General features: G+C 43.3%; 4 protein-coding genes across 6 annotated transcripts; 2 read left to right on the top strand and 2 right to left on the bottom strand.

Annotated features, from left to right (window-relative positions):
• Positions 1 to 29956: 29956 nt before the first annotated feature.
• On the bottom strand, positions 29957 to 48866 carry rybpb (RING1 and YY1 binding protein b). The gene is made up of 5 exons (XM_013138390.3): positions 48638 to 48866; positions 47851 to 47976; positions 32232 to 32615; positions 32025 to 32120; positions 29957 to 31745 (listed from the first exon to the last, which is right to left on the bottom strand). Exons 1-5 carry the CDS (start codon positions 48661 to 48663, stop codon positions 31496 to 31498), a joined length of 882 nt encoding a protein of 293 aa, XP_012993844.1. The 5' UTR covers positions 48664 to 48866; the 3' UTR covers positions 29957 to 31495.
• Positions 48867 to 67430: 18564 nt separating this feature from the next.
• Positions 67431 to 108304, bottom strand: shq1 (SHQ1, H/ACA ribonucleoprotein assembly factor). Of its 2 annotated transcripts, none has more exons than XM_010902771.5 (12): positions 108204 to 108304; positions 102239 to 102436; positions 102011 to 102075; positions 97137 to 97259; positions 96757 to 96917; positions 96427 to 96539; positions 96197 to 96294; positions 91307 to 91464; positions 90703 to 90756; positions 88331 to 88454; positions 75150 to 75270; positions 67431 to 68206 (listed from the first exon to the last, which is right to left on the bottom strand). In XM_010902771.5, exons 2-12 carry the CDS (start codon positions 102379 to 102381, stop codon positions 67597 to 67599), a joined length of 1770 nt encoding a protein of 589 aa, XP_010901073.4. In that variant the 5' UTR covers positions 102382 to 102436; positions 108204 to 108304; the 3' UTR covers positions 67431 to 67596. The 2 variants fall into 2 exon arrangements, with proteins under 2 accessions (XP_010901073.4, XP_010901072.4); XM_010902770.5 differs by lacking the exon at positions 108204 to 108304 and adding an exon at positions 105381 to 105426.
• A 1456-nt stretch (positions 108305 to 109760) lies between these two features.
• Positions 109761 to 135971, top strand: gxylt2 (glucoside xylosyltransferase 2). 2 transcript variants are annotated; one of them, XM_010902769.3, is made up of 7 exons: positions 109761 to 110163; positions 116715 to 116919; positions 132024 to 132155; positions 132713 to 132964; positions 133365 to 133488; positions 134279 to 134451; positions 134762 to 135971. In XM_010902769.3, exons 1-7 carry the CDS (start codon positions 109901 to 109903, stop codon positions 134939 to 134941), a joined length of 1329 nt encoding a protein of 442 aa, XP_010901071.1. In that variant the 5' UTR covers positions 109761 to 109900; the 3' UTR covers positions 134942 to 135971. The 2 variants fall into 2 exon arrangements, with proteins under 2 accessions (XP_010901071.1, XP_010901070.1); XM_010902768.3 differs by having other exon boundaries at positions 132012 to 132155.
• A 526-nt stretch (positions 135972 to 136497) lies between these two features.
• Positions 136498 to 143854, top strand: ppp4r2b (protein phosphatase 4, regulatory subunit 2b). The gene is made up of 9 exons (XM_010902767.4): positions 136498 to 136627; positions 137441 to 137522; positions 137986 to 138156; positions 138357 to 138450; positions 138560 to 138597; positions 138734 to 138808; positions 138935 to 139075; positions 139173 to 139459; positions 142196 to 143854. The coding sequence occupies exons 1-9, from the start codon at positions 136591 to 136593 to the stop codon at positions 142531 to 142533; spliced, it is 1263 nt and encodes a 420-aa protein (XP_010901069.2). The 5' UTR covers positions 136498 to 136590; the 3' UTR covers positions 142534 to 143854.
• The last annotated feature ends 325 nt before the right edge of the window (positions 143855 to 144179 follow it).

The following is a 144179-nucleotide window of genomic DNA, read 5'->3' as shown; positions in this document are numbered from 1 at the left end:
AGTTCTATTATAATATGTTGTTGTAGAAAATTAATGCAATTGCAACATATGTACTTACAATGTAACAAATTATAAACCAACTATTATTACACTGTTGTTATAATGGATGTACATGTGTTTTGAATGTACTGACCCAGGGTCAAGTAACTTGCTATAAAGTGAAGTGACATTTGTAATTAATTTGTAGTTACAATGTAACAGACAATTGGCAGAAGGAATATAAATACAGGAATAAAGACAACTACACACATACAAACAGTACATTTTACTTGCAGCAGAGATTCAAACCTGAAACCTAGCTTCATCTCTACATTTCAGGTCTGCAAACCAATCCTAAACATGAAGTAAATAACTGATTAAAACACTTACCAAAATCTCGCAGATAAATACACAAGAAACATTTTTGAGGGAAGGTTTAACACAATCAGCGGTCCTTTTGTTATATCATTCTTTTTTTCCTTAGTCACTGTTAATAAAAGGAATGTCTGATGATGGTATCAACAGCACAGCTGTGATGGGAGGCTGCACTTAGTTTAATAACCATCTTTATCAAGGATGCTTTGGAGGTCACTACCTTGTTTGTCAGAAAATATGTTTTTTCTAGCTCTATCGACTTTGAATAAATAATGGAAACACAGAAACAATACTTTCGTCCCAGCTCTCCTCCAGAACACACAATATTAGGCCATGTTCAAAACCAGTAGAACAGTGGTATACCTACCTGGTAGAGCCGGGTGAAGCACCCAAGTGCACCCTGTTTCTGTGCACAGTGAGGAAGACATGCCGGGAGGCAAAGAAATGTCAGAGCACTGCAGTTGGAGATTACAGATGTTGGTTGCCCTTGAGGTCAGTCAAGTTCCTAAATGTGCAATTAGATGCCATCACCATGCCATAAAGACTATATGTGTAGCACACGCAGTTTACTCTTCCACCAAAGCTAGACACTTTTGTTTCGGTGGAAGCTAGGGAGAAAATGTGTAGCTGCTAACAAACATTGTGATGAGTGTTCAGAACACAAGCTGCCTCCGGTCTTGGTTCCACAACACCTGCAGACTCCAGTGTCTATACTGCCTTGCAGAGGAACGTTGCCATTTTAATCTAATACATACTGATATCTAGACAGTGTCTGTTACTTTACGGACAGCATGTCTACGTAATTGTTTATGTCAGCACATGTAAAGTAAGCTATGGTGTAGCTAAGATGCGTCTAACAATCCAGCTTGATTGTAATGCCCATTCATGCATGTATAATAAATGAGAAAAGCAGCACATCCTAATAGTTTTAACTTAACAATGGCTTTTTAAATGTAGTATCATGTAATTGTGCCAGCGTTGACAGGGAAGGAAGGAGTAAGTAACAACCTTGTGTTGGCTAAAGTTGTACTAAAGAAACGACTTACTAACATTATTGGCTGGCTAAGAGAATGTATTATTATAGGCTACTATTTGCAATGAGCTATTAAATTAACTAGCTAGCCAGCTATGCAACGATGAACAACGATGAACAAATATTGAATTGTGCCAGTGAAGACATTTTGATGGCTTTTTCCAATGCATAGATTTGCAAATGTTTCTAGCTACTGCTAATTTACATAGATTTCTGGATTGCTATAGTTATGTAATGCTTCTGAACTGCAATGAAATGTACAAAGTTTGGTGTTAACCTAGCTAGCTATGATTTTGGAATTAAACGTGAGGAATAATTTGAGTACTCCGGGCGAACGGCCTATCCAGAAACATCGACAACTGAACCATACTGCATCGTTTATGTGAGACTGTGGTCTAATGGTCAAAGCTGCTGTCCTGGAACCCATGTACATCTGTGAATATTTGTTTAAATCCCACTGCTATTGTAGCACATTGTCTTTCCTTACCTCTTAACCCAACAACAAATATTCCAAAGGACGCCACACTAACAAAAATGAGAAATTGAGCTGTGGTTCATGTAATTCAGTCTCACTCTGGGTGGACCTTGACTGGCTCATACTAAACACACGTTGAGAAGAAATTGGCAAATAGTTACATTTTGGCTGTTGAATTACTTCATTACAATGAAGATATGAGAGCCTTTAAGATTTGGGTGAGAAGGCAAAACCTCTGACTTCACAAAGCTTAGTGGTTCGGGGATGGCTGTGATTTCAGCACATATTTCTTGGCTAATCGTCTTTCCTCTGTGATGATTCTACAGAGCAGATGCTGAGGGAATTTGACTGCAGGGCATCAGAACTTCCCATGTACTGTCAATGTCTCTGAGTAGCCAACATCTCTCTGACTTCATATCAGTGGCACAGCGATGTCTCAGTGGAGAAGAACTGGCAGCTGAGATGCTCCCCAGGATGTTGTATACAAGGCAGAACTAGGGCAGGTTTAAAGCTTTACATTATATAATATATATATATATATATATATATATATAAGTTATATTACATATACTGTATAGTTTCTTAATATTGCCCCCTCATTGCAATTCTTCAATGTGGCTCACTTTGCTTAAGCAATATATTGCAACTAACATTTTCAGATTTTAATTCCAGTCTATTTCATATGGTGAACTACCTCACCTTTTGTTGCAAAACATTTTACACTCTATGGGTCTGTCAAGAGAAAAAAGGCATTGAATTAAGCAATATCCTTGTTGAATAGATTTTTCAAATCATTTTGGACATAAATTAAATCCTAGACATCACAGGAGTACAGAGAGAAACAATGCAACAGTATTTGTCAAGGACTCTCACACCTGGAAGTGTCATATGACTGGGCCTCAGTCTCTCATTGCTATTCCCCGCAGCTGCAAGTGGGAAATGAGTCGTAGCCATGAGTCATAAAGATCCCCGGCATCCTGTGCCGCCTACCTACCTGCTTGTCTGCCAGCCAGCCAGTCTTTAGGCCTGCCTACCTGCCTGCCAACCTGTCTGTCGATCTGCCTGCCTGAAAGCTTCTCTGTCTCCCTAAAGCTTTTGCAAGATTGAGCTAACTGAAGAGTGGATGTCTTTTCAGAGATTCCTAATGAGGGACCTTCACATCACCCACACATAAGTCTAGTTTCACCTCCATGTGGACTTCAAGCAATGCAAGGCTTTTGCTGAGGCCAACGTGTCTTCCCAAAAGAATACAGTACTTTTTTTCTTTTTACTTTTCAGGGGTCATTCTGAGGTGGAAAACTACCCTTGTCCTTCACACAGAGAAATCGCATAAATAAATAAAAATCCACAGCAGGTCTTCCTGTAATTTCTGACATTACTGCCGATCCTTGGGTTCAACACTCTACCCCCTCCCCCATATGATGATGTACTAGGTGCCTTCCTATTATCCCACAGTGTCTGGACAGGTATTTGGGGTGTAATCAAGTGTCTGAAAGCAGTCGATGAACCAAGTGATATCGTTGTTGCATGCAACGTTTGAGCGGGGGAACATCTCTACTAGGTCGTGTTTGAATCACTCCTGGCAATAACTGTGGTTCATGTGAGGAGATATCTCCTGCCTACCATCAATCCTCTCATCCCCTTACTCCTTAGAGCTTAGTCTCAAACAGATGGAAAAAATGAGGGAAGCCTAAGAGGCACTTAAAGATTTATCACAAAGTGGCTCTTGACTAGCAGCACTTTCTTTATGAACTCTTAACCGACATATACCAACCAACTCCAAATTCATCAAGATCCACACAAATGTGTTTTTCTTTTAAGATGAATGGACTGGTACAATAACTGTTAAAATAATAATACAATTTCAATAACAAATAAATCTAGGTATATTTCCCAAAAATCCCCTTTGCTAAATGGATTCATAATTTTCACAGCCGGTTACACCAGTCTGTGTTTATTTGATATTAAGAACAGCTGATGGAAATTTAAACCAAATCCTGATCTCTTGTGGACAGACTACTGACCATTTATGCTAAACTTTAGTTCTGGGTTAAGCCTGATTACATAAAAACCAAACAGAATGCCCCCTTCACATTCCCAGCACCATGCCAGGCTCTATCGAATCACAGGGTTAATAGCTGAGATTTTCTATTTGGCTGCCGTTTCATCTCCTTCTGTGGCTATAGGTTTTCGATTTGGTTGCCGTTTCATCTCCTTCTGTGGCTATAGGTTTTCTATTTGGTTGCCGTTTCATCTCCTTCTGTGGCTATAGGTTTTCTATTTTGTTGCCGTTTCATCTCCTTCTGTGGCTATAGGTTTTCTGTTTGGTTGCCCTTTATCTCCTGTGGCTATAGGTTTTCTATTTGGTTGCGGTTTCATCTCCTTCTGCGGCTATAGGTTTTCTATTTTGTCGCCGTTTCATCTCCTTCTACGACTATACGTTTTCTATTTTGTTGCCGTTTTATCTCCTGAGGCTACAGGTTTTCTATTTGGTTGCCCTTTATCTCCTGCAGCTATAGGTTTTCTGTTTTGTTGCCGTTTCATCTCCTGAGGCTACAGGTTTTCTATTTGGCTGCCCTTTCATCCCCCTCTGCGGCTATGCTCGAATAGTTCATTGCGTAGCACCCCACCGCCTTGCCCCGCTCCGGAGACAGCTCTAGTCACAGACACAGGGTAAGGCTGTCAGAAGACCCTGACTCCAGGCAGCAGATGGTCAATTAACATATTCACATCATTCTAATGATGTGGTGGGATGGTGATGAAGATGTAAGGACACAGCTGTTGTTGTCTGCCTCAGGAACACCTGAGCACTGGAGGCGACTGAATACCGTTGTGACATTTCACAACATTTCAGTTGCACCACACTGATCGCAATGTGCTAACCGTTTACATGACCTTGATACTTACCTTCATCAACAATGGATGTTAACCGGATTCAGTCAGGGGAAAAAAATAAGCAAAAGTGTTTTTATAAGGAAGTTCCACATAAAACTTGATTGGATTCACAACAACATAAATATCTCTGGCCTCCAAGCACGCACAGAATGTGTCGTAGTCATCGTGCACGTCATTTTCAAGAAATATTTGTTCAATTCATTCAGTTTCACAGATAAAGACCAGGGAAGATGGAGACAAGGTGAATTTGGAGGCAGATTCCGATGTCATGCTAGCAAAGTCTAGTGAATGCAATGTGACCTTGGCATTTTCATGCAGAATAAATATTTTTGTGATGAACTTAATTGGTGAGTATCAGAAATCCTCATAGCCCAGGCAATATCCCTCTGCTATAACAGGGATACACTTACTCTTAGCTTCCTTTAGACTCCTGCTTTCCTTATTTGCAGATTAAAAGGAAACGTCTGGACTAAACAGAAAAGTTCAAATATGTTTACAAAATTGTTTTTAAGTGCAATTTGGTCCTGTGCAGCAGATGTGATCTCAATCTTTCCATTTAGGCAGAGTAATGGAGGGTGAAGGAAGTTAAACACAAGCTTCAAATAGCTCTTAACTTCTGAGTGAATAGTGAAAAGCTCTGGACTGTGTGTTCCTCTTTGTCAAAAGCTTCTGCTCCAATAACTCCACATCTATACTGTTATCAGGCTTTGTGCCTGAGGAGCTGGCTACTTCAACTTTCTGATAAATTATTCAGTTGGATCTCCTATAAATATAACTCTGTTAAAAGGAGTGAGAAAATCCCCCACAACGTGACTGCAGTGTGCAGCAAACCCTATACTTAGGCTATCTGTTGGATTTATGTCTCACTAACATTTCTGTTACGCAAGACCAAGTTCGGAGCGTTAGATTTTGACTCAGTGGTTTATTAATTAACATAAGAGAATGCCTATACCGTACGGATGAGAAGTTATTTATGTTCAATGTAATATTAGCCTAGTTTTAATCTGTTATAAAGTTTAACAACCGAACCCCACCTGATTTGGCAATCAAAATAGATTACAAATTAACATATCATTCTAAATCTCTTGGTCTCAAAATATATCAAACATAGAAATTATTTCACTCCAATTATTAGATTTTTTTTATTATTACTCAGGTGAATGTGGCTATGAAAATTTGTGAAATGAAAATGAAGGTGAAATTAGGGTATCTTCCTCTGCTGGTAAAGCAAGGGTAAAACTGTATGAATAGAGCCAAGACAGTGCCTGCTACAGTAAATCAGGCATGCACAGCCTGTTGAAGATTTCTGCCTGTGTTCACATCTGGTACACAATCACAGCTTGGTGAACCTCTATACCTGTATTCACATCTAGTTCACACTTACAGCTTGGTGAACCTCTATACCTGTATTCACATCTAGTTCACACTTACAGCTTGGGGAACCTCTATACCTGTATTCACATCTAGTTCACACTTACAGCTTGGGGAACCTCTATACCTGTATTCACATCTAGTTCACACTTACAGCTTGGGGAACCTCTATACCTATATTCACATCTAGTTCACACTTACAGCTTGGTGAACCTCTATACCTGTATTCACATCTAGTTCACACTTACAGCTTGGGGAACCTCTATACCTATATTCACATCTAGTTCACACTTACAGCTTGGGGAACCTCTATACCTATATTCACATCTAGTTCACACTTACAGCTTGGTGAACCTCTATATCTGTATTCACATCTAGTTCACACTTACAGCTTGGTGAACCTCTATACCTGTATTCACATCTAGTTCACACTTACAGCTTGGGGAACCTCTATACCTATATTCATATCTAGTTCACACTTACAGCTTGGTGAACCTCTATACCTGTATTCACATCTAGTTCACACTTACAGCTTGGTGAACCTCTATACCTGTATTCACATCTAGTTCACACTTACAGCTTGGTGAACCTCTGTACCTGTATTCACATCTAGTTCACACTTACAGCTTGGTGAACCTCTAAACCTGTATTCACATCTAGTTCACACCTACAGTTTGGTGAACCTCTATACCTGTGTTCTTATCTAGTCATACTTACAGCTTGGTGAACCTCTATACCTGTATTCACATCTAGTTCACACTTACAGCTTGGGGAACCTCTATACCTGTATTCATATCTAGTTCACACTTACAGCTTGGTGAACCTCTATACCTGTATTCACATCTAGTTCACACTTACAGCTTGGTGAACCTCTGTACCTGTATTCACATCTAGTTCACACTTACAGCTTGGTGAACCTCTAAACCTGTATTCACATCTAGTTCACACCTACAGTTTGGTGAACCTCTATACCTGTGTTCTTATCTAGTCATACTTACAGCTTGGTGAACCTCTATACCTGTATTCACATCTAGTTCACACTTACAGCTTGGGGAACCTCTATACCTGTATTCATATCTAGTTCACACTTACAGCTTGATGAACCTCTATACCTGTATTCATATCTAGTTCACACTTACAGCTTGGTGAACCTCTATACCTGTATTCACATCTAGTTCACACTTACAGCTTGGTGAACCTCTATACCTATATTCACATCTAGTTCACACTTACAGCTTGGTGAACCTCTGTACCTGTATTGACATCTAGTCACACTTAAAGCTTGGTGAACCTCTATACCTGTATTCACATCTAATTCACACTTACAGCTTGTGAAGCACTATACCTGTACAGTACACACTCAAAACTTGTGAGAAATGTCTACCTGCATTCACATCTAGCACACCCCCAATGCTTGCTGAAGCTTTATACCTGCTGTGGTGCGAATTAACCCTCTGTAAGGCCAACGCCCCTGGGAGAACCACCTGGCCCGGGGCCTTTATTATTATATATTTTTTCTGGCTTGTTGTTGAAGTTCGGTTATGTGCCAAAGAAATGCGTCTGAAATCTTCAGGCGTGTTTTTGTGGAGTCTCTAAAGGAAGGCATAATAGCTGTCCTCTTACCTCAGTGCCAGCTCAGTGCCAGCTCAGTACAGACTCATAATTAATAAGTAATAATTAACACAACCATTAGACATCTGCTCCATCTCCGGTTCCGTTGTGATGATGAAATATTTACAATTAAAGCAAAGTGCTCAAATGAGCAAAGAAACAAACATGATCCCTTAATGTGAAGCGATGGGTTTCAAAGTGATGGGCTGGGGAGTGGAGTTTGATTGTTTTGTAGAGTGGCCTGCGGAGCTTGTCATACCTGATTAAGTGAAGAGAGATAAGGAACCAAACGAGCTGGATTGAGCTGTGAGCACCACGAGGGGCACATAACCACTGGGTGTCAGCACCAATCACGTCACAGCCTCCCTTCCTCTGACAACTAAATCAATTGTCTAATTGACCGGGACCACGGCTACTGTCACACCAGCGTTTAACACTCTGGTGTAAGGGACAATCCACTCAACGTTTGTGATTTACGATTAACCAGTTATAGTTCAGGGACAACCATGGGAGGGCAGCGGGGAAGCCAAGGTCTCTGGTTTAACCACAAGGTGGCACAGTTAGATCATGAAAAGTAAAGCAATTTAATCTATTATCTGTCGACAGTTGGTTATGTTGAAATCAGGGTTATATATATATACACATACATGTATATACGTAATCTAATTTGTTCATGTTGTCATACAAACTGATTAAGGAGAAATTAAACAATATCATCATATGTGGGTATCTTCGCTGTATGCTTTTAGTTCAACCCATCAATATTGCTATTAGTGTAGGAGTTTTGTTTGGGTCTGTACTGTGCGTGATGCAAGTATGTGTTTAATAACAAAAATGTAATTAAAGTATATTTACCAGAGACATACACACTTACTACACACCTTCCTGGGAACCAGGAGCATTTTACAAACCGTTCATATTCTCGACCTCTTGTGATAATTTAACACTATTTTTAAAACATTCTTAGAACATTCTTTATAAAGATCTCTTCAGAGCTTCAAGCCACTGAACTCGAGTAGCAGCACCACTCATTTCAGAGGCTTCTGTCTGCTCTATCTGCATACCGACAGACATTCAGACAGAGCATGTTAATCTGTCTGCACCCGCTGTATCCATCTCTGTTTCCACAGCAGCACAGCAGCCTGCTTTCGCATTCATAGAAAATCTGCCCATTAATTTCAAAGAACCAAGGTAAGTTCTACGCTGATGAAATATGTGCAGTCGAGAAGCAGAAGTAATTTATATCTTTAAGCCAACAGACAGCCCTTCAGTTCATCCTGTTTTAGCAGGATGGTTGGGGGATGGGACGGTTATCATTTTTATTCCGGGCAGTGAGTCCCTGCATCTCAATCACACTGAAAAAATGCATCATTCTGGCCAAGGTAGATGGAGAGTTTACTACCAATCTGCCCTGGGTGACCATATATCATCCAGATACACCTGAAAACAACCACATTCATTAATAACACAGGCGTCCATCCATGTTTCATACATCTAAAGTGATTTTATACAATAATAATCACTGACATTTCCAGGGTGTTTTTTGACACCCCTCACATGTCCAGACTTTATCACAGAGGTCTTGCTTGGTTACTGTATGAATGATTCACCAACACACAGACTGTGGGTGCCTGCAGTGCCCTCTAGGTGCTCCCTGGTGGAGACACTCAGTATTCAGAGAGTGAGTTAGAGGCATGCCAGCTGTCAGAGTGGCACTCGTCACCGCACCACGTACTGACACAAAGGCTGTGACCGAGAGGGCTGAAGCGACTGATTGATCCCCCCAAAAAAATCACCCTTCATCATAAATAACTACACTTTGTGTCACAATGTCTGTCACAATGTACCCATGACGCATTGCGGTTTGAACTTCTTGGGCACTGCCTTAGACTGGATCATAAAATCTCAACCTGTCCCTCTTCCCGGATCCTGACTGACATGGGATCCGTTCAAATGGGAGTGATTCCCTCCCTAGCGGAGACGGCAGTGAGAAAGGTTCTCGTCCATATGGTACATAGCATCTCTGCATTGAATTATGGCCCCCGTGTTTCCAGTGGAAGGGAGCATGTGGAATTGACTTACTGTCTGAGTCAAAAGGGCTTTGGAAAACACACAGCATCCTGTAACCTAACCTCTGCACTTCCCAGTAATCCATGAAGTGATGGAAAACACACAACGACAGTCTAAAGCCATTCACTACAATGCAACCAGAGTAAAAACACAGACAAAACACAGCTCATTGTTATTTGTACATGAGTGACCATTAAATAGCATCACTGACATCATCATCATTAGCTTTAGTCGTTTTAGCTTGTTAAATGTGTTGCTTTAATGTCATGTTGAACAATGAATGTCTGTCTAAAATGCTTGTGGATCATTAAAGTGGCTCTCCACATTTAAGTGTCACAGGGGACTACCATGTGACTTCAGAGGAATCCTCGCCTGCTTGCTGGTTTTGCCCAGAGCTCCGACCCTTGAAGTCCACTGGCCGACAACTAGACAAGAGAGGCTGGTCTCACGGTTTGTAAGCCCACAGGGAGCGCATCAAGAACTGCACGGACGGACTCTCTCAGGCAAAACCAGTCCACTAGTCCAAGCACATCACACACACCCAGAACCCTTTTTATTACCATCAATAGACTCCTCAGTTCCCTGGATTTGTTCCCGTCTCTAGAGATGGCAGTCCCTTTGCCTTCTATCCAGTTGATTCAGCTCACATCACAGGGTTGGTCACTGGATCTAAAGCCTCCAGCTGTCTGTTGGGCACGTGCCCACCTCTCTAGGCTTGCCCACCTGCTATGTGCCTTCCTTTGGGTGATATTTAGAATACTCTTTAGAAAAAGTCTGCAGACTAAAACCGCCCATGCTCACGCCCATTCTACACACCCTCAATCTCCCGTTTCTAGACAAAATCCGGAAGCAGGTAGTCGCTACCCAGTCAAATAATTCATTTGGAACCAATATGAACCGGTCCAAACAGGGTTGCCAATCAAGGTCAAGCACAGGACAGTCTAAGTCATCAACGACCAACTGATTGCAGGTGACTCTCGCCATTTTAACATACTCTTCCCCCTCGGCTGCTCTGCTGCCTTTGAAAATATCTGGCACACTTTTCTGGTCGTCACTGGTACACCCCTGCACAGCTGCACTAGTTCCTGTCATACAGTACCTGGCTGACCGCTAGCCTTAGTTTTTCTTTTGAAGACTCCAAATCCCTCCAGCAGCTGACCAGCCTCAGGGATCTGTCCCTCTGTACTTCAGTGATCTACTGACAGGGTCTCACCTTCCACTGCCTCCCCTTTCCATCTCAGATCAATGGTCCTCAGAACATTAACTGCATGACATTAAACTCAACTGTGGTCATGGTAGCCTCCAAAGCACACAGTGATATCCCCACACCAAGGCGATCACTAAAACCACCTTCTTCCACCTTGGAAACATCTCCCAAATCCATCCATGCCTCACATTCCAGCAGTGGAGATCCTGAAACATGCCTTTGTAGCATCACATCAGGACTACTGCAATGGAGTTATATTCAAGGTGTCCAGAAAGCCTGGATAGGTTCCAATATATCCAAAAACTCTGCTGACAGGGTTCTCACACAGTAACACACCCAGGGAACCTGTCACCACAACAACTTCCCAGGCTCCAAATCAACTTTCTAATGACCTACAAGATTCTACTCCACACCTGCAACACCCTCCATGACATTGCTCCCTCGTACCTCTCCAACCTCCTCCACACACACTCAAATTCTCGCTGTCTCTACTTGTTAGATTCTGGAATAAAGCAATAAGTGCACCTGCCCCTAAACTCTGGAACTTTTTTCCCTCAGCTATCCGCAGCTCTTTGTGACAAATTCAAACAAATTCTCAAATACCACCTGTTCAGTCTGGCCTTTTCTCTCAGATTATGTCAGCCCTCACTCAGCTCTTGCTGCGCTAAAATAGTTGTCTATTTAAATGTTTTTTGTACATTTTATTGTTTTTGCTTCAAAATTTTTTGGAAACAAAAACAGAAACACACCCAATTAGGCCTTACAAGCATATGGTTTCTTTATTAACCAGCATGAATATAGCAGAAAGTTGCATCTGGTTAGAACAGAAAAAATTTTGTCCTCATTAACAATTCCTGGTGTTCCTTGGTCCAGAACATCGCAAGGGTACTGCTCACACAACCCAGAGATACTAAATGCAGTCCCTACTACAAACAAAGAATGTTATACCCTAACAAGCTAACCACATGGAAGCCCAATGAACTGTATAAAAATATAAATTGTCATGAATCCTCTGAACCAGACTCAGCTTTAATCAATATATTTAAAGTAAACTTCAAACAGACAAGCAAAATATCACCAAGTATCTATTTTTACTATTTAAAAATGGAACCTGAATTGTATTATTTAAGTCATGGATGTGTATTTTTACAACTGTATTGTTTGATTGCATTTTAATGGAGGTTTGCTGTCAACTCAATAAGTATTGGCACCCTTCATGAATTTGAGAAAAAGTGAATGCAAAAAATAAACAACACAGAAATTTGTCAAACATAAGTGGGATCCCTATACTTTCATTACAAAACAATTGAATTTTACTGAGTAGTACAACATTTTCCGTAAAACATTGGTTTAAAAAATTATTGGCACCCCTACAATCAATATTTCATGAAGGCTCATCTGTATATAACAGCACTTCCTGTAAAGTCTGGTAATGTTGGTAATTTTTTTTCCTGAGGGATCTTTAACCATTTCTCCATGAAGCAGATTAAAAGATCCTTGATGGTCTCAGGTTTGACTGAGTTTAGAATGTATTACATATTTTGTCATCAATGTACATAGAATACTTCAAAGAAATTACAAAGTGAAAACTCATTTTTCGAAAATGTATTTGTGCCAATTTATTTAAAATGAAAAAATGAAATATCTCATGTACCTAAGCATTAAAACCCTTTATTCAGTTCTTTGTCAAAGCACCTTTGGCAGCGAGCAGAGCTTTATAGGCTATGCCTTTACTAATTTTGCACAACTGAATTTGTGCAGTTTCTCCCATTCCTCCTTGCAGAGACTCTCAACCTCTTTCAGATTGGATGGGACGCGTCAGTGAACTCCAATATTCTGGTCTCCCCACAGATGTTCAATACCAAATCAGGACTTTGGCTGGTGCACTCAAGGATATTCACAGACTTGTCCTGAAGCAACTCTACTCTAGCATTGTCTTGGCTGTGTGCTTTAGGTTGTTGTCATGCAAAAAAAATATTTGCTTCAGTCTAAAGTGCGCTCTGGATCAGGTTTTCTTCAAGGACTTCTCTGAATTTTGCTCTGTTCATCCTTTCCTCAATCCTGACCAGTTTTTGCCCTTGAGAAGCATCCCCATAGCATGATTTCTAGCTTGTATGGCTCCCAGGGCAAACCCCTCTTAGATTATCTTAGATTATCTCATTGCACGTCTATACATTCCACTTGTAATATACATATACTTAATACTAGTACATTTTCAGCCCTCTTCTATTTGAACTTCTGGTTAAATGCTAACTGCATTTTGTTGTACTTGTACTTGTTCAATGACAAAGTTGAATCTAATCTAGTGAAATGCTCTTGCTGAGGTCAGGCTCTGTTGATTGTTTGGCACTTCATCTTGACCTGCGATGAAATGATTAGTATGCAGAAATGTTTTGAGCATTTCACAACACTTCCACCTCATTTCTCAACATTCTAAATTGTACAGACTCAAAAAGATCTCACCATGTTTAGCATGGTTTGTTTTGTTGACAGTTGGATTGTTTCTGGACAAACGATTTGTTTCTATAAGGCCTGTTGCGATTTGTGTTATCTGACATGGGTCTTCCATGAAACGGGTGGATGAACTTGGTTATTGTCAACATCAACAGCTGTAGCAGATGCACGATTATGTCTACGGCTGACATAATTGTCATCATCCATCATCATCTCCATGAAAATCCATAGCATTGATTATTATATAATATCACATAAACCTACTACTCAGAGGGTCATATTGAATTGAAAGCTTCTATAAACTGTCTCCCTGGCAGGCTGACAAGGCAACACTCATGAATCCCTATGGAAACAGAGGAGTCCATTATCAGGAAGTTGATAAAACAGCACTTCAGTAGTAGTGTTGCCACACAGCAGCAGACGACTCATCAGCATCACAGAGGTTGCTCTCTCTAGGCTTCACTCTGTTTTCCTCTTTTCTCTTCTCTCTCTCTCTCTCTTCTCTTTTCTCACTCTCTTCTCTCTCTTTTCGTTGTGCCAGTTGGCATGTCGATGAAATAGAAACGCTCTTCTCTCCTGAGAGAGATAATGTGTACAGTCTCTTTCATAATTCACTCATGGTGAATGAAAGAGGTCTACAGTAGGAATGAATCACATCAGTGGCTCATCACCAAACATTTGTCAGCATGCAGAAAAGACTATTTAATAAGGGGAGGGAAACACTGAGGCTGCATTGTTGAGAGCCATTGAGACACGTAAAAGATAGCCTACGTTTGAAAGTCCTCGGAGGGGATGAGAGGATAATTTGACAGCCCAATAGAACAGCAATACAGATTAAGTTGCATGTGTGCATTAGCCATGCAGTCTCTGGTGTAATTAAATATGGACAAATAAAAGAAAGAAGATAATTGATTGGAAATCCTTCTCGATTAATTTGAAGACTTTTAAAACCAGCGTTCAAAGTATTCTAGATTTTCTTGCATGGGGGAATGTGCAAATAATACACAAAAATACCCAAGCTAAGGATGACAAGCCTTTGCTGTGATGTTTTTATTCCAGAGGAAATTCTCTTAAGCCTCAGTCGATTGAGTGAATGAGTTCACGTCGGCCTCCCCCTCCTTCTCCCCGGATCGCTCATTAGGATTGCTTGGCCGAGCGCTCAGGGTTTTGTTTGGATAGCGACCAAATGGAAACACACATTTGGAGCGAAGCCATGCTGTCAGCATCGTGGTCATGATTTGCAGTGTGAATAATGGCTGCTCGTTGGAGAGAGGAACCCATCATAAACTCCAGGGCCATCACTGAAACCCACCAAAATACGTCCGTGAAACACACAACTTCCAGAATCAAAGTGCCACAGCAATTAGTTTTAAGCAGAAGAATCACAGATTCTTCAAAGTACAGGGCTTTTAAATGAACAAGACCAATTCAGCAGCATCTACCCGCATCTGCACTGATGAAATGTCATGGTTCGGATGTAGGATGGTTTTTTGAGTCAGTTTGCTACAGGAAATGTGAGTTCTACTGTGGATTATAATTCATGGATATTGTGGTAGGGGCTGATATTTGTCGTTAGGGCAAATCAATTCTGAAATGTTAAAGAGGAAAGTACACACTTAAGAACACTGTGAAAACATTTAGAAAACACTTTGCAAAACCATGAATAAGCTTTGCATTTAAGTTTGCATTTAGTCTTAGGTAAGACATTTGTTGCCATACCAGGATGATCACGATCTCAAAGCCTGCACAGACACAGCTTCCTCCAGAACCAACCAAGCTTCACGTACAGTAAGCAGTGATTAAGACTTCAGACTTAATGGTTGTTGCATCCACAGCAATTTAGTCCTATTAATTATTAAGCTGGCAATGTTGAGTATTATACAGTTCACATAATTAATAAGAGGAGTTCAGTGAGTAGGTCAAGATGGATTACACACTACAAAGACAGGCGATGAACGGGCATTTGTTAAGTAGTAGTCCCAAGGATAGTGCAAACCACTGAATTATGGGACAGGAATGAACATGTTCACCCACTTCAACACTAGGAAATTGGAACGATATAGACAATAGTATACAATGGTCAGCCTGCTTCAATAAAGAGAACACATTCCTTTTTGCCATCTGATCACAGTGGGGAAAAAAAGAAACATTTGTAAGAGAAATGCACAATAATCATTAGTTCTGGATTTAGTTTTAGAATAGTCTGTCATGAAAAGATTCAGTAAGAAAAGACAATGGTATTTTAGTGTTCTCTTTACGATATGGATTGGTTGACCGTCAATGTTAAATTCCGGTCTACCTACCATGACAACTACAACAATATGATAACATCTTTATGAACCAATCAAATTGATTGCAGGTTCACAACATATTCCTTGCCTACTTTAACAGTTTTTGACAGGGTCATTAGCAGACGAGAAAAAAACAAATGGACATTTAGAAAAGAAAAAAGATAAGTCAACATTTTTCAAAAGCAGGTTGCATTTTGAAATGGACCTTGGCAAAATCCCAATATAAAGCAATGTTTTCTTTTCTACTTTTTTGTACTTTTTCTTAACAGTTATTTTACATTTTAATCCCGAAGTGTCCTAATATAAAGAATAAAAGTGTGTGAAGGAACACATTTTGACTGTTCTAAAACAATTCAATATGCTGTTAGGATACTAGATTTTTTTTTTCTATAGTGCTGTCAAATCAGTCCAGAAGACCAGGGTGTCACATACCTTAAATACTGGCCCTCAAACGACCACAATACCTGGCAGCGTCATGTAGCCCACTGAAATCTAAATATAAGTTTGTTGGTCTTTGATCCAATAGTTCTACATCTCCAAACATTGTGCTCTTGATAAAGGCACCAAATACAAAAACTGCTACGCTACGCTGTATCTACACTATACGCGTCACATTACTTTGCCATCAGCGTCGCGTCAACCTGATGTTTTACTTGACTCACACAACGCGTTTATTTGAAAGGGGAGATGATCAGACGTTTTTCACAATTGTTATTGCTCCTTCACGGTTATTTCTTTATTAGGGGTGACTTGGGACATTCAAAACCGTCCTCTTCAATGATCAGTCATTTGCCATCCATCATCTAACTTTGACCATAGCACGGTTGGTGTGTCAGTTGACCTGTGGCATCTTCCAAAATAATGTCTATCCAGGAAACGGGCTGTCAAAAGTAATGCCAGAAGCCCACAATGCTGAAACAAACATATAATGCAAATCTGTCATGTTCCCCCTACATGCAATACAGTTACTTGTAAGAATATTTAATGCATCTTTTTTTAATACACCCAATCCACCCCCGAAAATCAATCTATTTCTTATTATTTCAATTCAAAAGTCGCGCACGTCCGCCATCAAGAATTGAACCTCAGCGTTTTGTGAAGCTTGGACATTGGCGCAGTAGCAGTCATTTATATCAAACGAGGCATTCCATAATTGTTGACGGCTGCTGGCAATGCTGAACTCTCCATACCTGTGGTGTAGCTTCTAGGTTAGGCTACTGAATGAAACAGATAGCATCATTTTTAAGGTATTGTCCTTTGTTATTTAGGCTGAAATGTGGTTAGAATGGGGTTCAGGTGGGGGTTTGTAAACATTAACTTTACTAATGAATGGTTAGCCACAACCAAATACATCTGTTATCAAATTATTCCTAAATTCAACCAAATGCTTATGGTAGGCTACTTTAATAATGCGCAAAAGCATAAGGTAGCTAAGGTAGCTAAATATTTTAATCTACAAATAATAAGTGGAGATGTGTAATTTATTCAGGGCATGGAAGTTGTTGGTTTATTCCACTCTTCAAATATGTTTTGGTGGAAATGCTACAGGCGACGAAATGAATGCTTATTTTTGACTAACAAAAACATTAAATAATCACAACATACCATGTTACAAGCAAAGTGTTAGCAAGTAGATTCGCGCAAACACAACCTCTCGTGACCAGCTGGGCACAATGACAGATTTCCAATTTCCGAGTTGACCTAGGCCGACTGGCCACAGCGCATCCATCTGACTAAGGAACGTGTTTCCCGCTAATGCATTGGCAGCATTTATGAACTAGTGCCTAGTCAACATGATTTAAAACATAGGGTGGTTTGGGTGTAAACCGATTTAACGCCTCCCTTGGTTAAACACCCCCGCCCTGTAATTGTCCACCTAACCACCAAATGACACCACATTAAATCTCGACACATTCCTTGGTTGCCACTACTCTTCTTCATCTAGTAACTGCTGTTGAATTATCTTGCTGAGCAAGTAACTGAGCAAGTTATTCCACAAAAACAATATTGAATTATCTTATTTTCTGTCATTTTGAAAACATTGTTATGTGATGTGATGAAGTTAGACCTCTAAACTGATTTTTGTAGGCTATGTCATTATGAAGGTGTTGGCTAAGTAATCCACTTGTTCAGAGAAAAAAAACTTTTTATAGCAATCCTGTTTTTTGTGGTGATCATGTTTGTGGCTAAACGCCCCCTCTTCTTTGGGGTAAAATGCTCCGGGGGGGAGGGGTGTTTTACCTCTGGGAATATTTTGGTAAAATATAACTAAATGGTAACAAAAAATATGCTGAAATATAACAAGTTCAAGATACAGCCTAATATAATTAGTATTTTGTTAGCATACATTAACATCTAATGTAACAGGCCTATCAATTGGCGCTGTTATTGAATGATTTGCTCAATATCATTGGTTTCATGTTTTTATCTTAAACATTTTACATGGTTAACAAAAAATATAAAAAAATTTACATGAAAAGTTATTTGATATTGTAAAAAACGTTAATATAGAATTTTCTGCCTTTGGATATTGTCGCTTTAGAGACAACCAATCCTGGGTCCAGAATGAAATGACTGAGGGGGCATTTTTTTATCAGTAGGGAGCATATCTAATATTTATATATGCATTAAATATTTAATCGCACACATTAACTTTAGCCCTTGTTTTTAATAAAAAAAGCTACATTTTTATTTTTACATACCCCAGCTAAACAGATTATTTTGTATAAATGAAAGCATTCATCAACAACAAGAAAAAAATATATAGTTCTACATAATTTTTAAACTACTGGTAATGTACAATTACCAATGCCACGACTAACTAGAAATTATAATAAGAATAATTACTCATAATAGATATATACTTAGTCTACATTATTGACACATTTCTCAATGTGTGGTTCTGTTCTGTTTTGTTCTGTTTAGATTTTCTTAATTCTTGAATGTAGCCTGTCCTTTTTGTTGTCCTCGTTTACACCCTATTTAGTTTGCCCAATTCTGTCAAGTGTGTGTCTTGCCTGCCCTTCTCTGTGTTTCTGCCTGCCTTGTTCCTGCCATTTTGTTGTTTTTACCTGCCTCAGTTTCATTAAACCCTTTTTTTGTTGTTCTACGTCTGGCGTCCTGCTAAACCAAAACGGGACACTTCACAGTTCTATTAATTCAAACACAAACAGTTCATTCTTAATGTTTGGAAAAGGGCTTTTGTAAATTTGCTTTGTGATTGTAATGCCTAAAGGCAATCTATTGCAATCAGCTGGGCCTTTATTGAAATTATCTTACACCAACCTCAAGATGGATCCTTGGAATTTGTTGCTGTTGTGTAAAGGAGTAGTGTGGGTCTTGTAAAATAATGTGATCTTTTAAATATACCACAATAAAAAGCCTAACATCAACTCCAGAGGCTTCCAGGTTAGAAAATAAAGACCAGCGTAATCTCTGCCAGTTGGATTGGTTTTTAGAGAAGTAAACTTTCCTCAGATTGAAAGCTCCATGTCATATCAACCTTTACCCAACTTTCCCCAATGATTAAAGTAGAGGAGGGAGATTCAACTGTGACTTGTATTCATAATGAGAAATGCATAGCGATTTAGTAGAATATCTCAGCAGCTGAATCAGGGAACAGCCAATTCATTTTATTTGCTGGAGTCTCTTGTTGAAGTGAGGAAACCTAATAATGTTCAAACAAGCAGTGGACGAAAATTGATATCATATATTGATATATACCTTAGAAAGGTATGCATGGAACAAGTTTAATGACCTGTTAGTGAAACCATGGTTTTTGAAGTTTACCTAATAAGATAGAATGATCAACTAAATCAAATGATGTTGATGCCAAGACACTGTAAAGTCTGTTATTCCTGTGTTTAAAGTAAGATAGACCACCTTGCTGCTCTATTTGTTCAGATATGTGTGTTGTAAAACCTTGGTACAGCATTGGAGGATCAGATCTCGTGGTGTTCATTTGAATGTGCTTTCACTTTTCACTTCAGACCAATCCATATTTATCCTTGAAAACATATTTTGTGTTTTTATAGTAAATGCTCTAGGCTAGGGTTGTGTTAGTTGGCAAGGTTCAGGAGCTTAGACAGCTACACAGCCAGGTATAACATAATCACCCCATGTAAATGGTCCCTGAGAGCAGGCGAAACTGAAGCCAGGCCCAGAGGTGCCGGCATGATGTAGATGTTGATGTGACAGGTATCAGAGGCTGGGTTTCTGACCCCCAGGTACGTCTGCTTAACTAGCCTCGCAAGGCGCCAGAGTTCATCAATAAATTACAGCAAGGCTGCTCATGTTAAGCACAGTCATTAAGTAAGGAAAACACAGACGCAGGCAAACATGAACACGGGCGAACGCGTGCCGGCATGCTTGCAGATGCACACATCACACACACACACACACACAAAGAGAGAAAGCATGGCTTGTCTCTTTAATCCACTTGTTTAGGAACAAGTACACATTTGAAGAACATTTGTGGCAGCTGTAAAAGTAAATGTGTTCTCCCACAGAAATGGTATAAAAGCAGTCATGTTCTTGAACAATTTACGGTGCCAGTTTACGAGCACTGGGCCTGTCGCTCCATAAATCCTTTATCATTGGGCTTTTATTAGGAGATTTGATCTCAGCAGACAGATGGGGGATAGCTTTAAAAACAAAACGCAACCAAGACACGATGCCACCCAAAGAAGGGTACCATGGTACTATTGCAATAACCCCAACATGGTTAGTAGTTATGCACGCAGTACCTATCACAAAGCGCATTTGCTCCTAATGTGTCAATTGTGCGTTTGTCTATTCATGAGACACAGGTGTCACATTGTTTTTGTTCAACTGTTGCTGCGAGCAAAATAATGGAAACATTTTGAAAAGATGATTGCCAGCTGTTATAAGCATTGTGTTTTATCAACAACAATAAAAAGCCTAACATGAGCTCCAGAGGCTTCCTGGTTGGAAAATAAAGACCAGAGTAAACTCTACTAGTAGGATTGGTTTTTAGAGGAGTAAAATTCCCTCAGATTGAAAGCTCCATGTCATATCGACCCATACCCAACTTTCCCCAATGATTAAAGTAGAGGAGTGAGATGCGACTGTGTCTTGTATTCATAATGTGAAATGCAAAGCTTTTTAGTAGAATATCTGAACAGCTGAATCAGGGAACAGCAGATTCATTTTATTTGCTGGAGTCTCTTGTTGAAGAGAGGAAACCTAATTATGTTCAAACAAGCAGTGGACCAAAATTTACTTTCTAAGCGTTTGCTCAATTCAATTTCCTTAAGGGAATTGTCTGCATGTGAAGCCAGATCCCAAACAACAACAGGTATCACCGTGTAATATTTGCTGTCAGCTGTGAAAATTTGAGTTCAAAGGCCACGGGACGTTCCGGAAACGACCTTTACTGCACTCTAAGATAATGATGACTGTCCAAATACTGCAGCCGTGGGAAAAATGTGGAGATTTCACCTAAACGTTGTGAAACATTAAGAAACACTGAATCTCGGAGGTGGTGCTCAAAAAGGAGAGTGCTTCGAGCAATCAGTCAAATGTATTTCATAAGTGCTTATACAGATATTCAGCCCAAAACCCCCAAAGAGCAATCAGCAACAAAGTGTTGTTGCACGGTGGCTAGGAAAACCCGACTAGGGTCAAAACCCCACCGACTAGGGTCAAAACCCCACAGACTAGGGTCAAAACCCCACAGACTAGGGTCAAAACCCCACCGACTAGGGTCAAAACCCCACCGACTAGGGCATGTCCTTGTCTGGCTGTGCCGGTTGAGATTGAAAGTACATTACCTTTTTGGGTCAGGTGCATCTGACTCCAGGTCCTGAATGATGGATTAGATGGAGAGGCTTGGAGAGAGGTCTGACGAGGGAGTGTGTTGAGTGGGTTGAGAGTCATGGCTCCATGCCGGGCCAGGCTGTCTGAAGAGATGCAGGTGTCTGTCAGTCGTAGCCCCCAGAAACCCTGGTGATCCCCTCTCAGGGCCCGTCTACACCCCCTGCTTCATTACCCTCTACATTCTCTACGGCGTCCATGCTCCCAACCTGAAATATACACACACGCATTCTGCCAGATGCAAACACCTATTGTGTGGAAGAGGATGCTAGAAACGTGGGAAAATTGGGAAATAACATGGGAGGAAGTGGCGGCACGTATTTGCATAATTTATTCCTAGGAGATAAATGCCTACCTTCTAGTTAGGTCTTCATAGTGACAAAGAGGATAGCCTCGGTTTTAAACTTGCCTATCACTGATTCTGTTGAGGAGCAGTATGATGCCATGTGCTGTGATTGACTCTAATAGATATGGACATCTTGTACCATACTGTGTGATAGACCTGGGCAAAATGAAGAAGAACATATATTGATATAAAGTGTCTGAATTGATGCTGTAAGCATAAATGAACTATATGTTTCTAACATTAATATGCACAAGCATTTTTCTGTACGTTCTGTCCTATGAACTACTGCTTTCAATTGGGTTTCTGCAGCCATCAGTTGGCCCATTCACGATGACCCATATTTATTTCAAACACATATTTCTCTAGTGTACAGTACTCATCAAAACAAACATTATCAACATTATCAAGTGGTAACCATTGTCATTGTAAATCATCTTGTGTTTCTCTTCCTGGCCCTACTCTATGAAAACAAATGCTTGATCTTACTACTGGGACCACTGGTGTGACGCAACCAGGAATCCAAATCAGTTGCACTATAAGGGACTGACTCAGGCTACGGCACCAACTATGATCAAAATAATCACACAGATGATTGTAGGAGCTCATATAACTCCCATCATTTCTACACGACATGTTCCACACTTTGCCTCAGATTCTGCGCATCTTTACTGTGATGTACCGTAGATACAACAGCACGTCATAGAAGGGAGTGGTGAAATGTCAGGCACATTCTCCTTCTGTTAAACACTTGTCTCGGCGTCAGGTCCCTTGATTTCCTCTACATATGAAAGCTACTTTCTTACTTGCAGATGTTCAATCCTTCCTCACCATATGGATCCATTCACAGTGCAGTGAAGCCGTGGCTGTTGGAGACGGGGGCCTCTCCAGCGGAAGAGAGCCATCTGCCGGGACCCTGGCGGGGCAGAAGCCATTCTGAATAGCACCTCTCGACAGGGGAGCGTCTGGAGGACATGTGGAGTAAAGAAAGCAGAAGGGGTGGCTAAACCCTGTCACTGGACAGCCCAAAGTCGTTATCAGAACCATACTGGCTGCAAGAAGAACTAAGCGAAACAAATCCCTATTCGCCGACGCATACTCCGAATGTCACTCGCTGTGAAGTTGCTGCTAGGGGAAAAAAACATATAGGACAGAATATACTAAATCTCCTTGAAAGTTGACAAACATTTCTATACAATACATTAAGTGGTGAGAAGGAATTAAAGGGGTATTCTGTATGTGGTAATAGTATATTCCATACGTTCGTCAACATATTCAGTTACAGATGGAAGCATATCCTGTAAAAGGAACTGTAAATCTGTAAACGTTTACTTCAACTGCCAGGGTGGAAGATGGGTGGAGTTTAGGGATTAAAATACTGCAGCTGTTCAATTTACAAGTTGAGAGTTTCTGAGTCAACTTGACGTGGCGATCCTAGTCCGGTTAGTTTCTGTGGGACAGATGGCCATACACTGAGGGCCACTTCACAGGGAAATTAACTGTTCAGGTGGCCCTTTGTTTCGTCATTTTGACCTGCACTGCCCATCTGCCCTCTGTCTGATGAGACCTTTTGGAGGGTGTGGTTTCTTTTAGCCATAGAGTAATGTAGAACCATGATATGCATCCATTTTCCTGTGTTATAGACAGAAGTAAACCTATAACATACGGCGATGAAGTCGTTAACCAAGTTCGTGATTAATAGATTTTTTCCTTGTTAGCTGCCTAAAGTGGTACATCAACCGCGTTGGCTTTCATGTGACCACTGAGATGTCTTTCCAGTATTTAGAAACAAGAAAAAAGGTTGTTCTAGTTTAGATCTCTCAATAAAATATTTTTTTTGGTCCAGATCAATGCAATATCCAACTAGTCTAGTGAAGACTGATAATGTGGCTCCTTTTGACAGCTTGGGAAAATAACTTAATCACCAAAGCTTTATTGAAGATCAGCGGTGAACAGACATTCCCCTTTGGGCTATATTACTGGCATACATGCAGAGTTGGGGAGTAACAGATCACAAGTAATCCTTTACATTACAAAAAAACTGTAACTGTTACATTACCAACTAAAATATTGTAATCGGATTACAGATACTTTTGAAAAAAATTATGATTACTTTTTACTTCAATTGAAAAAGAATAGGTGCGAGAAATAATTATGACAGGCTGCATGCTTGTTTGTTTTATATATATATTTTAAAACATCATTATTTGAACCAAAATAACAATTGAGCGCCTCAGTTGTTGAGTGTGTGATCATCATGCGTGAAAACGTGGACGCTCATAAGCAGTTTAGTAACTGTTAAAGGGCTAGTTTAATTGGTAAAAACATTGTGTATCTATATTAGCTGACTCATTTAATATGCCAATGAATTACTTAAAAATCATACAATGTGATTTTCTGGATTTTTGTTTTAGATTCCATCACTCATAGGAAGTGTACCTATGATAAAAATTACAGACTTCTACATGCTTTGTAAGTGGGAAAACCTGCAAAATCGGCAGTGTATGAGATAATTGTTCTCCCCACTGTATTAGTTCAAGTGTTATATATTATATAGTTCAAGTTTCAAGCTTTATTTGTCAAATGCACCAAACAACACAGCCGAGAAGAGTTGCTCTGAAAAAAGATTAGGCAACTATTTGTTATATAGCTGTAACATGGGCTGCCTTCAAGATAAAACATTATATGGAATTAATTAGGATATTTAAGGAGAAAAGGAGTGTTGGGAAGACCTCTGCTGAAGGATGATGATAGGTATTCGACGCAACCACCTCAACTCCGTCCATACAGGTAGGTCATGTGATTCTGCTTGCTTTGCATCTCAGTATATTGCATCCATTGGATTTCATTGGCTGCTTACACATTGACTTTAAACTAAGTGCTAAGTGCAGGTGTATAAACAGTTTATTTCTATAATTTGAGATTTTAAAATAAATTGCTGGTGGCCCTAATAATCATGTTACGTTTGCGTGGGTGAATCGTATTTGTGTGCGGGTGTCCATGATAGCAAACATGCGTTCGCGTGCCTGGTGTTTCTGCAACGTTTTGACAATGTTGGTGGTTGTGGAGCAAAAGATCAGTCGACTGTATTAATGTACCCGCGAAAAGCTACGGATATCTTGATTTTTATATACAACAATATCAATACCCTTTTTGAGAAATTGCCATTTATTTTTTAAACTAGTAAAACAAATAACAGAAAAGGTTAACACATCCTTCGATTTTGGGTTATGTTCAGATAAACAGCCAGATTCTGGAAGAACGAGGGTTATTGGATTAATTGGAACGACTGAATATCTGACAGACCTTTAGCATGTAATGTAGAGATGTAGCCCAATCATATTGATGTAGAAAGCAATGGTTTAGAAACCATTTCCAAAGGCACTGTAAACTCCAACACTGACTGATCCTGCAAAGGGTGTTCAACTGGTTATAGGCTATTCCTATTTGTTTTCTAATGCCTCTTAATATGAAAGTAATCTAATTTTGAGTAATCTGAAAGTTACGTTACTGATTACAAATGTGGACAGGTAACTTGTAACTGTAACAGATTATGTTTAAAAAGTAACCTACCCAACCCTGCATATATTATACAAGCCAGGTACCTATTCTGCGTGTGGAAAATCCCCTCATTGTAGTCATAAATGAATTATATATTTTCCTGTAACAATTGCTTGTTTTTTGTTTCATATAACTAGAACCAAACTTACTACATTGATTTGCCACCCGGGTCTCACCCATGGTGAGAAAGTCTGAGTCTGGCAACGTCTTCAGTGTGAATCTTTATAGCTCAAAAATTTAATAAAGCATTAGCTTATATTTGGGAGCAATATAACGTCAAATGGTAATTCTGTTTGTTTTATTAGTAGTTGCTTAACCAGGCTGTTTTGTTTTAAAATCACATTCCCACAGGCAACATGGAGCCTTAGTTTATTTAAAACAAGTTGTGTTTTCATTTAGTTTAGAATTTGATTTGAATTACTCACTCTGCTATTAGGCCTTATCAGTGTAATGTTACTTATTGCCAACATTTTGCATGCCTATTCCCAGCAATAATGATATTTTCAGAAGGCCTAGCCCTTGAGTCCCAAAGTACATTTATATATTTTTATATGCAATGCAATTGATTAGAACAATGCAGAGTGCAAAAGATTTAACTATTTATCAAAGATGCAATAGGTTTTTCATTTATTTCATATCTGGAGACTTTTATGAATCATTTATGATTCTATTCCATTGATTCAACATCAATAGCCCACATCTGGGGTATTCAACTCTTACCCTACAAGTTCCGGAGGCTGCTGGGTTTCAGTTCTCCCTCATTATCATTGGCACCCACCTGGTGTTCCAGGTCTAAAATAGCCCTGTATTAGGGAGTTGAAATTAAAGATGGGACTGGGACTGTGTTCAAAGTACAGAGTTGAGTTTGCAGGGCTTACATGATAAGGGGTCTCAACTCACTAACATTACACCAATCAGTATAAAAATATATATATTTAATATCTACAAAAAAATATTTCTGGTAAGTCCACAAACCAATAGCACTAGTAGATGCACTAGGCATCATTTGTCAGAATAGATCCAAGTTTTTTTCCTGCAAAATTCTAGTAGACAGAACTCTATCTCATCCTGAATGTAATAATGAGGACCAAAAATGTAATAATGTATCCCTGACTTTGTCTATTCGTCTAGTTTGTGACAGAAGGCAGAGGATGTCTGCTTCCGCTCAGAGTACAGCCTCTTCGCACTGTCTCCGCTACCCTTCTAACCAGCCTCTGGGGAGGATTGGAACATCAGAGGTGACGGGGTGTCTACGTGTAAGGATTTCCACATCACATGTCACTGAACAGCCCCCCCCACCAGAACCCCTCCCTCACCTCGCTCATATATTCAAGACATCTCCATCAGGTCAGAGGTACAATTCGGGAGGCGGCCAGGACAGCAAGCAAAGAAGGAATAAGACATGAAAAGCCTCCAGTCATAATGCTCCACTTGAAGATGGGAACGTTAATAAACACACCTAGGGAATAGGTAACTTTAACCATTTTATTTCTGAAAAACTACAAGCAAAATCCATAAATAGACATTTCTATTTGAAGCAGAGGAAATGATAATGTAGCCTATAAGCGTAAAATCGTGCACATGCCAGGAAATATGTATTATTCAACATTGTATAAGCTAGTAGACAGGAAGCAGTGATCCTTTGAAATTCACTCCATACATTTCCACATTAGGGAAGTAATATGACAATCTCACAGGGAGTCCAATGACACCAGCAAATAGTAAAAAAAAACAAAGAAATAGAAAGCAAACAAGACAAAGAAAACTAAAAATATTAATATACTGACCCTACATACTTTTACTGAGCATTAACTTCAAAAGCATTGTACAAGACATAGTAAAAGGGGGAAATGAAAATCTTGTGTAATACATTTAAATGGGAAATTCACAAGATAAATGTTATACAGTCAGTAAACAAGCATTCTATTATTTGGGTCTCTGACAAACAAAGCTAAAAAATGTAACCATCTTTACACAGTAAATTAAGGTTACTGGTCGCACACAAGAACATAACTGCTTGCGCGTAAAAAAAATTAAAATAAAAAATACCAACTGTTCGCCTCCAACGTCATTATTGTGAAGGCTTGTGCCATTTCAAATGATACATACAAGCAAAGTTTTATATACTAAGCAAATGGCAATTCTTCAATAATTTAACATACAATTAATCAGTTCTATAATATCACAGAAGTCAGTCAAGTGAATATGAATGCGGGTAGTAAGGCATGTAAAAATATGGCTTTTTCGGCCAATTTCTTCTGGATTGCATTACAAAGCAAACAGTTAATATTTTCAGTAAAAATTTGACATATCTTCATATCTTAGCCAGACACCTCATGAATTGCATTTTCTTCGAATAAATCGGTCCCTCTCCCTCCTCGCTTAATGTAGCCCAGAGAGACTCCATTTGCTGTATTTATCCACAATGTAGTTTAAATACAGTGGATATAAAAAGTCTACTCACCCCTGTTAAAATGCCAGGTTCTTGTGATGTAAAAGAATGAGAAAGATAAATCGTCAGAACTTTTTCCACCTTTAGTGCCACCTTTAATATGAACAATTCAATTGAAAAACAAACAGAATTATCTGGTTTCATAAGTGTGCACACCCTTAAACTAATACTTTGTTGAAGCACTTTTTGATTTTATTACAGCACTCATTTTCTTTGGTAGGAGTCACTTAGCATGGCACATCCTGGCGTGGCAATATTTGCCCACTCTACTTTGCAAAAGCGCTCCAAATCTATCAGATTGCGAGGATATCTCCTGTGCACAGCCCTCTTCAGATCACCCCACAGATGTTCAAATGGATTCAGGTCCGGGCTCTAGCTGGGCCATTCCAAAACGTTCATCATCTTCTGGTTAAGCCATGCTTTTGCGTATTTGGATGTGTGCTTTGGGTCGCTGTCGTGCTGAAAGGTGAACTTCCTCTTCAGCTTTCTAACGGACACCTGAAGGTTTTGTGCTAATATTGCCTGGTATTTGGAACTGTCCATAATTCCCTCCACCCTGACTTAGACCCCGGTTCCAGCTGAAGAAAAAAAGCCCCAAAGCCTGATTCTGCCACCACCATGCTTCACTGTGGGTATGGTGTTCTTTGGGTGATGTGCAGTGTTGTTTTTGTGCCAAGTTCAACCTTGGTTTCATCAGACCATAACACATTTTCCCACATGCTATTGGGGGGGTCCAGCAGGGCTTGGATGTTTTTCTTTGTAAGAAAAGGCCTCCATCTGGCCCCTCTACCCCATAGTCCATTCATATGAAGAATATGGGAAATTGTTGTCACATGTAGCACAGATCCAGTACTTGCCAGAGACTTCTGCAGTTCCTTTAATGTTGCGGTTGGCTTCTTGGAAGCCTCCCCAACCAGTTCTCGTATTTTCATAAATTTTGGAGGGACATCCAGTTCTTGGTAATGTCCCTGTTGTGCCATATTTTCTCCACTTGATGATGACTGTCTTCACTGTGTTCCATGGTATATCTAATGCCTTGGAAACATTTTTGTACCCTTCTCCTGACAGTTATCTTTCAACAATGAGATCCCTCTGTTGCTTTGGAAGTTCACTGCGGACCATGGCTTTTGCTCTGAGATGCAACTAAGAAAATGTCAGGAAAATCCTACTAGAACAGCTGAATGACTTCTATTTAACATGAGTTTGAATTTGGTTAATTCTGAACACAGCCACATCCCCAGTTATAAGAGGGTGTGCACACTTACGCAACCAGGTTATTGTAAGGTTTTTATTTTTCATTTCCTCTAAGATTTCAGTTGTTTTTCAATTGTTCACATTATTGGTCACATTAAAAGTGGAAAAATGTCTGACATTATTTATCTTTGTTGCATTCTTTTACATCACAAAAACCTGTCATTTTAACAGGGGTGTGTAGACTTTAAATCCACTGTACATCATTACATATTATAATTAAATACAATACAGCTGAACCGAACTCGAGGAGGATTCAGAGAAGTTACAACGTATGCTTATTGGACAACATTGCTTATTCACGACACAAATATGATTATCATCTCTACAACCGAAACAGACGGTAAAACCTCAACTACAACACCCGCCCTTTAGACTCAGTGAGTTAGAAGGTTAGCCTACTACTGGTATGTCTTCCTGACCTGCTTAGGAGAGGTCCGTAGGGAAAGACTGAACTGGCCTGCTTAGGTCAACTGATGGTCAACGGGGGCAGACAGTGTACTGAAGACAGTGGGGAGGAGGTTTGTGGGGCTTTACATGGCTTCTGGACACACTGCAGAGTACACTACTGCTCACCGTCCTGTAAATGTGGCTCATTGCCTCTAGTCCAGTGCTCTTTGAGCAGCACAAGTGACTGGCGCCTGATGTAATGTTAAGTGTTCAATACAGCTTACATATGTTTCTGTTCACACGATTCACACGCTTATCTAGGAGGTGAGGTCCTTATGGTGGACAAGAATTACACCGTTTAAATTGATTATATTAGTCTTTATTTAAAATGTATTTCATTTCACACATTTTATAATTGCATCTCAAATTGTTATTCATTTGTCTATGTATCATTTCATGAAATTCCTTTGGTCCTTCAATAAATAAAACTAAGATATCATATACACATTTATTCTTTATACAATTTAATACAGATAAGAGGAAATTATGTTGGTCTATTTTCATCTAAGGAGAATGAGAATTAGAACCACTTAATTGGCTATTTAGGTACGTTTACTGCGTTGAAAATGCTAAACAAATTGCAATCATTCTTCTACTTGCAATGTTTCTGCGTTCAATTACCCTACATATTGGAGTCTTATATCTTCATGAACTGTCCAGGCTTTTGACCTAAATAAACCAGTATATCACAACTTTGTAAACCAGAGCATTGGAAAAGATGACCAGTAAACATTTGCTGAAACTCATAAAAAAAACTGAAGCTTAGCATCAGTTGGGGATCATAAGCAGTCGGGCATCACTGGACTACAGCTTGAACTCTGGTCTTAACAGGCGGATATGAACTATACTTACCTTCAGTCGGTACAGAAATAAACATGGTTCAAAGCTGGGGGCACTGCTCCACCTCTCAACTGGCTGACCAATATTAAAGCGACGGAATGCAAAAACATCGACAACTTTAGTGTTTTTCACAATAGCCTGCACTATACAGTTAAGGACAGGAGACAGACTGTATAAGAGATACGCTTAATCAAACTAAATCATAAACAAACAGAGCTAGAAGCGACGGTTTGGGTCGGTGTTGAGTTGACGTTGTAGGACCTTCAAATAAATTTCAGCAGACCGCGCTGCACACTGACCTCCACGTTTCAACTTGAAAAGATGCCATGGAGGTCCAAACTCAAATGGAATAGTGTGAGAGTAAGGAGAAGAATGTCTGGGTTATTAGCACTTTGTATTTTGTGAATGACAGCCCCACGTCAGAAACTGTTTCACAGTGGATCTATCTAGCACCAGTGTGTAGTTGTCTTGAGAGTCTCGTCCAATCCTACCAGTTCAACTATCAAAACAAGTGTCAAAGGGAGCGATAGGTATAATTACACAGCAAAGTTTCAACCCAAACAAGTATTTCAAAGTATACGGGTGCAACGAGTAATAAATAAGGGTAATAAGGTTTCCGAGTTGTTAAAATGGCGGTGGTTATTGTGCACAGAAGATCATTTCTTTATACAAAAACAAAATGTTGATTCGGCCGCACATCCACGTACAAATATAAAACAATATACATACAAGTGTCAGGATGTCACCGGGGGGGAGGGGTGCTATTCCCGTCAGCCCCACTCTCCCGCCTGGGCCGTGGCGTTGCGCGTACCCACGACAGGACGGTTCTCCAACAGGCGAACGTGACGGGCTGCTCTAAATTAGCTAGCTCTCTCAGCATCCAGGGATGGCGGTGGAATGAAGGCGGAGAGGCAGTGGGGGCGGGGCAGCAGTAGGAAGGTGAAATAACTCCCCCTGGGGGATCCGATCCACAGTCCTCTCAGAAAGCCCGGACCGGGGGTTTCAGAAGGACTCGTCGTGCCCCACAGAGAGCTCTCCTTTGGGGGTAGAAGCGCGAGACGAGCTCTTGTCCATGCTCTCGGAGCCAGAGCTCTGGTGCTGCTGTTCGGAGCCGGCGCTGGACGTCACGGTGGATGAGGACGTGGACGAGGAGCGGGTCTTTTCCTTAAAGTCCGTTATGATGACCGTCACGTTGCCCACGGTTATGGCCAGCTGCTGGGCGGTACTCCGGTCGACGTTCTTCAGCTTGGGCCTGGCGGCAGAGGGGGAAACAGGGTTAGGAGGGCAGTGGGACAACCATCTCGCCGACATACAAGCACAGTAAGGTGGCCAGCAGTGTTAGATTACGACAACCAGGAACAACCAGGAGGGACAAGGAAGGAGAGTACCGTTTATAAATCAGTGTGGAGTTTCTGTGGAGTTTGGCCTTTAAAAACAGCTTGTACGGACTGCAAGTGAAACAGCGTGACGTGTGTCACAGTCTCTGCGCTCAGTCAGTCGGTTCATGACAGACAAGTGTTAGAGGACCCACCTGGAGATGTGAGAGTTGTTGGTCTTGGTGGTTGACTTCCCAGACTGTATGCTGTGTTTGTCGCTGGGTGGACTCTGATGAATATCTGTCTTGGGTCTGCAAAGGCAAACAAGAGTAAATTTAGTACAGTTCCTGTCTGGAGAGAGAAGACCCTTACACAACCGCTGACAGTGAACAGACTTGCGATTTGTTTAAACCCAGACAGACCTGATCTTCTTGATGCTGGGTTTCTTGGTGATGGGCCTGGCTGGGCTAATCTCTTTCCCTTTTTCTTTCTCCTTCCCTTTTTCTTTCTTCTCCTCTTTCTCAGGCTTCTCTGCCTTGTCCTTCTCCGGCTTCTCAGGCTTCTCTGGTTTTTCCTTCCCGCTCTTTTCTTTATCCAGGGGAGGTTCTCCGTCGACTTCCTCCCCTTCTTGCCTCACTCTCTCTGGACGCTCTCCCTCCAGGTGCTCCCCGTCGCCGTCCATGAGCTCCCCATCCAGGCCGTGCTCTCTCTCAGGCCTCTCCTTCCTCTCCTTCTTGGGCGGAGGAGGCGTGGCGTACTGCTGAGCTACCTGCTGGGCCACCAGCTGCGAGTTGATCCTAGGTTTCCTGTGGAAGCCAAAACGGGGATTAGCAGGGAGCAGCGTCTCCGGGCTCAGCTAGCTCGGGGGCAGGGCCGACATGACCGGGGGCAGCCTCAGCACACACACACGCGCACATGCGCACACGCGCACACACACTCTGCATCATCTCATGAGGAGTTCAAGGGATAGAGCCAGTGCCTCTACTACAAAGACATAAATGGCCGGCCGGCCGTGTGGGCGTAAGTGACAGCTCTTGTTCGGGGTGGTCTGCTTGAAGCCTAATCTCATTAGCTCAGTACTGTAATAAAATGAATGTGGGGATCACAAGGTGGAACATTTGCAGCCCGTCATTACGTCCTCTAATCTGATTACGGCACCGCTGGCCCTATTCGTCAGAGACCGGGATACACAGGGATGTGCCACAGCAGTCGGCTCGTCACTCGTCCCCCTCATAATCACATCACAGTCGGCTCGTCACTCGTCCGCCTCATAATCACATCACAGTCGGCTCGTCACTCGTCCGCCTGTTAATCACATCACAGTCGGCTCGTCACTCGTCCGCCTCATAATCACATCACAGTCGGCTCGTCCCCCTCATAATCACATCACAGTCGGCTCGTCGCTCGTCCCCCTCATAATCACATCACAGTCGGCTCGTCGCTCGTCCCCCTCATAATCACATCACAGTCGGCTCGTCGCTCGTCCCCCTCATAATCACAGTCGGCTCGTCGCTCGTCCCCCTCATAATCACAGTCGGCTCGTCGCTCGTCCCCCTCATAATCACAGTCGGCTCGTCGCTCTTCCCCCTCATAATCACATCACAGTCGGCTCGTCACTCATCCCCCTCATAATCACATCACAGTCGGCTCGTCACTCGTCCCCCTCATAATCACATCACAGTCGGCTCGTCACTCGTCCCCCTCATAATCACATCACAGTCGGCTCGTCACTTGTCCCCCTCATAATCACATCAGTCGGCTCGTCACTCGTCCCCCTCATAATCACATCACAGTCGGCTCGTCACTCGTCCCTCTCATAATTACAGTTGGCTGGAAACAGTGTTTTTCCTACACAGCCTGTTCCCCATATTATTTTTACACAAGTAGCCAATATTATTTGAGCTTATTTGCACAAGCGATCAAAATATAGCCAATAGTCACCGAATGGCAATCGATCCAGACCAACAACCTAAGCAGCTACACAGTTCAATAACTGGAAATGTTTTGAGGTCAACATTAGAAAATTTCTCATTTGCCTTGAGAATAACATGTATGCAGTAATGAAAATATTTTATTGGCAACTGCTAGGAGAACACCATTTTATTGTAGTGATATTTGCATAGAAAAGCTGTCCCTCATCATAAAGGGTATGCGGTCTCCAAGTTAGGAGAGACCTTCACATCACTCACTGGCCGAGTCTGTCCAAGACCAGATGGGAGGCTAGACTCTGAAGGTGTATTAGTTCTGCGTGACAACAGGTTGTGAAATTGCGATGCTTATCCAAACCAAGATACTGGGTTTAAGTGAATTGATGTCATCTTCCGCTTTGAGGAAGCTGAAAAGTAAGCCTATAGTTGGAAGCAACCAGAACCTTCTTGTAAAAGTGTTATTTTAAAAAGAGTAAGGAACAGTTTGAACAATCGCATGCAGAGTTGATAACTTCTGTTTAACAGTAACGGGTGCGCTAAAATTTCTGCTCAGATGGTAGTATTTGAGTATCTTATGCAAAGCGCCGGGTGATCCTTTCAATCATGTTCGAAAGAAGTACCGTACATAAAAAGTACCCAACCTTTTGTTTATGCCAGACCGCATAAGTGGAGCCGGCCAAGAAGAGCGAAAGTCTCTTACTGAGTGAGTGACTGACTACAGTCTAGAGATGTGGACTCTCAAGCAAGAGGACCCACATTCGAGCCTTGACACAGTCAAAACAAACTATGCATTAGGATTTGTTCAGGATAGACAAAAACTTTGTAATTGTAATAAGCCTAAAATAAACCTTAACGGTTAAATTGCCACCATTTCTGGTGGGTTTTCATAGTACATATCCGTGCATGCTTTTTGGGGTTATATAGGCTAGATCACAACCCATTGGGTAGTAAAAGAGTAAGGGTTTCCACGCTTCTCATCTTTTCACTGGACAAACATACATATAGTTATTGTATGAATGTCATTCATGAATGAAAAACCAATGTTGTTGTGCCATGAAATGAAATAGCTTTGGCAGTGTAAAGTTCATCTTCAGTCATAACAATTGCTTAATTCTTATGACAATTCCAAATAGTAAGTAGTAGTTACTAGTAAGCCTATTACTGGCTAATAAGCTATTAAAACAGCCAGTGGCAAAAACCAAACAGTTCATAGCTGCTATTTGTGGTGGAGGTAAACTTTAACACCATGCTTAATGGTGTATAGCGAAATAATCAAACTTGGCCTGATGTTAATGCGTGACAAAATGATCTAATGTTGAGACGCTATACCGACACACTGCAAATTTAAAGCTACGTGGCGTAGTAGTGAAAGACACAGCCTCTCTCATGGGGCACCCAGGTTAGAATTCAGTGAGGGTAACAATATTCATCCCTTGTGATCGCAAGCCGGCTGAACTAGGCTTGCATGGTTCCTTTTTGGGTTTGACGGTGCCCCAGCGGTAATCCAAAGAGCACAGACGCTTCCACATAAAGAGTGACACTGGCAGAGTTAAGGGTCTGAGAGGTGGGTGCAATGTGTCTGGCCTGCCTTCCTGAGCCAGCACACGCTCCTACAGCATAATGGACAACAGCTGGCAGCAACCAGGGGAGGGAGGGAGCGGGGCAGGGAAACAAGAGACCAGAGGCCCACAGACACAGGCAAGACCTGACTCTCCCCAGCATAGACAATCACACAACAAGACTCAGCCAGCGCAGTGACAAATACCAGAGCTAACCGCAGGGCGACTCGTGGCTCCCTGGCTCCTGGGGGCACTTCAGCAAGTTGGACCCAAACCCACCCGTGACGAATTATGGCACACCCTCCATACAACTACCGTACAGTCTTCTTCAGGGTGACGCTGTTCAGAGTTGGTCGCGTTAAAGCAAAGTCTCTGCAGGTGTTAGGTCAGATGGGGACGTTTTCTCTGATTCGCAGACTGAAGTGATATACAAGCTGTCTAGCCCAGACAGTGTAGCCTACCTGTTGACTAGAATACAGATGAGGTGCTGACTGAGGCTAACTAAAAGGAGTCTGTTACGGTTAAGTGGGTCAGAACACGAGCAGTAATGAGATGAATACTGAGTAGGGCTGTTACAATGATACAGACATTTTAGACAACAAGAGCCTCAGGCTCACAGATAATTTTCAGATGCGACTCAGTCTGATTACACTGACAATAATGCGTGTGTCTGTCTGAAGGAGGAAAATGGCTTTCAAGAGGCTAGTGAAACGGTTTACCTCAGACAGAGATGTAACCTTCTCTCTCCCCCTAACTCTCTCCTCTCACTAGGTACCCACCTCACCCCCTCACCATACCTGACTCTCCGGCTACCTCCGCTGGCGAGTCCCGTTCCACCTGTAGCCGTTCTGCAGGAGAGAACCCATCGTCTCTCCCTAAGGGGGGGGGGGCCGGCCGATCACAAGAGAATCAATCGCTTCATAATAGGGCATCATGTCTTGGCAACCGCGCCGTGCGCCGATCAATAAGAAGGCTGCACTGAATGCTGATGAGGGGGGGGACTTGTGGTGGCTTCGCTCAGCCTGGCGGCAATGGCTTTTGAGCTACAGCATGTGTCTGACATACTCAGTCCACTGGCAGAATCAGTCCCCGTCATTCTCCAGAGGAGGGAGCGTAACATGATCACTACAGTGTGATAATATGTTGAGAGGTCCCGGGCATTATGACCACATTCACCTGTGCCTAAACACAACAACTAAGTAAACTACACTCTTCCTTACAGCATGTGGGGCATTCTTACTGTAGAAACAAATGGGTAACGTTTACATATGACAGCCAAAAAGGCATATTTTGACCTCATGTCGGCATTCGTCTTATACATTGCTGTTGCTCTGGCCAGCAAAGGCAAATGTCAAAATGTCACGTATTAGTCCGACAGCGGTAGCATTCCAAATGCAAATTACAGCTGATTTTGCAACTTGCTGCTTTTATTTCTTAGCATTTACAAAAGTTAGTTCAGCTTGCCAAACTATTCCCTTTCCTGTTATGGTAAATTAAAAGTTTGCTACTCATAAGGTTGTCAGATTATTTTCAGGTAATCATAAACTGTCTACACAAAATACATAAAAAATACCAAAGTAACACCATTCATTACTTTAAAGAACATACTTTTTTCGTCTCCATTAAAAAGACAAGAGGCATATAGGTATATTGTAAAGCCACAGCATTTTGACACCGAATGACATATTCATATTAAACAACATACATTGAAATGGAAAGAAGTTGATTAAAATACTTAATGGAAGTCATTGGGATTGAAGAGTTTGATGAATGACAATGATAACCAAGTTTCAGCATGCTTCAGGACTCATGTTAGCAGTCTTTCAAATAGTATTCAAGAACATATAAACTCACAAAAATGTGGTAATCTAAATACAATGTAAAGTCCTAAACAGCATGAGCTATAGCAAGATGATTGTCTTTCTGGGCTTAAGCTGCTTTAAAACATGATTGTCACAGTGCATTTAATAACATAGCAAATTGGTTGTCACAGATCTAATAAAGCCTTTCGCACATGCCTTTTCAACCATTTAAATACGGGTGCCCTGCAGACAGATGTAGAGAAATTAAGTCTCATTAGAGCAGTTTAGGGAGCACAGTTTAGGGAGCACAGTTTAGGGAGCACAGTTTAGGGAGCCAACATGCCTACTCCAATTGAAGATTTGCATTGCAGTAATAATGGGTTTGCTACAAATTAAACTGAAAACCAATACATCATAAAACTTTCCTATCGACCTCTGTGACAGTCCCCCCATAAACCCAAATAAACACTTCTTTAACATTAGCTAACCATGAAAAAGGATCAATGCATGTCTCACAAGCTCCTTCTCCAACAGTAAAGGTAGTGAATTAAGAAATTATTTAAATACAGAGCATATCAACCATGCTCAATGACAGTACATGTCTGGCGTATACTAGCCATGGAAGAACTAGGACATTTGCAGGTTCCAGGAATTGTGTGCAGATCCTGGCAACAGGGGACCATGCATTATTATGCTGAAACGTGACGGCAGAAGAAGCAGGATGTGGAGGTCCCAGGCTGGCGTGGTTACACCTGGTTTATTATGCTGAAACATGTGATAGCAAAAGAAGCAGGATGTGAAAGTCCCAGGCTGGCGTGGTTACACATGGTTTGTGGTTGTGCGGCCGGTTGGACGTACTGACAAATTGTGCTAAATTATGTTGTAGGTGCATTATGGTGGAAAAATTAAGATCCAACAGCTATAGTGGACACTGCTGAAGTCAGCATGCCAATTGCAAGCTCCCTTAAAACTGACCACATGAGTAGAGGCACAGCTCTTCTAGGACAATATGATGAAATGCCAGCACACACAGATGCATAAGAGTAAATTTCATTGAGGTTGCCCTAGTTGTTTGCATTATATAATCGCAGAAAATTTTTCTGTGCGTGATCAAATCACAAACTAATTTGTTTTGTTGGTGGGGCTCTGATAGGCCTACATCATGCTCAAATAGCCACATTAACCAAAGTGCTACAGTCTAAAACTATAACAAGTGGGTATACATCAGTGAACTTCGAATTTGCCCTAATTAGACCAGAAAGTTAATTTTACAACCCACAGATTTCCTGACAGAGAGCAAAACAAGCCAATTCATAGATGTCATTCATAGATGTCCATCTGGCAGCTAAAAAAAATAAATAAATACATAAATGTTACCTTCCCCCTTGCATGGATTTTGTTTAGTATTCTTAAAGTATCAGAGGTGAATGTGGCTGGGCCTCCCAGAGTACTGTGATGTCCTTCCTGCTACACTGGAAGGAAGATTGTTAATGTGAAACACTATAGACAACTCAATGCATACACAAACACTTTGAATATGCATTGATGTGTATGGCAAGTCGCCATTTGCCATTTTGTTACCCAGCAGAACAAGAAATATACCAACAGAATATCTATAATGGTCTCTAAAGTCAACACATTTTTATATGGAAAAAACTGGAAGGCTTTTATCTTAATAAATTAGTTATATTAGTGACCTGGCAAGGTTTCAGCCACTTCCTATCAATTTTAAGTCTCCAAACCCCTGAGGAGTAGAACTCTCAGACTGGCACCAAAATCACATTACAAAATGCACTCAAACACTCTACACTAAACACATCGAAACAATTAGTCTCCCTGACGGTTGTTTTAACCATGTGAATATTACCGCTGATCCAGCACAAGACTCGGCTCAACGCACCAAAACACTCAGACTTGTTCCTCAGAGCGGCCCGTGTACGACGGGCTCAGAAATCATTTCCTACGGCAGGTTAAGTTGTTAACGGAGCACTGGAGGTACAAAGCGAGCGTGATTGATTGATTAGCTCACTGCCTCCTCGGCCCATCACCCCAGACCCAGAGATTTGTGTCTGACACAGCCGCAGCGCTCAGCCCAAACCGAAACACACCCAGACACAAGTCCGTATGGCTATCCTCATGGGGACCAGAAAATAGAAATTGCATGCTCCCTTGCCCTAATCTTAACCCTAAACCTAACCTCAATAAAGTAACATTTATGCCTAAACTTTACCTAGATAAAAGGTCAAAAGGTCCCCATAAGTATAGTTAGACCTAAACACACACACACACACACACACACACACACACACACACACACACACACACACACACACACACACGTTAAGCTGTGATTCAGTGCCAGCTGTAACTCAGCCATGGAGTGGTTGCTGCTGGCATGATAGGAGCGTTGCTCCCTGTTGGCCTGCCCCGCGGTGCCGTTACTCTAGAGTGTATTATTTATTTACCAGCTCCGTCACCGCCGCTCCAAACAACACCACTCTGTGACCCATTAACAAGGCTGGCTGGCTCCACAACACCACGCTAACCACACTCACCTAGCTTACACAGCTCTGTGGATTTTATTTTATTTTTTAAAACATGCTCCCAGTAAGATTTTCAAGGATTTCCACATGGAACTCGGTCAGACAGTTTCATTGATACAGTAGAACATAGGGAGTGATATTTGTATGGCGTGCAACATAATCAAACAGACAACAGGACAACAATAAGACAGAACTCCACCACAGCGCAGTGACAGACAAATCTGTAATCATATAAAGCTACATGAATCATTTGGTTGCAGTTATTGCTGTTAAAGGTTGAGTAACCAGGTTACTGCAGACACAGGTTACGAATGCTGCATAACTAATTATTACATTTAATTCCAATCACGTCTGAGAGGTTTGATCACTTAGGGTTTCTTATCTAATATTAGATTTTCTTGAAGATCTGATTAGATGAATACCCATAATTCACACACAGCCGAAACACTGCCAATTTGACCGTGCTGTGAATTATAATGCAGTATTTTTCTTTATGTATGAAAGGTAAGCAAAGGGAATAGCGGAAACAAAGCAGACATTTCATCCTTGCAATGGACCCGGTCTTGGTAACCGAAACATCCCACCTCCTGTTTAGTATGGATGGAGCAGTAACACAGCATTGGCATTGTGCTGTGACTTCGAGGTCTTGATGCAGGATGCTCACCAATAACAATGTTTCACAGCCCAGTCTGTTAACTTCCATGGATGGGGAAAGTCGAAAATCAACTCCTAATGTTATTAAACGTATGGACAGCCTGTTTACCGGCTTTACCGTTTGTTCCTAGTGCTCACTTCCAAAAAGAATAGTTAAAGTATTCATAAAAACACGCAGTCATGCCAAGAATATATTTGATTTATTGAGACTGTGCTTTGTTAGCCACTAGCAGAACATCTGCCAAGCTAAGCCAAAGGGGCTCTGGAGAGAGCCTATATTCATTGATTTCAAAAAGCATAACTACAAAAGTGATTAATAAACACAAAACTATTGAATAATAGAAGTTTCATTTACGCCTATTCCTACTATGTTAGCTCATTAAGACAATGCTGCGTTAGCCACCTACGAAGAGAATGACAAACGTTGTCTCCTCGGTCTGCCCCTTCCCTGAGATAGGTGGGGGGTGGGCCTTCTAATTCAGCAGGAGGCTAGGAAATGACTATGATCAGCACTAAACGCTGTAAACCCAAGCAGAATGACCTATGGTTACATTGTCAGCCACACCCACTACAGAGTCTCAACCGCAGGAGGCACTTTCCAGCAACTTGTCTGTCAATGTTACTCTCCTACCTGCAGGACCAGAGTGTGGGGACGGAGATGCAAATAAGATACAGTAGAACTGAAGACCAAGTGGTGTTTTGTGACACAATTACTGCATGTAACAGTAAAACCTGACTTAGCGCGGCATTATACTTCAGGTAATGTGTGGAGGACAGGCAGTAACTCAGCCAGACAGGCAGTAACTCAGTCAGCCACAGACACGAAGCACTCACGGCTTCAATAGATGAGACAGACAAAAACTCTTCAGAATCAGAACCGACTTCCGATTTAATCCAGTGGGATCCAGCGCGATTCTGGTGGATCAGAAAACGTCCCTACGCCACGTTAGTGGAGTGTCAACATCTTGTTCGGCGCTGCTCCAGTCATCCGTGTCAGAAAAACACGTAACAGCCCTTGATCAGCGCCTGTGCTCGGAAGAGAGGGGGAACGGCGGAGCGGAGCGGAGCGCGGCGAAGACGGAATATGTGAAACCTGTCTTCTCCCCCTGCAGGGGGACGGGTTCCAACACCCGGGGCACTGGTAGTGGAGAGCAGCTCCCGGCTGCTGCAGTACTGGGAGTGACTGATTCAACGGCCAGCCGTGGCGGAGGACAATATTAAAAATTCATCCATTTTCTCGTCGCACACACAAGGGGGGGGGTTCTGCACGTCCCCGTCCCCCCCATCACCCACCATTTCACCCCCAGCGCCCCGGGTGAGGCCAGGTCGCTCCCCCCCAGCACCTCCATCATGTTCTCTCAGAGGACGAGAGCGGGAAAACAAGGCAGCTAAGCATGACATTTTAGTTCCCACGGTGATGTTTAGGGACAACTATTTTGGACATTTGACAAGACAGAAAGGGAAGAAAAAAAAAAAAAAACAGGGAAATCTTTTCTGAGCTGAGAGATAAATGGGGGGGGGGGGGGGGAGTGGCAGTTTTTTCAATGAGTAACTTAAACCCTGTGTGGGGCTTATGTGTGTTTCTAGCCTCCCATTGAGACGTTGCCTCCCCGTCTGACCTTTAGGCTGAAAGCTGGCACCCGTCAGGGTGATTGACAGCTAGTCGTTGTGACAGCACTAAGCACCCTCCTTCCCTGGCTCAGTGAAAGACTCAAACACTGGTGCAACTCCCTCCCTCACCGTGTCACTGTTTTCTTCATGTACCCCCGAAAGTACAAAGGGTCTAATTAGTACATACAACCATGTTCTTACCGCAGTAAATCCGAATGGCCTCTGGAGATTTGAAGTTCGGGACATGCATCCCGAGACACGCCCGCCAAACCGTTCTGCTTCTTTCCATAACGCGCGCTCAACCAGGACATTGTTGCTGATGGAGACGGGACAGTGGGAAGGACCAAGGAATGCCCGGCCAATCCCTCTGAAGACACCCGGTCATGGCAAGGTCAACATGCACCTCGCAATGACGTGGCACACTCCCGGGCAGGACAAACCATGGTATTAAAGCCCAGTCGCAACAACCTCAACAGCAGCGTCTTAGTCAGTTGTGCCACTCAGTAGGTGCTATACATTTTCTGCACTGCACATTTTCAAGCCACCATATTGTTTCCTTACACTACTCTGTCTTCTTGCAGCTTCTCTTCTGTGTCTGCCTCTCCCCGCCATATGAATGTCTGCCTGTCTGTTGGACCCAGCCCCCCCCCCGGCGCTGCTGTCCTGGGCCTGCCGACTCGCTCTTGTATAAACAGGTTTCAAATTAGCTCAACAAGTCATCAAGAAACACTGCTCTGGAGGACACAGTGTTCCCCAGCAGGCGTTTTGTGTAGTAGAATACCCAACGGGACCAAAGCAATAGCCTACATAGAATTACAGAACCCTCCTGACACTGAATAATGTTAATCAAACAACACCACACAGAGTGCAGTACTTGTGTGACAAATACCATATTTGCTTTCATTGAGGAAAAACAACACTGATCTAGTCCCCAAATGACTAAGAAATGTAACCATCGTACCTGAACAAAAACCAATCGTGCTGAGTGACTGACAATAACGGCCTGAATGGTGATGCAGAGGCAGGACTTGGAGGTTTGTGCAAAACCCTAACAACCTGCATCCCCGCACGCTTGCCTTGATAAATACACCCTAACGACCTGCATCCCCGCACGCTTGCCCTGATAAATACACCCTAACGACCTGCATCCCCGCACGCTTGCCTTGATAAATACACCCTAACGACCTGCATCCCCGCACGCTTGCCTTGATAAATACACCCTAACGACCTGCATCCCCGCACGCTTGCCTTGATAAATACACCCTAACGACCTGCATCCCCGCACGCTTGCCTTGATAAATACACCCTAACGACCTGCATCCCCGCACGCTTGCCTTGATAAATACACCCTAACGACCTGCATCCCCGCACGCTTGCCTTGATAAATACACCCTAACGACCTGCATCCCCGCACGCTTGCCTTGATAAATACACCCTAACGACCTGCATCCCCGCACGCTTGCCTTGATAAATACACCCTAACGACCTGCATCCCCGCACGCTTGCCTTGATAAATACACCCTAACGACCTGCATCCCCGCACGCTTGCCTTGATAAATACACCCTAACGACCTGCATCCCCGCACGCTTGCCTTGATAAATACACCCTAACGACCTGCATCCCCGCACGCTTGCCTTGATAAATACACCCTAACGACCTGCATCCCCGCACGCTTGCCTTGATAAATACACCCTAACGACCTGTATCCCCACACGCTTGCCTTGATAAATACACCCTAACGACCTGTATCCCCACACGCTTGCCTTGATAAATACACCCTAACGACCTGTATCCCCGCACGCTTGCCTTCATAAATATAACCATAACGACCTGTATCTCACAGTGGATTCATTTCCTGGTGTTAATACCTTCTCTCATTTTTTTAAATCATGTTATTTGACTGTATTTAAATTAGAAGTAATAATTTTAGTTTTAGTTCATTTAAAGCACATGAAGACATTTTCAATACTTTTCTTTTGTCTTGGCTGAATAAACTCCTACCCCACAGCCTTTCAATCACATCCAGTAGGCCCAGCCTGTAGACTGGGTTCTTCTCCGGTCACAGAATCTCCAGACTCCCACACCTCCCCACACAGTCACTATGAACGGCTCTCTCAGTCTTTTAGCACAAGCTCAATTCAATAGCTTTCTCTCAACATTTCTCCATTTGTCAGATTGCCAGATGGGCTATTGTATTCAATCACACACATTCAAATCCAATGAAGTAATTAAGAACTTTTAAATCCTCCAATTAACACATTAAGATTAGGACCTACCCTTTCATGCTTAGAGTTCATTGCAGATGCTTATAAAGCTGGATAAGTAGAAGCATTTCCTCTTGAGCAAGTAGGACTGGTGGAGTGTGTGTGTGTGTGTGCATGCGGGGGGGGGGGGGGGGGGGGGGGCAGATACAAATGGAGTGTGCCAGCATGTCCTTATGTAATTCCATTATCCCTGACAATTTGTGCTAATGTAACAGTGGTAAAATCCATGGATTATAATGTCTCTACTCCTTTTAACAGACAGACAGACAGACAGACACACACAGCTGTAGGGTATTACTGCGTTCGGGTGACCCACCGAAAACAAAAGAAGGCACAAGGACAGGAATATTGAAGTACACCTAACAGTTTAGTAATTTAATTACCATTAAGTGCACTCGCTGTTGTGACGCTACAATAAAATAGTTCTCTGCTTTGCTGAATGATTGTAAAGCAGAGAATTTGTGCACATTCCAAGAACTACTGCAAACATGATATCAACACTTGATGTCCCACTCTCCATGTGGAGCGTTCACTCCGCCCATATCCACCAAAAGCTAACAGAGTTAACCGAATTCCAAATATTCGATTTGGAATATGACAGATCCCCAGACGGGGACACAGCGTCGAGCAGAATTTCAAAAACCTTTCATTCCTAAACATGCCCAGGAAAAAGCGGCAAGGAGTCGCAGGGAACACCGTTTTCACAACAGCCAAACATCACCGACCCCCCCGATCCCGAGCGTTAATCAAGTTGAAGTCTCGACAGGTTGTCCCTGGGACAGCTCGAGGTGCAGCACGCCAACGCAGCCATTAGGAAGAGCCGTCCAGCAGCGAGGTGCCATTCCAGTGGCGGAGTGATTGGTATCAGGTGCAGCGCAGCTACATGGGAACACGACAGCCGCATATGCCTGACAGCAGCGTTGGCTAACGCAAACCTCTTTCACATTTCACAAGACGCCCTTCCCCCGGTAAAAGAAAGCCTTTCCCAACTTCATTAAACATGGCCGAACTCAGAGGTCGGGTCACAGACACGTTCTGGTTGGAGAGGCGTGCTTTTGGCGGCTGGGCTTAGCCAGATCGGGGGTTGTGTTGCGCAGCCGCGCGGATAGTGGGAGAGAGCCGGGCCTGTCGCGGCTCTCATTAACACACATTCCCGCTTCTGCTAGCTCACTCCCAGCCACATGACCCAGAGTTACCTTGTCTGCCTCTGGACAAACACAAGGTGACAGGGACCCTGGCCACTGGCGGCTGCTGGACACGATCCCGGCACACACACCACAGTCAGGCTCTTATCAATCCCTCCTGACGGGATCAAAGTCTCACAAGGCTTTAACCCTTTATCAGCTTTCGGCACAGGGCTATTTGCTGACATTTTCCGCACACTTAAAAAAAATAATAGAAAACGCAGGAGCACAAATACATCTAGGACTTTTTTTTAACTACATGATTATGAGAACTGGGACACGGTTGTCAATCACAGGCTGAGCAGCACAAAAAAAATATACATATTGAGATCTTCGAAAAGATTATTACCTGGATAATAATTTTTTTCTCCATATCCTCCCAAAACAGTACCTTTGTAGAGTCCTACATCTTGTCAACACACTGACCTAAATAACGTTCTAGCTGCTACAAGGTGAATGACACTGGTGAAATACAGACAGGATCCAGACATGACAGGAGAAGGGCAGCGAGTCACTGCAGCGCCGAACCACATGCTGCTGGAGCAAGAGGAGCCGTCATTATCCGCAGCTACAGCACCGGCATCGCATTAATAGCACCTACTGGTAATTGCGTCCATAATCTATGTCGTTAAATCTTAGTTCTCAGTATCTCATATTGTGGTTGAAAGACCAGGTTTCTCCCAGCATCCAACTCTGCGTGAGGAGGGCAGCGGAAAAACTCAAATGCAACTCAAATGCATTCATGAATCTCTGATCGAGCCCCTTCGCCTACCCAAAGCAGGAGGCTCTACTGCAACCACCGCTCAACGTGCCAAGCCCGTACAACCCAGACGCGGCAGTCCGAATCAATAGGCTGCACCTTTAAACAAACAACATAACTCCAGCGTGATAGAAAGTGCACACCCAAGCAAAATCGGTCCGCACGCCGTCTTTGAACTCCTGACACCAGCAGACAAATACAGTGGTCCTGATTAGTGAGTGAATAATACGTCATCGTCACACAAAGGCCCATTCAGGCAGGGGAGCCAGATCAAAGGAGAAACAACCACACACCCTCCTGAAGTGTGGATCATTTGGCTGAGAGCATGCCGCTCGCGCCCTGCTCCGCTAGATTACATCAGAGAGGCCCAATTAGTGCTCATTACAATAAGAGCCAGGCACACAACAAGCAAACAATTGCATCAATCAAAAGGTTAACAATCTAGATCAGATGGGAACGTGACGGCCCTCTTCAGTGATGTCACGCAATTCCATTTACCAAATAGAGGCAATTGGGCTGCTGCCAAAAGCTCTGTGGGCAAGGGGCTCCCACATGCTTCACATCACTTCCTGCCATTAACATGAAACATCCGAACCCCCCCCCCCCCCGCCCCCAACTTTGACTTACCCGTATCAGCTACAGGCCACATTTTAGTAAGGAGAAGGTGGGAAAATTGAAAGGACCGACCAACAACGCACAAAAAACAAATTGTGACAGATCACAAAGTCGTTTTGATTTGTAGTAAACCTGACTGTCAGTGCTTCCCCAACAGCAGACCGAAGGCGTCAGCAAAGCACTCATTCTAAAACCACAGCTGAAAAGGTTAGCGCACGGGGGGACTCTTGTGCAGGCTCAAAAGTGACTCATCTGTCACTAGATCCTCTGTGGCAGCTGATGAGAAATGCCAGTTAATTTACACTTATCGGCAGAACCTTTCCACAGAACAGAAGTGAGGAGTGATAAACAAGAAATCGAAAGGGAAGGGAATCACAAGAAAAAAACTCATGCTTGCGTATCATGATGATGGCATTCTGCTTTCCCATAACACAGGCACTTCTGAGTGACAGTCATACAAAACTGATCAGAGGAATGACAACTAATGAAAAAGGGAAGCTTTCAAAGAAATGATTAGAATTTTGTTAATCTAACACCCAAACATATTACACCAATAACCAGCCAGCCTAATACTAACTAAAACATTTACAGCAGTAATGTGGTACATTTACGACAGGCTCAGTGTGGAATAAGTCTGAAATTATAATTGGTTGGCTAGCGAGGTGCACACGATCAGAGGCACACAAAAAAACACTGTCCAGAGAGTGCCAGGCCCAACTACTGATGTTAAATCCTACAGGTAGATGACACGTCTTAACCAATTTTCTAAGCAAAATGAGTCCTCGTTTCAATTTGGTGATACGAACGTCAAATGCAGAGCTTTGCTTGGGAAACGCTCTATTCCAACAGCTCCATAAAGCTATTCTGAAGTAAGGCTCCTCATCCCCACCCCACCCCCCTCTCCGCCTGGCTGCCGAGGCAACCGCCAGCACACCTAGACGACTGCAACCACTCACTAACCCCACACAAAAATAAAATGCATGGGCACAATGCAACATGCCTACATCAATCAATAAGTCAAATCACGAATAGTGACATTGGCAAAAGGATTAAAGCGGATTGCAATCAATTGCGATGCTTTACTGCAGGAGTACAAAAAAAAAAAAACATTCAGACATACCTTGTGGATGTGCCCTTCCTCACATCGCAGATGCTGCATTTAAAAGCCTCTGCACTGTTCTTGAAGGTGCAGACGCTACAGTCCCAATATCCGTCGTCAGCACTTGGTTTAGCTTGTCTTTTTGGCCTTTTTGGAAATAGAAAATTGTTAAGTTAGTTTATTACATGTCATTTGGATGGTTATGACTGTTAGTGGGGATGACAAGCAGTACTGTACTCCCTACATAAAAATCTGCAAACTTCAAAACCATGGGTGGGCTGTCATGTTATCCTTTTGAATTCTGACTAACCTAGAGATCCATCACTAGCTAAAACCAAGCGAACTAGCTTACCTAGCCAGACAGCTAGCTTTAATTTTGGTTAGCTAGCTAGCTAGCTATAACATTCGATTGTAACACGGCTTAAGACTACTGTCTGGCTAGCAAGCAGGCTAGCTAGCCACATATTTTAGCTCGGGGCTAAGCATGTTAGCTAGAAAAACGAATGTCAAATAATGTCTACAGTATTCGACATTGAGCTTCGAACACATTCTGTTGACACTAAACAGAATTCTCTAGAATGCCAGGCGTATCCAATGAAAAATTCTCTTTGTCTGAGAGTGACTGGTAGAGAGTAGGGAGCGAGAAGCCGCCATAGTGCCTGTGCACTATTCTAGCTCTGGCATACAAACTGAAAAAGGGAGAAACACTCCTTGAGAAAGCATCCGAATATCAACCCCAAACGCCACGGAATTATCACAAAACAAGTCTAAATCGACAGGAAATTTACTTGCGTACGCGACTAAATACCTGGTAGGGCTCTTCTTGTCGCCCATGGTGAAGAACTGTCTTCCAAAAGAAGAAAAGGTCTTCAGTAATTATCAGTAATTGTTGTAGGTTGTGCGCGGAGAATCCAGATAGAACCGCTGCTATAGCTGGCAGACACACAAGCTTGCATTCAGCAACTCGAGGCAGGGCAGAGCGACTGCACACCGCGTGACTCCAAGACACCCAATCACTGCATCCCTCGGTTTAAAAGTCTTGCTGGAAGAGAAAAAGGCAGGCAGCTCATTTAAATTATATTCCCGATAATATCCTGTATCGAAATGAGATAATGTGGATTATTTACATTCGAACTGTAGAATAACACGCTTTCTAAAGTACCCACAGGTTCCGTGGGTGTTAAGCTGTTCAGTGCCTCAACAGCATGAGCTGGTGTCATTGCAGTTTATGCAGACTCACCCTGAAGTGAAGATGGTGGTGGAGTTAAAATACAGCCACAAATGTATGTGTAAAGTTTTCTCCATCATCCACTTTCATCCTAAAAGCTGTGCTAGTAACATTTGTAGGTATAAAGCAAAGGCTACAATGTATGTTAGATGCTGGATGAAACAGTGCAGTGCCCAGCAGTAGTCAGTAGCGTAGGGCTAGACAGCGCAACCACCTGTTCATGATGAACCCATACTGTCATTGAAGTCTATCAGTTGTTTCTTCTTCTGTGGTCTTAGTGTGCCCAGCCTAGGAAATACCCAATAAAATTTGATATGCCATATCAAAGTAATAACCATTGATACAAAAAAATTGCCTTAAATTAACATTTGTATTTATATAAAAATGTCTACCTTGCAAATCATTTTCATCAAAACTCCAGACATTCTAGAGGATCTTAAATAAGCCAGTACTCCAGGCTTAAGTGTGCTACTTCATTATGGAATGTGTGGGGCAAAAATGTACCCCCGGAGGCCTCCCTCCGCCACTCAACAAGGCCCTCTCTGTAGCCTCATTAGCCACCCGCTGTGGCTCCAGGTCCTATTGTGAATCTCTCACATCTTCCACCAAGAGTAGAGGATAACGCTTGTGCTTCCTGTCACAGCGTCTCTGCCCACGACTCTGCAATAATATCTGCTTACCTCATAGCACGCTGCTCAAATAGAGGCAAGTCATGGTACCAATAACCTGAATTCAATCAAAACAGCATGAAACAGCAGGCAGCGTTGCCTGGCAGATCCTGTAATTAATTCAAGTTAGAATTGGGCCTTTCTGACATTATGGTAATAAGGGAGACATTATAAGAAAAGCAACAAGTGAAAAGAGAATTTTGGGGGAGCACAGACGAGAAATGACACATGCATTAGGCAATTCAAGAGTGTGACAAACAGCTCCACCCACATTTGAGTTTCTTGCCTTCACTGAATCATATCAGAAAAATTAGCCGTGATTTGAATGTTGCCAGAGTGTCATGAACCAAAGGTGCACCGTAGCTCTGGCATACATTTTTTCTGACTGAATCTCTTCGGGAAAATTGTGCTAAATTTGGTAAAGATCTGTTTTGATCAGTAAAATGTGTTAAACTCTGAGTTTAGTATGATTAGAGATTAAACGGATATATAGGGATTACAGATGGCTCAAGGAAAATAAAAACTGTTTTCTGCCTTGAGCACTCATATAAAATATCTCAATATTTACTGAGATTATAGAGCTTCAGTAAAATGGTGTGTTTCCTATACGATAATTGATATAATTGTTAGCCTATTGAAATAATACTTCTCTGCCAAGAATTCAAGTTTCAGCGTGTTGTTAAAGGACTACATTAATTTAGTCATCAATTGAACATAAGGTCCAACTAACATTTGGCTTCTGCATTTAGACCTTCACATAGAAGGTGCTGGAATCTGCCACATTGGAAGTAATTAAGGTTATCTGTTTTGCTCAAGGACAGGATGACTTCATTTCAATGATCTGACTTTGGGATTTGATCCAGCAGCCTTTCGTTTACTGCCCGATACTCTGACCACTAAGATACCTGGTAAAAAGTCCACTAAACACAACCTCTTTCATATATATGATGTGTGTGTGTGTATATATATATACACACACACACATTACTGTTCAAAAGTTTGAGGTCACTTAGAAATGTTCATTGTTAATCTTGGAAATGACTATTGTAGCTGGATACGGCTGATTTTCAATGGAATATCTACATAGGCATACAGAGACCCATTATTAGCCACCACCTGTGTTCCAATGCATGTTGTGTTTGCTAATCCAAGTTAATCATTCTAAAAGGCTAATTGATCATAATAAAACTCTTTTGCAAATATGTTAGCACAGCTGAAAACTGTTATGCTGATTACAGAAGCAATAAAACATTGCCTTCTTTAGACTAGTTCTGTATCTTCAGCATCAGCGTTTGTGGGTTCTATTACAGGCTCAAAGTGGCCAGAAACAAATAACTTCCTTCTGAAACTCGTCAGTCTATTCTTGTTCTGAGAAATGAAGGCTATTCCATGCAAGAAATTGCAAAGAAACTAAAGATCTCGCACAAAGATCTGTAGTGCTCCCTTCATAAAACAGCACAAACTAGCTCAAACCAGAATAGAAAGATGAGTGGGAGGCTCCGGTGCACAAACGAGCAAGAGGACAAATACATTAGAGGATCTAATTCAACAGTGAAGAGGTGACTCCGGGATGCTGGCCATCTGTTGACCCCAAACCTTTGAACGGTAGTGTGTTTGTATATATATACACACACACATACACACTACTGTTCAGCCATAACGTTATGACCACTGACAGGTGAAGTCAATAACACTGATAATCTCGTTAACATGGCACCTGTCAGTGGGTGGGATATATATTAGGCAGCAAGTGAACATTCTGTCTTCAAAGTTGATGTGTTAGAAGCAGGAAATATGGGCAAGCATAAGGATCTAAGCGACTAAGCGACTCAAGTGCCAAATTGTGATGACTAGACGACTGGGTCAGAGCATCTCCAAAACTACAGGCCTTGTGTGGTGTTCCCAGTCTGCAGTGATCAGTACCTATCAAAAGTGGTCCAAGGAAGGAAAGGGGGTGAACTGGCGACAGGGTCATGGGCGGCCAAGGCTCATTGATGCACATGGGGAGTGAAGGCTGGCCCGTGTGGTCCAATCCAACAGATGAGCCACTGTAGCTCAAATTGCTGAAATAAGTTGCACGGGAACATCAGAACTGGACAACGGAGCAATGGAAGAAGGTGGCCTGGTCTTTAGAATCACTTTTTCTTTTACATCACGTGGATGGCCGGGTGTGTGTGTGTCGCTTACCTGTAGAACACATGGCACCAGGATGCACTATGGGAAGAAGGCAAGCTGGTAGTGTGACGCTTTGGGCAATGCTCTGCTGGGAAACCTTGGGTCCTGCCATTCATGTGGATGTTACTTTGACACGTACCACCTACCTAAGCATTGTTGCAGACCATGTGCAACCTTTCATGGCTTTCAGCAGGATAATGCACCCTGCCACCAAGCAAAAATGGTTCAGGAATGGTTTGAGGAACACAACATGATTTCAAGGTGCTGTCTTGACCTCCAAATTCCCCAGATTTCAATCCAATCAAGCATCTGTGGGATTTGCTGGACAAACAAGTCCAATCCATGGAGGCCCCACCTCACAACTTACACGACTAAAAGGGTCTGCTGCTAATGTTTTGGTGCCAGATACCACAGAACACCTTCAGAGGTCTAGTGGAGTCCATGCCTCAACGGGTCAGGGCTGTTTTGGCAGCAAAAGCGGGACCTGCACAATATTAGGCAGGTGGTCATAATGTTATGGTGGATTGGTGTATATATATATATAAATTAAAAGAACTGGACTGAAAAACATTGCAGTGAATGGGACAGGAGGGGAAGGGCAGATAAAGGTTAAGCCTGGGAGCAGGCAGCTGGGAATAGGCTGTTAAGGCAGGTGGTATAGCAAACAAGGCCACATCCTCCTAGTTCTGGAATCACTCAGGAAAGGAAAGAAGCTCATGGTTAATTAAGGTCTCTCACAACAATCCCTGATGACACTCCAAGATCAATAAAAGTCTCACACCAAGGAAGAATCTCAACAAAAACAATCATTTAAACCTTCCTCTTTGCCACAGTGGCTTGAAATAATCCAGAGATCTTTACACTCCCAATTTGTCCAGCTTGTTATATGTCCCTCATGGTACTTCCTAATTAATTACACAATTATTCATCCTCATCAAAACATCCCCCTCCTCATCATCATTATCATCTCATTATGATGGACTAGTCAGGCCATAAAATTGAAGATTTCCATGCAGACAACCAGACCCTCTCTGTTATGACTGTTCAGCAACTGGTAATGACAGAAAGTGATTTAACCCACTTGACCTTTCACCCTGTGATTACACCCAATTGTGTGTTTACCCCCAGAGTGGTTAAATGCTGACTTGTCTCATCCTCTGTTGGGCTTAGACAGATGTTTTCATTGGTCTCTGGAAATCTTTTCAGGCAGTGAATGTTATTTATTTTTTTGTGGCTGTAAAACAAAATATAGGCGTGAATGAAACAGGTAACTAAACAAATAAACCAAATAACTTCAAAAAAACATGAATGGAGGGACGGACATTGTTTTTCTGTCATTGTGGGGACTTTCCGGTCACACTTCTTTCTCATTTCCATGCTTGCACATTTGGTGGAGGCTTCGGGTTGTGTGGGATGTGTCGAGGAAGGGGGTTGGGGAGTAGGCTGAGGGTTGTGTTGAATGTGTCCAGGGAGGGGGTTGGGGAGTAGGCTGAGGGTTGTGTTGGATGTGTCCAGGGAGGGGGTTGGGGAGTAGGCTGAGGGTTGTGTTGGATGTGTCCAGGGAGGGGGTTGGGGAGTAGGCTGAGGGTTGTGTTGGATGTGTCCAGGGAGGGGGTTGGGGAGTAGGCTGAGGGTTGTGTTGGATGTGTCCAGGAAGGGGGTTGGGGAGTAGGCTGAGGGTTGTGTTGAATGTGTCCAGGAAGGGGGTTGGGGAGTAGGCTGAGGGTTGTGTTGGATGTGTCCAGGGAGGGGGTTGGGGAGTAGGCTGAGGGTTGTGTTGGATGTGTCCAGGGAGGGGGTTGGGTTGGAGGCGGAGGACAGTTTCTTCCTCCGGCAGAAGAATGTATCCATGCATGTTCCTGTTTGGAGAGGCAGCTCACACAGTCCAAGGTGTTGGCAGGAAACCACATGCTGCTTACACTACGCCGATAAGGAGGAGCAGTGGAGTCTTTGCCAAACCTTCAGGAAGGTAGATTATCCCACGACATGCTGGCAGCGCTTCAGTGTTTGCATGTGTGAAAGTGTGTGTGTGTGTGTGTTTGTGAGAGAGAAATAGGCTTCTTCAGCTCACTCAACAGTAGTGAGTTTCAGTGAATTCTAAAGGCAGCCGAACAAAAGGCCTTGCGAGCTGAGAATGTGCAGCACAGAGGCACGGCCCAATCTCACGGTTTGTTAACCCAGGAATAGAACGGTGAATAAAGAATAAGACAATCATGCATCACTTATACACACGGTTGCCCTGTTCCTGGCTCCAAGCCAACTTTGTGGTCTTTTTTTTCTATCTTACATACTCAGAATGTTTCCGGTATCATATCCTACAATCGACTAACACTTTTGGACATCAGATCAGCTATCACTCACCACAATTTCTGCAAATCTAACTTCCCCTGACAGGAGCATTTTTCTGATTTACTTCTTGGAGCAAGCCCGGGTATGTGAGTACCTCAACAGAGGAGAAGCAAAGGTGGGGTCCTAGTCAAACTTAGGAGGAAGTTGAATTGACCAACAATACCAAATATTCTCCTTGCCTATATTCAATGGTAAAATGTTAGTATACCAATTTTATCCCCCCTCGGGTACCAATATTATAATTGTTTGCACAATCATACGTCCATCGTCTAAAAGGTTCTGCAATGTGAACGAGATTTGTTCCACAAAGTAATTGTATCAATATTATATACCATGTTCAAACAATACGTAAGTGCCTCTGATTAGCTTCACAACATCTCCTTTTCTTGGTTGTTTGTCTCTGCCTGCTTCAAGATGTCCAGCATTGATCCAATACCCAAACCATCCTAACTGCCGCCTCAACAGATCCAGTAATGACTCGGTGGCCACAGCTCTGCCCACTGCTCAATCCCTGCCGGACAACAGAACAATCTGTTTAGACTACGGACAGGCATTGTCTGGCCAACACAGGGGACACGGAACCACAGGCTTTTCTGTCTGCTCCCATCTAGCAGACAGAGACAGTTCAGGAGCAACACAACCAGGACAGACAGGAAAAAAAATACACCCCCCAGGCTAACCTCCACTGCACTCTGATCTGCACCTTAGGGCCATTTTGCACCCACTCAATCTCATACTCATACAGCAATGCTCAACACAAATGCACATACACTGTATATAAAAAGTCTACACACCCCTGTTAAAATGGCAGGTTCTTGTGATGTAAAAGAATGACACAAAGATAAATCATGTCAGAACTTTTTCCACCTTTAATGTGATATATAAAGTAAACAATTCAATTGAAAAACAAACTGAAATCTTATAGGGGGGAAAATAAAAAACTCATGATAACCTGGTTGCATAAGTGTGCACACCCTTAAACTACTTTGTTGAAGCACCTTTTGATTTCATTACAGCATTCAATCTTTTTGGGTAGGAGTCTATTAGCATGGCACATCCTGACGTGGCAATATTTGCCTACTCTTCTTTGCAAAAGAGCTACAAATCTGTCAGCCCTCTTCAGATCACCCCACAGATGTTCAATTGGATTCAGGTCTGGGCTCTGGCTGGGCCATTCCAAAACATTAATCTTCTTCTGGTGAAGCCATGATTTTGTGATTTTGTGCATTCGGATGTGTGCTTTGTGCTGAAAGGTGAACTTCATCTTCAGCTTTCTAACGGACGCCTGAAGGTTTTGTGCCAAAATTGCCTGGTATGTGGAACTGTCCATAATTCCCTCCACCCTGACTAAGGCCCCGGTTCCAGCTGAAGAAAAACAGCCCCAAAGCATCATGCTGCCACCACCATGCTTCACTGTGGGTATGGTGTTCTTTGGTTGATGTGCAGTGTTGTTTTTGCACCAAACATACCTTTTGGAATTATGGCCTGAAAGTTCAACCTTGGTTTCAAAAAAGATCTGACATGATTTATTTTTGTCTCATTCTTTTACATCACAAAAACCTGGCATTTTAACAGGGGTGTGTATACTTTTTATATCCACTGTATTTTACCCTCTATCCATTTATTTATATCCTGTTTATGTGACAGTTTTATATTTGCAAAGTGTTATTTACACACAGACTGGTGATCGTACAGTCAAAGTCAAATGCATTGTCATAATATACTCTTTTGCAGGAGGCTACACCTACACAAAAAATGTTGACCCCAGAATGATTCTTAACAATGCATGAAATAGTAACAACAAAAATACTGTCATACAGAGGATCAGTAATAACAACACAATAGTATATAGTGAAATCCACAGAATATGTACTGAAGCAACATGTGAGGTGAGGATCCATAATTTAGCAGTGTTTACAGTGTTCACCGTATCAATAAATATCAACAGTATTGACAATATTACACCAAAAGTTTTGTCATTAAATTATATTCAAATTTCCATTACATTTGCTTCCAGGTCCAGGACAAGGATTAATCCTAAATCTGATACCCCAGTCACTAGACTGCCCAGGAAATCTGATACCCCAGTCACTAGACTGCCCAGAAAACCCAACACCCCAGTCACTAGTCTGCCCAGGAAATCTGACACCACAGTCACTGGCCATGTGGTCAATAACTAATTCAGTAACTGCTTTGCACATTTTGTTAACAATAAACATTTCAAGAACTTCTGTACTGCTTTTCATAGAATCACAGAGCTACAAAAAAAGAAGCAATATAATAACAACATAACGGAACAGCCTTCAACGGCTGCATTCGCTAAATAGGGAGATGACCTGAATGGGAGGTGGTCAGAAGAGGGTAGATGATGGTGATGTAGTCGGATTGGTTTTGTAAGGGGCAGGTCTGGAAATCATCTTTCTGTTGCTAGACTTCTTTTCCCTTCTTTGTGGCACTTGGGTGAGTCCTCAGATTCCACACAAATGTCAGAATAGTGGCCTGCTGTCCTTATGGAGGGTTTTCTACCTCAACACTGCTGAAGTCCTCTCCTGTTAATCTCATATTTCTTTCACGCTTCCATCAACTCCTCAAATAAGGTTGTCAAAAGATCAGGAACCAGCAGCCAAGTCAAACAAATAGCTAGTGCTGTGTCCAGACGCATTTAAAAACAAAGCAAATACATGTTAACCGGCCAGTCAATTTGCATCTGTGACTTGACTCAAAAAACACCATGTGCAATATGCAATAAAACAAAATGTTGAATAAAAACAGAAACAAAGTAGGTTATAAAATGTAAAACCCTCATGGACAAATCTACAGAATGTGTAAGTTACTAAACATAAGTTACTATAGAACCCAGCAACCTGTGAACTGATTGTCTTATCCTGTTTTATACACTGACATTTTTGTTCTACACATGACTGATTCAAATGTTGTTCTTCACAGGCCTACTGACAAAAGCAATACCAAGGTGAGCATGAATGAAATCCAACGCTATGAAATTGATACATTTCACAGCAGAAAGCACACATATGTATTTATCAGTGATCTTGTAATGCTACGATGTGGTAGCAATGTGTGGTGACGCTGACAGGCAGATACATACAGAAGGAATGCTTTGGTCCTCCCTTTTATCCCATCTGCTATCCTACAGTTCCATGCTGCACAGATAATAATAATGACAGCGTATTCCCAAGGGTGCGATGTAACGGCAGAGCATACATCTCATACGTTAAAAACACGCCACACACTCTCATTCCAGTGTGCCCTCACTACTTCAATATATTCACGGCAGAGAAAGTGATCAATACAAGACTGGGGAACGTTAGGAAAAGCTTGGGCTGGTATTAAATAATTTACTCATCAGCATATTGGCTTTAATTAAATTGCGGTGGAAGTGGAATTTTGATGGCTTTCACTTCATGGGGCCCCAATACAGGCGAATGTGCGGCTGCACACAATGCATTTTCTAGAAACAGCAGAAGTTGTCCGACTACCTCCGACTAAGAGGTCAAATTAAAATTGACCGTTGTGATGTATTGTAACGAAGTCACTCTTTGGTAAAGGGTTGTTATACTATTGTACAGGTTTCATACAGAGTCCATTTAATCATTTGAAACGACAACCCTATTTAGTAAATGGCATGTCACCATACATAGATTTCAACCAGGTTTCTCCGCATCATCTAATTGCATTTTCACAAATATGTGACAAGTGAGCCTGGAAGGGGACATATTTTAGACCAAAATGTCAACCGTAGACAGATGTCATCTTCAGTGTGCGTGCATCAACTTGTCCCTGGCCAAGCGGTGGGAGGAAGACGGAAGTTTTACTGCAATTTTCTTAAACAGGAATTGAGTGTCCCCAGGGAGAAGTCTCAGCCAAGTATGTATAGTGTTTATGGTGTTAGACTGGATCCAGCTGTTTGCTCACACACAATGCTGCATATGCAGTCAATTTGTCAGATTAGAGAGTTGGCTGATGCAGAACGATCCATCCAGCAATCAATACATTCTTTTTTTTTTTCATCTTGTGAACTGTTTCTGAAAGCCCTGAGAAGGTAACCCACCATTCCACCCTGGGACCTCATGGGTGAATTTCTATCTTGCTCTTTACCTTTTCCATGCTCTGTTCCCATCTCTCTCTCTATATAATTCTTTTTCTTTTCATGACCCTCTCTATCACGCTCTCTTTATCAGTCTCCCTCTCGATCGGTTTCTCCCTTTACCCATCTCTGCTGTTAGCTTCTGGCTAGGAACGTCTGTCTGGCTGGCCTCTGAAACGAAACACTCCACTTCTTACCCAGCGCCAAGGGATGTGTCTCCCTAAAGGACAGCCAGATCGAGCAATCGGACAAGACATCCATCACCATCCAGCAGGGTGGAGCAAATGACCTTTATGAAGTCTTCACACTCGATTCAGACGCCCTTGGGCTACGTTACGAAGAGATTCAAGCAGCATTCGATTCCTATGATAATGGACGCGATGAGTGTGACATGCAAAGAGACTCTGGAGTATGAGGCAGATGAAAGAGGAAGGGTATCCAAGAGGAGAGCTGGCAGGAAATGAGGATCGACAGAGTGTGTCAGCAGGAGATGGTGAGGGGATGAAGAGACGGAAGGACATTCTGCCGGGGTATTAGGAGGAGGGATGTGAAGAAGATGGGTCAAAATAACTGAGCATCCACTCTTCGAATACAGTGTAAGGACCTTTGTTCAACAGAAACGATATGTGATGCGTAAGGCTGACTTTGCATGTAGCTTTAACAGACACTGAGCTTTTATTGAAAGAAAATCTCAAAAGGAGCACTGTTAGGATCTAGGTATTCTCCACAGCGGCACACAGCCAATGAAAACGCTTCAGAAAAGCTTGTGAGAAGCATTTCCACAGACTGTTCACAACGAACACCACAGCCGCATACCAAATGGGACAAGAATTCTTGGGAGTTAGTCTTTTCTTATTAATAAAATGACTGAGTAAATGTACCACTCTCAAACAACCCAGTAGACATTTCAAGTTCAGATCTAGCGCTCCTTGGACAGTATTTCCATTTTGAATCCATAAAATCCATGTTGCTATGTATTACTCAGCTTTACACAATGAAAGGAATGAGCCCCTGTAGCATTGCAGTGGGTTGCAGTGCATTGTGGGCTCGCGGGAGTTCATTTGACAGTCAGTGAAACACCACCTGCGACTTTGAGTGGTTGCATTTACAAAGGTCACATGTGACTGCAAAATTATCCACACATCAATTTCTCAACAACTTGTTAATTCACCTGGATTTCCTTGCCTGGGGTGAAACCATGCACTCTTCTATGTGTGGGGACATGATTGCTGCTATATGCGTGCCTGGTACATGACACAATTCACAAGTTGTATGTAACGACCACTGACTTCTGAGGATTCTTAAAACGTATACCCGGCACAACCATAAGAGGACTGGTCACCCCTGCAAGCCAGGTTCCTCTCTACGTTTCTTCCTAGATTTCAGTCCCCTTTAGGGAGTATTTCCTGTTGTTGCTTGCTCCTTGAGATTTCAGGCTGGGTGTTTTGTAAAAGCACTTTGTGACAACTGCTGATGTAAAAAGGGCTTTATAAATACATTTTAATGATTGAGATGTATGTCACCACCACTGACTTCTGAGTTGTATTGTCATGACCACTCACTTCCAAGTTGGATGTTAGGTCTACTGACTTATGGATTTTATTCACAACCACTGACTTCTAAACATACTGGGAAAGTCTTTTACACCACAGGAGAAGTAAAAGGATAGTTGAGGCAATGAACCGACTGTAGGTAACGATAATCCCTCTCTAACTAAAAGAAAAACTAGGGACCAAAACTTTTCCATTGTAATTCCAGTTATGCAAACAGTATTTATACAATGTGAACAGCAAATCCAACTCTGAACGTCTTATCATCCCTATTTGGACACAACCCAGGGGACAAGGGAGTCACAGAGAGACGTGGTATGTCCCCTGGAGCAAGTGTTTTCACAGTACAACATGAGCCAAGGGAAGTTATGAGCAGCATGACAACCCCATACAATTACAACCCTCAGAATGTAAATATTGGTGCTGCGTGGAATTAACGTTCCCAACATGTGGCAGGTGACAACATGCCTTGCAGTTGTTCAACACAGTGATAGAATGTCCTGTTCGCGATTAGAGCCTTTCGACTTGGACTTCTGGCACTAAAATCCACCGGACTCTCTCACCGAATAGTTCAGAAAACCATGCTATGATGGATTTTCTCCCTGCAGTCAGCCAAAAGCTGGACTTCTAACAGTCCGTGGTTGTTCAAGTCTTAAACCCTTAACACATGTAGACCTGCATAATACCAATGTTACACGATATCTCAGACTCCCCCAGTCAGCAGCCACACAACATGGATCAGCCGTCTTTGAACAAGTGTGTTGAAGCCGTTCGCTGTGCAACGACACAGCAACTGTGTTGTGTATTTCGGGTAACGGTTGAAAGTTCTCCCAACCTCTGTGCCTGCTCCACATTTCCAAAAAGCTCCATAATGTCTGGAGAATGTGTATGCATGCCCTACCCCGTGTGGCTTTTCTGGGGGAAGAAAGTGTGTGCGATTACTCGTTCGCGCTTCTTAGACACCAATAAATCTGGGAGCAATCCTAACGCTGCACAGATGTGAGGTTGCTGGGGTTTTCCCCCGGACTACAACACCGGGAGCCCCACGGCCGACCGCCACGAGAGATGAATGGTGCGCGGGCGGGCGCGTCATTGATTTTGTGTCGGAGAGATTAGTGCATGTTATGGTTACACGCTTGGGGATGGCATGTATTAGGAGCGCAACATGAACCTTCAGCCCCGGTTCAAAATCCCTCCCCATCCTGAGTGAAGAGACCTGGTCCAAGGCAGCCGTGTTCAGCGGCGCCTGCCTAACTCCCATCTCATGGACCGGCCTCTCTGGTGTCCTGTGTAATCACTACCTCCGCTATGGATCTCTAACACTGTATCCCTCTCAAAAACCTCTATCAGCTGCGCTAGATGACACTGACCGGCAAGAAGCGTTTTTGAGCTATTGTTTCCCCCGACGCCACCGTGCAATAGTCTGAGCGGGGGATGCAGACATGGAACTGCCCCACCAGGGAAGTTCATGACACACAGACCAATTTAATTATCAGCAAGGGCCAGGGAGCGGCCTATCTAAAGGTCAGTCCCAGCAGACACTTACTGGAGGTCCGGAGGTCCACGGCCTCCCCGGAAGACTGATAAATTCACTGACCTTATCGTTGAGTTGCATTAGAGCTTGTTGGCCCAAAGCTCCTCCCCCCCAGTGAAGCTCCTACAGTGAGCAGAGCCGTTTTATTACCCATTAGTGCTCTGCACCTCATCTGATCTGACACACTTTCTGGGGCGTGACACAATGAAGCTCAAACACCATTAGCTTACTGCATGGGTATTCCATCGCTGTGATGTCAGGAAAATTGCACCGACTGCCAGTCACCAGAGCAGACGATCAGTACCGTACACAGAGGAACAGAAGCCTGCGCTATACCATACGGACTCCTTAAAGTGGTGACATCTTGTCATTCCTGTCTTTCTTCTAACACGCTTACTCCGCACGCCTCATATCGCTCCAGGCCTAATCCTTTGATGAGTATCCAGAGGTCCGCGGGGCCCCCTTAAAAAACAGGAAGCGCGAGGCTCTGACAGCCCTGTGACACGCTCTAATGACATACCAGGCTGGCGGAAATCTACTGGTCCCTCCGGCAACTCCTCCCTCTGTCTAAACCCCCCCACCCTCGCTCTCTCCATTTAAACCTCTTCCTCTCCATTTAAACCTCTTCCTCTCTCCGTTTGAACCTCTTCCTCTCTCCGTTTGAACCTCTTCTCCATCCCTCTATGTTAAAACCATTTCCCCTCATTTTTCTCTCTCTCCATTTAAACCTCTTCCTCTGACCGCTCTCTTCATTTAAACCTCTTTCCCCATCTCTTGCTCTCTCTCTCTCTCCCTCTCCCCCTATTTAAACCTCTTGGCCTGCTCTCTGCTTCTGTGGGTAGGCTCAGAGGCTCGCTCTGTGTGCTATGCAGATGTAATCTACACCTCTTAGTGCTAAGAGCGATTGAATCACAGAGGGCGCCCTCCTTGGTGACAGGCTGACAGGCTCGGCATAGCGACACGTAATGGGATCTGCTTTCATACATGGCATCCCAGGGGGCCACGGCAAGGGCCACACTTGTGATGTGTACCGGGAGGAGGGGGACCATTGAAAGCTGTAGGCTTGAGGCAGCCTGGATCATAGCACAATGTGGGACAGAGGGAGTGAGAGACAAGGAGAGTTTGAGAAGGACAGACACCTGGTGAGACACAAGGAGTGAAAGACATTGAGAAAGAGCCTTACACGAATGGAGCCACTGAAAGAGATGAATACCGGGAGAGAAAAGGAGAGACTAACAAGGGACAGACAAACAGAGTAGGAGAAAAAGACTTACAAAAGCAGAAACAGACTGAGCTCAGAAAGGGAGACAGAGACACTGCACTCTGGGCCATGTTAAATCAAATGTGGATTGTTATTGGAGGCGAAAGCCCATGCAGTTGTTTGCTTAGAGCTCATGTCAGGAGCAGGAGCCCTTTAGACTGGAGTGCCGATTTACAGAGGGTGTAGCCTGTGTGTAGATTCCTTCAGCAATGCCAAAAGCCTGCCTTTAAAGCGTCAGGGGACCTCGTCTGCCGAGTGCACAGAAGTATGTGCAGAGAGCCTTTGATCCTGGCCCGTTAGCTACATGCTAACATCCGTGAGGCATCGTTAGAGTGCGGGCAGGTCTGTGTTAAGCGCAGAGCGGAGGGCAGTGAAGAAAAGGGCATTTCAGAGAGAGGCCAGAGGTCAGCGTCCCCTGGACACGCCTACCACAAAACAAAGTCCCTGCTATGGTTCATGCCTCTAAGGAAGGATGACATGCAAGCCTCCTGCTCTGCAATGCTTTTGCTTTGACAAACAATAAAAATGAGTTGAAACACCTTATCTCCTTTATGACCATTGCTAACCCACCACTCATGCTTAGAACAAACTGATGCACCTAGAGCTCACAAACACTACAAGGCCTGTAGCTGGTTTACTTGTTCCAGTGCTAGTTCATTCCAGGACTTATAAAAAGTACTCTGTTCCATTAGAAAAAAAGGAGATCAGGAAAAGACTAGAGGGAGGAACAGAGTGGGAATGTCAAAGCAGCATTGTTGTTTTTAACTCCCACAATAGGCCCCAACTCTCATTGGCTCCCTCCTGCACTCTTATGGTGACACTTTAATCATGTTTGACAGCTGTTTAAAGCACAAAAACAAATAAAGGATTTGGGTTTTTAAGATAACGTACGCAGTCCATCATCACCATCTATGAACTGACTAAGAACTTGGAATAGGAACAAAAAGGATTATGATATTGACTGAGGCAACACTCTAAACACTCCAGAGATGAAGTTGATGTAAAAAATACAACATGGTCCCGTACTCGGTTAGTGGGGCATGGCACGTGCCAAGCCAAAGTTTGTATATATATATATATATATATATATATATATATATATATATATATATATATATATATATATATATATATATATATATATATATATATATATATATATATATATATATATATATATATATATATATATATATATATATATATATATATATATATATATATATATATACACACACACACACACACAAGTTTGTACAGCTACCCTCATGGGGACCAGAAAATAGAAATTGCATGCTCCCTTGCCCTAAACCTAACCCTAACCTTAACCTAACCCTAACCCTAACCTCAATAAAGTAACATTTATGCCTAAACTTTACCTATATGTAATGCCTAACCTTAACCCTAAACGTAACCAACAACGCCTGGACCTTAAAGAAACCCCAATTCTAACTATAAAATCAATTGTAAGTTTGACCCTAAACCTAAACCCTGAGCCGGAATTTGACTTTCGCCTCACGGGGACCGGCAAAAGGTCCCAATGAGGTAAATTTTTTCTGGTTTTACTCTACTCATTGGGACATTTGGTCCCCATTCGTTCAGTAAGACCTAACCCACACACACACACGTGTGTTTGTGTATGTATATACAGCTCCGAAAAAAATTAAGAGACATTCTCTCAACAGACATTCCTTCAACAAATGTTGTTCAGACTGTAGCTAAAGTTAGCTGAAGTTTGTAACATCTGTTTAAAAAAAAAATAAAACTGAACCATGGATTCATTTCTCTTGATCCATATCCTACTTTCAGGGTAAGAAACCTAAAATCGAAAAAATCTAGTTCTGTAAAACCACATTTCCACACGTGACAAAAATACAATGTGAACCGGCAATTTGACACGCTAAAGTATTTTCTTACATTCTAAACCGCAGTAAGATTATCACATCATTGTTTTGGACATCTAAACAGGGACATCAAATCAACTCCAAAATGTGAAAAACCTATCTAATGTGAACATTTCATGTGAAATTGAAAATCTGATCAGAAAGGAGGAGACAGACAGTGTTTAATGCCATGAAGAGGTATAATCATGATGGAGAAGTGCGAATCTGTGCTTGTGCACATACAGGCAGACTACACACACCAGGCAGAGGTAATGTGCTGCATTAAGTGGTCTGATAGCACAAATTCACTGAGTGGGTAGTGATTTAACAGACATTGCTCACACCAATTACAGTGAATCAGTGAGGCAGCGCTGTGGTGGACGAGTGGTTACTGACCCTAACAATGCGCGCACACACACACACACACACACACACACACACACACACACACACACACACACACACACACACACACACACACACGATTGTCACAGGAGGACAACAGTTCTGCGCTACAGTATATAAGTTTATAGAACATATGAACGCGGAAGTACAGCCAACTAGTATCACCGTGAAAACCATCTAGAAAGTTTACAGAGCGGCTGTGAGAAACAGACAGTCAGCCAGACAGCCGGGGAGAGTACGTCAACACCTCACTTCTCAAACCGAATTCACATCTGCTGGAGTAAGTCGTGATACGACAAAGGCTCACAAAGCATGCCAAAATGAGCTGGCGGCCTGGACACCTGGTTTCCCTCTGGTGATCTGGAACTCTGGGACCGTAAAGAGAGAAACAGAGCGGTCTGCCCGCGCCACACAAGCCGCTTGAGAAAGAGGGAGCGCAAGACACATTCTATTCCCAGATCCATTGTGGGAGTCAAGCCCGGGAGACCATTCATTTCTTCTCGAGGGCTATTAATCTTCTCAAGCGCCGGAATCACTTTGCCTCTAGGAAGGGAGTCCAGATTGGGTTTTCTATTAGTATCAACCAAGATCCGCAGCTCTGTGTGAATGGGAGAGGACATACTGTGACTATACTGCCCTTGGGTCTTCGTCCCAAGAGACATCCGTCATCCTTGAGATCTCCTATAGGTTTGAGAACCACTGGCCGACAGCTCTAATCTGACCCTCTCTTCCGATCTTCAGCAGAGATGGGCAGATACCTGGCAGGGAGCTGTCTGTCATTAAACCTCGACCTGAGAGTAATCACTGCGGGGTCAGGGGCAAGCACGCCGCCGCGAATCGGGACTATTCATCAAATCTCAGTCGAGACACGGCATATGCATTCCAAAAATAAACGCGTTGTATAATTTATAAAGGCGCATTAGTTAAACCGCCATTGAAAAATGTTCCTCTGTGAGCGGAATTAATTACAGAAGCACGGGCAGAGCCGCAGAGCTCGGCTGTGGTCCTCCCGTCGAGCTTCGAGGAGGCTGCGGTAATGGGCGATACGGAGGCCACTTTAAGATGAAAAACGGCTATGGAACCCAGTGTCACTTAATCAATATGAAATCCCCCGTGGCCGGTGGCTGCCGCAGGGCCACTCAGTCCCCAGAACGGAGGCTTTAAATGGGCCAGTCTCACGCTGCGCCGCCTCGCCCCGGTCACACTGATGATTAGGCCCCGAGCAGCCGCGTCTTTGCGGTACCCGCTTAATGACGCCATCCATCTCCGTAACCCGATACCGCAGAGACCACCCACCTAAGAGGCCATCACTCCCGTCTCCCGAGCCCGTCTCCGGCGTTCATATAGCCGGAGTGAACGATGCGCGGACGATCAACCGCGAGTTGCGACGACGCACGATCGCGCTCAGCTTTATTTTGAGGTCTACCGAGAACGCACCTGGTGAAGTCTCCTTTCAAAGCAGGTAGCGGACAACACGCCTCCCCGGAGAGTTCAATTTCATGTCCTTCCCTGGTGCTGCTGGCACAGAGCTTAGCATTCGGTACATCATAGCGAAACTTGTACTTGTGTATTAGAGCTACAAAGCAGTTCCTTTATGTGTGTCGGTGTGTAGAGACCGGAGGTTTGTCTTTGTCTGCTCTCTGCACCTACATCTTTACTCTGGCTCAAGGCGCTGTTTTCTCTCAAACAGTTCCCGTGCTCAGCTCCACAAAGAGCCCTCATCTATCTGCCTGAAGTGCCTGTTTGTTTTCTCTTGTCGCCCGCGGGACACAGGCAGCTGACAATATTGAGCCGTGTCTACGGCTCTCCTCCACTCATGCCAGACGAATCAATCACTCCTCCTGTACAGCGCTGTCCTTTCCTGTTCAGACGCCAATCTCCACCAGTCTAATCAATGTGGAGCGTAGGCAGGGGCGTACAGCACGGCGGTGGGTTCGCGGAGCAAAAAATGAGCACTCTTGTTCCTTTCAAAGTACCCCAGCAGCTAACTGATACTAGAATGAGCAATGACAAATACTCAGGAAGTGCCTTAACCAGAATTTCCCTCACATCCAAAAATAAGACCGCAACAATGGGAACACCCAGGAGTTAAACAAATATTTGCGCCTGCAGGGTAAAACGTGTACCAATGCTGACTAGGAAGTAAGTGTTTTTTTACATGAAAAGTCTGTCTCGAGAGAAATTCTGAAGTGGCAGCTGACATTTCCTGTTGGAGTGTGTCCAGTTTCTTATCTCCCAACAGCCACCCTTTTTTCCCCTTTCGTGGGAGGAAATGGTTGTACATGAAATGCATGTGCTAGACGAACAGCCTGCAGACAAATGCAATGGCTGCATTCCCTGGATGAAATGGAAGCCATTTGCATAGTAAAATCTACTACATGCATTTCATTTTCACAATGCTTAGAAAGAAGCCTACATTAAGGCAACAGATGAACAAAAAAACTAAACAACATACAGTCACTTTATTATCTAAACAGGAAAAAAACAAACATTTGTTTAAACATAGTTAGAAAATACTAAAATAAATGTACAGAAGACACCGTTGATTGGGGGCGATGAAGCGTCAGCATCCCGGTGGTATGTAATGTTAAACATTTGTCCATCTGCTACTAGTCTGCCTCAACATCGTCCTCGTCAAGATCATCCCCGGTATCCGTTTGGACGATCAGCAGAGGGTTTCTGCGGGGGCTCAGCTCCAGGAAGGACCCTATGTGGTCAGTGGCCATGGTCGTCCTGGGGCGTGAACAGCCTCTCTCTGCCTCTCCCAGGTCGCAGCTCCTGGAATGCCTGTTGCCCTGGGGCTGTGCAGAGATCCACAACCCCTCCTCCACCCGCTCTCCCAGTTCCTGGATCAGCTGGCATGGACCAGGAGCGGCGGAAGAGGGGGGGCCGGGCTTCCCCTTGCCTGGGGACTGGGGGGAGGGAGGGGTGGGCTGGATGGGGCTGGCACGCTGTCCTCCTCCTTCCACCGTTCTGTCAGCACAGTCCTGCCCTTCAGCCTCCGAGTCCTCACTCTCTTCCGAGGAGTCGCTGCCGCTGTCAGCGCTGTCAGACTCCTCTTCTCTTGGCGACTGAGGAGTTTTGCGTGTGCCTTTCCCTCCCTCCTCCTCCTCCACCAGTGCTGCTGCCGCCTCCAGTGCCTCCAAGTCCAGCTCCAGGTCTCTTTTCCGAAGGGGAGCTTTCAGCAGGGTATCGCTCAGTGCCGTCACCTTCTTGGACCTGACGGCGACAGAGAAAGCAGAGACGCAAGACAGTCAGGCAAGTACAGCAAAGATGGATCAGTTTCTCATTTCGAACTTAAAACCTCGACCCCAAAACAACAAACTATTAAGAGGTACTTGTTGAACGCCACTGATAAGTGGGTATCAGGACTATTCTGTATGTTCAACGGCACAGACTACAAAAAAAAGGAAATAATCCATGACAAGATCTCAATCTACAAATCTAATATCCATTACCCACATCCCGGCCTCATCTGAATGCTAAGTAGACAGCGATTCACAGAAACATGAGCTAAATGAAATATGGAAATCATGTTTAATAATGGAGGAAGATGATTTCGTCTGATATGCTGGTTCTGCCCCTCGTGTCTCCCGCTGAAGCTCTCCCTGCAGGAGGTGATAAGAGAACGATGCCGATAACAGTGATACAGGACCCCCCCGCCACCCCATCTCCTACCCTACCCCCAAACACTGACAGACTGACACAATACTTTAGACGGCTGCAACTTGTACAGCACAGACCTACTGCACTCGGGAAGGACGAGAGCCAGGCATTCTGAGGAATCTGTCAAGAATGGACTGTTCAAGTAAATGGGAGCATAAGTGCTAATTTTCCAAAACAGATGACCAATTAAGACATGCTGTGTTTTAGTAATACCCATTCCTCTGGAAAGATAGTGTGGAATTTATCAACTGCAAGAAGGGATTGTTTTTCATAGGAATGTTGGCATTCTGTAAGAAATGTTTCTCCTATGTGTCCCAGACAGTGGCATCCAGACAGATATATATTCGAGAGGCAAACCACTGGAGTGGTACTTCAAAATAATACAATAAATCATTCAAACTGTTAGCTGCCATCTTCATTCACATTCTGCACCCAATTCACACTGTTGGCGGAAAAAAAGAAACCGAAAATCTAAAGATCACTGAGAGAATACATTCCAGGGATGGATGGAGCACAAGTGTCAAATGGACATGATAACAGTCAAATGGACAGTCAACATTTACTGGGTCAAATGTCAGGTCAAAAAAGTCCAAAGCAGAGCCCACTGAACAGATTCAAACTCAGAGAATGGATATTTTCACACTGACATATTTCTCAAAATGTATCAAAGTACATCCAAGCGGAAAACCAAGGGCACGTTTTTCCTTCTACGCTTAGTCATTTCCAATTCACCTGTTTGGGAAAAGAGAATTATCAAGGTACACAAAGCATCGCTGAAGGACACTTCTTACAAAAACTTAACAGAAGCAGGCACATTTCCTAGAGAAAGATACATCCTTTTATTACAGCCAATTCTGACAAGACTACATTGCCTTATTACTGAAATATGAGCTGTCATTTAATTATAGAGTAAGTCCTTTCCTTTCGGTGGGCTAACCAAAGATATCTGCAGGAAAATGCCACCAAAAACAAGGAGTGTCACTGAAAAACGGGGACAACAAGTGGCTGCCATTCTTTAATGCTGCAGCCCAGTCCGCCTTAATTGCTATGGTGATTGCCAGCTGACCTCTTTGGGGTCAGCCTCCCGCGCGGCTCGGGCCAGATCCGTTCAGGGAGGGATAAAGCACGGGTTTGCCGTCGTCACACAGCCGTCCACAGCTGCAGGTGGTCAGACACGGCCACACCGAGACCCCCCCCCGTCCTCCCGGTCCAATTAACCCACCACTGACAGCCAAGACAGCAAAGCTTTAATGAGCCATAAAAACCAAGAAAACCCCCATTCACACAGTCAGTAGAGGAATGTGTAGTCATTTAGGACCTTGGGAGAGACTGTTTAAACAGATTATCTGGCTAGCAGTCCATCGTTCTTTATCAAAGCAGACGCCGCTCTTCTACGCTGATAAAATAACCAACCAAACAGGGGGAGTAACAGTACGTGAAAAGAGAGGCATGAAAACAAAACGCGACAGATGCAGGACTCAAGCCCAATCAACCGATGAAAAGCAGAACAAGTCCTGTGACACTGAGTAACGATAAAGGGCGGCTAGGCATGAATACTCGGCCGCACCGCGAGCGCAGATCGAGACTTCGCATGGAGACTGTAGCCGCCGGCTCGGTAAAACAGCTGAGCTGGAGCCGAGACTCCGGTGGACCAGGCTCCGGCTGGAGTCTCCAGCGCCGCTTCAAAGCAGAAGCCCTCCTCCGCCCCCCTGTGCTTATTCATTTCCCCCCGTGGGAAGTCATTATTGAGTTAGCATCGGAGAGGCTACACACTTGCCCCCAAACATGCCCCCCCCCCCACTTGCAGCAAACACAAAGGCAGATTCTTTTTTTTTGGAGGGAGGGAATAATGTTGTACGCAGTTCAGTCATTACTACTCCACTGTTGTGGGAGGACTGCCTTCATTAGCTGAGGGGCGGCTTTTCGAGGTCGGAAAACTTCCATCGAGACAAAGACGATTCCATCTGTCAGATGAGAGAAGTTGGATGGAGCCCGGGAACAGGGGGGTGGCGGGGGAGAAGGAACACCACGCGGAATTAATTAGACCGCCTGCTACCTGCTGGAGATCTTAGACCATCGCGGATCCACACATTGGTGTCACACCGACAAGGCTGTCAAGGACGTGGACGGTATTTAGCTGTGGCGGACTGACAGCCAGGCACTGTTTCCCCATCTGTAGTCCGTATCAGAGCCGTTCAACAATCTCCAGGCCTCAGTGTAGACAGCGGTTGCTTGTGACAAGCGAGTTTTTCAAGGCTGAAAGACGGACGCTTGGATTTTCTGACTCAGTTTGATTGTTAGCAGTCAGGGGAATGTGCGCCAGTAGGCTATGTAAAGCGGTGTTTGGAGTAACATTGGGCCAGTTAAACAGCCACTTCCCCCCCAGCCTTTCTGTGGTGTTTTATGCTGTTCCCTTTACCTCCCTGCTGATTTCACCAGACCGCTGACAGAAATCCCACATGGGAATTCTGGTCTGAGGAAGTCACCTAGAAAGTATAGAGCTCTTGTATAGAAACATGCTTACATTACTGCAATGTCATCACCAATTTTTTGACATGTATGCGACTACACGGTCTCAGGGAAGGCCAACTCAATGTTTTTGTCAGCCAAAACTTTGCTTCCTCAAGGTCAATTCAGAAATCTGACTGAGGCCCTTAACATTTATGTTTTGCTGAAACATTTCAATGTATGCATTTCTGGATTTAATTTCAAACTCTCTCTCAATAATGTTGCGACTAAAGCAAAGGGTATTTAAGAGAGCGGGTAGCTAGTTGAAGAGCCTCATTTAGCCGGGATTTTCAAAACAGAAACAAGGAGAGAAGGTTGCCTCACGCAAGGCAGCACCATTCATTACTCATGTACCACTGATGCAGGAGAACGGCCCAGTTTTCCTGTGTGTGTCTGTGTGTGTGTCTGTGTGTTCGCACCGTGGGCTGCCTGTGTAAGTACACAAAAGCTGGGCGTCATGCAGAGTGGAAATCTGTAGCACTTCTCCCCGTTAGCTGTGAGACAGTCTTGGCTTTGTTTAGCCTACGGGACACAAGGAGGATCTGCCGTCTCGGGAGCAGATAGGAAAATCTCTCAATTACTGGAACACGGGAGCCATGAGAGGCTCCGGACAGATGACATGCGCCTGCCTGGACCACCCCAGCGGCTGAATGAGGATTACAACCAGACAATAGAACTGACATTCTTGGCGGGGTGGGACAACATTTATCCCAAGTGCTCGCTCGCATTCCAGTGTTTCTGACTTAAATAACCGTCCGTACTGCCAAACCACGCCAAACTGTATGTTACGAAAAGCTGAAGTTCTGACTTGAGTTACATACACATTCCGAGAAATGACTCCAGGGGCAATGTACCGTTCCTAAAATAACCAGGGTGCAACCGCACACCTCTGTACTAGACCTCGGAGCTGACAGTCCCTGAGGCGTCAGTAGAAAACTAACGGACAACCTACGATTTCCCCACCCCCTCCCATGAAGCCCAACCGACCCACACCAACTCCCCCTTGACCCAAAGGGAGAGGGGCTTGAAATGGCAACAGCTGTTTATCCCTGCAGGCAGCCGGTGTTCCCCCTGAGGGAGCGGAGAGCAGAGCTTTCCTTTGGGAATTGTCTCACACACACACACACACACACACACACACACAGTGAGTGCAGGCTGAATGGATGCATGGCAGCGAGTGAAAGAAAGAATGAACAAACAGAAAAAAAGATCCCCGTTTCATCCTCAACAGACTAATGAACCCGTAAGACGGAAACTCACAGGTTGCTATGGTTTTTACTCCGGAATTTAATTGACCCAATTAATTGATTGTGCAGCAGACAACGGGTGAGGGGGGGAGGACAAGGGGAGTGCTGACAGAGGAAGGGGAAGTTAGAGGCCCGCTGATTTAACGGAGATACAGTAACACAACACCCATCTTATGGGCTTTGTTGGACGGGCCACAGTCAATCTACATTGGACTCCTTCCAAGCCTTTCGATGAGAGAACAGAAAGCCCGAAAATGAGGACTGGGTTTTCGTTTCAGTCTACCAACACTACAGGGGTTTGGCAATCAGAGCGACAACAAAACCATCCAGTGAAACAAATGGAAGAGAGTCGTTTTCATTTGTTTTCAAGTGGCAGCTTGTTTTAAGGAATCTGCAAAGTACCTGATGATACAAAGCTATCTGCCAACGACAACATTTCCCTGGTTAATCTTACAACTATTTAAGGAACATTTAATTACCCTACTTTTGGTAAACTCTTTATTTCTTTTGTGTGCACGTGTGTGTGTGCACGTGTGTGTGCGTGCGTGCGTCTGTGAAGGGAGAGGGCTCGACTGGAGTCTAAATCAGCATGAGGTCTTTACGACGCTGTAAATTTTCGAGCAATGTCTCCAGAGTGGGAGGGACCAGGAGATCATGTGCACCAGACAGTGTAAATCAAACCGCCAAGCAGAGCGTTCATTAATCGCCGTGTCCATCACGAGCGGCTGATGGCGCGGACCGCGGGGAGAACTTGACGGGACTCGGGGAGTATAGATTACATCTTACCGCAGGCCTCGCGGGGAGAGGCCGACAACTCACTTAGCAGGGATGACAAATCCTCGGTGGGGGGGTGGGGATGTCTCGCGGTGAGGAGCACAATGCTTACACAATCTGTCATCAGACCCGTCGGAGACACAAAATGCCACCATAACAAAGCGCACATGATAACCGGAGTGCCGTTGCCTGTGAGCTGGCTGCCGCCGCAGTGTCGCCCACCCGCCCGCCTACGAGCTTGGCAAGCCGACAGCTGGCCTTTTTTTTCCGCCGATTTTCCTGGCGAGGGGGTGGAGGGGGCTCTTCGTTCCACACTCAGCACGACGAGGTCCGCGGGAACAGGTAGGGGATGCCGACCCCGGATTAGATTCACGGCGAGACAAAAGAACACCCGGGCTCTGGAGGTAGTCCCAGCTAGTAGCTCCGAGACAGCTGCTACAGCAGGAGAGTCAGCCACCCGGTCTCTCTGTACGCACGCCCCCCCCCCCCCCCCCCCCCCCCCCCCCGCCTCCCAACTGGTACGAGCCCCGTCTCAGAGCAGAAAGTTAAAAATGAAGGAATGGCTTTATCGACTGAAGAAACTTCAGATGAAAGGGAAACATGACAATTCAATCACAGGTCAGCATGGTGAGCGTGAGGCGCAATCACCTCGGGCCTGATGAGCGCAGCGGCCAGTGGAAGCCGGCCCGCTGTAGGTCAAGCGGACATTTAGCTCGGCGGAGTGGGAGGAGAGGGGGGCGGAGGGGAAAGCACTCGACCTCGGACGCCCCCCTGCCGTTTCATCTCCTCGGGCCGAGGCGAGACGGATTGAGCTTTCCAGTGACGTGACAGAGCTCCTCCTCCGCAGCTCCGGGAGCAGGCCCGACAGAGGGACGGCGAAAGCGGGAGGGAAAAGCGCGAGAGGGAGGCGGAGACTAAGCACGCCCCAGGGGAAACGGGAAAAGCGGGCGCGAGACAGAAAAGAGAGATAGCAAAAAAAAAAACATGCGAGGCAGACAGAGAGAAAACGAGCACACGTGGGATTCAGAGAGAAAGCCGGGTGAGAAAGCCGGAAAAAGCGTGCACGAGAGAGAATGAGACAGAGAAAAGGCAAGCAAGAGACAAAGACAAATCGTGAGACAGACAGAGACAAAGAGAGCGCGAGAGAGAGCGAGAGAGCGAGAGAGAGAACGAGAGCACCAAGGACCAAGACTCTTTGTACTCAGTCTTCCCTTTGACGGCTGCAGCAGAACAGACCAACCGACAGGGACTCCAGCTCCGATCTCCTCCATTGATTTTTACACATCTATTATTAATTGGCCGTCGAGGCGTTTTCTTTTCCAGAGAGAATGAGACTTTGCTGGCAAAATGAAAAGCAGAGAATGCTCCATCAAACTCCCAGCAGAGCATTTATCGTGTCTGCATCTGGGCACTGGGCCTACAACATCAGGAGCACATTTTTCAACAGGGGCTTTTTCCAGACGAGCGCACCACTTCGCTGAATCCCGGCCAAGAGTAAAACAGAGCTCATTACGGAATAATATGCTCGCAGGCTCAGATTTAAACGTGTAATACAAAGCAAAAAAATAAATAATAAAAACGCTGTACACGGCGAGGAAGAGCAGCGCAATTAGGGAAGACTCTCTCCAGGCAGACACGTGCGCTCTCTGCTCGGTGGACTGTCCGTCAGCTTCCTCTCATTCACCTACTGTTCCCGAAAAGCCTCAGTTCCTACACGATTCACAGGGACAACCGCCGCGGCACTGAGGTCGTCGGTACCAGGGCTCTCAGATGGCCCCGATGGGGGAGGCTGCGTCGCACAACGCCCGTCAGTACAGTGGTTGCGGTGTGACAAAATGACCGGCCTAATCGTCACCTCCAGCGCGTCGTGGTGAAGCACAGCCAGAGCGTACAGACACTTATATAGGACAGGCCCAGGGGGTGGGGTGTGAGGGTTGACTGTCGTCAATGAGTCAAGGCGGACTTACTTGACCCTCTGGATCCACACACAGTAATCCGTGATGTAGAGGTCGTTCAGTATATAGGCCGGCTCGTTCTCCCGGAAGACCTTGTGAATATCCAACAGGCACTTCAGGACGCCGGCTTTCCCTAGACAGGAAAAGCAGAAGGGGCAGAAGTGGAAAAACATAGTTATTCTATGGTCATTTATGTAAGAGTTGCTGGCAGAGACTACGGTTCCTAAAGACTTCCAGATCCATTGTTTCATCCTTCCTTCCAATTACAGGCAGAACCGGTTATGGGAGATAATGGGCGAACGTTTGGGTTCCCGAAACTCTCCTGGGGACCCCCATCCATTCCATACATTAGATGTGGCCCTGACGTAGCGCACCTGAATCAAATTATTAAGACCTTGGTTGATTGATTCAGATAAACTCGTTGAGGGCTGCAACAAAACTGACACGGATGAGGTTCCCAGGAGAGCTTTAAGAACCACCAATATAGATTACGAATACAACTGACAGTATTTTGCAGGGAAGTGATCCGATGCAGAGTACTGGGGTACACAGACAACAGTCCTGTCCAGTATTCACCTATGGGATTGGCTGGCAGTGGACAGATACATTCCAGTATGTTCACAAACAGCACACATGCTCAGAGGGAAACCTTATACAAACAATTGTTTTTCATTTAAAGCATTAGCTGTTTGGGAGCAGAGAGAAAGAGCGGGACAACGAGAGCTCAGCTTCGAACTTCTTTCTTCCAAACTCACTAGAGACAGAGTCCTCCCGGCTTCCAAACTCATTAGAGACCAAGTCCTCCCGGCTTTATAAAGACTTGCCTCAGAGACCAAGTCCTCCCCGCTTCCAAACTCGCCTCAGAGACCAAGTCCTCCCTGTTTCCAAACTCCAAGCCCTAGAGGTTTAACTTCTCTCTGTCTGTCCCTTGGAGCAATGGAGATATTGCTTTGTTTAATCTCCAGCCGGAGGAGCTAGCCTAGGGAGGGAGAGCTGCGCAGCGCGATGAATGTCTGTTTTTCACTCTGTTGACAAGATGAGCCAGTTAATCATGTTGGTGGCAAGCCCAGCGGCTGAGCCCCGGAGAGGAGGGATACAGACCGAGGGAGGGATACAGACCGAGGGAGGGAGGGATACAGGCCGAGGGAGGGAGGGATACAGGCCGAGGGAGGGAGGCAGACCGAGGGAGGGAGGGAGGGAGGCAGACCGACCGACCGAGGGAGGGAGGGAGGCAGACCGACCGAGGGATACAGGCAGAGGGAGGGAGAGAGATAGGCCGAGGGAGACCGAGGGAGGGAGGGAGGGAGGCAGACAGACCGAGGGAGGGAGACAGACAGACCGAGGGATACAGGCCGAGGGAGGGAGAGAGACAGGCCGAGGGAGGGAGGGAGACAGAGACAGGCCGAGGGAGGGAGGGAGGGAGACAGACAGACAGACAGGCCGAGGGAGGGAGGGAGGGAAGGAGAAAGACAGACAGACAGGCCGAGGGAGGGAGGGAGGGAGACAGACAGACAGACAGGCCGAGGGAGGGAGGGAGGGAGGGAGACAGACAGACAGGCCGAGGGAGGGAGGGAGGGAGGGAGACAGACAGACAGGCCGAGGGAGGGAGGGAGGGAGGGAGGGAGGGAGGGAGGGAGGGAGGGAGGGAGGGAGACAGACAGACAGACAGACAGGCCGAGGGATACAGGCCGAGGGAGGGAGGGAGACAGACAGACAGGCCGAGGGAGGGAGACAGACAGACAGACAGGCCGAGGGAGGGAGGGAGGGAGACAGACAGACAGGCCGAGGGAGGGAGGGAGGGAGACAGACAGACAGGCCGAGGGAGGGAGGGAGGGAGACAGACAGACAGGCCGAGGGAGGGAGGGAGGGAGGGAGGGAGGGAGGGAGGGAGACAGACAGACAGACAGACAGACAGGCCGAGGGATACAGGCCGAGGGAGGGAGGGAGACAGACAGACAGGCCGAGGGAGGGAGACAGACAGACAGACAGGCCGAGGGAGGGAGGGAGACAGACAGACAGGCCGAGGGAGGGAGGGAGGGAGACAGACAGACAGACAGACAGGCCGAGGGATACAGGCCGAGGGAGGGAGACAGACAGACAGGCCGAGGGAGGGAGGGAGGGAGGGAAAGAGAAAGACAGACAGACAGGCCGAGGGAGGGAGGGAGGGAGACAGACAGACAGGCCGAGGGAGGGAGGGAGGGAGGGAGGGAGGGAGGGAGACAGACAGACAGACAGACAGACAGGCCGAGGGATACAGGCCGAGGGAGGCAGGGAGACAGACAGACAGGCCGAGGGAGGGAGACAGACAGACAGACAGGCCGAGGGAGGGAGGGAGGGAGACAGACAGACAGACAGACACAGGCCGAGGGATACAGGCCGAGGGAGGGAGACAGACAGACAGGCCGAGGGAGGGAGGGAGGGAGGGAAAGAGAAAGACAGACAGACAGGCCGAGGGAGGGAGGGAGGGAGACAGACAGACAGGCCGAGGGAGGGAGGGAGACAGACAGACAGGCCGAGGGAGGGAGACAGACAGACAGGCCGAGGGAGGGAGGGAGGGAGACAGACAGGCCGAGGGAGGGAGGGAGGGAGGGAGGGAGACAGGCCGAGGGAGGGAGGGAGGGAGGGAGACAGGCCGAGGGAGGGAGGGAGGGAGACAGGCCGAGGGATACAGGCCGAGGGAGGGAGGGAGACAGACAGACAGGCCGAGGGAGGGAGGGAGGGAGACAGGCCGAGGGAGGGAGGGAGGGAGACAGGCCGAGGGAGGGAGGGAGGGAAAGAGAAAGGGAGACAGGCCGAGGGAGGGAGGGAGGGAGACAGACAGAGACAGGCCGAGGGAGGGAGGGAGGGAGGGAGACAGACAGACAGACAGGCCGAGGGAGGGAGGGAGGGAGACAGACAGACAGGCCGAGGGAGGGAGGGAGGGAGACAGACAGAGACAGGCCGAGGGAGGGAGGGAGGGAGGGAGACAGACAGACAGACAGGCCGAGGGAGGGAGGGAGGGAGACAGACAGACAGGCCGAGGGAGGGAGGGAGGGAGACAGACAGACAGACAGACAGGCCGAGGGAGGGAGGGAGACAGACAGACAGACAGACAGACAGGCCGAGGGAGGGAGGGAGGGAGGGAGACAGACAGACAGACAGGCCGAGGGAGGGAGGGAGGGAGGGAGACAGACAGACAGACAGGCCGAGGGAGGGAGGGAGACAGACAGACAGGCCGAGGGAGGGAGGGAGACCGACAGACAGGCCGAGGGAGGGAGGGAGACCGACAGACAGGCCGAGGGAGGGAGGGAGACAGACAGACAGGCCGAGGGAGGGAGGGAGACAGGCCGAGGGAGGGAGGGAGGGTCAGACCGAAGGATACAGACAGGGAGGGAGACAGGCAGAGGGAGGGAGGGAGACAGGCCGAGACAGGCCGAGGGAGGGAGACAGACAGGCCGAGGGAGGGAGGGAGACAGAGAGGGAGACAGGCCGAGGGAGGGAGACAGACAGGCCGAGGGAGGGAGGGAGACAGACAGGCGAGGGAGGGAGACAGACAGACAGGCCGAGGGAGGGAGGGAGGGAGACAGACAGACAGGCCGAGGGAGGGAGACAGACAGACAGGCCGAGGGAGGGAGGGAGGGAGACAGGCCGAGGGAGGGAGGGAGGGAGACAGGCCGAGGGAGGGAGGGAGGGAGACAGGCCGAGGGAGGGAGGGAGGGAGACAGGCCGAGGGAGGGAGGGAGACAGGCCGAGGGATACAGGCCGAGGGAGGGAGGGAGGGAGACAGGCCGAGGGAGGGAGGGAGGGAGACAGGCCGAGGGAGGGAGGGAGGGAGACAGGCCGAGGGAGGGAGGGAGGGAGACAGGCCGAGGGAGGGAGGGAGGGAGACAGGCCGAGGGAGGGAGGGAGGGAGACAGGCCGAGGGAGGGAGGGAGGGAGACAGACCGAGGGATACAGGCCGAGGGAGGGAGGGAGACAGACAGGCCGAGGGATACAGGCCGAGGGAGGGAGGGAGACAGACAGGCCGAGGGATACAGGCCGAGGGAGGGAGGGAGGGAGACAGGCCGAGGGAGGGAGGGAGGGAGGGATACAGGCCGAGGGAGGGAGGCAGACAGACAGACCGAGGGATACAGGCCGAGGGAGGGAGGGAGACAGACAGACAGGCCGAGGGAGGGAGGGAGACAGACAGACAGGCCGAGGGAGGGAGGGAGACAGACAGACAGGCCGAGGGAGGGAGGGAGGGAGGGAGGCAGACAGACAGGCCGAGGGAGGGAGGCAGACAGGCCGAGGGAGGGAGACAGACAGAGGGAGACAGACAGACAGACAGACAGACAGACAGACGGACAGACGGACGGACGGACGGACGGAGGGAGGGAGGGAGGGAGACAGACAGAGAGAGGGAGGCAGACAGAGAGAGGGAGACAGACAGACGGACGGACGGACGGACGGACGGACGGACGGAGGGAGGGAGGGAGGGAGGGAGACGGACGGACGGACGGAGGGAGGGAGACAGACAGAGGGAGACAGACAGAGGGAGGGAGGGAGGGAGGGAGGGAGACAGACAGAGGGAGACAGACAGAGGGAGGGAGGGAGGGAGGGAGGGAGACGGACGGACGGAGGGAGGCGGACGGACGGACGGACGGACGGAGGGAGGCGGACGGACGGACGGACGGACGGACGGAGGGAGGGAGGGAGACAGACAGACGGACGGACGGACGGACGGACGGACGGACGGACGGACGGACGGACGGAGGGAGGGAGGGAGGGAGGGAGGGAGACAGACAGACAGAGAGAGGGACGGACGGACGGAGACAGACAGACAGACAGACAGACAGAGGGAGGGAGGGAGACAGACGGACGGACGGACGGAGGGATGGAGACAGAGACCGAGGGAGGAAGGGAGACAGACAGACAGACCGAGAGAGGGAGGGAGGCAGACCGAGAGAGGGAGGGAGGGAGAGACAGATGGACGGACAGAGAGAGGGAGGGAGGGAGGCAGACAGAGAGAGGGAGGGAGAGACAGACGGACGGACAGAGAGAGGGAGGGAGGGAGGCAGACAGAGAGAGGGAGGGAGGGAGAGACAGACGGACGGACAGAGAGAGGGAGGGAGGGAGACAGACAGAGAGAGGGAGGGAGAGACAGACGGACGGACAGAGAGAGGGAGGGAGGGAGACAGGCAGACAGAGGAAGGGAGGGAGACAGGCGGACGGACGGAGGGAGGGAGGGAGGGAGGGAGACAGACAGACAGACCGACCAACGGAGGGAGGGAGACAGACAGACCGACGGAGGGAGGGAGGGAGGGAGACAGACAGACCGACGGAGGGAGGGAGACAGACAGACAGACCGACGGAGGGAGGGAGGGAGACAGACAGACAGACCGACGGACGGAGGGAGGGAGGGAGGGAGGGAGGGAGGGAGACCGACCGACCGACGGAGGGAGGGAGACAGACAGACAGACCGACGGAGGGAGGGAGGGAGGGAGACAGACCGACGGAGGGAGGGAGGGAGACAGACCGACGGAGGGAGGGAGACAGACAGACCGACGGAGAGAGGGAGGGAGACAGACCGACGGAGGGAGGGAGGGAGGGAGGGAGGGAGGGAGGGAGGCAGGCAGGCAGGCAGACAGGCAGGGAGGCAGGCAGGGAGGCAGACAGGGGAAGGGAGGGAGGCAGACAGAGGAGGGAGACAGACAGGCAGACAGAGGAGGGAGACAGACAGGCAGACAGAGGAAGGGAGGGAGGCAGACAGAGGAAGGGAGGGAGGCAGACAGAGGAAGGGAGGGAGGCAGACAGAGGAAGGGAGGGAGGCAGACAGAGGCGGGGAGGGAGGCAGACAGAGGCGGGGAGGGAGGCAGACAGAGGCGGGGAGGGAGGCAGACAGAGGCGGGGAGGGAGGCAGACAGAGGCGGGGAGGGAGGCAGACAGGCGGGGAGGGAGGCAGACAGAGGCAGGGAGGGAGGCAGACAGAGGCGGGGAGGGAGGCAGACAGAGGCGGGGAGGGAGGCAGACAGAGGCGGGGAGGGAGGCAGACAGAGGAAGGCAGACAGGCAGACAGAGGAAGGCAGACAGGCAGACAGAGGAAGGGAGGCAGAGGAGGGGAGGAAGGGAGGCAGACAGAGGAAGGCAGACAGAGGAGGGGAGGAAGGGAGGCAGACAGAGGAGGGGAGGGAGGGAGGCAGACAGAGGAGGGGAGGGAGGGAGGCAGACAGAGGAGGGGAGGGAGGGAGGCAGACAGAGGAGGGGAGGGAGGGAGGCAGACAGAGGAGGGGGTGGGAGGGAGGCAGACAGAGGAGGGGAGGGAGGGAGACAGGTGTCAGAGGCACATTAACACTGCTGCCACAGGGGCACTGCCCCCCATTAACAACCATCACACAAGTGACAACGTAGCACACAGCTGACACATAGTGGTGTCCATTCTAAACGCTCCATCCGCACACATTCCTGCTAATCCCCAACACATCTCACTATCACACCACTACTACAGGACACCCATCACACAGGCTTCAACTACCGGAAGGGCCAACAGCATAGCTCAACCCTCAGTCCAAGTGCTTCCAACCCATTCCAGTGTCATTGTGAAGCAGAGTGACCGCTATCGGTACCGAGGTTAGAGGTAAACTACAAACACGATGTGCCATTTAAGTGTTGAAGAGAAGATGTAATTCCCGAACATTCACGGTCCGGTGCGTATGCTAGCGCAGGTGTCGACCCTAAAAGGTGCGTCGGTCAGCTGCACTACACCAGTGGTTTGTTGGAAACCCTCCCAGGTCTCCAGCCCGGTGGGTCTGCTTCCCTTCACGGCGGCCCGTTGGGCCACTCAGCCAACAGCTGGATGAGCTCCTTGAGGATAGGGTTGACGCTGCCAGAGGGCTGTTCAAATATTTACCCCCGGATAACATTTCCTTCAAGGGCTTTAAATGCGGCTCCCACGAGGTATTAATGCGTTTGTTTTCCTAATGCAACCCAATGGTTGCTTTCACGGCCGTTTAAATCAAGTGCCTCAAATTTGAGCGCAAATTTAATTTGCCATTTCCTGTCTAATTAATTAGTAGGTTGTAGAGTAACACTTGGAAAACATGAGGTGCCCTCAAAGACGAACACCAGCCTGGAAGCATTACTGCAGTTTTACCCTTTACTAAGGACACACAGGAGACCAACCGAGACAGCCCGAGAGAGGGAGACAGAGAAGGAGACGCTGTTGTGCATTCAAAAACAATATCTAAATGACACGCATGAACAATTTACTCAATTTGCAGAGGAAAACTCATTTAAACAAGGACAGTTGAACTTTGTTGTTTTGCTAAGACAGTCAGTGTATACTATAGGTGGCATTTCCAAGTATTTAAATAACTGGCCATTTGGTTATTTAACAAATAGGTGAGGCTTGGTGTTGGTTTTAAAGAATCAAGGTTGGGTAGTGTGATGGAGTGTGATGGAGTGTGATGGAGTGTAGGGAGGCTCCTTCAAACTGCCTGTCTGATCAACTCATCTCCTTACCTAATGAGGAGCGGAAATGCTAATCTGGAGCTTACAACGCCCTTTCAGTCGCCGACATCTGCGATCATTCAAATAATCAAACTGGATAATCTCACCCCGCACACCGCCTAAATGTGTTAACACGACAGAGCCTTCATCTAGATACCCGAGGGGCTTTGATTTAAAGATGACTCCGTGACGAGAGAGATCAATGTCAGCCATCTGCACAGAACAAATCTGCACTTCACGGTTTGTGGTTCAGACAGACATCTGTTTGAAACAACTCTTTCACACATGGGCAACGGTGCGGAATGAGTAAGAGGTCCTGCCTCAGATACTTCACTTGGTGAATTGTTATTCATTTAGATGTATTATGCATTCATATTTCTACCCAATTTTTTGACATCCAACTGTCAAGTATCTAAATTTGTCAAAAGACTGAGAAATGACCCGCCAAGCCAGAGTGGCTGCTCGTTTAGAGAATGTGCAGAATCAGCACACCAGTGAGCTGGCTCCTCCATCTTCCCACCTCGGTGTAGACAGTGCCCACGACTGAGGGAGTCGCTAGAGCATGACGAGACCAGGAATGTTTCGCCTGTGCTTAGCCTGAGGCAATACAAGGCTAATTGATAGTTCACATGACGACAAGGCATATGGGAATGCCCACTGGGCGGGCAACCAACTCCAATGGCCAAACTAACATTAGTGAGGCTAGCGAAACCTCTTGTTTAACGAAGTGTTGAAGAAGTGGTTTTACAATTTTTTTTTGCCAGACCATGTAATCAGAGCCAGCCAAGAAAAGCGAATGTCTCTTTACTGAGTAAGTGGCTGACTTGACTACCCTTTGTTAAATAGCGTAGCGTTTAGAGAAGTGGCCTTCCATGCAAGCGATTGGTGCTCGAGTCCCGCCACTGACATAAATTACACATTAGGATTTGTTCAGTATAAACAAAAACTTTGCTGGCTACAACCTTTAGCAGCTACATTATAGTAAGCCTAAAATAAAACTGTTCACGGTTACATTGTGACTATTTCTGGTGGATTTTCAAAGTACGCATCCGTGCATGCTTTTTGGGGTAATAGGCTGTAGATCACAACCTCTTGCACAGTAAAAGAGGTGGGGTTTCCACGATTCTCTCTTTTCACTTGAAGAAATAGTCTGTTATCTTCACCTATATTGATAGTGTGTCAATGTCCTTCACGAATGAAAGAAAAATGAACGTTGCACCATTACATGAAATAGCTTTTGCATGGTAAAGTTCATCTTCAGTCTTGCTATGAATTTCTGAATTCTTATGACTATTCCAAGTATTAAGTAGATACTAGTAGGCCTATTACTGGCTAATAAAAGCCATACAGATACAGATGCTATTTTTGGTGGAAGTAAACTTAAGAAACGTTAGTCCAACAAATGATTATTGTCTAACTAAATATTCAAACTTGGCGTGATGTTAATGCGTGACAAAATTAACTAATGTCGAATCGCAATTTTCTGACAAGGTGAAGTATGTACTGGTTGTATATAGTATGCGATTTCAGATTCAGCTAATGCTTTTGATTTCCGTTAAGATCACCTAGCATAGCGGTTAGCTATTCAACTGTCATTGTATGGATGACCATCTTTAGTACCGTTAATAAATGTTCTGTTGCCCATGTTATGTCAGCAAAAATGTAATGGCTGTGATAAAAGTGGCATTTGGGGACTATACAGAGGTGGACTGCCTACCAGCAAGCCCTGTGGTCTTGTGGGATTATCCCCCACCTTCAATGTTTTGACCCCAGTCCGATTCTTGTAAGTTGAGTGGGGCCTCCATGGATCGGACTTGTTTGTCCAGCGAATCCCACAAATGCTCGATTGGATTGAGATCTGGGGAATTTGGAGGCCAAGTCAACACCTTGAACGCGTTGTTGTTCCTCAAACCATTCCTGAACCATTTATGCTTTGCAGCAGGGTGCATTATCCTTTACAAAGAGGCCAGTGCCATCAGGAAATTCTGTTGCCATGAAACGGTGCACATGGTCTGCAACAATGCTTAGGTAGGTGGTACGCGTCAAAGTAACATCCACATGAACAGCAGGACCCAAGGTTTCCCAGCAGAACATTGCCCAAAGCATCACACTGCCTCCGCCGGCTTGCCTCCTTAACAATAGTGCATCCTTGGCCATGTGATCTCCAGGTAAGCGACACACATGCACCCAGCCAGCCACATGATGTCAAAGGAAAAATGATTCATCAGACCAGGCCACATTCTCCTATTGCTCTGTGGTCCAGTTCTGATGCTCACATGCGCTTTCAGCAGTGGACAGGGGTCAGCATGGGCACCCTGACTAGCAGCCCCATACATAAACTGTGATGTACTGTGTTTTGACACCTTTCTATCAGTACCAGTATTAACTTTTTCAGGAATTTGAGCTACAGTAGCTCGTCTGTTGGCTCGGACCACATGGGTCAGCCTTCACTCCCCACGAGCATCAATGAGCCTTGGCACACATGCACCCGGTCACATGACCCTGTTGCAGTTTCAACGGTTTTCCTTCCTTGGACCACTTTTGATACTGACCACTGCAGACCGGGAACACCCCGAAAGGACTGCAGTTTTAGAGATCCCCTTACCCAGTCATCTACCCACCACAATTTGGTCCTTGTCAAAGTCGCTCAGATCTTTACAGTGTGGGAAAAAATAATTTGTTCCCCTACTGATTTTGTACATTTACCCACTGACAAAGAATCAGTCTATAATTTTAATGGTAGGTTTATTTGAACAGTGAGAGACAGAATAGCAACAAAAAGACCCAGAACAACGCATAGATTTATTTGCATTGTTATGAGTGAAATAAGTATTCGATCCCTCTGCAAAACATGACTTAGTACTTTGTGATTGCCAACAAAGGTTTTGCTACTGAGGTCAGACGTTTCTTATAGTTGGCCACCAGGTTTGCACACACATCAGGAAGGATTCTGTCCTACTCCTCTTTGCAGATCTTCTCCAAGTCATCAAGGTTTCGAGGCTAACTTTTGGCAACTTCACAGATATTCTGTGGGATTATGGTCTGGAGACTGGCTAAGCCACTCCAAGACCATAATGTGCTTCTTCTTAAGCAACTCCTTTGTTGCATTGGCCATGTGTTTTGGGTCATTGTCATGCTGGAATACCCATCCACGACCCATTTTCAATGCCCTGGCTGAGGGATGGAGTTTCTCACCCAAGATTTGATGGTACATGGCCTCGTCCATCGTCCCTTTGAGGCGGTGAAGTTAACAGAAAAACACCCCCAAAGCAAAATGTTTCCACATCCAAGTTTGATGGTGGGGATGGTGTTCTTGGGGTCATAGGCAGCATTGTTCCTCCTCCAAACACGGCAAGTTGAGTTGAAAGCTTGGTTTTGGTCTCATCTGACCACAACACTTTCACCCAGTTCTCCTCTGAATCATTCAGATGTTCATTGGCAAACTTCAGACGGGCCTGTACATGTGCTTTCTAGAGCAGGGGCACCTTGCGGGCGCTGTAGGATTTCAGTCCTTCACGGCGTAGTGTGTTACTAATTGTTGTCTTGGTGACTGATTCCTCACCGTTCTCATGATCATTGCAACTCCACGAGTTGACATCTGGCATGGAGCCCCAGACCGAGGGAGATTGACGGTCCTTTTGTGTTTCTTCCATTTGTGAATAATCGCACCAACTGTTGTCACCTTCTCACCAAGCTGCTTGGCGATGGTCTGGTAGCCCATTCCAGCCTTGTGTAGGTCTACAATGTTGTCCCTGACATCCTTGGAGAGCTCTTCGGGCTTGGCCATAGTGGAGAGTTTGGAATCTGATTGATTGCTTCTGTGGACAGGTGTCTTTTATACAGGTAACAAGCTGTCATCAGGAGCACTCCTTTTAAGAGTGTGCTCTTAATCTCAGCTCGTTACCTGGATAAAAGACACCTGGGAGCCAGAAATCTGATTGAGAGGGGTCAAATGCTTACTTCACTCATTAAAATGCAAATCAATTTATAGCATTTTTGAAATGCGTTTCTCTGGATTTTTTTGTTGTTATTCTGTCTCTCACTGTTCAAATAAACATTAAAATTATAGACTGATCATTTCTTTGTCAGTGGGCAAACAAACAATATATCCCACCTGATAACGACATGATCAGTGTTATTCACTTCACCTGTCAGTGGTCAAAATGTTATGGCTGATCGGTGCATATCCAATCTGTAATACCATCAATCTCATATTTAAAAGAATTGTATTACGTGACCCTTTTATACGGTTATTGTTTTCTAAAGAAACAAACCAACCTTGGGGTGATTGGAGACAGTGTTTTTGTTATAGGTAGGCTGTATAGCTATTAGCCAGCCATCTACAGTAATGTTTGTACAAAAGTACACTTTAGTTTCGTTGATAAATGTTCTGTTGTCCACGTTATTTCAGCAAAAATGTAATGGCTGAGGTCAAAGTTGCATTCCTGCTGTTTAAATAGCATAATGGTTAAAGACACAGTCAGCCACATATGAAACTGGCCTGGGACCACAACATTCATCCTTTCTAATCGTCGGCCGGCTGAACTACGCTTGCCTGGTTCCTTTTCTGGTCCAACCCTTTAAAACGTTTTTTGCCGGACCACGTAAGTGGAGCCGGCCTAGAAGAGTGAATCTCTTACTGACTGAGTGCCTCACTGACTGACTTCCCCTTGTTAAATAGCGTAGTGGTTAGAGACTCAGACTACGGAACAACTGGTCCTGCGTTCGACTCATGTCGCCATCAAAACACATTATGCCTTAAGATTTTTCAGGATAGACAAACACTTCATGATAAAGTAAGTTTTCGCCACCTATATTGATAGATACTATTTCAATGTCATTCACAAATGGCTAATTAGCTGTTAAAACGGCCAGTGGCATAAGAGGATTTGTTCAGGATAGACAAAAACTTTGCTGGCTACAACCTTCAGTAGCTATGTTATAGGAAGCCTAAAACAAAACTGTTTTCTGTTATATTGCGACTGTTTCAGGTGGATTTTCGAATTATGTATTAGTATTTGTTCAGGATTGACAAACACTTCGCTGGCTACACGATTCTCTCGTCTTTTCACTTGCTGAAAAAGTTAGTTACCGTCACCTATTGATATATACTGTATCAATGTCATTTACAAATGGCTAATAAGCTGTTAAAATGGCCAGTGGCATAAGCCATACAGTTCATAGATGCCATTTGTGGTTGAGGTAAACTTTAAAAGAAACGTTACTCAGTTTACCACAATACTTAAATGGTGTCTAGTGACACATTCAAATAAAAAAGGGTGCCAACATTTTGGGAGTCTCCCAGTCACAACCGGCTGTAACACACCTCCTGGGGGTCAGAAACCAGGGTTTAAGCGCACTAACTTGCTGCACCACTCAGGAGGTTTTCATTGTTTTTTCATTTGCTTGTATACGGGCAGCTCTGCTATGGCATTGTGTGGATATCAATGTAGGATCATGTCTTTCAGTCTCCAACACCACATACTTTGCATTGTACATTAAAATACACCCAGCCCATGAGGAGTCTGGGAAATAAATTAGGCCGACTCATTCGTCGGGAGGGAATCTGAGCTGTAGAGTCCGAGACACTGCCGACCGCCAAAAGTGATCTACCCAGGGGGGTGCAAAGGGGCTATTGACATTTGAAGGTCATTGGCCACCTCATGTCAAAGGGGAGAGGTCACAAAGGTCAAGGGGGAGAGATCACAGAGGCCATGGGCTAGACTCACCTGACTGGAAGATCTGGGCCGCATCCTGCATGGCTGCAGTGACCAGGACAAAGTGCCTGTAGAGTGGGTAACACAACACCCTCCGCCCAAAGGCCACCAGGACCTCCTGCAATGAGCTGTATGTCTGAAGGGGAGAAGGAAAATATTTCTCACATGACCACACACCAGGGAAACAAAGGGTGTTTCATCTTAACAAGTTTGGCTCGGTAGTCTTCTGCTTTTCTCCTTCCCCAAAGCACGAAGCAGGCCAGACAACACCTAATTGTAGTCATTGGTAAACTAATTAGTTCTAACGACTACTCTTTTATAGAGGTGGAAAAAGCCAAGGAAGTCTTAAACACCTTCTGCAGACGGAGCTTTTAACTGTTGGTGGGCCTTAATCACCGTGTTAAGTCAAGGCATTTCTACGCATCGACGGACAAAGGCCAGAGGCTCTCTACTTATCCATTCTCCTTGGCTTGTTGGGACCGAAATAGAGTGAGATGAGGAGTGAAAAACTGACACTTATTACACCTAACATGACATCACATATGCCTTTAAAAAAAAAAAAGTGGCATGTAAAATTTCCTTTGGATTTCAGATTGTATTCTCACTTTTCCTTTTAGGCTTCGACCAGTATACAGCAGTCTCTCACGCCAACAAAGCGTTCACATTCAAATGGAACAGAGTGACGGACGGAGACCGAGGATGCATGTGATCATGGCTCATCCAGTCTCCCCCAGGGCTGTTCAGCAGTTTGCCTGTAATAAGACTCAGCCACACAACAGCCCTGTCTGTCTGGTTGGGACGCTGGTTAACAGCTAACAGATGGGACTGATAGGGGCCAGGGACAAGGGGGAGGGAGAAGAAAGAAAGAAAAGGAACAGGGATATGATTGAGGGATAGAGATTGAGGGATATGTGCTGTCAGGGAGAGAAAGAGAAACAGAGAAACTCTTCCCTGAGAAACACACAGGGAAGAGTCTTAGTAAGGTTTGAAAAAGAATGATGGAAATAGATGGAAAATACATTTATTGGCCAATTATCTTAGGATTTCTTTTTCAGAGAGAAGCTGTGTGAGGGAATCCCGTCAGCCTACCCAAACAGACAGACTTACTGACATCAGTCTCCACCAGGCAGGCAGGCAGGCAGACAGACCTACTGACACCAGTCTCCCCCAGGCAGGCAGGCAGACAGACCTATTGACACCAGTCTCCCCCAGGCAGGCAGACTATTGCACTGACGAGGGCTTTCAGACAGCTGAAGGATGTCATTACCACCTCCCCCATTATCACCATTATGGCCAAACGACTACCTCAAACTCTGATTACCAGCCCCCATTGTCAGGTTCACAGGAACCAGGTTCACAGGAACCAAGCCAAGGATTAAGGCGAGCAGCAAGCCAACACACAGGGCTGTGCACTGACATCATGGGGGACAGGGGCTCAGCAAAAGAGGGGGGGGGGGGGGCATAAGTCTCAGTGCTGACCCGGGACCAGTTTGAGGTTTTTGTGTCAATATAAATGAGATGTTGATACCTGGATCTTAGACCAGCAGTTCTAATCAGAAATGCTGGATACATAAACCTCCTGAATTTGAGAAAGCAGTAACATTAACAATCGTTACCAATAACATCCCACATTAGCATGCTTTACGAGTAAGCAAATACAGACAAACTTACAGCCTAAAAGCTGGCAAGCCAAACAGTGTCTTTATTCGATTAATAAAATCTTGTTTTAACAGTGCATTCGTAATTAAAACATGGCAAAAAGTGAAGTCTGTGAAACTGTCAATAACGTAACATGACATTGGCTAATTCACGCAGCGACACGTTGTGCAGATCTGGACGCGTGCATGCGTTCACTAAGCAACACGCAGCCCAACACTTCACACACACACACCTCATCGATCGCAGAGCAGACCGCCGTCTCATGCGCCGTCTGTCTGCCGAGAGCACACACACCCCTGGTCTTTTTCACCGTCCAGGACTGCACCCTAACAAGTCCACTTTTCTGATGTCAGATGGGTGCAAGCACCATGCGAGAGGGACCGATCTGTCATCGTAGCTTTAGCCTGCGCCCTCTTTATCACCGCAACAAATGAACATCCGCTGCACCAGTGGACGGATATGTACTGTGGGCTCTCCACAGAGCTGCAGCCACTTCAAACAAACTAACGCAAAGCGCTAAAAATAGGCCCGCTTTGAGAGCTGTAGTCAGTCAGTGGCGGGAGCAGACAATAGAGTAGATCAATACATGCCTTTAGATGAAGAAAGGGCCAGAAGCTGAGAATAGCCAGCACATGGATGCAGCATGAGTGCTTATACCCAGGGAAGTTTCATTTAATGACTATTGGGGTGCAACTGACATAAATGGCCCTGGCCCAACGACTTACCTCAAGCCAGCAGAGTGTGCCACTGAGTTTTCTGATGGTCCATGGTGATTCAACCTGCAGCCATAACGTGAGAAAATATTACATCCACACGCATTTTAAAAGAAACGCATCAGAACCCTTCCCTTTTTCCACATTGTGTTAAAGTACAGCCTTATTCCAAAAAATTATTAAACTGACAAATGACAAACCAAAAATATAAATAAATAAAATATTTTTTATGAAAAAAGTGAATGGGGTCTAAATGCATAAAAAGGTGAAAGGAGTTTGAATACTCAAATGCATTGTATATAAATGGGCCTGAGGTCAGCAGACCAAACTTTCCAGGATCCAGCCGATCCAGGTCACACTAACCCCAATCTCCTACATGTACAGTATGCTACCAGAGGATGAGGGTCAAGCAGTAAGGGTTAGTGACATTAATACACCATTAGGCTAATGGCACGGTGTATTCATTCCATCAAACAAAAATGCTTCAGCTCAACATTTCAGAGTACGTCTTTGCGTTATTTGGCTCAGTCCCTTTGTGACTAGTTCTGCTAGACATTTCTTCGCATCAAAGACTTTTCGCTCGGCAGAATGAGTAGGAGTGCTGTCGCTGACTCACATTGTGTTCTCCCTCCGTAGAGCGCACTTCATAACAGTATGCCAGGATGACATCGACCAGGCCGAGCCACACCTGGAAACGCGCCTTCTTGTCCAGGAAATATGAACGGTTGGTGAACTTCCTCAGCTGCTCCTTTTCATCATCAGTGAAGGACAAGGCTACAAAACAAAACACATTCCACACTCAGACTATAGGTTCCACATCCAGTGAAAGTATCCTTCAAGTGTGAGTATCACACTCCAATAACCCACAAAAAAATCCATCTTGGATAGTGCTGACCAAACAGTTTAACAAACGCATTCATTTCAGAAAGCTCATTCACATGTTTTTATTTGAAGAAAAGAGGGATCCATCCATTATATTAAGTCGGAGAGAAACAACACTAAAATCAAGTCACTGATGGGGTCGTACCGCAGTAACTTATCAAGGTATCCCTTAAACTGATATTGGTCACGTTGCATCTGCAACTTTCAGTGATAAAAAAAGTCTGCAAGAACAGACTGAAGTGAGCACTTTCCCTGCTGGTTATAGAACAGCTGAAAGTGATCCTTGCCTTTGTCTTTTGAGTAGCTGTGCAGTGGAAAGGGATCCTCCACACTGAGCCCTGATGTAAGGGGCGCCAGTGTGGGATCCAGAGCGCATGTGCACTCACACACTCAATGATCCACTTGGCTGGGGTGTGTTCTTGGCTGGCTGGAAAATGGATTCCTGCTGCATGATGTCAGGTTTCAGATCCCTGCAGACTGTACCTGAGTCTCTCACCAGGGCAGCTGCAGCAGGCAAGCCTTTCCCAGCAGCATGCACGCACACACACACACACACACACACACACACACACACACACACACACACTTCCCCCAGTCCCTGGGAGAACAGCCAGGACGCTGGAGAGAGGCTCAACTCCCCACTGGCCCCCATTCAGCTGTCCGTCTCAGAAAACACACACACACGTCCATTTAAATAACCTGGGAACAGGGGTCGGGATAAGGAGGCCGCCAATCACAATCCCTTTTCTCTTTATTAGAACAGAATTTACACCATGTGGTCCTGGATCTAAAGAGAAACACTTAAGATGGACTGAATCTGGGCTTAAATAATCGATCACAAGCCAACAAGGCCTGAATAACATGGCCACAATAATCCACTCATCCAAGACACCATGTGTCATGAGACTGATCTAATCTCTCCACGGCCCTCTCTGGTCTCAACTGTGCTCCCAGCCAAAGGAGCGTGAAGAAGGGGGGGAGGGTCAGATTCATTTGGTGACCACGCTCCTCCAGTTTTCTGAGCAGTCTGGCTCCGTGGTGTGGCCTGCACCACACGTCCATATGGGGCCGGTGACACAGTAAATATGCTTCAGCTATTCAACATGAGCCTGGAGAATGACCTCATGTACAAGTTGGCGTCACAGAGGGGCTTCAGAACAAGGTGGAGCCACGCTGTTGGCAGAAACTTTAACACAACGGAAATCGATTGCATTAGTTCCCCTGAATCAACGCCTGTGAGCGTCCTTTAACACGATTGTTCCGGATTTTAAACGGCCTGCTGTAAAAGAAACTTGGGAGTCAATTGAATTAACACACCTCGGCTTTTCATCACCAGCCCTGGAGTGTCGCTCCACTACACCTCCTGTTAAATCATGGACGGACTAAGACCTCTGACACCAGGGGTTTGATCAACTAGCCTGAGGAAACAAAAACGACAACTAGAATGTCTTAGCCTTGTCTCAGGACAAGAGTTGCAGAGTATGGCCAAGCACAAATGTACACAGGTATACATTTTTTTTTTTAAGTTCCCTTGTCCTGACTATAAAAGCACAGTCAAGGACTGTCAAAGAGCATTCCAAACCAACAGGCGACGATATAACCCAAACCTTAAAGCCATGTTGGCCAATCAGAAGCCGGAAAAAAGTTCTGGTAGGCTAACAACAATGGCGCGAGTGATGGATGTAGCAGGGACCTCCACAGCACATTCTGATACCTCGGTTCCTCAATAGTGGGAGAGTAACTGTACATTTATGTGTAAACATATAAAAAGTCCTGTTAGCAAGATTAAAACCAGCACTATTTTGTCTACATCCTAAAAAAATCACCACATGTAAACAAAGGAGATAATGGCGCACACTGACGTTACAAGCCAAAAACTCTGTTTTCCATGTCTACACAGCCACACTGAAAACAGTGTTTCTGAATATCTTCACCCGGGAAGGAGTTTTTCAAAAAGGTCAGTTTTCAGTGACCTAAAACTCAGTATGCGTGTGGACGAAAGGCCAAAACGCATAGAAAAAACTACATTTTTTTTACACGTGCACACATGTTCTAGGCCAATATAGAGACCACAACAAACCAAGCCACCGGCCAGTCATGTGACTAGCCCCGCCCACTCTGCTCATGTGGCCAGCGGTGCCCTGTCAGCGCTCCGACCTCAACATGGAGGAGAAACGGGGGAAACCCAGGGCATCTCCGTTGGTAGCTCCGGCGCCTACAACCACTAATGAGCTGAAGCAGATCGGCACTCGGCAGACAGTTCATTAGTTACAACACGTCGCAGGCAGAAGCAGATGACTCCTGCGCATAGTGAGTCAAGTGGCCTTGCTCTATACGGCCGGCAGACAGGTGTACAGGAAGTTGCTTATGGTTTGATTGAAGGTTGGAATCAGCAACTTGAAGGAAGAATGGGCAGCGCAGCTCCGGCGCACATGTACCGACTCGGCATGGCTTTGAACACGGCCCATTCCTAGTCAAGGACACAATACAAACATGTCTTATTGCAAATAAAAATGAGAACGCGCTTCACAATACAAACATGTCTTATCGCAAATAAAAATGAGAATGCGCGAAACAATACAAACATGTCTTATCGCAAATAAAAATGAGAACGCGCGAAACAAGTGACCTGATGATTTGAGTGTGGTTTGACTGTTGCCGTCAGGTTTGCCCGGTTAGAAATGTCACGCTATTCACTGAGAATGGTGCGAAAGCGAAAACCTCTCAGTCCGCGGTAGACCTGAGGGTGAATACAGCGTGTTGGTGAGCAATCAGAAGAGAAGGGCCAGCAAAGAAGGCGCTAAACAAATCCAAAAAAAAGCAAGCAACAAAACTGTACAACCGTGATGGACCAACAAGTCGCTACAGTGGGTACTCCGTCAACAATGGACCAGATAAACCATTGCCTGGTCCGACAGACTGCGAGTCCTCAACCCTGAAGCCAATAGGGCAATTTTGGGATGAGATGGAACGGGTTGTTTGTGAACTCGAAGGTACCACTGTCTGAACTTCAGCAACTATATAACACCATCTCCAACATCCCTGTGGAAAGATGTTTAGTAGTTCCCACGCCCTGATGAACTCCGGCTGTTCTGAAGGCCGAGGGGTCTGACTCGGTACTAGACAGCTATAATAAACTTGCCAGAGTGTAAATTTACCTCTCTGTCTTAGGAGCGGGGACGGGAGACGAAAAACAGCCAGAGGCCAAAAAGTGGAAGCACAACAATTTAGCGTCCCCGCGTTAACGATTGAACGATTAAAAATCATAAGCATGCAGTCTGGGTTTAACTGCAAACCGCTAAATTTGCTGACCGACACTCCTCCCGGCAGGCAGGGAAAGGCAAACACGCTTCCAGCTGTCAGTCAAGTCGTTAAGTTTAATTTGGCCCATTTATCTGAGCCGGGGCTCCGGCTGAGTGCTCCATCTCAGAATGCACAACGACAAGGGGGAATCCACGGAGCTGTATGGGACCGGAATGTTCTTCAGGTGCCAGATCCCTCCCGCTTGCGTGTCAGCGCTGCGTAGCCTTGACTGATGGCCATTCGTACGTCGGTGCCCGCAACAGGCAGAGTCGGAGATCCCCCGCACTCATCCTGGCACACCCTCCTGCGATAATGCTATCCGTTTAATCGAAATCCTTCCTGGAGCGTGCCGTGTGACATCCGGCGCTAATGTAAGCTGTGGGTAGCAGCCACGTGTTCGTTGAGGGCAGTGGAAGCGGAGGAATTAGCAGGCGGTTAGGATAGCAGGACGGCGCCGGTGAATTGCGTCTCGCTCCGGAGCGGCGAGGCACCATAAGCCCTTAACCCTCTCACCGAGGAGAAGGGGGAAACGCCAGACCTGGTCTGCAGCTGTGAATCCCAGCTTTTAAATGACTCACTGATTTAATGTGTCATGGAGCGGCAGAGAAATAAAGACTGCATTAGAAAATATGGAAATATATATGTGTTTTTTTGGGGGAGGGGTGGTCTACCTTCAAATCACAACTTCTTTGGTGACTGTCAGCAATGTGTCTCGGTACGTGCTAACTGGAATCCCAGGGATGTTCCCATGTTGAGGATGCATTGATACTGCCCTTTCATAATACAGCAGATGGTTTGGGGGCTTTCCCGAGTTTCCCTTAACTACGTACCACCACTAGTTACAACTGATGTTCAAATGTCAAAAGGGACATCAACTGTAGCGATGGTGGGTCTCAATGTGGAACAGGGGGAAGCCCAAAGGATCCCAGATAACACAGACCAATTTGTCACCCTCCTGAAAAAGTATAAAAACAATGCTCAGAGAATATCTAAAGAAATATACATTAACACTTGGATGTGTGTGTGAAACGGTTTGCCCCAGAAAGACCAAAGTCAAGGACCTTTTCAGTCGACAGTATTTAGACACCACCTGCTGGTGGAAATCTCTTACTGCTCTTCATGTGAACTGATCCACCAGGTCAGTGATTCAAAACCTCTTGCGATTACCGTACCAGCATATGATCTGATGAGTCTTATTAAATATTCCCTGTGGATAAGCAAGGTTCCCCCATGAGTCCAAGTATCTCCTGTTGGGTGAACTAGGATTTAGTGTAATACATTGTTAACAGTTACATTGGGGGGGAGGGGGGGTCTAGCTTACCTTCCTCTCCCTGCTGAAAGGACTCTGGGCTCCGACCAACCCACCAAGGGCAGAACTTCAACAGGCCCTGGATCTCTTGGTCATCAAATAGGTCAGCACTGCAGACACGGACAGGTCAGTGTCATGACACTGAAGAACTTCGGTAAGATCGGTGCAGATGATAATGTTGTACGGAGATTACATTCGGGGGGGGGGGGGGGGGGGGGGGGGTGTCCTCTCGGACGACTCACAGGTAATGGTCATGGCAGAATATGGTTGTTTCAGTAGCCAGTCGTTCCCGCCGCCTGTCTGACGCTGTGGTAGTGTCTGGGTTTCGGACATCGATCACGTCACTCAGCTCATCCTGATCGGACAACCGACACGTTAGACATTTACATACTGCGATTGACATTTTGTTACGGACAAGCCACATGGTCAGGTCGTTTGGCCAGGAAGAACTACTGTGGCAATCATATCGTAAACCCTGCAATGACTTCAAAGTATACCATTGCACAACTTATTATTAGTCATTTCCTTCAAGAGGCAGACTAAGCACAGTACTGCCAGGCTAATGACTTTACCTGCAGTCTAGTGAACACACCGGACCTCTGATTCCCAAAGCCGTACTTCTGCAGTTCCTTCAGCTGCTCCTCTGATGTCTCTGTGTACACCTCCTGCTCAACCTGCCAGTCCTCATCCTCGTCCTCCTCTTCCTCACCGTCTACACTCCCAACGCATGCCTCTGTAATGTAAAGCATTAACACCTGATAAACAAAAACACTTCAGTCAAGTCAAATTAGTAATTACTTTTTATTAACCTGGTATGTTTTTCCATTCTCAGTCTTTACAAGAGTAGCATCTACAGAAAATATAGACCTCAGATTAACATGGACATCAATATGGCTTCCAACAACAAACGGCTAAATGAATCCAATCGAACATCCCATTATGGTGAACATACCCATGTCTTCCACTAGAGGCTTGGCAGAGCGGGAGCCTTTGGGAGCCAGGAGACTGGTCAGCATCTGGAGCCCTTCAAAGTGCTGCCCCGCAGTCTCCTTCGGGACTTGCAGGGTAAAGAGACCTGACACACATCAGAGAGAACAGACTGGACGTCACAGACAGAACAGTACAAGGTGTACATCTGCAGACAATGTGGAAGCAACTGGGCAGCACTGTCAGCCTTTTAACAGGCCAGAAGTAATACATATTTTTTCATGAATTAAATATGGCTGTATAAGCTACAATATATTTTGCAAGGTAATTATGTGAATCTCCACAAAGAATTCAGTCTAAAGCAGAGGTTTAACTGAAAACAGAATTTAGTTTAGAAAAAAAATAAAGACATTTACTTTACCTTTAGCCAAGGAGATAATTTCTATGTCTTAGACCATTTCAAAGACCTCATAAAATGTTAAACACTTTGGTGGAATATTTAATTTAAAATGCTTTCTACTCATCGGCTGATTGCCTTTTCTGTGGGCCCCTGAAGAGGAGGCTTGGAGAGGCTGATAAAGAGGCATCTTAATGATTTCTAATTGCAAGAGCAAACCGGGACACCATTAGAAAAGCTATATTAGCAACAGTACGTCAAACAGAGTATCGCTGATTAATGGTCAATTAGTTGTCAGTGTATATAAGGCTATTGCTCCACCAATCCAACATAACTGAAAGAGACAACTTGAAATTAAACTAATGAAAGAATGATCAGCGTTCACTCTATGGTCTATTAGACTGTGTCACCATCATAGCCTGATTTCAAGCTTAGACTGCCAGCAAGCAGTTCCTGGTCCCATTGTGCTCCAGCAACCTCTGGCTACTTTGGCACATATAAGCTGATAAGCAAGTAGAGTGTTGAGAAGCAGCACGGCTTAGCTGGACATGTATCGGAGCAAGCATGATCCAATCTTGGACTCTCCTGAGCCAGCTTAGACTAGCTGTAATGAGACTGGCTGTAATGTTTTTTGCCAAGTCCTCCATCCTCTCCTTTTCACATTTGCATGTCATCAAGAAAATGTATAAGGGCGGATCGCTAAATAAATGTGTCAAGGGATAAAAACAAAGTGTGTTGTGCGTTTTATTGATAAAACTAGAACATAGATTTAAGATGAACATACTTCTCTAAAAGAAATTAATAAAAAAAACTGCCTCAAAGGTGGTGTGGCAGATTTCAAAAACATTTCAACAACAAAACACAAATGAGCCATTGAGGAGGGAAGGACACTTTTCTACCCGCCTAACAACAACTTGACATCTTTACACGACCACTCAACCACTTCAGTGGTCAATTGGTTTCCCGGTGGAAAACTGTGGTTTCCCCAGTTGAAGATGAGAGGACGAAGGAGAAAGGATGGATGTCAACCCAAACAAAAGCCAAAAGGCAGTTGACAATTAATGAATTGGAAGAAAAAAGGGGGGGGGGGGGGGGGGGGGTTACAGACAAATAAATTAAAATAATCAGTGTGCACTAAGTACCACACAAAAACGCAGCAGCTACAAGAGAATGACTAAGTGATAAATACAGTTATAAATAAAATGTCAAGTGTCACTGGAAATGTGCATATATCAGGTAGGGCAGCAGAACCCATTCATTACCTCACATACAGGTCAAACGGGCGTTCGTATCCAGTCATTCATTACCTCACAGACTGGTCAAATGGATGGTCATATCCATTTGTTCCTGAGGTAGTGGGTCCTGACAATCTTTCATTTTCCTTCCTTCCAACATTGCTGATAACTACAGTTAGGTCCAGAATTAATTGGACACAATAATTTGTTATTTTAGCTGTTTACCAAAATATATTCAAGTTACAGTTAAATAATGAATGAGGGCTTCCAGTGCAGTCTCTCAGCTTTACTTTGAGGGTATTCACATGCAAACTGGAGGACGTTTTTAAGGTTTAGGAATTACAACTCTTTAATATGTAGCCCCCTCTTTTTCAAGCAACCTAAAGTAATTGGACAATTGACTCAAATGCTGTTCCATGGACAGATGAGGGCTATTCCTTCTTTATTTCTTCATCAATAAAGCAGTCTGGAGTTGTTTCCAAGTGTGGCATTCACATTTGGAAGCCGTTGCTGTGAACCCATTACATGCGGTCAAAGGAGCTGTCAATGCAAGTGAAACAGACCATTCTTAGGCGGCAATCAAATCAAATCAGATTTTTGCAGGAACATTAGGAGTAGCCAATTCAACATTTTGGTACATTCTGAGAAAACAAGAAACCAGGCAAGCCTAGTTCAGCCAGGCCGCAATAGAAAATGTGGCTACCTCAAGATTCGAACCCGGGTCGCCCACGTGAAAGGCTGTGTCATTTACTACTAGACCATGGTGGTGTTGATAAGCTAGGTGTCAGTATAACTTCTTGACTCTATCTTCAACAAATCCTCTTTTGCTACTGGCCGTTTTAATAGTTAATTGGCCATTAGTGAATGACACTGATACAGTTAAACTTAATAAGAAACGTTAGTCAGTTTCTCCAACACAAATAGCGGCTATGTATTGTGTTTGCCACTGGCCGTTTTAACAGTGTATTAGCCAGTAATAAGCTTTACCGGTATCTAGTAACTGACTGGAATAATGATAAGAATTGAGCAACTAATAACGAGTCTGCCAAAGCTATTTCATTTCATGGCAAAACAACATACTTTTTTCTTTCACTTGTGGATGACATACACAATAACTACCAATAAAGGCGGCGATAACTAACTTTTCCATCAAGTGAAAAGACGAGAGAATCATGGAATCTATCAGAAATAATTAATAAATGTCGTTGCTCTCAATAGATACGAACTTTGGTCTTCCACCTCATGTGGAAGACCTATCTTTAACCACTACGCCATGGCATTAAACGTTTCAGCAGTCGCTGAACTCCACTGAGGATTGTGTTATACAGACTAACGTTTCTTATTAAGTTTACCTCCACCATAGCGTCTATGAACAGTTTTGCTTTTGCCACTGGCCGTTTTAACAGCTTATTAGCCAATAATAGGATTACTAGTATCTACTAACTTCCGAGGAATAATCATATGAATAGAGCAATTGCTAGCGAGACAGAAGATGAACTAGTCCATGCCAGAAAGTCGCAATATAACCGTATACATCGGGTTTCGGTTTTAGCCAGCAAAGTTTTCGTCAATACGGAATAATTCACAATGCGTACTTCGCTTTGCCTGTGAGTATATACGAACTCAGGACCTATAATTCACAAGTCATCTTCTCTAACCACTACGCTATTTAACAAGGAGGTAGTCAGTCAGTCACTCAGTAAGAGACATTCGCTCTTCTTAGACGGCTCCGCTTACGCTGTCCGGCAAAAAGAACGCACTGGTGAGCTCTGCAACACAAAAAGGCCAGGATGTCCACGGAAGACACCAGTGGTGGATGATGGTAGGATCCTTTCCATGGTAAAGAAAAACCCCTTCACAACATCCAGCGTAAGCGGATCTAGCCAGGAGGCATATCATTATCCAAGTCTACCATAAAGAGAAGACTTCAGAAGAGCAAATACAGAGGGTTCACCACTACGTGCAAACCATTCATAAGCCTAAAGAACAGAAAGACCAGATAAGACATTGCCAAAAAACACCTAAAAAAAGTCACCCTGGTTCTGGAACAGCATTCTTTGGACAGACGAAACAAAGATCAACCTCTACCAGAAAGAGTGGGGGGGAATATGGAGATGACTTGGAATGGCTCATGATCCGAAGCATATCACATCTGTAAAACACAGTGGAGGCAGTGTAATGGCATGGGCTTGCATGGCTTCCAATGGCACTGGGTCACTAGTGTTTATTGATGATGTGACAAGAGACAGAAACAGACGGATTAATTCTGAAGTCTATAGTTATATATTGTCTGCTCAGATTCAGCCACATTCAGCGAAGTTGATTGATCGTGCTTCACTTTACAGATAATGACAAAACATACTGAGAAAGAAATCCAGGAGATTTTTAAGGCAAAGAAGTGAAATATTCTGTAATGGCCGAAGTCAATCAACCGATCTCAACCCGATCGAGAACGCATTTCAGCTGAAGATAAAACGTAAGGCAGAAAGATCTAGGAACAAAAATCAACTGAAGACAGCTACAGTAAAAGCCTGGCAAAGCATCACAAAGGAGGAAACCTAGCGTTTGGTGACTTCAAACCTAGTGTTTGGCATTGCCGACTTCAATCATTTATTGCTGGCATAGAATTCTCAACAAAGCATTAAAAATTAACATTTTACTTAGGATTGTGTTAATCTTTCCAAGTACATTTGAACCCCTGAAAATAAGGGGACTGTGTATGAAAATGGTTTAAATTTTTAAACATTTAATACAATATTTTTGTACAACCCCTTGAATTAAAGCTGAAAGTCATTTGCATTTTGGTTGTTTCATTTCAAATCCATTGTGGTAGCATACAGAGGCAAAGGTAGACTACTTATTAATCCTGGGTTATGTGGATGTCCCAACTAGCTCCCAACTTAGAATGAATGCACTGACTTTAAATATGGATAAAAATAGAATGTAAAAAATGAGGATAAGAGCAACTGCTAAATTACAAAATATAAAAAAAAAAAAAAAAAAAAAAAATCTAAAACACGGCCAAGGTAAATTCTCGAAGATCACATCACAAAGAACATACATAACACCATCACCTTTTCTAATAATTTTATATTTCATTGTAGTGCGGTCAATTAACTAAAATTATAAATTAGGAATAATTGCAATTTTAGATTGTGACAATTCAGCCCTTAAAACAGTTTATTTATAACCAGTGTACTATTTTAGAGATACTGTGTTTAATTTAAACATACCTTGTGGGAAGCAAACTCAAAAAATAACCCTTACCTTTGTCAATGTCGAAAGACGCCTTTTCCCTCCCATCCTCCACTATTTTTCCAGGCAAGGTCAGTCTGGAAAAGAAATTGAAGAAAGAGCATAGAAAGCCTATTAGCATTTTGACCATTACAGCAGATCTTGCGCGTGTTTAAATCTATGCTAGAAACTTTTAGAACTCTATAAACGAAGACATAATTAATGTCAGCATAGAACGTTAACTAATGGTCTGTCACATACCTGAGGAAGTACGGTTTGGCATAGAATTTGAAATAATTTCCATCGATGTAGAGATCAAACTCTGATGTTCTAGTATAGGGCACACGTATGGTGAGGATAAGGAAATCTGGGTCCTGACTCAACTCAAACGCGGGAGTTATCATGATGAAGAAACCCAACACAGATCTGGATCAACCTGGATTTATGGATGATATAGAACTGGCACACAATATACAGCATTAGGGTAAGTGTACTTGTTATTTGTAATATATTGCACAAATTTTAAAACAAAATACAATTAATCATTTGAAGTTAATTATTTTCTTTATAATGTCAAGTTATATTTTCAAATATTTTAAATGTCTGAACTGGGCTTAATGGGTACCAAGGTCACCCTTTAAGCCCACGGGTGTTCCAAATAAGCCCATATCCAGATTGTGTTTATTTGAATTAATTTCTTTACAACCCTGTTTCCCAAAAAATTGGGACGCTGTGTAAAATGTCAAGAAAAACAGAATGCAATGATGTGCAAAGCATTTAAACCCTATATTAAATAGAAAATAGTAAAGACAACATATCAAGTGTTGAAACTGATAAATGCTATTGTTTTTGAAAAATACATGCCCACTTTGAATTAGATGCCAGCAACATGTTTCAAAACACATTTCAAAGAGCTGGGACAGGGTGATGGCTGTGATCTTCGGGCTCTCAGAAGGCACTGTATTAAAAATAATTCTGTGGTGGACATCACTGCATGGGCTCACTTCTGAAAACCACTGTCTGTGAACACAGTAGGCTTACATCACTGCATCCACAAATGTAAGTAAAATTCTACCATGCACAGACAAAAATCCTATACAAATAAGATCTAGAAATGCCAGCACCTTCTCTGGGCCCAAGCTCATTTAAGATGGACTGAGGCGAAGTGGAATACTGTCCTGTGGTCTGACAAATCAAAATCTGAAATTATTTTTGAGAATAATGAACTCTGCTTCCTCTGGGCTAACGAGGAGAGGGACCATCCAAATTGTTATCAGGACACAGTTCAAAAGCCAACACAATGCTTCTTTCAGAAAGACAATGCCAAACCACATTCTGCACATATCACAACAGCAAGGCTCCATAGTAAAAGAGTCTGGGTGCAAAACTGGCATGCCTGCAGTCCAGACATGTCACCCAAATGAAAATATTTGAAGAGGATCCAACAGCGGCAAAAATGTTTATTAAAAAAAGAGTTACTCGCACCAAATTCAAAATGTTCCAAAAACAATAACATTTCTCAGTTTATAACATTTGATACGTTTTCTTTGTAATATTTTCAATTAAATACAGGGCTAAATGATTTGCACATCATTGAATTCCATTTTTATTTGCACTTTTGTCTTTTATACAGGTAACGAGTTCAAACAGGTGCAGTTAATACAGGTGGAGAACAGGAGGGCTTCTTAAAGAAAAACTAACACGTCTGTGAGAGACGGAATTCTTACCGGTTGGTAGGTGATCAAATACTTATGTCATGCAATAAAATGCTAATTAATTATTTAAAAATCATACAATGTGATTTTCTGAATTTTTGTTTTAGATTCCGTCTCTTTAACAGTTGAAGTGTACCTATGATAAAGATTACAAACCTCTACATGCTTTCGAAGTAGGAAAACCAGAAAATTCGGCAGTGCATCAAATACTTCTCCCCACTATACGTGCATAAAAAGCACCTTCTGTGATCATGTAAATGAAAATAAAAAAAATAATTGTGAGAATTATGCATAGTTTTTCAGGGTTTTTCCTGCATTCAGAACTCAAAGGCGACCGCCTTTCCAAAATCTCGCACCGCCTCTGTGTTGGCTCTGTGTGATTTTTGAGCTCATACATAAAATAGAGTGGAATACTGCAGTGAATGTGACTGTAGGAGGAAACATTTTCCATATTGGCAGTGTTGCCTGCTGGGGAGGTTCCCCTAAAATTGGGCTATTTTTAATGGGCTTGGATTGGTCGATTTACAGTGGGTAGTATAGCAAAACAAATTTTTTGAGAATGCGGGAGATTTGGCAGTTTACTGTAAATAAAATCTGGCAACCATGCATACGTACGTATCATGGAGAAGAGTAATGTCGGAAAAACTAGTGGATCCTAGTTTTGTTTTACACCCAAGCATGTAAAAATATATATTTTTTAAACGTAATAACCCTTCAACTACATCAACACCCACATAAGATTTTTCAGAATACTTCTAATAGTCTTGAATTAGACTACAGATGTTGTTGTTTTTTGAGTTTGCAAGACAAACGAAGATGACTGATGAATGTACTGTCACCAAAAACATTATATAGCTATGCAATATACAATGTATATTCTTTTTAAACAATTAACATATTTAAGTGACTAACAATATAAAAATATCATCCTGATGACACTGGATCAGCGCAAGCAGCAGAACCTAGTACATCTGAAGGAAGTCGAGAGAGGAAGGTACACTGTGTTTCTGTAAAAAAATATTTTGCTATACTACCCTGTGTAAATCGACCAACCCAAGCTCATTAAAAATAGCCCAATTTTAGGGGAACCTCCCCAGCAGGCAACACAGCCAATATGGAAAATGTTTCCTCCTACAGTCACATTCACTGCAGTATTTCACTCTATTTTACGTATGAGCTCAAAAATCACACAGAGCCGACACAGAGGCGGTGCGAGATTTGGGAAGGCGGTCGCCTTTGAGTTCTGAATGCAGGAAAAACCCTGAAAAACTATGCATAATTCTCACAATTATTTTTTTTATTTTCATTTACATGATCACAGAAGGTGCTTTTTATGCACATACAGAGGGGAGAACAAGTATTTGATACACTGCCGATTTTTTCCTACTTACAAAGCATGTAGAGGTCTGTCATTTGTATCATAGCTACACTTCAACTGTGAGAGACGGAATCTAAAAAAAAATCCAGAAAGTCACATTGTATGATTTTTAAATAATTAGCATTTTATTGCATGACATAAGTATTTGATCACCTACCAACCGGTAAGAATTCTGTCTCTCACAGACGTGTTAGTTTTTCTTTAAGAAGCCCTCCAGTTTTCCACTCATTACCTGTATTAACTGCAACTGTTTGAACTCATTACCTGTATAAAAGACACCTGTCCACACACTCAATCAAACAGATCTCACCTCGTGGGGCATCAATGATCATGAGGAAGGTGAGGGATCAGCCCAGAACTACACAGCAGGACCTGGTCAATGACCTGTAAAGAGCTGGGACCACAGTCCCAAAGAAAACCATTAGTAACACACTACGCCGTCATGGATAAAAATCCTGCAGCGCAGGCAAGGTCCCCCTGCTCAAGCAAGCGCATGTCCAGGCCCGTCTGAAGTTTGCCAATGACCAAAAAAAATTTAAAAATTGCTTTTTGGTCTAAAACTCCACACGCCGTGGTTGGAGGAAGAAGGATGAGTACAACCCCAATAACACCATCCCAACCGTGAAGCATGGAGGTGGAAACATTCTTTGGGGATGCTTGTCTGCAAAGGGGACAGGACGACTGCACTGTATTGAGGGGAGGATGGATGGGGCCATGTATCACGAGATCTTGGCCAACAACCTCCTTCCCTCAGTAAGGGCATTGAAGATGTGGCTGGGTCTTCCAGCATGACAACGACCCCAAACACACAGCCAGGCCAACTAAGGAGTGGCTCCATAAGAAGCATCTCAAGGTCCTGGAGTGGCCTAGCCAGTCTCCAGACCTGAACCCAATAGAAAATCTTTGGAGGGAGCTGAAAGTCTGTATTGCCCACCGACAGCCACAAAACCTGAAGGATCTGGAGAAGGTCTGTATAGAGGAGTGGGCCAGAATCCCTGCTGCGGTGTGTGCAGACCTGGTCAAGAACTACAGGAAATGTTTGATCTCTGTAATTGCAAACAAAGGTTTCTGTACCAAATAATAAGTTCTGATTTTCTGATGTATCAAGTACTTACGTCATGCAATAAAATGTAAATTAATTACTTAAAAATCATACAATGTGATTTTCTGGATTTTTGTTTTAGATTCCGTCACTCACAGTTGAAGTGTACCTATGATAAAAATTGCAAACTTCTACATGCTTTGTAAGTGGGAAAACCTGCAAAATCGGCAGTGTATCAAATATTTGTTCTCCCCACTGTATCATATGAGTGACATACCTGGGGGGTATGCAAAATTGCAGATAACTGATGGATCATCATCTAATAAAGTACTGAATATACTTTATAAAAACATGTTTCATACAATACTTCAATGAAGTACACTGAACCAGATTGTTGTTTTAATATTCAAGTCAATGTTGCTACTGTCTTTAGTGTCATGAAACATGGCTATTCAAGTATACTTTTGCTTAAACTATTGATTGTATATAGAGAGTTGTTAAGTTCCCTCACAGGCAAACCAGGCAAAATTCATCAGGAAGCTGGGGTCCAAGATTATCATAAGTAAGAAAAATATTAAATTAACCCATCTGGCACTTAAAATAGTATCCACACATTTGTTATAACTTTCAATTTCACAAATTGAGGGAGATCGGAAACCACTTGTCCAGTTAGACCATGGGTTGTGTGCCAGTACATTGCTCTACTGTTTCATTGACTAGGCTACTGACATCACAGAAAAAAAGGTTGGCCTACTCCAAATGGAAAAAAAATTTAAACATTTATAAGCCAATAATATGTAAAGCTATATACTGACATTTTAAAAGCCCACAATGTGAAAGTCAGCGATGGGAGCCTTTACAGTAAAGGTACTGACTGAAGTGATATACTCCACCACGAGTGGATGAGTTTAATCCCATTTAGGGCATATTTTCAATGAGAAAATCTCCTCTGCTGGCCCTTACGGTAAATACAGCTATTACATTTAGACAGTGCTTTGATGATAACCTGCGTGCCCTGAAATAGCAAAAAGTTAATTTAAGGGAAGGCCAACTAAAGTCCCTTATGCATAGGAATGTGTGAACTAATTGACATATTTAACATTTAGAAACAATCCCTTTACTATGTTAAAATCCCAGAGCAGACCGTGCAGTTTCACAAAACGTGTGCCATATTCCATCCTTGCATTGTAATTCCTTTGCAAGCCCTATTATTGCCAGGTCATTATTTGGTAACCTGCTTATATCCTCTACTCAAGGCGGAGTCCTCTTCATTACCTGCACTATTATTCATATTTATGCACTTGATCGAGTCATTATTGTAGCTGACATTAAACATCCTAAATTACGTAATTTTGGAACGAAAATGTGCGCACACGCCTGAGTCCACGTTGCACAAGACTACTTTCGAAAAGTGGCAAGCAACTCCACCTTGCGGTTGGGTTGTAGCGTGGTACCGACCGTAGCTAAGGCCGGATGCTGTGTTGTTTTCCCATTCACGTGCCAGACAGAGACAGTACGGTCACTGCGCACAGTCCAACATTAGCCCCGAGCAAAATATTTCAAATACATTTCAAATGAAAGGATAAAGACTGATTTGAATAGTGTAGATGTACGATAACAACTGTATTTTCGCCTAAGTAACAATAGCATTTATTTAACCTACCGTCTTCCATACAGTACTGCACAGCAGTAGCTAGCTAGGTAGTTACAATTTTCTTTAAACTACTGCTAATGTAGTGTTATGTATATTTTTGCTTTATTCGGTTATGATATTTCTTAGCGCTCACTACGTAGTTGTCGGGTGCCATGTCACAAGAATTTCATAGTGCAGGATGACGCGGTGTTGTTCGGTGCATTTGACAAATAAACCTTGAAACCTACTGTCATAGACATAAAGCAGTGTTCATTATCTATGATTACTGTAGCTAAGTTACTAGCCAATTTACCTACAGGTATCAGCAATGTCCGGCAAGATAAAAATGTTCGACTGCAGTGCTGAAGCTAGCATTTTATAGCACTCGCAAGGTGTTTACACACATAAGCAATCAACAATCGCTAAAAAAAATATTATTTAAAAGAACACAAAACTACCTTATCAACTGCTCTCATTAGCAACCATCGTGGCAACGTGTGAACAACACCACTCGTCTTTTAGCCAATGAGCTATAAATAACTTTTTCTTCAAGTCCATGTTTTACCGTAACATGAGAAGTATAACAGCATCACGGGAAATCAACAGAATACCAGCATTAGTCGTTATTTTCTCTCGCACTAGTGACACCTGCTGCATTGGAGGGTTTTCTGCAGTTTAATCAACTACGAAACTCGACCTTGCCAACTTTTCAAGAGAACGCTCATGGATGGTCGTGATTGGAGAAATGTAACCGCTCGAAAATGAATGGATATAGCAATGATTTTAAAATGCACAATGATGTATATAATTACATTGTTCACATGCATTGAAAAAAAGCTTACAGAGTATTTTGGTTTGTGAGGGATCTCCCGACACAAAATATCTTGCCGATAGATTTTCTGGCATGACTTGGAACCTAAATTATTATTGGAGTTTAGTTTTTATTTTCTTCGTATACCATTGTCATGCCAAATAAAGGAATTGTTTTGGGGCTTTGCTTAGGTAACACTATTTCTTATAGACATCTCTTTGATGATTTCCATAGGAAATAAGAATCATATTGGATGTTTCCAAATCATGATAGAACATCCAAAGGTGTTTTGCTAGTGTGAACAGTTGCATGATGAAATTCTAATAAATATGATTTAATAATGTGGGGTGATACATTGTTATCCTTTTGTTGGAATTTGTTTTTGTTGATATATTTGCAGTGGCCATAATAAAAGAAAACAAGGCTGTGTGTACTACCAGCAACATTTGCCACCAATGTAGAACTTCAGAAACTGCAACCCTATAGGCCTATGGCTTTATTGCTTTCAAGCTAGCGCACAATTAATTCAGTTAAACAGACAGATCTGGATCTGAATCATCAACTATGTGGTTATAAGATAAGTAAAATATATTTAGGAATGAGATTTTTAATGAACAGAATATCAAGTACAATAAGCAAATTAATATCAAGTACAGAGGTCCGAATGACTTTGCATCACACTCATCATGACAGTCAAGATTCGTTAAGTCCCTTGAAGAAGTGATGTGTAAACAGCTGAAGGGTTAGTCAGCAGCGTACCTGACATCACAATTTGCCAAAACCATGACACCGTACGTGCTCCACAAATCCATTTTGTTTTATTGACATTTAAAAGACATGCTTCCCAGGTGAATGCACAATAGCCTTCCTTACCATACCCTTTGCAAATACTGCTAGATTTGTTACTGCAGTAATTGTAGCATTTTAACTACTTTTTCAAATAATAACTATACAAAATAGTACATCCCACTGTAGCTCCTGCACTAGGACTAGAGTTACAAATCCGCTACACGCATTGTAAATGACGTTTGTCTGGAGATTGTAGATGATAAACATTATAGTTTTGAAAAAAATACAGTCAAGGATTAATTGAGATGCAGAACTAGTTCAGACGTAAAAAAAACATACACGCAGTTCTTTTCCAAAGAGTACGGTAAGAGAGTTTAGACCCTCCTCCACTGAGTGATGTTTATGGATGCGCACAGCTCTCTTCGCTCTCTATCATCTGCAGGATAATGCAACCAAGTAGTAGTTGCAAGATGCCAACTTTAGCTTATATTGATTATTCACAGACATGAAAGAGGAATATAGTCCTACACCAAATCATCAGAACAATTTTCCACGATGAGAATTCATTGCAAAATTCTAGTGATCGCTGTCTGTTTCGGAGTTTTTCTACTTTTGTACTTTTTTGGGGGGAATGGAGCAGACGATCCGCCTTTTAAAGTTGCGAAGGATTATTTTCCAACGTCTTTTGGAATTGTAAACATTGTTGCATCAAAGTTAACAAAAAAGCCCCTTCATAAACTAAACATTGCACAGAAACAAGGACCCGAGGACCGAAAAGAAGCGAAAATCAGTAGAGGAGGTAAAGCGATTGCAAAGAGGTAAGGAATTTCAGAGCACATTAATCTGATGTTGAAGTGATGGGGCTTTTTCTCCACGTCTAATTTCTTTTACCAACCTTTTGGCACTCTTGTACATAAGCAATATGCCTCAAAGGTTATGTGGTGATTTTTTGCACTTTTACCGGATTGTGTTACTATGCTTACGGATATAGTTCTTTTTTTAAAGTTATGGATTGAGTCCACACATCGTTTTTCAATTTGCAGTATACGTGTGCTCCCACCATAAACAATTAGAAAATATATGCTCAGTTATTTAAGGACGTTGGAAACAAATATCAGTGGACCGATCTGTCATGCTAGGACCAATTTCTATTGTCATTTAAATCATGTTTTTATCATAGCGTTTTTTTTGTCAGTGACCAATTGATGAGATTGATTGCAGTGGTATTTGTATGTAATGCTCATAATCATTTACCTACACTACTTAGTTATTTACATGAGCATAAATAATTTAAAGGCTCGACTGTAAAAAAGAGAAAAAAATCCATATAATTAACATTTGCAACCAAATCCATTCTAACATTTGTGTGGTTTCTCCCCTTTAAGTCCTGTTGTTAAGGGGTTTGAAGGTCACATTGAGACTGCTTAATTATGGAAAATAAATGAGTCCAAGGAGATCCACTGATTACTACTGGGGATTAACTAGCGTACATATACCTCAGGATTTTTTGCAATGAGGCCCCAAATTGCTGGGTGTATTTTTCTCTGCGTCAGGGTTCATTTTGGCAGATAGTTTTGTCTCTCTTTGCAGTTATTATCAGTCTACTAAAAGTCAGGACGACAGGCCTACTGTGGATGGATAAAGCTAACTATGGTCATGATCAAACTTAGAAATATTTATCATTTAATAGAAAATATTTATAATGACTTGAGTCACATTTTGGTCCATGCATTTCCCCCTTTTAAATAATTGAGATTTAGGAAACCACTAACTTTGTGTTTCAATTTCTATCATGAACACAATAGTCCACCTCCAATAAGCCTTTTGTCCAGAGTTTTAGTAGACATATAAAATGCAAACTAGGTAAAACTAAAATATCCAAAATGAACAGTGCTGTGCGTGGAGATTGAAGGATGTTGTTAATTAGTATTAACACAATTGATATCTAGTGTTAGCAAAATGGCTGCACGTCTCTGGGATCTGAGAGCAGATACTATAGACCAGGCATGGACATCCTTGTTGGGCGTGGGTGTGCACAAAATCTAAATATGTTACGAGACCAAGTAATATGCAGAGGTTCATATGTCTCTGCCAAAGTATATACAAATTCTCATTACCAATATCAAAAGTACCACCTAAAAAATGCCATCAAAGACCTACACCTTTCAGTCAGACCTAAACTCATAAAAGTGTGTGTGTGTACGTGCGATATGTTGCTTGAAACCATACCGGCTGTCTAGACCAATATAGATGACCTCCACTAATGGTCAAAACAGTCCGCACGTGAAAATCACATCGCATGCTCTCATCTTCCCCTATTTCCTGTGCCCTGCAGACAATAGCCAGACAATGGTTGATCGTCATCAACTATATTTGTCCAAGGCTTTATTATGTTTCATATTACACTTATTCAAACCCTTCTCCAATTCTGCCCCATAACATACATTTTCTGTCACTGATATAAGCTCCTCTTTGATTGTCTAAAGGCAACGCTGTCTGTTGTGAAGCTTCCTTTCTACACTGTCCTGTTTGATCAGTGATCTACTGGAAGGGCATTTATTAAGCATTCTGACTGGACCCTCGTGTCCTGGCAATGACCACACCCACACGTGTGCACCCTGCTGATAAAGGAAAATGGGTGAAGAGGCCAGTGGTAATTAGGGAAAACGACCAACGCAGGTTTCACAAACATAAAGCAGTGAGTGCTCTGATTAAAAACACTCTCCCTTAGCTTCAGGCCGTTCACCATTGGTTCTGGTGGGGGATGGGCTGAAAGAGAGGGAGAGAATTGGCATGAGAGGTACGCTATAATGTTGTTTAGGTTTCTCCTTCCTGCTCATCTTTTTGGTGTAATTTTTCCCATCCTTGTCAGTGCAAACGCAGCTGACTTCCTCTTATGCACCTTTACAAACATGCCCATCTTTTCTAATCATACCATTTCCTCTTGACGTATCACTGTGCTTCCTGTGGATAAAAGAACAGGGAAGAGTTGAATGCTTGCTGTTTCCCTGACAGATACCATCTTATTGTCCCAGCTCATAGGGAATTCTACAGCCATAATATTTAGTTCTAGACAAATCTATTGTAATGACTTTCACTTTTACTCGGTGTGCAGTATTGCACTGCTGTGGATGGCTGGTCCAGATCCAAGCACAGTGAATATTCTGCCTTCTGTATAGATGTGTGTAGAGCACTGTCTATATATGATACAGTGCATGTGCCCTAGGTAAATATTGAAATATGAATGAAAAAGGCAGTGGAAAAAAATGTGTTGTTGTTTGTCAAGATAACAGCTCTGAGTCCCTTATGTTTGCTGAGGCGGGAGAATACAGGAAGGGATTTGAGACCATTCCTCCATACAGATTCTCTCCAAGATCCTTCAGAGTCCATGGTCCTTGCTTTTGGAATCTCTTCAGCTCACCCCACGTTTTAAATGTGATGTCCATTGCAACAGCTTGATTCTACAGCTCCGGAAAATTTAAAAGAGACCACCACACCTTTTTCTTTCCTTTCTTTTCTTTCCAGTGAGGAACAGAAGCGTTCAATTTTCAGTGGTTTCTTAATTTTAACTCTTCTGTTCCTCCCCTCAAAACCTTCCTTTTCGACTTTTTTGGAAAGGAAAGAAAAAGGTGCAGTGGTCTCTTATTTTTTTCCGGAGCTGTATGTTCAATGAACCATTTTCATGTGAATTTAGAGTGAATTTTGGATTGTTGTCCTGCTGGAAGATTCAACGACAATCCAGTTTTAGCCTCCTGGCAAAGGCAGACAAGTTTTTAACCTAAATTCTCCTTGTACATGGTGGAGTCCATGTTCCCATGTATGCTAACAAGGTTCCTGCAACCTTTGGAAGTAAAACAGCTTAACCACATTACAGATCCACCACTATGCTTCACAGTAGGGATTACATCATTTTCTACCTCTGGTTGCCAATAAAATCTGACTATATATGACTATATAACCTGGTTCCAATTATATTTATCAAACTCCAGGTTTATGTTTAGGTGACAGCAGATGCTTTCGTCTATCAACCCTTCCAAATAACTTGTTGGCATGAGGTTGGTGTCTAATCATAGTTTTGGAAAATTGGTGACCCCAAGATAAAACTAACTACTGCAATGGACATGTGTTCAGGACAAGGTGTGGGAGGAGTAGCGTGCACGCCCCAGTCATTTTAAATGATATTGTTACCTTGACTATAGAAGGTTGATAAACGTGATATTAATATTTTCACTATCAAATACCCGCTTGCTAGATTTTCTTGTTGGTAAGGTTTCTTCCAGATCCTGCCTAACTGAGTTTAGATGAATGCTGCAATACGTTACTGTCCATAAATGTAACACTTGTGTTACTGATGTGCAGACGAGCAATAGTTACATTCAGGTATTTCAGCTTGAGGCCTTTTTCCATAATTCCACTGATAACAACAAACCTAGTATTAAACTCTGTCTTCATCAGAGTACTTCCCACTTGCCAATGGTAACATTACTTCCCTTGAGGTACTGTGTGACAGCATGGTGCTCGTTAAGCAGGAGTAAAAAATAAATAGAAATTTTACCAAACACCTACTTAACCATTCTAACATTAATCACTGTGACATCATAAGCTGTATCAAACACCCTACGTGTTCCAAAATCCACACAAGGCCCACTCAAAAAGGCAATTGGGAAATTGCAGTAAAGTACACCACTGGGAAAGTTTACATATTTGGATATGTAATCCTCACTTCAACACTGTTGATAGATAAAGGTAGTGTAATTTAACAAATTACTTTGAACAATTGTAGTTTGAAATAGATACACTCATAGCTTCAATAGGTGGTGTTGTCCCCTTTGGCTGAAATAACTTCATGTAGCTGTTTCTTATAACTGTCTAATGGTCTCTTTCATCAACTTGGAGGATTTTTCCCCACACAGTATTGCTTTGGCTGTGTCATGTTTGAGGGCTTTCTTGCATCCACTGCCTGCTTCAAATCTCACTACAGCATTTTTATAGGATTTAGATCAGGGCTTTAACCCCCCATTTCATATTTTTTAGCCATTTTGTTATAGATTTGCTTGAGTATTTTGAATCATTTTGTTGCAAGATCCATGTTTGATTCAGCTTTTGCCTTTTCTCAGATTGCCTCACATTCCAAATTCTCTGGAATGAGCAATACACGGTTGAATAAATGATAGCAAGTTGGCCAGGCCCTGAAGTGGCAAAACAGACCCAAACTATAGTGCCACTGCCACCATGCTTAACATTTGGTATGGGGTTCTTTTGTTCAAAGGCAGTGCTAAGTTAATTGCCAAATATGTTGTCTGGAATTGTGGCCAAGTAACTCCATTGTTGACTTATGTTTTCAGAGCACATTGTTCCAGTTGTTTTGGACATTATCCAGATGTTGTATTGGAAACGTAATTTGTGTCTTGATATTCTTTTTTGAGAGAAGATGCTTCTTCCTTCTTGAGTCAGTGACCCAGATGTTGGTGTGGTAAAATTAATATTGTACCCACAGCTACTACTGGTAGTCTGTTAAAGAACAGAGCTTTTAACTAGTGACCTACTCCACCATGTTGATCACAATTAGTTTGATTCCCAAGTGTACCACCTGTGTGACAGTTACAAGCTTTAACCATCAAAATGTAGACTAGCAAGGATTCACAAACTTTGTTTTGTTTGAGAACCACAGATTGAGGTGTTCTTTGAGTGGATGTCAAATCCAGACAAAGAATCAATAGGCCAAAACATTATTTATACCAGTTCTTCCTCAAAACATGTAACCTAAGTGAATGTAGATTTGAGTATGGCTTTGTGTGGCCAGTTAAGATTCGAAACTTTATTGTCCATACAGTGTGGAAATGTACCTCTGGCGTCACCACATTTAAAAACACAAGAGATTTACTTTCATTATATCATTATTTGTGACAATAACTTTTGAATTATTTTAATGCAAGGGACTTAGTAAAGGGCTGAATTCTCTGTGCCTTGGGCAAGAACATTCATCACCCATATCTTTAAAGCAGCTGGAAAATGTCGCTGTTTTAATGCTTTTTGCTTAGAAATGCTGAGCATTTTCTTTGCTTTGCAAGTTCACATTCTCCAATTGTAGCCTTTTCAACATTGTACTTGGGTTGTAAAAGACTGAGTTCTTATGCCTAAATGTTATGTTAACATCAATGAGAGCCTGAGTGGCAACTTTTTACTTCACTATGATTTTAAGCTCTCATATTATAGGCTAGAGTATTAGGCTATAATAACAAAATAATGGTCCATTATATTTTCAGCACATTTTATATGGGTTTGTTTATTTAAGTATACTTTGAAATATATATTTTAATTACATTGTCAACATGACCCACCTTAACCCTTGCCAAGACCCACATGGGTAACAACCACCCAAAGTTTGGGAACCCATGGACTAGTGAAAATGTTTCTATGTACCCTGCCTTTCATTCTAATTGTTGTTTCATGCTTGTCTCTTAGCTATGAAGAAAACAATGTGTCACTCTTGGAGAGTGGCCTGAATCTCGCGTGCCAAATATTTCTTCCCCTAAATTTTTTTTTTGTTTTGTTTTAGACACATTCCTAGAACATGAAGCTTTTAGGGAGATGTTGTTCTCTGGTAGAACAGTTGGTTTATTTTCCAAAATCCTCCCAAATAATGGCCAATATTTCAGAAGACATGGAAGGTTTTGTAGGATAAGTTTGCAGTCTTAGTTTGCCCATGCTAATATATACATTGGACATGATTCACAAAACCAGCCAAAATAATATAAAGTGCTGGTTAGAGTAGATGGGTACAGTCATATGTTAAGCTATAAAAATCTTTAAATTTCTTAACATGTGAGCTCCGCTGAATCCATTTGAATTCCATGGCAGTCTTTGTCACTGTGCAAAGAGGGCATTTTTACATTCAGGAACGACAGGCTTTGAACAGGCCAGACCAGAGCCCAGTGGGCATGTACCAACCTACGATACAGGAGACCAAGATGCGGGGGCTGCTCACTAGACTGAGATGTCTTAGAGGAGGCCTTGAATATGAGAATGTTGGTTAGTTGTCTGTCAGTAGAAATAGTGTAATTATGTGCTGTCTGGAATGTGCTGTAGGCCTTGTGTGTCTCATGCATCCTGTCTTGTTCTCTCTGTGCTTTAACAAAGCTGCAGAGGAACGTTACGATCCAGATTTCTTTACACAATCCCATGGGAAATAATTGTAACAGATGTTTACTGATAGGAGTTGTAATATTTCTTGTTACTCTATTATTTATAACAAAATGTCCATGATGAGGTAGACATGGAGCAAAATGGTTCTGCTGATCAGCTGACCTGAGGATGCTACTGTGTGCTGAGTGACTGAGGCCTGTTGACACTCATTGTTCCCTGCTAGCAAAAAGAAGAGTGAGGTGGGATTGGGCAGGTCTGCATCAAAGCGTGGCCGTGCTGAGGAGGTTATGCACCTGGCCGTGGTGGCCTGTGGGAACCGCCTGGAAGAGACTCTCACCATGGTAAAGTCCGCCCTACTCTTCAGCATCAAGAGGATCAAGTTCCACATCTTTGCAGAAGACCCTTTGGCCTCTCAGTTTGAAAAGGGGGTAAGTACTCTCAGGTACTAGAGAAGCCTTTCACATAAGTTTTAGTGCCAGGGACCAGCAAAGCTTAGCCAACTACCTCTGGGGGTCACATGGGTGAACAATTATTGACCATATATAGGCCATATACAGTGTATATTAATTTTATCCCAAACACACATTTTGATACATTTCGTATTTTAAATATATACACTGCCTTGCGAAAAAAAACTCTGATGAATTCTTTAATTTTCCAGAATAACAAAATTTCAGATTGTACACAGCCTTTATTGAAGGGTGGCAAGAAAGATGTTACTCAAAAAGTACCATCTGAAAGCATGTGACTTAAACAGCTGCAATGTGGGAAAGGGGATTGTGGTCCAATGAGACCAAGATAGACATTTTTGGCCAAAACTCAATGGGTGGTGCGAAACACTGCTCATGCAACAACAAGCCATCAAATGTAAAGTATGGTGGTGCCAGCATCATGCTGTGGGGATGCTTCTTATCAGCAGAGACTGGGCATCTTCAAAATTGTTTGATATTAGTGCTGTCAAGTGTTTAAAATAATGAATAACGATTAGGGGTGTAACGATCCATCTACTACATCGATGTATCGATATATATTCCTATGATCCAACTACATCAATCTGTGCTCAGCAAGTTGGCCTTCCGGACGACATATATCGATCTAACATCGTTTTAAAATGTAATCAATCGATTGTATCGATACTAGGAAATAACCCATTGGATTTATGCACGTCAGACTTTATAGGAATGTTTTTTCTCAGCACTTTTAATGATAAAGGCGATAAACGTTAGTCGATTCAGTCTACCTATCTGTGATGTCATCGCCCCGGGCCAGCAGCAGCGCAAAGGCAACAAAACATAGCATGGCAGATGGCAGAGGAGAAGCCGACAAGCGAGAAATTATCAAGCCACCATTGCGGCCCAGTGTGTGGAAAGTGTTGGTTACACTTCATTTTTGATATTAATACTGTATTTGTATTATTTCTATGTTGAAAAACAACAGCAAAAGTAGCAGGTAAACCTACTGTTAATTCAACCTGAAGAAATGTTGGTTGCACTTTATTTTTGATATTAGTACTGTATTTGTATTATTTCGATGTTGAAAAACAACAGCAAAAGTAGCAGGTAAACCTACTGTTGAAATGTTGGTTGCACTTACTGTACTTTTATTGAAAATGTATTGAATATTGAAAATGAGAGCAGATCATTTTAACTTCTTGTTAATTCAACCTAAAGTGTTGGCTGCACTTTATTCAAATAAAATGTGAATGCATTTGCCATTAATTGTTGTTTACTTGTTTGTTTATATCCATAATTAATTGATACCTGATTCCCTTACAAGAAACAACAGGAATCTAGGAAACTTAACCTGCACTGTCCAGTATCCAGGTATTTATTTCAGTCAAACGGGTTGAATTTTTGGCTGAAAAGATACTGAATCGATTTCAAGTCACTGAATCGTTTCGGATCGTATCGTTCTAAATGAACCATTATCGGCCTTGGATCGTATCGACAACCACAAATCGTGATACGAATCGAATCGTGGCTAAAATGAATCGTTACACCCCTAATAACGATTAATCTAAATAATTTATCACAATTAACTGCAATTTTCGAATTCTGCCCTCAAAATACAAAAACTGGCAGTGTATCTCTGTTCTTGTCTTTATTAACTGGCTCCCAAACTCAATGAATGGGTGACCAAATGCGGAAACACGACTGGCAATGACATTAATGCTAAGGCTAGCAAAAAACTAAAGTTATAACATATAACAAACTACAGTTGGTTGTTAGTTTTGGTTGTCTTGTTTGAAAACAGAGTATAATTTGTAGGCTAGGGTTCAGCCTGATGCTGAACTCATGTCTTGCTCTCATTCTCCTTAAGCAACATCATACTTGTGTACTGGCACACACAGGTGGACTGTCTCTAGACCAGTTGGAGTAGAGGGTCAGAGGAGAAACACCTGTGGCCTTTTTGTTTGCTCCTTTTTGGAGGGAATTGGAAGGAGGTTGCAATGAGATTCCTGATTTTGGTACAAACAGGTTGATCAGCATACCAACATGTTCATGGACATAATTTACAGACTGGGGAAACAAAGTGGAATCACAATGCAAGACATGAATTCCTACTCTTCATTGCTATATTGGGAAAAATTTACCTGTAAAGCATTTTGTAGAGCTCTGGCATGACTTAATCTACCAAAAAGTTACCGGTATGCTGTTGCAAAAAACAAGTAACTTGGAAACCTTGGTTTCAAGTTAAGCACTGATTGGTTTACTTTGACAGCCATATTTGATACACATAACAAAAACATCAAATAAAACAATTGAATGTCAATTAATATCACATAACAATTAAACCAAAATCCAATAAAATGAATCAAAATAATGAATCATTAAATGAATACTAAATGAATCAGTAAACATTACAAAGCTTACTTCCTCTGCCCTTGTTTTGTCTACATCTTGCCACCTTTTTGAAAGTCCACCGGTGTGGGAGGAGGTCTTTTCACTTCCCAGTGTGGCCTGAGACGTAGGTGTGGAACACTTAATTGCATATCCTCAATTACTCGTGTCCTCTCTTCTTGGTTATTTTGAAGAAAGATACTTTAAAGTTTTTAGTCATGTATAACAGCAGTAACGCCAATGGTTGTTATGTGCAACTGCAAATTTGGTGAGTAAACCATTTTGACATAGTATTTGCAGAGCTGGCTAATGGTCAGTTGTATTAGACAATCTTTTGCTCAGACAAGAACTATCTCCTCTATTGAGGAAGCCTATTTTCCTGTACTAGCTTATGTTTTGCAATGTGCGTTTCCAGATAAACAAATTACTATTCAACTACAGATTCATATTTAGCAGTGTGGAATGCAGGATTGTTGTTTTGCATACATCTGTTGAGAGCATGCTGACAGAAGCAGGCACAGTGTGAAGAAACAACTGGGGCTATACTTCCAGACCTCTACTAGAATACTTGGTTAAACAGTCAGTCTGATATCATTAGCTTTTTTCATAGGCCAGTCTGGGCCAATTAGCCACCAAGCTACCAAACTGCTTAATTTAATATGAAACCCATGGTGTTACTGATTGGATGTGTGCCGATATATTTTGCATGAGCTTTGATTGAACACTTGGCAACTAACGTCACTCAAAAAGGGTTTTTGCTTACATGAAACGATAGTTATGACATGTTATACTGTATCCAGATGATGGAAAAGTCAAATGTATTGACTCAGCCTTTCTCAAAACCAGGTCCACTGTTCTCTGAACTAAGCAGCATTGCAATCAGTGATTTTCTGAGGGATATCCCAATGACCAGAAGGCATTCCTCCGCAGACCGTTGGAGATCCATGGCATATCCCTCCAACTGATTGCTGTGCTGCTTAGTTCAATGAACCGTGGTTATGTAAGTACTCTCCAATATTCACTATCAGTTGGCACACAGTTTTTAATTTATGCCTATTCAATAAACCAATTAAATCATTAGCTTTTAACCAATTCAATAAACCAATTCAATCAAAGGTAGAAAAGGTATGACTCTGAAAGCTTTCCCTCTGTGATGCTCCCAAGCCTAGTACAACACATTAAAATGGACCATGGCGAATTGCTAGCAATACTCTTCTTTTCCACACAGACAATTATGCCTTGATAATTTTCCCAGGGTGTTTTCAGGAACTTCCCAATATTCTGATGCATTTTAGTCTCTACAATCCATATGCCTTAATCCTTACAATTCAAATTTGGTTTTCCAATTTTACATTTTTCAGTGTTCTTTAAGTGTGTTTGTTGAGATGGGGGTGGCATAGGAAAATCTGTATTTTGAATGAAATAGTGATCAATAATTTGTTCCCCAGACGAAAAAGGCCATGCTTTTCCAGTCTCAGGCACAAAAAATGTCAGATAGGCTGCACTAAAGCACAGAGCTATTGTCTAAAGTAATCTACTCCACCGTGATGGTGTAATGTATTCCAAGCAATTTAACTTTTCGGGAGAAATCCGTCATAGGTTATTCAGTAAGGAGAATGCTATTTGGTGTGAAGTTTGCCAGAACTAATCTAGGCTACTTTAATTCGATGCCATTTTCGTATAGCCTTGCTCTGTTATCTGAATGTCTTGGCTAGAGTTACCCTTACAGAAAACATTTCTGACAATTAACATAAGCAGATAATTACATAGCCTTGTCAAATATAGAGCCCTTCTTATTCACCATAGGATAGATCAATGACAGGTCATCTGCTACCACACTATGGAATTGGACTAGCAAAATAGTAGGCTAGATTACTAAAAAGACTGTAAAATGTGGGAAATTGAGTGAACCTGGGTCTAAGGCTTGAAAGGCATCTGTAGTATGAACCTTTAATTCAAAACCTTTTACACTAATACATTTCATACACTTAGTAAGAATTGTAACATTACACATATCCTAACAAGGTCCACTAGAATATAACAGATCTACTAAATGGTTAGAAATTTAAATCTATTTCACAAAATGCTATGATTTTATTAGCGGTGTTTGTCAAGAAGGCTGAAGAAAAGCTGGGCAAGTTCCTTATGAAATTCACTCTTTCATTTTCAAGGTGATGACCGCAGTTTCCTTCAACCTAATACCAGAATGTAAGTCCACATGTCAAAGTAAAATTCAACTTAATGTCATACATTTATTACAGTGAGACTAGTGGTGAGGTTAATTTGACTATCAGAATATGCTGGAATACCTGGGGTAAGCCCGCTTTAGTAAAAAAGTGTTGGATCATGTCCAACGACATGGACGGCACTGTTAATCAAATTCACATCAAAGTTGCAATATTGTCATGTGCAATATTGATATCAGAAACAGTGTAAATGAGTAAAAACGAGTAAAAATGTTTTTTTTTTAAAGGAAATCAGATTTGGGCATGCCTGTGGAAATATACTCATTGATGACATGATTGTTGATAGTGGATACATTTTTCTGAAGTAATGATCTGCTCAGCTTTTCGCCCCTAGTACTGTGGCTAATATTGTCTGGTTGGCCTTTCAGAAAAGCCAGCAGCCAGCAGTTAGCAGTTTCAGACCAATGGTTTTAGCTAATGGTCACAGCAAATGTTCCAGATTTTGGCCTCACTGTGCTTGTGCTGCCTGTAGGTGTTTTTAGTGAGCCGTGGTTTGGTCTGTGTGTGGCAAGGGCTACCTAGCAGTAAGAGAAAGGGAGAAAAAAAGTTAAAAATGTGCACACAAAATATTGAAGACACTGTAGATACTCTTTGTTATGAGTTATGTTTTTAGATTACAACAGGACATCTGTTTATCGGTACACAGGAAATCACATTCTGTCAAAGCACAACACTAATTAGCCAATGGGCCTACAGTACTGTGTTGTGTATTCTGGACTGAGATGTCAATAAAGTAGAGGTATGGCCGGAAGTTTCTTGGAGATTGAGTTTGTGAGATTGAGTTTGTAAGACCGGGTATGCAATCATTATTTCACCATTATACGTACGGCTGGTTTCTAACAACATGGTGCCATGACCCAGATGGAATATTTTATCGATTCTACTGAAGATCTACTGTTTCGTTGGAACTTCTGAGCTAACTAGCTAACTGGCTAAACGAAAGAGTTCTTGGTTTTGGATACAGATGGACTGAGAGTCGTAAAGTTACACCATATAACAGACCTTTGTCAAGATTGCGAGAGAATTTGGTAGTTGAACAAGCCCTAGTTAATTCCCCTGTCTATGCCATGATTTTTATTGTTCGGAACATTTCTGTTGGTATGGAAAGTCTGCTCTAGTTGAGTGGTGTGTAGACAGGTGTGTAGAAGCGTCATTGTTATTCGTACGAGTAAGACCGAGTAATTCCTGTGTCTAAACCTTGTAAAGTAATCACGTGGGTGAACCTCTGTTTGGGCGATAATGAGAGAGATAATGTTGGGAGTTGACGGAACAACACTCAGTGGATGGTAGTTTGGACTGTTGAACCACACTAATCGTTGTTTTGCAGTTATATGTTCAACAGATCGGGACATCACAACCCCTTTTCTGATGATACATCACGTCACTGACTGGACACAGACAACTGAGTGTGAGGACAGCAACATGTTCAAGAAGGGTTACTACAACCACACTGGTCAAATCTATTCCAAATCTTCCTGACCACTCACATGTGAGAGATCACTTGGCTTCACACTCCATTTCTAGATGAACCATCGACAGTCAATCAATCAAATGTATTTATAAAGCCCTTTTTACAACAGCAGTTGTCACAAAGTGCTTTACAGAGACACCCGGCCTTAAACCCCAAGGAGCAAACAACAGTAGTGTTGGATTTCAGTGGCTAGGAAAAACTCCCTAAGAAGGCTGAATTTTAGGAAGAAACCTAGAGAGGACCCAGGCTCTCAGAGGGGTGACCAGTCCTCTTCTGGCTGTGCCGGGTGAGATATTAAGAGTCCAATTAGAATAATAAATACATTTCTCTGGGCTAAATCCAGAGTCTATTTGATTCTAGACTAGGTCAAAAGTACACCCACCAACCGCAACCCCCCTGAAAGAGGGCAGAGTATTACCAGCAGCGTACAGCCCAATTGCACAAATGCGCAACAGAGACACAACAACAAGCCAGTGACACTTCCCCTGAAAGGCATTGGAGGGAGGGCATCCCAGTGGTGACGAGAGCCCCCCTGGCAAGACAGCAAGGGTGGACAGTATCAAGCCTACTGGTCACCTTCACGCCCCCGGGCCAGGCTACACCTAATTATAAACCGTGCTGTAGAGATTAGTTTTAGTAGACACTTGAAAGTTTGCACTGAGTTTGCATTTCTAACCTTAATTGGCAGATCATTCCACAGTAGTGGAGCTCTATGAGAAAAGGCCCTGCCACCAGCTGTTTGTTTAGAAATTCTAGGGACAATAAAAAGGTTTGCATCTTGCGATCGTAGGTTACGTGTAGGTATGTATGGCTGGATCATTTCAGCAAGGTAAGTAGGAGCAAGTCCATGTATTGATTTATAGGTTAAGAGTAAAACCTTAAAATCAGCCCTAACCCTAACAGGCAGCCAGTGTAAGGACACTAGGACAGGAGTAATGTGTTAAAAAAATTTTGTTCTAGTTAGGATTTTAGCAGCCGTGTGTAGCACTAATTGAAGTTTATTTATGAATTTGTCTGGATAACCAGAGAGAAGAGCATTGCAGTAATCTAGTCTAGAAGTAACGAAAGCATGGATTAATGTTTCTGCATCAGTTTTTGATAGAAAGTATCACATTTTTGCAATGCTTCGAAGATGAAAATAAGCAACTCTTGAGACATATTTTATATGTTCTTCAAAGGAGAGGTCAGGGTCAAGGGTAACACCAAGGAGTCCTTCAGGACAGTGAGATGTCCTGAAGGACTCCACATACTACGAGTCAGAGTACCACGGGACAGTTGACTAGAAAGGTTACATGGTCCCAACAGTGGAAGACACTGTTGTGGTGTTAATCTTGAAGTGCTGGAAACTCACTATTCCACTACACACCTACACTGACCTGTTAGGACAACCAGGCAATTTGCTGGGTCCACATCACACTGACTGCAATAACTGATATTGGAAATTTACATCACCGATATAAGACAAAAAAAATTGTCTGCTCTAGTTGAGAGTAGTGTACAGAAGCTTAACATTGTTATTCGTGCGGTATTGTTCATTTCGCACAAATAACAATGCAATAGTGTTTTTGGCAGTTATACAGTGACTTGTACAAGTAAAATATAATACTGTCCAGTTGTACAAATACAACAGCAGGACTGCAGCCTTGGATGTGCAGGACGCGTTCATGTTTAAATATCATGGCGCAAATAGGACACCATCAAGAACAAAAAAGGATAATTAAATCAATGCCTGAAATTGAAATGGAAAGAAAGAAAACTAACATTTTCTGGCTAAACAAGATGGATTATAAGGAAGCCGCAAATGGGTACAGATGCATTTGGAACAAAAGAAAGTCAAGATGGCCGAGAGAGGACAACAGTCAAAGGCGGGAAAGGAGACAAAGGAGACAATCAAAATGGATGAAAATGCATTTTGTTTTCCACCTGGCCAAATGACAGCAGTCACGAGATGGAGTCTCTTTCATGGGACCCCGGAATTATGGATGGTGTCTCACGACATGATTAGGCCTTTACCGGGTCCACTGTCTGGTAATTTGCTGCTACGTGCTGAGCTGTTAGCTAGTACACGTCGGGACTAAACTGAGTGATAAATTAGACATTTGTACAATGAACATGATCTAATCTGGTAAAATATAATCCACATGGTGATAAACTTTGTTAAGAAAGACACACTGTGTCCCATGAGGACTGAATTTGAATCATAGCCTATAAACAGGGTGAAACAGCCAAAGCAAGTTCATTCCCCACAACAAAATTAGATGTCCTATTTTAAATGGTGAATTGAGTTTGGTTAAATAATGTGTGTTTTCTTTGTTTGTTTACCAATGATAACTGAGATAATTTGTTTTAAAAACCAACGCCTGATACTCGTTGAGTTTAAATTCTAAAAGGGTCAATTGACAAATGAACAGCGTAGATAGATGTAAAGTGTTTCAGTTAACGAAGGATATCAGCTAAGTTGAAGGAATAACATATCTTACTACAAACAGTCTGAGGACCATGTCAGATTTTTTTTAATGTGTGGAAACTTACATTTAATATACATTAAACAATGCATTTGGACTTTATGACTGGCTCACCATAACTCGGCAATGGGCTCCTCCCCCTAGGAGGAGCCCAACCTTTCCCTTTAAATCAGGGTAGCCTATTGCTAAGGGTTAAATTTGAGTGTTCAGAATTGTATCTGTGGTAATGTCCTCAACATGAGCATATGACATTTTGGGATAATCAAACATTAAGTGGAAGCTAAATAATTTTCCTTTCAAAAGCGTTAACGTGGAAATGTATGGTTTTGAAACCAACTGAAGTGAGGATAGCGACCTAAAGTCACCCCCTATTGTTGACGATAGAACAATCTTTATGTCTATCCATCAGACCGACACGTGTGGGAACTTTGACTTGCAACACGTTCCCGCCCCTTTTTGGGGGACAACAAACGACACTCGCCATAGACATTCTTCTAAAATAGAAGTACAAAACAACACTGAGAACCACCAGAATTAAATTAGTTTATTAATGACTCACTATGATTTCAATCAATACATGTCCACTATGCCTGCCAAAGAACACGCAAGATACATAGAAAATATTAATTTGGTCCATCTTAAATCATGTACATTCTGTCTCCCAGCATCAAACTGGTGCAATAACCCCAATCTATCATCAGAGGTGTCCTACCTGGACATCTATTCCTACCTTATTGAGTCTCCAGATAATCAAATTACCAGTGAAATTGTTTACTTTTCATTCCTGCTCTACAAATAGTATGCAAACTTGCAATAGCAACGTGCTCTGACAACTGACCTAGCTAGCAACTTTTGCCCGGCCAGTGTTTAACACCAGTCAGTCTGCAGCTAATATTGATTAGGTGACAGTGACAGCAGTACAGCATGACAACAAAAGTAATAGGTGTAAAACGGAATGGCAAGAGAGAATCGCACGTAACAACACTAACATTTACCCAGGGTTGGGTAGATTACTTTTTAAATGTAATCCGTTCCAGTTACAAGTTACTTGTCCACATGTGTAATCAGTGACTTAACTTTTTGATTACTCAAACTCAGTAACAATCTGATTACTTTGAATTACTTTTAGATTACTTTCAAATTAAGAGGCATTAGAAAACAACCAATTGAACACCTTTTGCAGGAACAATCAATGTTAGTTTACATAGCTGTAACGGAATTTGCATTTTACCTGATGGGTTATGTACAGTGCCTTTGGAACGCGTTGCTAAACCATTGCTTTCTACTTCAATATGATTGGCCTACATCTCTACATTACACGCTAACAGTCAGTCATTCCAATGAATCCAATAACCCTCGATCTTCCACAATCTGACTTTTAATCTGAACAGAAACCAAAATCTAAGGATGTGTTAGCCTATACTTTTGTTTGTTTTATTCATGTTTTTAATTGCTTCAAAACATTGTTGAAAAATAAATAGCAATTTCTCGATAAGGGTATTGACATTATTGTATATAAAAATCAAGATATCTGTAGTTTTTCGCGTGTACTCTCAATTTGCAGTAGTCTGACGTTTTGCTTCATAACCACCAACATTGCCAAACTTTGCAGAAACCCCAGGCACACGAATGCATGTTTGCAATCGTGAACACCCGCACACAAATAAGTTTTACCCGTGGGAACGTTACCTGCGATTATCAGGGCCACCAGCGATGGATTTTCAAAACGCAAATATAAGAAAAACAATAACTGTACACTTCCACTCCTAGTTTAAAGTCAGCGTCGTCTGCAGCCAGTGATAACCAATGGATGCGATTTTCTGAGATACAAAGCAAGCAGAATCACATGACCTACCTGTATGGACAGATTGAGGCAAATGCAAAACATCATCCTTTGGCAGAGTGCTTCCCAACACACCTTTTCTCCTAAAAAATCCTGATACATTCCATGTAATGTTTTATCCCAAAGGCAGCAATGTTACAGCTATTCAACAAATAGTTGCCTAATCTTCTAAACAATTCCTTTATGGGTTCATTGCAACTCGTCCTGGCTGTGTTGTTTGGTGCATTTGACAAATCTTGAAACTTGAAAAAGATAACACCAGGTTGGCCTATCACCTATCATAATTCTTCTGAGAAAGATACTTACCTAAGAGAGCGCTTACCTGATACGAAATGTTTTCCGCAAATGTGTGTTCTTCCCTACGCATGGCTTGGACCCATAAAGCCCTTCTATCAGGATCTTAGGACATGGCAGGGGAACACATTTCAGGTCAAGGTTTTTGGTTTTATTGTTAGTGCAACCAATTACACAGCAACTCTCCGGCATAACAAGCGTTATTAATTTTAACCAATCGATTTGTCTTGTTTACGCTGTTGTAGTCTACCAGGTATGCAGGTTTGTTTTCCCCCTCAACGGGCGTGGAGATGAGAGCCCTTTCTGGATGACGTACTACCGGACTTACATATAGAACCACAGACGTGGTCTTGATATACATACAAGTTGTGATTTAGGGATTGGGTAACTGCCACTATTTGGAATAAAATGAGACAAAATTTGAGGAGGTTAATAAGACTAATGAATGAATGTTTGTGTTTGTCATGAGGTAGTTTGGCCACAGACCTGTGAAAATGCAAAATTTTGGTGCTGTTGATATGCTAATACAGTCGGTGGTTTATTATGTTTATTTTTCATATCTGTCCCGAAATGATGGCCAGTGCTGTTTCAGGATGACGCCTCTTGTGGCGGTATTCGCCGTGATTCTGCTTTCATTCATGGTGTCACTTTTCCATTGATTTAATTAAGTGAAAGCAGGGGGAATGTATTATATGATAAATGATTATGATTGGAAAGAGCTGAATTGAGAGCTCAAAGCAAATCAAATTGGTACTTATAAAGAGTTACATGGAAGAAGAAAAAATCCAGTTTGCATGGTTATAACAGGGCATTGGCATCTGTTGTGTTTCACAATCTCCATTTACAGGATTTATTTTTAATTGGTTTATTTGGAAATTGTTTTGTTTGATGTAAGGTCTAACATTTTAATGGTTGAATATAATAGATCTAACCATTTCTGATTTGGCAAAGCAAAGTCAAGTCTGACGGAATCTTATTCCACTGCTAGTTGCTATCGGGCATAAATATGGCACAAGGAATCAAACGTCAACCAAGCCAGTTCTGGATGGAAAAGAACATTTGACATAGACTATAATGGAAACTTGCCTTAATACGGTGTAAGCTTCACTCTAATGATGAAAGTTCTAAGATCTACAAATTTTCAGGACTGATCTGTTGTCTTCATTGTTGGGAGTTGAACAACACTCAGTGGATGGTAGTTTGGACTGTTGAACCACACTAACCGTTGTTTTGCAGTTATACGTTCAACAGATCGGGACATCACAACCCCTTTTCTGATGATACATCACGTCACTGACTGGACACAGACAACTGAGTGTGAGAACAGCAACATGTTCAAGAAGGATTTCTACAACCACACTGGACTAATCTGTTCCAAATCCTCCTGACCACTCACTTGGCTTCACACTCGATTTCTAGATGAATCATTGACAGCGAGATGAGAGGAGAATCCACCTGAGTCCTGAAGGACTCCACATACTACAGGTCAGAGTACCACGGGCCAGTTGACTGGAAGGACTCCACATACTACATGTCCGAGTACCATGGGCCAGTTGACTGGAAAGACTCCACATACTACAGGTCAGAGTACCATGGGCCAGTTGACTGGAAAGACTCCACATACTACAGGTCAGAGTACCACGGGCCAGTTGACTGGAAAGACTCCACATACTACAGGTCAGAGTACCACGGGCCAGTTGACTGGAAAGACTCCACATACTACAGGTCAGAGTACCACGGGCCAGTTGACTGGAAAGACTCCACATACTACAGGTCAGAGTACCACGGGCCAGTTGACTGGAAAGACTCCACATACTACAGGTCAGAGTACCACGGGCCAGTTGACTGGAAAGACTCCACATACTACAGGTCAGAGTACCACGGGCCAGTTGACTGGAAAGACTCCACATACTACAGGTCAGAGTACCACGGGCCAGTTGACTGGAAAGACTCCACATACTACAGGTTAGAGTACCATGGGCCAGTTGACTGGAAAGGTCACATGGTCCCAACACAGTGGAAGACACTGTTGTGGTGTTAATCTTGAATTAGTGAAGTGTTGGAAACTCACTGTTCCATTATACACCTACACTGACTTGTTAGACCTGATATGGTGTTTTCATATGTATGAAGGTTTGTTTCTTGCAAAACAGGTGGGAAACTGTATGATGACAATCCCTATATTGGACTTTAAGGTTTTTTGTGATGATGCTTAATGATCGACATTATCACGGCTATCCTGGTATGTTAGGAGGGTGAATCCTTCCCTATTAAAAGAATAATCTTTCCCTATTAAAAGGTAGACATTTTCACAGGTACAAAAGCATATGCATGAGTCTTTTGTATAATATTGTAGCATGGATCATGATCCGGACAAAGAGGATTTTTTATTGTTCAATGGACTTTGGGGAAATGTTTTTCTTCATGATTTGTTATATTTTGGGTCTGATTTTCTGCTCAACACTGTTAACACTGATAGTAGACGGTTGATGTCAATATGTTTCTTGACCCTTATAATCTGAGATGGGGCAGGGATTGATGGCTGTCATACCTTGAGTTTATGTGTCAAAGAGGGGTATGTCAATTGTCATGTTTACACAAATTTTCATTTTAGGAACAGTAAGACCTCATTGGTCAGACTCCTTTTGCTTTGTCTATCATTTGTATGGGCCTTTTCATTAGGAATGGAATTGTTCTTAATGTTTTATCAAACATGTAATGTTTTTTCTTACATTTGTGGTAGGGGGGAGTGTAGATATTATTCTTTGTTATGAGTTAAGTTTTTAGATTACAACAGAACATCCATTTATTTGTACACAGGAAGTCTCGTTCTGTCGAAGCGTGACTGTAATTAACCATTGGGCTTATAGTACTGTGTTGTGTATTCTGGACTGCGATGTCTATAAAGTAGAGGTACGACCGGAAGTTTCTTGGAGATCGAGTTTGTGAGATCAAGTTTGTAAGATCGAGTCTGTAGCATCATGAACAATAAACTATCAAATGCTGCAATAAATAATTTAATTACTCTCTCCCTTGATGACCGGGTACGCAATCATTATTTCACCATTATACGAATGGCTGGTTTCTATCAACAACTTTTTGTTTGATTCATTGCACTGGTCTCCCAAACTTCAACAGCGTAATAGTTTGTTGTATATGCATTTCAGAGACATAGGTGCGGTAGTTCTTTAAAAGATTGAACAGTTGTAGGTCACCTACTAAAGGTTTGAGAACTATTGATCTAGGTTTTTTGTACGGTATGTGTCTGAGGAAAGTAACACTAATTCAAGTAAATATAGGCCTTTTTTATTTTATGCATCATTTTGTTATTGCTTGAACAAATATGACCTTAATTGCCAGATGTTAGTATAATCTTTTCAATAAAAAAGAAAAAAATGTTTGAAGGTTTTTTTGAAGTCCGTCTTACCCTCTCAGAGAATTTACAAGCATCCAACCCTTTTATCTCAAGGTTATATCATGTATCGCCCAGACGTTTCCTCGCTGAATTACCATGCAACCGTTCACACTCACCTTTTAGTTAGTTTATTCACCATCTGAGATCACTGCATAGCTGTAAACCTACAGTTATACATAAACAAAAACTGTATGCATGCGTTAAGCCTACATGCCCTGATATGTGGACAATGTGAGGATCTTCCCGCTTATAGTCAGCTTCATTCTGGCAATGCAGGTCAGTAAGTCAAACCCCAAAATGAGTATCATATGTTCAGGAAGTGGAATGTTCGAAGTCTGGTCTGCCTGGGCCGGCAAAAAGGGAGGTGGAAGAGAAAGGTGAAATAAGGTTTTGGTCTCTTTGATCTGAGCACCTCATCAGCTGAGACTCTCCAATCTGCGTCTCGGGGGCCAAATACTTGAAAAATGCTGACAATTATGGCTTGAGCGTCTAAGGGAGCAGAACATTGTAGGCTGTTGTGTGTGACAGTTGTGTTGACTTTCAGTGGTTAACCTTCAGACTGGGCCATTTTCTGCTCTTGTTTAGGTTAGTATTACCAGGAGTGGCGTGTGGTTATGATAGCTGGTGACATTATGTTTGATGGATGTCACTACTGCCCTTACTGTAAAGATATTTCATTGGTTTGCCAGGACTTCCTTGGATGTTTATGTGGACAGCAGTGTATCGTGTGTCAATATAATGAATAATTCCATTTGCTCTTTCAGTGATCCCTTTCCTGCAGACCTTGTGACTCAACCTTTCGGATTTCAGCTTGAGTTGCGTTTTTTTCTTTTGTTTCTTTTGAAATGAGATATGTGATGATAAATCAACCTTCCTGTGACCTCAACTAGAAGTGGCTGCTATACCTAATAGGAAAAATACGATGACGGCCGCTAACTTTGTGTAGTTTATTTTTCAGCTGAGTCAGTGGCCCCGTGCTATCTCCAACAAGTTCCAGTACAGTATCTACCCGATCACGTTCTCTGTGGGGAATGCAGAGGAATGGAAAAAGCTGTTCAAGCCCTGCGCTGCCCAGAGGCTGTTTCTCCCTGTAAGCCTGCAGCACATCTTTTTCATTTCTCTAAGTAGCCTACCTTCAAACTGATCAAATGAAATTCATCAGGACCTGTACGTTTTATCATTTACACTGAACAAAAATATTTGTGTAACATGCCACTATTTCTGACACCGGTCAGTTGGCTTGATTATCTTGTCAAATGCCCACTAACATGGATGGAAACAAAGTTGAGCACAACATTTAAGCGAAATATGACTATTTTGTGTATGCAACATTTCTGGAATCTATCATTTCAGCTCAAGAAACATGGGACTAGCACTTTAAATGTTTTGTCAAAATTTTTGCTTAGTGTACATTACGCATATTTTTATAAACACGTTTATCTTGGTTTACGCAGGAATGAGTGACAATAATAGTAGTAATATATGGCTTTTTTCAAACTCATTGACCTTTTCTTAACAAACAAGCAATTTGCACTGATTCAGTAGTAATTACAAAGAATTACCAAGGCCATGTATTGATTTTGGTGTGCATACACTGCATCAGGATCAGAATCTTTTGTGATTGGACAATGATTGTCGTGACAACAGGTGATCCTGAAAGATGTCGACTCTCTACTCTACGTGGATACAGATGTGCTGTTCCTCAGACCCATGGATGCTGTGTGGAGTTTTCTCAAGGCTTTCAACACCACCCAGCTGGCTGCTATGGCCCCAGAACACGAGATACCCAAAATAGGCTGGTACAGCCGCTTCGCACGTCACCCCTTCTACGGAATCGCCGGGGTTAACTCAGGAGTCATGCTGATGAACCTCACAAGGATCCGAAGCACTCTGTTCAAAGTAAGGAGCGTCAATCAGTCGACTGTCTAGTCATCTCCCCGGTTGCTTGTCACTCATCGCTTCAGCACGGCTGCCCAGCTATCAAACTCTTGAGTTGGGAGCTGTTAAAAAAGCCAATTGTATCTATCTGAAGAGAGCCGGCGACAGAGGTGTAACTCAGCAGTCGAAGTGCTCACTGTAGTGTAGACCATTTTTAAGGCTCTGATTGCCATGCTCACTTAGGGCAGTGCTTCATCACTCTCATTCTCAAGTCGGCATCCCTCGGCAACCGAGAAAGAGCCCTAGCAATTGTAACGCAATGAGTTCCCGAGAAAAAACTCTGTCAATGCACTTCTGTGATATTGGGCATTTCTGTAGAGTAAGATGTGTAGCTCCTCCTCAAGTCTTGTTCCTATTCCAGAACAGCATGATTCCCAATGGTCTGTCCTGGGAGGACCTTCTCCATCCACTCTACCAGAAGTATAAGAACCACATCACCTGGGGTGACCAGGATCTTTTAAATATAATCTTCCACTACAACCCAGGTACATTCATCTCTCTAGACAATTGGGAAAATAAAAATAATTTAATCGCCATTCATGTTGGCAATGAGAGCTGTACTAACTTTCATTCATTTAAGATGTGTGCGAAAAAATGTGATTCCCAAGGTGGTTGCATGAATTTCAGTTTGTATGGGAATTCAATATATTCTCTCAATCAGGGGCAGCTATTGGTTTTCCTGTTGGAATACAATGGCTAGAAAGACATTAGTGCTGTGTAACTTAACAGCGGTAGTTTCAGTCACAGGTGCAGTCTACAGGGTGACCATTATGTCTTAGCCTTAAGTAGCAACTGGAGCAACAGGAATAGAAGTTGTTTCTTTCCAAGCATATCCCTATCAGCATCCCTAATGAAACAGGGCCATGTAGAGGAAACAGCCAGTCATTGTGCACTATCTGCCTCTACCATGGTAAGACTTATTTTCCTGGAATTTGGCTGATCTTTCTAAACCTGCCTGTGTTTCTGGTTTATGGGGTAGATTTTTTTGTTTTTCTCCTTTTACATGCCAAGGTTGATGATTTTTATTTTTTTTAAAGAAATGTAATCCTTGTAGTGGTGAAGAGAGACATTTTAATCATTGACATTTGGATTTTCAAAACAGAACATTTACATAAAGGTTAAAAGGGATTCTCATTGAATGTTGAAGTCATTTGGTTTATAAATGTTTTGTCTAACTAACGTTAGTTGTTTTCAGTACTGGTGTCACATTGTACGCTTGGGGACATTGTGCGGACATCTGACGTAACAGTAATAGTGTGTTATTTTGGTCTGCAGAGTGTCTGTATACCTTCCCGTGCCAGTGGAACTATAGGCCCGATCATTGCATGTATGGGAGCAACTGTAAAGGAGCCGAAGAGGAAGGCGTGTCCATTCTCCACGGGAACCGAGGAGTTTACCACGATGACAAGCAGCCAGCCTTCAAAGTAGTATATGATGCAATACATGAGGTAGGAATAATCTATCCACTTTCATGAATTGTTTCACAAAAATTTGCTTAGATTGTGATTATATTGTAATGGACTAAGGGGATGAAAATGTAAGGGGAGGTTCCCAGAAAATTAGTAACCTTGGTGGTAAGTCGTTGTGTCCTCTCCTCTCCTTGGACAGCAAACACTGGAAATGTTTATGTAAGAAATTCATTGTCTTTCACAACAACACCAGCCCCCTCTGCTGCCCGTAGATAAGCATTTTGTTAACCAGACAGAATGCAAACTACTGTTTTCTAACCCTGAGGCATGCAATGAATCTGTTTTGCAGTACCCCTTTGAAGACAACATGTTCCAGTCACTGTTCTATCCTCTCCAGACCAAGTTTCTGGACACAGTCAACACCCTGTGCGGTCGGATTCCCCAGGTGTTCCTCAAACAGGTTGAGAAGACCATGAGGGCCGTGTATGAGAAGAAAGTGGTCCGTCACGTGAGGCCTCCCCGTAAATAACTGGAGAAACTTTCCAGAGGAAGTTGTCACACGGTGTCTCTCCCTCCCCCTATGGAAGTCTTTCTGTGGAAGATGGGCAATGTCAGGACCAGACTGACAGATTCATGATTTTGGATGAGCTCACCTGGGGCCTGACTGATGGATTCAGAACGCATAAAAACGGTTTCCAATGCAAAACGGATCACAGATAACATTCTATTTCATTAGAATGGTGTGGTGGACATGATGTTGGAATGGACGTATGGATCATATGTTTGTGTAGTAGGACTGACATATGCTGCTGGTCAATGATACTTTGTGTTGAGCAAGCTTTCCTTGTTCTTACCTACTTTTCATATTTTTTTTACATAACCTGATTTACAGGACAAAATGTGATGGTGGATTTTGTGATAACTTTTATACCTTTAAAAAAGAGTCCAATAATTTCTTGAGGTCAGGGTATGTATTTGTTGAGAGTATTAAGTGGGAATTAAAACATGGCAGATTATATTTTTGTCAACCCAGTTTGAGTGTTTTTCTTTTGAATGTGCTTAAGTGTCTACCATAAAGTCTCTACACCAGAGGCTTCTGGAAATTGTTGAAAATCATCCCACTATGCTTAGAACTCACCAGCTAATTGATCTTTTCATATAAGGGCAAAGCCAAGGGTATTTGCTGAATCAGAACTTTCTGTCAAAGACAACATGCATATGTGGGAATGAGTAAATGTGATTCAATTTGTGCAGTTTGCTTATTGCCAAATGCCATGCCAGTATTAAACAATGTCAACATATCACAAATCCTTTTAGATGTAATATTTCTTTATCTGCAAACTTCAATTAAAAAGGCTTCTTGCATATACATTAATGTCCTACTATCAATGATACAGTATCTGAACTCTGGGACAGTAAATACAAGCATTTATAATGTGATGTTTGTATAGCCTTCTCCATCAGTTTGAACGTGTGTAATCACTTAAACTGGAAAGCTTGTTGTATTTATACATATGTTTACTCTTTGTTTTGGAATAAAGATAATATGCCTAAAGCGGTTTCTGTCTCAAAAGGCCTGTTGTATAACTGAATGTATTAATTTCAAATAGACACCTACCTGAATAAAAATAAGGAATGTGGCTTTTTTTTAGCATAGAAATTGCAGTGCCTTGCTCAGGACCAAGATGTGTCAATAAAAACTGTACGACAAGTCGTTAGAGTTGATTGTCAGATGCATGCCTATTGTGAAGTTAAACAGTTCCCAAATTCCCACTGCATATACTGACATAAGTGTTCAATGTATTTTAACTACATCATAAATTAGCAGACATGACAAATACAGATAACCACGTAACTGTTATTATCATTCGTATTTAATGATGAGTAATACTACTAGTCTGCCCTGGGCTCCGTTATGTGTGTGACAAATCAATTCCACCAGTCAGTCTTCAGTACCTTGGTAGAGTTTTCCATTGTGTAACTTGTTGAACTGCGGAGTACTCAATGTACATGCTGCGCTCTGAAACTGATCCGCCTGTCTGTCGACCGCTGCCAACAGGCAGTGACCTCACGAGCGCCATATTAAAATGCTTCTTCTTCCCCTTACTTTTTTGTGTTGAGAACGCAACCACCAACAGTCTGCCTCTTGGTTCCAAGAGATTGACAGAGGAATACAACATGATGGAAATTGACTCACTCCAAGAGGCGCTAAAAGGTTTTTTGGTTCATATGAATCGGGCAATACTTAAAGAAAGTCAGACTTTTTGTTTTACTTCATTTTACAGTGGTTATATTTCTATAACAAGGTGTTGAATTTCGCTAGCTGAGCTTATGCTAGCTAGTTAGTCAGCTAGCTAATGCTAACATTCGAAAGAATAAGCAATGGTGCTTGCTAGCGTACCCCCTCGCTTAGTTATCAATTTAAAAACGTATATACACTGTAGATTAATACATTTTTATTAATCTTGTTTTATAATTTGATTCATATAAATACCTAATTTGGCACAATGGTTAGACATGATGCTGTTGACAACACCATCTCTACACAGCTAACGTTAGCTTAGCTTGCTGGGTTTTTAGCTTGCTAACGTTAGCATGCTAATGTCTGAACTGATTAGCTACCGGTCGTTAGCTACCAGCTAGCTACCATTTCCAGTTAGTTGATTACATTGTACTCTACTGGGAAAGACAGTATAATTAAGCTAAGCCTTGCTACTTGTTGATGTTACGTAAATGGATGGTTAGCTAGCTAACTGTTCTGCCAGCAAACTAGAATCAAACTCTAATAACATGCCGGTTTGAGTTCACTCAAATCTAGGCAATATCCACAATTACGGTGGGTAGATTATTATGAGGTATAATCAAATATTAGAACTCTCAATGAAATTCACAGTTGGTGTCTTCTCTATCATCCATATTTAGTGGGCTCATGTATGGAGCTAGATGACTAGCTTTACTTTAGAAATTGGTTAAACACATTGATAGTGCTTTAGAAACACATCTTCATTCTTATTATTGTGCTCTGCAGAATTTGACAAGAAAGGGAAGAAAGAAGTCGCTCCCCTGCTGGACCAGTTTCTGGGTCATGTTGCCAAGACTGGAGAAACCATGTAAGGAATGCTCCTACAACTTTGTAAATATCATGCACATGAGAGGATTAAGCGTTCCTAGTGGGAAATTGTGGACTACACTGGTTCTTTTCTCTTCTGCATGCGCTGTATTACCTTTGTAATTACAAAATGATATGTGTGTGCAGTATATGGACAAGGTATGACCGCAATGCATGCTTTGGTAATGTTGGTAACATGACCAAAACCTTCAAGCAATGCTTCAAATTTGCATCCCTACCTTAGTTCTTGATTCTGCATCAATTCAAAGTGTTCTCTGTTCTGACACCCCAGTGTTGGAATCAGTGTCCCCTTGAAGCAATGATTAAAAAAGAAAATCCTTCCTGATTCCTGAAAACAACTAGGCCTATTCCACAGCAGTAATCCATATATAGCTTACAGGGTAGGGGAAACCTATATGCAATTTGGGTGAACTGTCCTTTTAAGATATGTTGTCTTTCTCCAGGGTTCAATGGTCCCAGTTTAAAAGCTATTTCCTCTTCAAACTGGAGAAAGTAATGGATGACTTTAAAGCTTCAGCACCTGATCAAAGGGGGGTAGCCAATCCCAATGTGGAGTCCATTCCTTTTGAGGAAATGAAGGAAAGGATTCTAAAGATTGTGAATGGATACAATGGGTAAGTAAAGCCTATGACATTTTCGTACATTCATGATACAACTGAGAATTTGCTATTGCTAACTTATTGCTCTGGTTATTGTGTAATGGCGCCACCTACTTGAGAGGCAAATGTAGATGCTTTTCTAGAAATGGCTAATAGTTGTTTCCTATTCATGGTAGGCCTTGATTCATTTGAATAAACGTATTACTTTCCCTCAGAATTCCATTTACGATCCAGCGTTTGTGTGAGCTGCTGACAGAACCGAAGAGGAATTACACAGGGACAGAGAAATTTCTCAGAGGTGTTGAAAAGGTGAGTGTCACTTCAGGACTTGTTGTGTGGTGTTACTAGACAGGATTATTTTTAATATCAGTGAAATAGTATTTCTGTTTTTCAGTGTGTTTGAAATTTTCTCTTTCAGAATGTGATGGTGGTCAGCTGTGTGCATCCTACCTCAGAGTATGTTGTTTTTTGGTTCTTATGGCTTTTATATTATACCAGGGACACGCTGACATGTTTTTTGTACAAAGGGGTTTTGCTGTATTTTGTTTTTGATGCAAAATATTTTTGGAATCATTGTTTTTCTCTCATTAAGGAAAAATGGATGCAGTGGTGTGAATAGAATGAATGGAGTCATGTTGCCTGGGAACTCATCTGCTTTTACAGAGAGGTAAATCTGAAAGGACAGGCTCTCTGATTCTCACACTAGTTTCATGCCAGTGAAAATTGCCAAAAGGTAAATGCAGTGTGTAAACCTCTCGCATGTTTTACTGTCTTTCTCACATTTTTCATGCAGGAAAGTGAATGGCCCAGGAACCCCTAGGCCACTAAACAGACCAAAACTCTCACTAGCCAGCTCACTAGCAACAAATGGCCTGCCGGACAGTACAGAAAACAAAGATCCTGTCACAGAGCAAGGACACAGCAAACCCTCTAGGTACTTCAGTTTCTACCTGACCAGCTGTGTGAATCTCGCTACCTTTTATAAAAAAAAAATATATATAATAATTGATTTGTAATGTTTTGTTTTTCAGCGAGGTATCGGCATCAGGTAGCCCGGGGAACTCTGTGAAAAACAAGCACCATGATGACGAGGAAGAGGATATGGAGGCGGAGCAGCATGAGGTGAAGAGGCTGAAGTTCAACAAAGAGGACGAGGAGGAGGATCAGGAAGAGCAGGAGGCGGACACCCTCAGACCAAGTCACACTGACAGCTTGTCAGAGGAGGCAGAGTCCATGGTCCAGGAGAAGGACCAAGTGCATGAAGGGGATGAGGAGGATCGGGAGGCTACAAGTTCGGCTGGGACTTGTGAAGACCAAGGTAGGACTGGATCTTCTCCATTATTCCCACATGCTTGTAAAATCCTTTGTTGATGTTGGTATGAACCTGTAAGGCGTACTATGATGCCAACTAAATCTACTCAGTTTTCTGAAGCTAGCTGCCTTCGGTTAACTTGAAGGGGCATAACGACTGATATCTAAGATTTGTCGACGTTCATAAATCACATGAAGTAATTGTTGGACTGTTTCTCTTAGCATGCAGCTAACTCAGAGAGCAGGGTTGAACTAGGCCGAGTGCAGCTTCCGGCGGTTACATTACTCTTCCCCCACTAATGCAATTTGATAGAAAATATGAACTTTAAAACCAGTGATTGACGTTTTATTACAATGTTTATACAGCAGGAACCCCAATCGATTCAGGTTCTCCAATTTTGAGTTCTTGGTATGGCAGAATATTTGTTTTTCAAGTAGATGATAAGTTTTCAATTGGGTAATAAGGCAAATGAGGGAGTGCGGTGCCTAGCTGCGCTAACTGAGAGGGGAAATGAAGTCTGCTTGCTTATAGGGTACAGCCTTTGTTCTTGTTAAATCTGAAATCAAGACCAATCATGTCAGTTCTTGTTCACCTTTAAGATCTTGTAACCAACAATATTTAAGTGAAAAACCAATGGATCATTGGCTCACCTGTTGTTCTGTCCCAATAAGTAGGACAATTAATCCTAATGGGTCCCAGGTCGCTGTTGTGAAGTACTTACCTGGTAAAATAAAGGTTACTTTTTCTTTCTCGAGGGGTTCTGATTAGCTCCAAAAAAAGAACTCCTGTTACAGTTCTTGTAAGATTTCCAAAAAGTTTTTGGGTGTCATACTAAAGCGATAACCATGGTCCACAAGGTACTAACAAGATCTAGGGGATCCTATTGTTGAAAGGTATGGCTCAGTAGCCTGTGACTGGGTTGGAATTACTGTTTATGGTGATTGGCTGGGCCAATGAAATCTATTGAGTTTCCGAGGGTTTTTGCTCTCCTACTAAATTGATTTGCACTAGAACTTTCGTATTACTATGAAATAACGATCTACGTGGAAAAACTAATGTTCTGTCTGGGAAAACATAATTGGTGAACACAAATCGATTGTGATGGACGCCGCATATATTTTATGTGATAAATATCAGTCCCGGGTTTAAGTTGACCCTTTCTAACATCTCCAAAGACAGCTCCTGGGCTCTATTCCACCTGCCTACACCTGCTACTAGAGCACCAGACAGCTGGCAAGAGGATATGTAGAGTTTGTAATACTGACTTTAAAAACAGGTGTTTATATTTAGTAAATCTTAATGTTTAAACATACACATTGTTTATTTTTTTTATGTCGAAAAAAAAATTGCGGACAACACTTACATTAGCTGCAGGAATTTTCCTGGAACCGGGCACTTCCTGCTAGTAAAATACCGTTGAAGTCTTTGCATTTAGTTTTTCCAAAAATTATTTTAATTTTCACTTCAATATTTTCTTGGTTGCAAGATCTTTTCATCTGCACAGTGTTGACTGTCACTGATGGATTCCTAGAGCCAGGGGAGTTGTCTTCACTTATGATATGCAATCTTCCAGTTCAGACAGGCACTCAGCTAGACATTCATTAACCCAAGCGGTGACAAACAATAAATACAACAGATGTGAGGGGATGAGTACAGCCAATGGTGTAATGTAAGACAACATTATGAGCATGATTGCATTTCTTATAGTGACATGGGCTAAACTCCAATAGTCACCTATCAACATGTGAAAGGCCACGCAAGGCAATTAAATGAGACAAAAGGTTATTTACATTCGCAAATCAGGCAAAGCCTATAAAAACATTTGTTGGAACATTAAGACATAAGATAATTGGTGCTGTGATGAACCTGCTTGGAAGGGGTCTCTGGTGTATTTTGACCTCACGCAAATTGTCACCCTGGGAATTTGCCTCTGAATTCACAAGAAAAAGCTTCACTGCGCTTAGAAATGTTAGTTATCAACAGTTAATTATCCTGCAATTCCTATCTAAAAGGTATTGTCATTTAATTTATGTACTAATGTTACATCAATTTGCAGTTTATAGGCTATTAGTTGAAGTGTTATTTATATTCTGGCTTGTGGAATATCAGCAAAAAAAGAATCATTTGTATGATGCCAAACCTACTTAATTAAATTAGCAGCATTTTTAAACAAGGTGAACATGGCACACAAGGATCAGCAGCAGTTCACCTAGCTTGTCTTCATGCAATGTTGTCATGATGATTTCCTTTCTGCACATGTACTAAACTGTCCAGCAAGTAAAACCCTACTCTGGCCTCATAGTCCAGGCTTACAGGTGCTGCCAGCTACACTTGTTGTATTATCTGGTTTGACTGAATTGTTAAATGGAAGAGGTTTTTATGAGTAGAGGTCGCAGACCCAGCACAGATCATGTTTCATCCTTTACTGGGTAGCCAGAGATTGACCAAAGTCAAGGTTAATCCGTTTCTTCGTTTACCCTACTGGAGTTGCCTGAATTTGCAGAACTGCATGAAAAGTTCCATTTTGCAGCGTGCTTGATTTACAACCATCCTTAAAACTGTTCTTAACATACAACATATTGGGACTCTATAGGTCAATTGCTACAGCACGGCACTTGAAACCACAGAGTTGTGGGTATGACAACCAATGTACCCACTCAATACTGTAAGTCTCTCTGAATGAGTGTTTGCTAAGTTATTCACACAGAAATGTTCACTTTGGGTGTCCTTTTTTGTCCGCAGAGCCATCAAGTACCCAGTCGGAGCCGTCGGCGGGGTCTGGGGAGCAGGAGCCGGCTGAGCGGGAGGTGCCATGTGGCTCTCAGGAGGAAGGTAACGACATGGACCAGTCAGAGCAGCAGCCCCCTGCTGGTGTCTCGGAGAGCCCTGGGACCCAGGACAGCCATGAGGGCAGTGACCCGGTCAGCAGCAGCAGTAGCGCCGCTAGCAGTGAGAGCGGATCCAGGGACGAGTCAGCCCCCGCCCCCACCAGCAGTACTCCCGAGCCGACTGCAGGGGGTACTGTGGTGAGCTGTGGCCTGGACACGGGGACCAGTGAGGAGCCCATGGAGCAGGACTAACGAGACGCCTGTGTCCATCTGTCGACCATTAAGAACGTCTGTCCTCAAGTCCGGCTTGAGTGTCAACGGCGAAGGGGCTGCTCTATCCTGGTCCCACAGATACTTTACACCAGGAATATTCAACTCCTGGTCCCTGAGGGCAGAAATACTTCTGGTTTTTGTTTCTATCTGGTACTTAATTGTGCTCAGTGGGTCTCCCAGGTCTGAGTCCTGTGTCTGATTAGAAAGAAGGGATATAAACCAAAAGTGTTGGGGCCCTCCAGGACCGGCGTTGAATAGCCCTGCTTCACGCCTTGTCTACATTTTGGGCACTCCTCGAAATGACAGCCTGTCATTAATGTGGGCATAAACATTTTATTTTCAATCGAAAATTTTTAAACTGGACTTATTTCTTTTTCTTCCCCTACACTTTCAAGTAAAGGCTTGTATTCTCGAGAGGTCTTTGTTTTGGCCTTCATCAGTTTTTGCAGTTGCAGATGATGTTTGTAGCTGTGCTGATAGAATGGTGTGTTCATCTGGCTATTGTTTTTCCTCATTAGTTCTATATATACACAGGCACAGATTTGTTGTCAGTTATCACCACCTGTCACGTGGTCAGAGCCCTACTAGCGTCTTTATTTATGCCGTCAGTTACTCACTCCAAAGATGAACTAGCTAGCATAATTGGTTTCTTACTGAAGCACAAGCCTCAGCATCCAGCCCAGACACTGTTTTAAGCCATGTGCCGCCAAATTGATTGTTCAGGAGGTATCTGTCCTTGTTTTTTCCCCATCCATTTTCTTTGTGTGATGGGAGGAGTGTTGAAGTAGATTTTCCATGTGTCCTTATTCTCCTTTTTAAATGCGTTTGTTGTCTTTTCTATGATACACTACCAACCCAACTGATAAAGTAATATAACATGCTCCCTTTCACCTTAAAATCTAAGATATCATTTTGGGTGCGTTGGACCACCACCCTTTATCTGAACATTTCAACTCTTATTTTGGAAAAATATATTTTTTTGGCAGCCCAGTTGTTTTGTTTCCAAAACCAGCTGTAAGTACAAAGATAACTTTTGCTTTGTATTGTGATGTCACAAAGTTGTTTCACTGACAGATATCTAGAGCAGTTACTGGTTACCAACTTTACACCGGTTTCTGCTGCTGTACTTTTTGATATTTAGAATTTTAAATTTCTGTAAAGTAGATTTTTGTAGATTGTAATACAGTATGTGTTCACTGCCTTTGTGAAACCATATATAATTGTATAATTTCTGTGTATACTCTTGAATGCTTATGCTTTCAATGGGGTATTCAGATAAAGCAATAAATGTTAACATTTGTATGTGTGTTCATGTTTTCTTACCAGCTCAGCATCCCATCCATTTCCACTGAGCTGTTTTAAAAAGCTTATGTGTGCTTACTCTTGATAAGAGATCACCTTTTATGTACTGTAATCACTTAAGTGGTAATTAAATGAGGTAATCTCTATCGGGGGGGGGGGGGGGGGGGGGGGGGGGTGAACATACATTAGCTGAATGTGTTTTAAGAACTTGTTTCTTTGCATCTCAGTAGCTCCTACTGTAAAAACAGCTACTCCCCACAAATATTTCCTGCTGTCTACAAAAAACAATACAAAACTGATGGACAGTTCCACAAAAATACACT

The sequence above is a fragment of the Esox lucius genome, chromosome 17, assembly GCF_011004845.1.
Source record: "Esox lucius isolate fEsoLuc1 chromosome 17, fEsoLuc1.pri, whole genome shotgun sequence".
NCBI classification, from domain to species: domain Eukaryota; kingdom Metazoa; phylum Chordata; class Actinopteri; order Esociformes; family Esocidae; genus Esox; species Esox lucius.
Note: the sequence above shows the minus strand (reverse complement) of the source record. Positions and strands in the feature narration are given on the sequence as shown.

Excerpts from the sequence above, each read along its gene's own strand:
- rybpb (XM_013138390.3), bottom strand. The coding sequence starts at position 48,663 with ATGGGCGACAAGAAGAGCCCTACCAG. Across the intron at positions 47,977-48,637 it reads GACAAGAAGAGCCCTACCAG|GCCAAAAAGACAAGCTAAAC; the intron begins GTATTTAGTCGC and ends ATTTCCAAAAAG. Across the intron at positions 31,746-32,024 it reads AACAACTCTCACATCTCCAG|GCCCAAGCTGAAGAACGTCG; the intron begins GTGGGTCCTCTA and ends CTCTGCCGCCAG.
- shq1 (XM_010902771.5), bottom strand. The coding sequence starts at position 102,381 with ATGATAACTCCCGCGTTTGAGTTGAGTCAGGACCCAGATTTCCTTATC. Across the intron at positions 96,540-96,756 it reads GTGTGTTCACTAGACTGCAG|GATGAGCTGAGTGACGTGAT; the intron begins GTAAAGTCATTA and ends TTGTCCGATCAG. Across the intron at positions 88,455-90,702 it reads GCACACTCTGCTGGCTTGAG|ACATACAGCTCATTGCAGGA; the intron begins GTAAGTCGTTGG and ends TCTCCCCTTCAG.
- gxylt2 (XM_010902768.3), top strand. The coding sequence starts at position 109,901 with ATGAGAATTCATTGCAAAATTCTAGTGATCGCTGTCTGTTTCGGAGTT. Across the intron at positions 132,965-133,364 it reads TCCGAAGCACTCTGTTCAAA|AACAGCATGATTCCCAATGG; the intron begins GTAAGGAGCGTC and ends TTCCTATTCCAG. Across the intron at positions 134,452-134,761 it reads TATATGATGCAATACATGAG|TACCCCTTTGAAGACAACAT; the intron begins GTAGGAATAATC and ends TCTGTTTTGCAG.
- ppp4r2b (XM_010902767.4), top strand. The coding sequence starts at position 136,591 with ATGATGGAAATTGACTCACTCCAAGAGGCGCTAAAAG. Across the intron at positions 136,628-137,440 it reads ACTCCAAGAGGCGCTAAAAG|AATTTGACAAGAAAGGGAAG; the intron begins GTTTTTTGGTTC and ends TGTGCTCTGCAG. Across the intron at positions 137,523-137,985 it reads GCCAAGACTGGAGAAACCAT|GGTTCAATGGTCCCAGTTTA; the intron begins GTAAGGAATGCT and ends GTCTTTCTCCAG.